The 119,432-nt window shown below is 45.9% G+C and overlaps 5 protein-coding genes, 1 long non-coding RNA gene and 3 pseudogenes across 10 annotated transcripts; 5 read left to right on the forward strand and 4 right to left on the reverse strand.

Moving 5' to 3' along the window:
• The first annotated feature begins 5,974 nt into the window (after positions 1 to 5,974).
• On the forward strand, positions 5,975 to 58,748 carry LOC146427047 (mutS protein homolog 4-like; annotated as a pseudogene).
• Positions 40,781 to 42,196, reverse strand: LOC146427048 (uncharacterized). The gene has a single exon (XM_085082628.1). The coding sequence runs from the start codon at positions 42,194 to 42,196 to the stop codon at positions 40,781 to 40,783; it is 1,416 nt and encodes a 471-aa protein (XP_084938754.1).
• Positions 58,749 to 60,464: 1,716 nt separating the features above from the next.
• LOC146427049 (mutS protein homolog 4-like) lies at positions 60,465 to 69,532 on the forward strand (annotated as a pseudogene). Its single transcript, XR_014856467.1, has 7 exons — positions 60,465 to 60,477; positions 60,842 to 61,038; positions 62,884 to 63,018; positions 64,108 to 64,236; positions 66,619 to 66,793; positions 68,418 to 68,506; positions 68,764 to 69,532. The product of XR_014856467.1 is annotated as a mutS protein homolog 4-like (transcript).
• A 211-nt stretch (positions 69,533 to 69,743) lies between these two features.
• On the reverse strand, positions 69,744 to 73,268 carry LOC146427050 (uncharacterized). Its single transcript, XR_014856568.1, has 2 exons — positions 73,100 to 73,268; positions 69,744 to 71,845 (listed from the first exon to the last, which is right to left on the reverse strand). It is a non-coding gene; the product is annotated as an uncharacterized LOC146427050 (long non-coding RNA).
• Positions 73,269 to 81,549, forward strand: LOC146427051 (uncharacterized). The gene is made up of 4 exons (XM_085082696.1): positions 73,269 to 73,546; positions 75,945 to 76,025; positions 76,554 to 76,632; positions 76,819 to 81,549. The coding sequence occupies exons 1-4, from the start codon at positions 73,319 to 73,321 to the stop codon at positions 77,739 to 77,741; spliced, it is 1,311 nt and encodes a 436-aa protein (XP_084938822.1). The 5' UTR covers positions 73,269 to 73,318; the 3' UTR covers positions 77,742 to 81,549.
• A 6,963-nt stretch (positions 81,550 to 88,512) lies between these two features.
• Positions 88,513 to 90,883, forward strand: LOC146427052 (uncharacterized; annotated as a pseudogene).
• A 2,664-nt stretch (positions 90,884 to 93,547) lies between these two features.
• Positions 93,548 to 101,915, reverse strand: CCT3 (chaperonin containing TCP1 subunit 3). 2 transcript variants are annotated; one of them, XM_085082655.1, is made up of 14 exons: positions 101,760 to 101,915; positions 100,067 to 100,128; positions 99,488 to 99,538; positions 99,329 to 99,391; positions 98,657 to 98,753; positions 98,186 to 98,303; positions 97,823 to 98,009; positions 97,190 to 97,339; positions 96,615 to 96,747; positions 96,037 to 96,118; positions 95,735 to 95,915; positions 94,949 to 95,194; positions 94,569 to 94,700; positions 93,548 to 93,897 (listed from the first exon to the last, which is right to left on the reverse strand). In XM_085082655.1, the coding sequence occupies exons 1-14, from the start codon at positions 101,788 to 101,790 to the stop codon at positions 93,793 to 93,795; spliced, it is 1,638 nt and encodes a 545-aa protein (XP_084938781.1). In that variant the 5' UTR covers positions 101,791 to 101,915; the 3' UTR covers positions 93,548 to 93,792. The 2 variants fall into 2 exon arrangements, with proteins under 2 accessions (XP_084938781.1, XP_084938782.1); XM_085082656.1 differs by lacking the exon at positions 101,760 to 101,915 and adding an exon at positions 101,582 to 101,703.
• Positions 101,916 to 102,965: 1,050 nt separating this feature from the next.
• SSR2 (signal sequence receptor subunit 2) lies at positions 102,966 to 108,616 on the reverse strand. 3 transcript variants are annotated; one of them, XM_085082657.1, is made up of 6 exons: positions 108,476 to 108,616; positions 106,527 to 106,681; positions 104,695 to 104,793; positions 104,220 to 104,328; positions 103,984 to 104,061; positions 102,966 to 103,303 (listed from the first exon to the last, which is right to left on the reverse strand). In XM_085082657.1, exons 2-6 carry the CDS (start codon positions 106,679 to 106,681, stop codon positions 103,193 to 103,195), a joined length of 552 nt encoding a protein of 183 aa, XP_084938783.1. In that variant the 5' UTR covers positions 108,476 to 108,616; the 3' UTR covers positions 102,966 to 103,192. The 3 variants fall into 3 exon arrangements, with proteins under 3 accessions (XP_084938783.1, XP_084938784.1, XP_084938785.1); XM_085082658.1 differs by lacking the exon at positions 108,476 to 108,616 and adding an exon at positions 108,400 to 108,423; XM_085082659.1 differs by lacking the exon at positions 108,476 to 108,616 and adding an exon at positions 108,301 to 108,323.
• Positions 108,617 to 108,651: 35 nt separating this feature from the next.
• On the forward strand, positions 108,652 to 110,652 carry LOC146427055 (translocon-associated protein subunit beta-like). Its single transcript, XM_085082186.1, has 4 exons — positions 108,652 to 108,725; positions 109,281 to 109,398; positions 109,557 to 109,634; positions 110,315 to 110,652. The coding sequence occupies exons 1-4, from the start codon at positions 108,652 to 108,654 to the stop codon at positions 110,423 to 110,425; spliced, it is 381 nt and encodes a 126-aa protein (XP_084938312.1). The 3' UTR covers positions 110,426 to 110,652.
• The last annotated feature ends 8,780 nt before the right edge of the window (positions 110,653 to 119,432 follow it).

The following is a 119,432-nucleotide window of genomic DNA, read 5'->3' on the forward strand; positions in this document are numbered from 1 at the left end:
GGGGGGTATTGGAAGAAAGCCTTCTCTTCACCTGCTTCCTTCTGGGACAAGTATATCTCCTGCAGATATGGGTTAGGCTAACCATATCCTTAGGGTTAGGGCTAGGGTTTGGCTTGAGAGATCTAAAGGGCCTGCAGCTGCAGGCACACTGCCGCTGGAAAGAGCCTCCCAAGGCCATTGCGAGAAGGCCCTAAAGTGGCTGCTCCGCCATCTTTCTCAGCTGGGGAACACAGGCGCTCATCCTGGGTAATGAACTAAAGCTCGGCTTAGGGTTAGGGCTAGGGTTAGGCTTGAGAGATCTAAAGGGCCTGCAGCTGCAGGCACACTGCCGCTGCAAAGAGCCTCCCAAGGCCATTGCGAGAAGGCCCTAACGTGGCTGCTCCACCATCTTTCTCAGCTGGCAAACACAGGCGCTCATGCTGGGTCATTAACCAGGGCTAGGCTTAGGGTTAGGGCTAGGGTTAGGCTTGAGAGATCTAAAGGGCCTGCAGCTGCAGGCACACTGCCGCTGCAAAGAGCCTCCCAAGGCCATTGCGAGAAGGCCCTAACGTGGCTGCCCCGCCATCTTTCTCAGCTGGCCAACGCAGGCGCTCGGCCCGGGTCATTAACTAGGGCTAGGCTTAGGGTTAGGGCTAGGGTTAGGCTTGAGAGATCTAAAGGGCCTGCAGCTGCAGGCACACTGCCGCTGCAAAGAGCCTCCCAAGGCCATTGCGAGAAGGCCCTAACGTGGCTGCTCTGCCATCTTTCTCAGCTGGCTAACACAGGCGCTCAGCCCGGGTGATTAACTAGGGCTAGGCTTAGGGTTAGGGCTAGGTTGAGAGATTGTCCTAGGTTGCAATATAGATGTAGTTAAATATTCTATTACCACCAGGTGTTGGCCGTTAGCTGCTATCACCTCCTAATGACCCAGTCGGGATGACAGGCAATGGGCCATCCCTTAGCTGCTATCAGCTGCTAATGACTCACCCAGCATGACAGGCAGTGGGCCATCAGGGACCCACCGTGTGACTCATGGACGTATCTCATCCCATTGTGGGATGCTCTGCCCAGAAGGGAGGAGCCAGGTGTTCCCACGTGGATATAACTTGGCCTTGGAAAATGCCTGAGCTAGCACTGTCTACTGGGTTCCCCGAGGATGAGAACTACCACTGGATCTTCAGCTGGAGACTAAACCTTCACAGGATCACCGCTTCAACTGGACTACTTCAGTTGGACTGCTACTACCACCCTAACAGGGTGTTAGGTTGTATCTGATTTTGTCAGTGCTTTTTCCTTGTATTATTTCACTTATTTTTAATTTCAATCTTGACTTGTGATCTCCCACTGGTTTGTTTTCAAACCAAGACATATTTTGGCGCCCAATGTGCGGCTCGACCTGGGGAAACTCAGAAATCCCATCACCATGATTCTCAGCCTGTCTATGTGGGTAATGTATCTTACCCTCTATATTTTCCCTCAAATGGGAAACTACCTGCCCGTTGTATTGCTCCTGTTGCGACCAGGGAATGGCATGAGAATTGCTCTATTAGTTTATTATGCTTATTGCATGGTAACCTGTGAGGCGATGAATACCATTCGTTATATATACTCGACTTTGTCTGCCTGGCCTAACCTGAGCTGCTACGTCTGGGACCTCCTCAGCAATCGCACCCACCCTCTGGGGCTAGGAGGAGAGAGTGGTTTCTTCCAGCATTTCAGGCCAGGCACAGCCATTTTTGACAATATTGAGTTCTCTCTGGATGCTAAGGATGGCATAATCTTTTTGTTAGTTCTATTTTCTTTGACCAGCACTGTGTACATCATGCTGAGAAACAGAACAGTACTTCGTGTTGTACAGCATCTTCTTGAAGAGGAGGAGAAAAGAAACAAGTCAGCAGGTACCACGTCCACGCAAACTGCCACTAAGAGGAAAGGAACCAAACGAGCAGTCAATGTCTCAACACAGACCATTGCCGAATCAGAACAGCCAAAGCCAGTAGCAGTTGCCCCCGTCCAGAAAAAGAAATCAAAGAGCAAATCAGTGCGCATAGCGACTGATGAGGATGCGGCAGGACCATCTCACCAAGCAGAAGAGACAGAGCCGGAGATCATCACTCACTGTCTATCCCTGGGGGAGCTGCGTGACCTACGGAGGGAATTCACCCGGCAGGTGAACGAGTCCATCTTGACCTGGCTGCTCTGTATCTGGGACACTGCAGCTAATGACACCATTCTGGATGGAAGTGAGGCCAGGCAACTGGGATCCCTGTCTCAGGATGTGGTCATTGACCAGGGGATTGGGAAAACCCAGGAAACTCTCAGCCTCTGGCGGCGATTGCTGCTGAGTGTACGGGACAGATACCTCTGCAAAGAAGACCTCCAGATGCACCAAAGGAAATGGAACACGATAGAACAAGGTATCCGATGCCTGAGGGAATTGGCCATGCTAGAGATCATTTTCTCGGACAACGAGAGATTCCCCAAGAGCCCAGATAATATCCAGTGCACTTCACAAATGTGGCTAAGATTCGCACGGCTCGGACCAGAGATATACTCTCGTTACCTGGCAACACTGCAGTGGAGGGAAGGCGAAGACCAGGTGGGCGTGTTAGCAAACAAACTGAGAATTTACGAGGACACTGTCACCGCGCCACTACGCACCCAGGTCTCATCGGTAGAAACAAACCTGGCCGAGCAAGTCCGGAGCTTGATTGAAGAGAGCCACCAGAAACTAAGGAAAGAGCTCAAAGAAGGATTTTTCCATGCCACACCGAAACCAATCAGAGTCTCTGCCATCAGGAGCAGACGTCCCCCAGCCAGGGAAAGAAGACAAACTCCACGACGTGACCTCTGGTTTTTCCTGCAGGAGCATGGGGAAGACATGAGAAAGTGGGATAGGAAACCCACCTCCTCCTTAGCAGCCCGGGTATGTGAATTGAATACAGAAACATCCACTTCAGGAGGCTCATCTAGGTACAACACTGCCCCAGTCTCTTGTGGACAGAACTCCAGACAGAATGGAAGTGATAATATGACTGATCCTCTTGAAGGGACCTCAGGAACACATTTACAGGAGAAGAACATCATGCACCAAAAACAGGATTAGAGGAGCTCTGCCTCTAGCCAGGTAGAAGAAAGGGATAATCGGATCTATTGGACTGTGTGGATCCGATGGCCTGGCACGTCTGACCCACAAAGATACACGGCTTTGGTTGATACCGGCGCTCCGTGCACCCTGATGCCATCCAGGTATGTGGGGACCGAATCCATTTCTATTTCTGGGGTGACAGGAGGATCCCAGCAGCTGACTGTACTGGAAGCTGAAGTGAGTTTAACTGGGAACGAGTGGCAGAAACACCCCATTGTGACTGGTCCAGACGCCCCATGCATCCTCAGCATAGATTATCTCAGGAGTGGATATTTCAAAGACCCAAAGGGACATCGTTGGGCTTTTGGGATAGCAGCCATAGAGACAGAAGACGTAAGACAACTGAATACCCTGCCTGGTCTCTCAGACAGCCCATCTGCTGTAGGACTACTGAGAATTGAAGAACAGCGGGTACCAATTGCTACAGCAACAGTGCATCGCCGGCAATACCGCACAGACAGAGACTCTGTGGCCCCCATCCATAAGATGATTCGGGAACTGGAGAGCCAAGGGGTGGTCAGCAAGGCTCACTCACCCTTTAACAGCCCTATATGGCCAGTGCGTAAGTCCAGTGAAGAATGGAGACTGACGGTGGATTACCGTGGCCTGAATGAAGTCACACCACCACTAAGTGCTGCTGTACCGGACATGTTGGAACTTCAGTACGAGCTGGAATCCAAGGCAGCAAAGTGGTATGCCACCATCGACATTGCCAATGCCTTTTTCTCCATTCCTCTGGCAGCAGAGTGCAGGCCTCAGTTTGCTTTCAACTGGAGAGGTGTGCAGTACACATGGAACCAACTGCCCCAGGGGTGGAAGCACAGTCCCACCATCTGCCATGGACTGATCCAGGCTGCACTGGAAAAGGGGGAGGCTCCAGAACATTTGCAGTATATTGATGACATCATTGTGTGGGGGGACACAGCAACGGAAGTATTTGGGAAAGGAGAGAAAATCATCAGAATTCTCCTGGAATCTGGTTTCGCCATCAAGAAGAGTAAAGTCAAGGGACCTGCCCGAGAGATCCAGTTCCTGGGAGTAAAGTGGCAAGACGGATGGCGTCAGATTCCTTCTGAGGTCATCAATAAGATCACCGCGATGTCTTCACCAACCAACAAGAAGGAGACACAAGCCTTCCTAGGTGCCATAGGCTTTTGGAGAATGCACATCCCTGAGTACAGCCAGATCGTGAGTCCTCTCTACCTCATAACACGCAGGAAGAACGATTTCCACTGGGGCCCTGAACAGCAGCAAGCCTTCACCCAGATCAAACAGGAGATCGCTCATGCAGTAGCACTTGGCCCAGTCAGGACAGGACCAGAGGTAAAGAATGTGCTTTACTCTGCAGCCGGGAGCCATGGTCTCTCCTGGAGCCTTTGGCAGAAGGTGCCTGGGATTCTGGAGTCGAAGTTACAGAGGGTCTGAAGTCAACTACACTCCCACTGAGAAAGAAATCTTGGCAGCTTACGAAGGAGTCCAAGCCGCCTCAGAGGTGATCGGCACAGAAACACAACTTCTCCTTGCACCCTGACTGCCAGTGCTGGGGTGGATGTTCAAGGGAAGGGTTCCCTCTACCCACCATGCCACTGATGCCACGTGGAGCAAATGGATTGCCCTCATTACGCAGCGCGCCCGTATTGGAAACCCGAATCACCCTGGGATTCTGGAAATTATAACAAACTGGCCTGAAGGTGAGACTTTTAAATTATCTTCAGAAGAAGCAGAGGAGCCAGTAGCACGTGCCGAGGAAGCACCTGCAGCAGTGCAGAACCTGAAAGGCAGCTCTCCCCTGCTGCGGGGGAGGGCTGCCCCAGAACCAGAACACGCAGGATGGTCATTCCATGGCCACGAGCTGTGGGGCTGGTCAGACGCGGTCCTTGTAGAAGCGTTGCAGGTTTAGAAGGGCAGCTGTTTGGTTCCTGGTCTCCATGGTGTTTTATTGAGGAAAACAGGGGAGGAATGGGGAGACTGGGGAGGGGGAAGGGAAGGCGAGGGAGGGTACAGGTTCCATACGAGCCCAGAACCAAAGAGCCCCGTTCCGGATCTGGCTGGGGATTTTATCTCTAGGGATGGGAGGCAGTCCTGACTCACATCCAGTCAGAAGGGGTCAGGGGGGTGGGGTCAGGGACAGGAAGGACACACATTACAACAAACACCCCCATATAATGAGCTGCCGGAGAGTGAAAGACGCTATGCCCTCTTCACTGATGGTTCCTGCTGAATTGTAGGCGCAGAGCGGAAATTTAAAGCTGCAGTATAGAACCCCACACGACAAGCTGTACAGGCTACCGAGGGACAAGGTGGATCGAGTCAGGTCGCAGAGCTTAAAGCCATCCAACTGGCTTTGGATATTGCCGAACGAGAGAAATGGCCAAGGCTTTATCTCTACACTGACTCTTGGATGGTAGCCAATGCACTGTGGGGATGGTTAGATTGCTGGAAGAAAGCTAACTGGCAGCACAGAGGAAAACCCATCTGGGCTGCTGAGATTTGGCAGGACATCGCCGCCCGGGCAGAAAAGCTGACCATGAAAGTTCGACACGTGGATGCACATGTACCTAAGAGTCGGGCTAATGAAGAGCATTGTAACAACGAGCAAGTGGACCGAGCTGCCAAGGTGAAAGTGTCACAGGTGGATCTGGACTGGCAGCACAAAGGAGAGTTATTTCTAGCTCGGTGGGCCCATGATGCCTCTGGTCATCAAGGGAGAGATGCGACATACAGGTGGGCTCGTGACCGAGGGGTGGACTTGACCATGGACAACATCTCACAGGTCATCCACAGCTGTGAGACTTGCGCTGCAATCAAACAGGCCAAGCGGGTGAAGCCTCTGTGGTATGGTGGACAATGGTCAAGGTACAGGTATGGGGAAGTATGGCAAGCTGACTACATCACACTTCCCCAAACCCGCCAAGGAAAGCGCTACGTGTTGACCATGGTGGAAGCAACCACAGGATGGTTAGAGACCTACCTTGTGCCTCATGCTACTGCCCAGAACACCATCTTGGGTCTGGAAAAGCAAGTCCTGTGGAGACATGGTACCCTTGAGAGAATCGAGTCTGACAATGGAACCCATTTCAAGAATGGCCTCATAAGCACCTGGGCTAGAGAACACGGAATTGAATGGATATACCACATCCCCTATCATGCACCAGCTGCCAGGAAAGTTGAACAGTGCAACGGACTACTTAAGACAACTTTGAAGGCACTTGGCGGGGGAACCATCAAAAATTGGGAACTGAACTTAGCAAAGGCCACCTGGATGGTTAACACAAGAGGTTCTATCAATCGAGCCGGTCCTGCCGAGTCCAAACCCTTGCACACAGTGGATGGAGATAACGTCCATGCTGCAGTTGCCTGTGCCGGGTGACACCGAGCCCCTGTGCAAGCGAAGGCAGGCAGCCTTCTCTGGCAAAGAGCCCGGGCCGTGCCGCCACGCTCCAGCAGCTCCCTGCATAGGCCGGCTTGGGCAGCGTGGAGGCCCAAAAGCCAGTGCCAGGCAGTCTGCTGCTCTGATTTCTGTCAAGTGGTGAGCCAGAAATGTCCCATTTTAAGGAAAGGGGGGGAACAGGACTGGAACGGTGCCCCTTTGCTACAGTTACTGACATCCTGGGAAGACAGCCACAGTTGGGAGGGCCAACGTGGAGCAGAGGGGAAGCTGTGAGGAGCAGGCTGTGCAGCAAAGCCCCCATTTGTGCAAGTGGTTCTTGTGGAGAGCTTTTGGATAGATTTGGGATGAGAGTTATATGCAGATTTGGGGGCTCAATCTGAATCGTGGTGCCGAAGTGCGCGGATAACAGGCACGAAAAGAGCAAGGGATGTGGCGTGATCTCATTTTGGATGGGTTTTTGCCTTCTAGTTGTTCCAGGAGCAGAGGTTTTCTTCCCTGTGGAGCAGTGAATGGCGGCTTCTCTGTCCATAACTTTGCCTTCGGCGAGGCTCACGGGGGCTTGGAATGGTCCTTTCGACTTTGTTTCTAAAGTCCCCGTTTTTCCGTTTGGCAGAGATTCACTCTTGGGCCTGGACCAGACGGGCAGGTGTGTCTGGAGAACGGGACGAATATCTCCGCAGCTTCTGCAAAGTGGAACTTCAAAGCCGTTCAATACCTTGGCAAGGTAAGCTGCTTTCTCAGCTGGGCACTTTTCTTGGCATAGGCACCATTTGACCTGCACAGCCTGCCGTGCACTAAATGTTTCATGAGGACTTGTGTTGTCTCTCTGCCTCGGTTGTATGCGGATTTTCAGGAAGGCTAGAGGCAAGGCCTGAGCATACGCCTTGGATGGTTTTCACCGGTTGCACTTGTCAGCGTTTTGAGGGTTCCATTCATGCATTCAGCCTTACCCCCTTGTCTGGGGCAAGCAAGGAATGGACAGATCTCAGGAAATTCCCAAAGCTGGTGAACTTTTCCGCACACTGCGCTGTGGACCAAGGCCAAAGGAAGGCAAGGCCTGAGCATACGTCTTGCATGGTTTTCACCTGTTGGACTCGTCAGCATTTTGAGGATTCCGTTCACACAATCAGCCTCTCCTGTCTTGGTTCTTTGCAGGAACCAAGGTTGTGGATAAAATATTCAAGACTCGCGGTCATGACTCACTTTGAACTGCTGTCAGATGAATACTTTTAGGAGATGGTCTGAAGCTCACCCCTGTGGCACTGACACAGCAAGGCAGCTGCTGAAAGCTTTGCTCCATCTTATCATTCCAAGGCTTTGGCTTCCTTTGGCCTTGATCCCCCAGTGACGAGAAAGGTTGTCAAACTTCTGGAATTTCTTGAGATCTCTCAATTCTCTCCTTACTCCAGAATTTTAAAATTCAGTCTTCTCAGCTCGCCAAAAGAAGTAGATACCAGAAGTAGATACTACAAGAAGTAGATGTGCTGTTAATATCATACAGCTCTTTTAATTAGGTAATTAACACTGGAATGGCAATGCTAAGAAATCAGGAATGGGAAAAATGACAGGCTTTCCAAGCCTTAACTGTCTGTCAATTACTACAGTAATCTCTTAGCCTCATTCTTTTACAAGCTATTGTCCTCCGTGGTACTGTCACGTCTTTAATTTTATTCCTATCAACGAGGCTACACAGCTTAACAGATCTGTCCCAGGTAAGCAGTTTTCACTCTGAAGAACATAGATGCTTTACCTACTGAGTGGTCTGCATCAGCTATTAAGTACTGACAACGGCCTTCTCTAAACAGCCCTCTAGCAACCAGCTTATTTCAGTGGGCTTGTGTTGCGCAAAACGAATATTGAAAGGCTGGGGTTTTCTTCGTTGCTCGTTGTAGTTCTTAATAATTTAATATTCAGTATCAATTCAAGCAATTCAGTGGTGAGCCAGGTGGCACCTTCAGCCCCACTTACATGAGTCCACTTTTGACAGAGTTGTCTTTGGGGATTGCATCCCTATGTCCATAGCAGTCTTAAAGCTAAGCTTCTTGCTTGTCCCTCATTCTGGTTTTGATGGCTCTTATCTGCATCTCCACTGATGGCTGCAGCAGTTACCACTTTCCAGGGCTGCTGTAGAGCACCTGCACTGTCATGTCACTGTTTGACCTCTCTGTTGGTGGCCTATTCCCTGTGGGAGTGAGTCGCCCCAAGCAGGCCCAGAGACACTTCAGAGACAAATAACTATTACAAACAATTGTTTAAGCTAGGATCAACATAATTGCAACAGCTTGTATTTATAACTGTACATACTCCTCTTCCTTTGGCATACAGCAAATCTAATGCAAGTCTATTTTGTATAGCTAATTGTGAGATGCTCTTAATCTTGATTTGCTGTGCTCTAATGGCATCTGCATTGGCATCATTATGGTCTTTATAGTGGCAGAAAGATTCACTATTGATTTCTCTAGTTCATTTACTCCGAGCCAAAGCTGTGTTTAGGAACAACACTAATGTGGAGAAATACTGGTCCTGTTGCACAGCGACCTTGCACAGGCACTGTGTTCACATATCCAATATCAGCCCCACCCTGGGGGCACTGGCCAACACCTGGGCTTTGGTCTTCACTTAGTTTGATTCTTATTCTACATATTGGACCACTCATAGATCCAAAATTTTGAGCAGTTAATTTCAAAGGGATTTAGGTTTCTTCTTAATTTTTTGAAGAAAAAGAAGAAAGACAGAATATATGGAAATTCTAAGAGGAATGTTAATTCCCTTGGCTTTCTTGGGCATTCCATCCCCCAGCAGGATTTGCTTTCTGGGTTTCGCTGGAGTCAGGGATGGGGAGAATGGAGCACTGCCTCTGCTGTGTCCATGACTGAGAGCACCACTGTAGGGCTGGGATTGGAGCTCTGTGGAGCACTGCCTCTGTTGTGTCCATGACTGAGAGCACCACTGCATGGCTGGGATGCTCTGAGGGTGGGTGAGGAGCAGTTCACTGTCTCACCAGGGCAAGGCCTGACCTGTCCCCTCCCCACAAACACACCACACACACAGGCATCCTGAAGTGTCTCAGAGACATTAATCTTTTTAGTTTTTGGCAGCCCACTTCATGGCTCAAGACAGTGATCAGAACCACTGAGAGCTTTTCTTATTTGTAATTTAATTAACTGACTAGGACTCTTGTATCGTTAGTTTTCCCTGCTTGGGATCTAATTAGACTGTCTTCTCCCTCCCCCCTCTTTTGGTGGGAATTCTAGCAGACAGAGCAGAAAGGAAAGAGGAAAGCATACTGGAATTCGTATGAATGGTAACTGCTGTTTTAAATTTAAAAGCTTTAAATTTAAATTTAAAATTTAAATTTAAATTTAAAGTCTTTAAATTGCAGAGCCCAAAGCCTGGCAGATCAGTCCATGATCTCAAGCGATTTCTCAAAGGCAGTATCTTTCTTTTGTGGGGCTGGAAAAACAAATATGCATGTAACAGCAACAGTTAGAAATGTGACAATCACAAATATAACTTACTTGGTAGAATAGCCAGCCATCCTTTTGAAACCTTTTCATTTAAAAGAAAATTATTTTTGTTTGACTTACATATGGTTATACCTCAGTTTTGCAAATTTAGATTTAAGTCCATAAGCTAATGGGGCCATTGTTTTATGTGCATGCACTAAAAAGGGTATCGATTTCTTTTCTTTCTGGCTTACTTACCCTTTGCATCTGAAGCCATACCTGCTATCACAATTATTACAAGGTTCTGCTAGGATAGTTGACTGATCCAGGAACAACACTGTGGATAACACTGTTCTGGAAATACAAAAAGCAAAACTATTTAATGTGTTTCATTTTGGCGTTGCAGCTTTTAACAGATTTACTGTATATTATATTGTCCAATATGGTTCTTTCGTGTTCTTCCTTGTCTGGAGTTTCACAGTAGAGAGGAGTCTCTGGCCATAGATATCACAGTTGTGAGAGTAGTCAGCAGTTCTTTTTTTGCTTTTGTGGCTTGAGTGGTTCCTTGTCTCACATCTGGACACACTTCGCTTTTTACCTGATGAGGACACACTTGAACATTCAAACTTGTTAGTGATATTAAAACAAACTTGCACAGTGATAACACATGTTAGAGTGGGGAGAAGGTTGAATTTTTTTGCCTCCTTCAACCCCCATTGGAAATTCTTATATTTTATGCTAGCTCATTTTATTTTGCAACACAGCCAGTTTTGTTTTCCTTCTCTGCAAGCACGCAGATCTTGGTTTTGAGCGCAACACATTGTTCACACTTTCCTTCAGCTGTGTCAATTTGCATCTCCTCTAAGGCAATTTCTCTGGCTGCTTGAAGGCTAAAGAATTCAAGAAGCACTTGAGCAAAACTCTGCTCATAAAAAACCAACCACTCAGAGTAACCCAGGCAGGAGACTTTAACTCTGAAATAGTTATTTACAAAATTTGGTATATCCTTTATACAAATCAAGTTTCTGATGGTCCTGACACATGGAGCTTTAGTTTTTAAAAACCAAACTCTAAATTCTTGTGTACACCAAAGACTTTTGAATTCACCATGCACTTGTATTTTAAGCACAATAACATTTTGGTAGTTACTTTAAATAGAGAATAGCCAATTATACTATTACTACTGATTTATTTTCATAATCTAATGTTGTGGTTTTGATTGGCCCCAAAACATCAGCAAAGTATCTTTAACATCTAAGAAAAATTTAACCCCACAGAAGCTGTTGTAGTAGGCCTGAGGAAGTGTCTGAGGGGTGGGGAGTGGCACAAAGATGGCTCCTGTGTCTCTTGAGTAAAAGTTATTTTTGCCTCTCATTTATCCTCCAACTCAGTTAGGTAATTAAATCACTTTGCAGCTTTAAGTCTAGAGTCTGCCTGCCCTTTCTTCCATGCGTCCTCCTACCAGTGTCCTATCTCACTTAACTCCTGAGATTGGTGTGTGTTTTTACAGTTTTTTTCTTTCCCCTCTGCTGCACGTCTGCAGCAGGAGAGAGCAGAAGTGCCTGGCATTTAGTCAGGGTCAAACCCCAACATCTATTATACCATTTTCCCTGAGGCTGCCCACACTTTTGGGTTTATTTCAGCATGACTCCTCAGACAAAGGTACCACAGTGTTAGCTTTTGTAGTTCATCACAATATTAATGTGCATTCTGACTTTAGCCATCAAATCTCTTTCTAATAAATTACAATTACAATTAGGAACAAACAGAAATTCATGCATTTCAAACTTATTCCCCACATCTCCCAATAGCAGCTGAAAAAGTGCACACTTCATCTTTTCCACTCACCCCTTGAATAATTAAATATTTTGTTGACAATTTCCTCTCTTAGGCATAAAACTCAAAGTGAATCAAGAGCTTTCACATTCCTTCTCAATCTAGGCCCACCTTAAAAGTTATAAAGGGCTCTTCTGTGGGGTGTCCCTGGTGTAATGGGAGCCCCTGACATCCTTAAAAATTAATTTCTATTAATCACTGGACTTCCTCCCCCTGAGGATCTAGCTGTTTCCACGGACATTCCTGCTTTCAGTATCTCTCTGCCCTGCAGATAGCACACTGATCCCTTCTTACATACATTTGCTGTATCTTTCTGACCAGTTCATTCAGGAGCTTATTCTGCCCTTCCTCTATCCCCCATACCCAGTACTGCCTCGGGGTGCTCATTCTCTCACAAAATCATTCCAGTGATCCAAACAAAATTCTTCCTAATCCTTCCATGTACAATCCGCATTTTCCAGATATTCTTTCTGCAGTGTCTAAATGCAGATCCCCCTCCGGCACTTCCAGCAGGCATGGCTAGCAGCACCACAGGTGACTGGGGTGCCCTGCAGCCTCACGGAGGCCAGGAGGCCACTGCCACCCTGCCCCAGGGGGTGGCAGGGTCAGGGACTGTCCGGTGCTGAGCCTGCAGCTGTCCCACAGCCCCAGCTTGGCTCTGCACCTCCCCACAGGCTCCCAGCCTGTGCTCCCAGCCCTGCACCTCTGTGCTCACTCGTACCGCTCCGTAAGTGGAAGATACAGGGGACTGCAGCTGGCCCTGGGTTAGCTGACAAAATTGGAAGACAAGACGAGGGAAGGTGCTGAAAAACACCCCAATCCTTTTTTTTTCTCCTCTCTTCCCTCTTCTTCCTTCTTTCTTTATCTACCTGCATGCCCACTCTTTCTACTATAACATTCTACACAACTGTATTCCAGCAGCTATACACACACAGGAGTCCCAAAGGGATATCTATTATACTCAACTAAATACATTTATCCTGCTGGCATCCCTGCATGAATTTATATGCCAGTAAAAATACAATTTGACACAGGTACTTTGCACACACAATACACACACACATTCCAAAAATTTCAAAAGCACTTGGGCAAATAGACAGTATCACTTCCTCTCACAATTAATACAAGTGCACAAAATCCAAGCCTCACAACTATTTCCACACACTAAACACAGGATTTCAAAAGGAAAATCAAATGGAGCTACATTAGAAAGGTGTTGGGGGTCTAGGTGTTCTCAATTCAATAGCTAAAATCTTTCCCCTCCAATAATACAATCTGCTCCCCCTCCGGATACTCCAAACCAACCGTTTATATACGATATATACTCATTCACTCTTTGCCAGTCACTTCGCTTTCCTGTGGCCGTTTCTACCACCAGCTAACGGAACCACTGATAGAGCTCCACTCTCACTTTGTGTTCAGGGCAGGTCCTATTCATTCTCTCACACAGTTACAAAATAACAACAGACAGAACAAAAGCAGCAGAACGATGGTGCAGTACAGCAGGGTCCAACCCCTTGCCTAAGACCAATTTTCGTAGACCCAGTCTCAACCCACCCTTGGGGACTTGTACCCTGGACCTGCAGGCATTTTTGGTTTTAAAAATAGCAAATACCTTCATTTGGTGCAGATGGTCTTTGGTCTACCCGTGCCATGAGCCAAAGGACAGCTGAGCTCCCCCTGAAAATTCAGGGTCGCAACTGGGAGATCTGCTTACCTCTGGATCCAGCAGCTGAGCAGAGTTAGGGTCCCATCCTGAGGTGCCAATTTGATTCACCCCAAGCAGGCCTGGAGACACTTCAGAGATAAAGTCAGTGGGTATTTGCTTATTCTGTGCACCAGGTGTGGGGGATTCCCTCCTCCAAACACACACACTGGGCACTTCAACAACACAATATTATAGGTAAAATTCATAAATATCCATCACATTTCCCAGAATAGGAGTGATTATACAAACCATTTCTCAGCAGCGGTTTCTGTGCTGGCTTCAAACGGATTATTGTCCCTCTTATCTTGATAAGATTTAGGGAATCCTGTTTTTCTAGGTTTTAGAATTCACATATTCTGTCTCTCAATAGTTAACTTGAGTTACCGATTGATTACCCCTTTCTCAGGAGTCATCCTTGCTCATGCTCTTTCTGCATCTCAGTCACGTTGCTTGCGGTGTTAGGTCTCCATATCATGGTTGGAGCTGCCCTGGCCAGGGGTGTAGCAATACTAAAGACAGGCTAGTACAGCCTTAAGGTGGCATGGAAGTATGTTGATCTGTCCAGATATTTTTGGCAAAGACTGTACAGTTCATCTCTGGGCTGCAGACAGCTGGCACAGTTATGTTCATTGTCTTTTGTGGGTGCATGGAGCAGTAGTTTGTGTGGTAGAGGAGCGGGCTGGGTCTTGAATGTGCCTTGGCTTTCACAGGTAGGGCTCAATATCTGGGTTCTTTTAGCTGTGTTAATATAGAGTAAGCTACAAGTGGACAGTCAATTTTGATAGACCTTTACTTGTCATGAATTTCAAAAACGAAATATGAATTTGAATGCTCAAGTATTTCTAATGAACTTTTAAGCCTTGATGCCTATATAACTTGGGTCAAAGTTACAAGATGCCGTCTTGGTTTGAAAGACAGGTGCCTGCTAAGAGAGGTGGAACCCTCCCTTAGAATAGAGAATGTGACCCTCCTTCCCTCCGAATTATTTTAACTTTGAAATCAAGGGCTTTCAGGCAAAGGTATGGGGAAAAGGAATAACAGTTCTTTACTAGTATCTATAGCAGAGTAAACAAGCAATAACAGGAATAGCAACAACAAACAAAACCAGAAAACCAATGGCAGATGTCTTTTGGGCTGCTGAGCACTTTCCCATTTTGTGTAATCACAGTCGCAAGCAGCAGGGGTGCTGTTGAGCTACTGGCTGGGCAGGGCAGATACGATGACTCCCGAGCAGCTGCAGGTGGCGCTGTGGTGCAGGATCAGGTCAGCCTCATGCAGTTGGTAATGGCAGGTAGGCTGGGCAGCAAGCAGTGCTCCCCATCCCCCGCAGTTGTTGCAAAAGCGCAGCCGGGCAAAGCGTGCACTCCTGGTAGGGAAAAGGGTTGAATCCTGCGCCTTTTTTCCCCAGCAAAAGCTTACCCAGCCAGTAGGAGAAAACAGAGCACAGCTGGATATCCCACGGTCGCAGCCAGAAGCCAAAAAGCAGTCGCTTTCCTCCCGGTGTCCAACAAAGGAGTGTCTGGCCAGAGAGCTTCCTCTCCTCACCACGCCCAGCCAGAGTCTTTGTCTCTTACAACAGACTTAATAGCTCTGAGCACTTAGACATTTGTTTCCTAGTAACAGGATAGAGAAAAATTCCAACCTCCCCAACCTCTAACAGATGCTTATATAGCTTGAGTTGTAAGATATCAGTATAACCTGAATCATAACTTTCTATACAATGTAATAGCTAGTATATGGTTAACTAGTTGCTTTATGCTTAGATAGACAAAAATTAAAAAAACCCCAAACTCACCAAGTGGATCGTTTCAAAAATAGATAAGTATAGTTTCAAAAATAGACATGTGTAGCTATATTGGGAAGCAGCAGGATGTACTAATGAGAAATTGGCAAATGTAAAGCCAGTTAGCCACACAATAAAGAATTTAGACCAGCTACATCCAGAAAGACCAAGGAACACCATAACTGCCCATGTTCCAAAGACAAAGTTGAAAGGTTCAGATGAGAGGAAGACCTTGAGCCTTCATCGAAGAAGGCCCCCAAGACCACCTAAATTGGGAGGTGCAACCGCAGTGCAGAAGAACTATTTATAACCATGAGATAACATTATGTAAATTAGTTCTGGCATGTATATGATGATGTCATCATGATATAGCAATATTAAGCAATATTTACTGTATAAATAAACCACAGCACTTGACAAGGGTAGGCAAATTAGGTGGAAAGATACCCCTCACCTCTGGTGCTATATAAAAAAATACCTGCTCTATAGACATCAGTCTATGGGGTTTTATTTCTAGCCTACCTTTTCAGTCATCAGCCTACAGCCTTTAAAAGCCCCACAGGCTTTTAGATAAGGCAAAAATTCTTTCAGCTTCTCAGTTGCTTGATGAATTCTTTGGTCAAAGCCTGGAATGAATTTATGTTTCAAGGTTTGGAAAGAAGTTTCAATAGGCTTTGTGTTGAGTGTGAAGGAATGAGAGCACCAATCAGGTTTTATCTAACTGTAAAGTTTGAGGGAAAAATTTAAATTAAATTTTTTTTTCATTCCAGCTTCCTTTGCATTTGCCACTTCTTTTCATCCAGGAAAACAATGTTTAATAGCTAGAAAGTTGCTGTTTTTCCATGTTGTGTAGAAAAAATTGAATCCTCTTTGGAGTTTCTAGTCTCTTACAGACTGAGACAGCCTGGGAATTAATATGTGGGTGATATTGCATAACAGTGTAGAACATTTCACTCTAGATTGAAATCCTGTTTATTTTACTGGAGTTCTCTGATGAAGGTCTGGTTAATGTAATTTCATAAGTCAGCTGTGATTTCTAAAGATCTTAGATTTAGGTTAAAAATTGTGTGAATATATGGAGTGTTTCATAGTGCAGGTGTACTTAATGCCAGAGACAAAATTGTGCCTAATCAAAATGTTAATTAAAATGGTTTTAGTGGTGTATATTACATGATGCTAATATACAAAGCAGTGTTAGTGTTCTAAAATGTCGCTGTTGAGCCGCTAGCAGAGAAAAGACCTGAGTTCTCAGTGCAGCAAGAAAAAGAGCGCTTATTATTTTGATTTCAATATATATAGACTTTTCAGAAGTCGCCCAGATTGGTCAGACAGAAACCTCCCCCTAGGCCTGATTGGCCAGGCCTGAACTGTCCAAATCTCGAGACACTGTTTAAAAAACATCCAAACTTTATCTTTGTTTATAAAACACAGCGGAATGTTCTCACGAGAAACACCTGTGCTAGCCACACTAAATCATGCTGATGCCTGTATAATTTGGGTCAGAGTTACAAGGTGCTTACATTGCTTGAGTTGTAAGATACCAATATAACCTGAATCATAACTTTTTATACCTTTATAACCTGAATTATAACTTTTTATACTAATATAACTTGAATTATAACTTTCAATACAATGTTAGGGCTGTTATATGGCTAACTAGTTGCTTAATGCTGCATTGACAAAAAACTCACCAGGTGGATAGCTTCAAAGGTGGACAAGTATAGTACTAATGAGAAATTGGCAAATATAAAGCTAATTAGCCACAGAATACAGAATTTAGACCAGTTAGAATGAGAGACCAAGTTATGGTAACTGTGCATGCTCTGAAGACAAAGGTGAAAAGTTCAGATGCGAAGAAGATCCTGGAAGCCTTCATCAGGGAGACCCCCACGACCACCAAACTGGGGAGGCGCAAGCACAGTGCGGAACTATTTATAACCATGAGAACATGTTACGTAAATTAGTTCCGTTGTGTATATGATGATGTTATAGTGACATAGTAACACTAAGCTTAATTTGCTGTATAAGTAAACCACAGCACTTGACAAGGGTGGGTGAGTTAAGTGGAAAGATCCCCCTCACCTCCAGCGCTGCAATAAACAACTGCTTGATAGACACCAGTCTATGGGGTTTTATTTTCAGCCTATCTTTTTGGGCATCAGTGCCTAGAAGCACATATTTAAGACAACTGCAGAGATAAACAAGCTTTGTGGTTATTTCCGGGATCTTTTGGTATCAAAACTCCTGAGCAGGAAGAAAACATTGGTGAAGCTCCTGCTAAAACAGTCTGAATGGTGAAGAATCAATGCGGTAAAAATTTTGTTTAAGTGCAGTACTCCTGCTTTAAAGAGCAGGGCAGGTCCTTCTCTTGTGTTCCTGTGGCACTCACATATTTATAATGAAACCCACTGTGTGGCCAGCAGCTCTTTTTACTGCTGTATCATTTGCAGCTGAAGCTCGACAACTTTTCCCAGCAGGACCCATGTGGCAGTGAAGCACGGAATTGACTCCACAACTCAGATAGTTATGAAGTAGGTATGTGTTTATTCCAGCTGGGGTGCATGGGGGTAGCCCCTCCAAAAGCATGCACACCGTCTGCAGCACTTCACTAGGTTTATATTAGGTTACAGATTACACATGCATAAAGTTAGACAAAGCCCCTATACATATTCATTATTCATATTATAATGAGTTCAAAGTTCATTTAAATATGCTTGCGCAAGTGCAGTGTGTCAGATTAATTGTGGGTAAGGGTCCCAAATGATTGATGATGGCATAATCGATAGCCTTCCTCGTGATGAACTCTTCACCCTGTCCCCTTGCGCATGCTCCCTTGGTTCTTGGACCAAGCCCAAGCCTAAGAACCCACTTGTACCAGTTCGGGGCCCAAGGGCAGGATGCTCGGTTGCATTCAGTGGTTTTTCTCAATTATTTGGCTCTCTTCTCTCTATCTTCCCCGATACTAGATAGGCACAAAATCATTAAGCGAATAATAAATTGTCTTCAGCAGGCAGATCTTAGTAAATCATTATCCAATCTCTGGCCTTTTAAATCAGTTCAAAAGTTATTATTTTTATTATCCAGCTTCTAGTTCTTTTAAATTAATAATTTCTATTTTACCCTAAATCAGCAGTGTGGGGAGCTGGCCCCGGGCAGGTGCAGGTGCCGGTGCGGGGGTGCCGCCATTGCTGGCGGTGGGCATGGGGCCACGTGGGCCAGGGGCGATGCTGGGGGCTCACACCATGGCGCCGTCTCAGCCAGCTCAGACTCTTACAAGGGCCTCAGCTCTTCCACACCCAGCATGGGTGGGAGGGTGGAGCAAACACCCCACTGGGGCGTCTGAAACCCTCTGGGGTTTCCGCAGACGCCAGGCAGCTCGGAGAGCATCGGCAGCTCCTCCAGCGATGGGGTGCAGCTGGGTGGCTCCAGGTGAGAAGGCCTCGCTGCCCGTCTGGCTGCAGGGAGCAGCACGTTTAGGCCAGCGCTTTCCAAAAGGGGAGGTACAGTCTCTGCCCAGGTCTTTATCTCTTTCTTTATCCTCTCTTTATCTCTTTCTTTATCCTACTGCTCTCTTTGCTCGGGTCGGATTCCGAAAGAGCTGTTAAAAGTGGTGCTTACTGAGAGGGAACAGCAGCAACTCACCATCATAGTGACCTTCTTTCATTTAGCCTGCCAGAACAATTGTGAGAAAGATGCTCTCACTATTTACATTTTGAAAGGATTTATTCACTCATTTACATAGTAAAAACAATGATAAGAGGCTTAGAATGGCTGTCTGCCTTTACACAAAGTGACATGCAGCACTGGGTATGGCTCAGATAACCTGTAGCCAGACAGCCTTGAGGGCTGTGTCGCTACAGTTTATTCCCCACCCCTATCACCTCCTGTCGGGGTTTGACCCTGACTAAATGCCAGGCACCTCGACTTTCTTTTGCTGCAGGAAAAACTGCAAAAATACACACCAGTCTCGTGAGTCAAATGAGATAGGACATTGCTAGGAGGACGCACAAAGAAAGGGCAAACAGGCTCCAAGCTTAAAGTTGCAAAAAAGTGATTTAATTACCTAGCCAAGTTGGAGGATAAATGCAAGGCAAAAATAAACTTTCCATATACTATTTTGTTCACTCACCCCCCTCCGTCTTACGAACCCATTTTATTCAGCCCCTTTCCTCTTTTTAACCAACAAGCCCGGGTAGGGAGGCAGGGTGTGGGTATTTTCTCAGTCCACAGAGCAAGTCCATAAATTTATTCATCACCACAGTTCTTCTACTACAAATACTCTTTATCTCTACTTATCTCTCTCTCGCTCCAGACAGTTTTCCTGCTTTCACCCCCCCACCCTCTTAAGAAGCAGTCTCTCCGCTCACCCCCCTTCTCTCTTTTCAAACCAGCAACACAGACAGGGGGCAGGGTAAGAGGTGTTCTTTGGTCAGTATAATCAGGGAGAGGGGTTCTCTACTTAGCCACGGAGTCCTTCCCACGAGAGACAGTCCTCTGGGAACTTCTTTGGCATGGGTCCAATCTCATGAGCAACATCCCGCCCGAATTCTGCTGCAACATAAGTCCTCTTGTCCACAAGGTGCAGACTCTCCCGAGCCCAGACCACACTGCTTCCGTCCCAGGAGCAAGGCCTTTTTCTCCCTTGCAAGGCCTTGTAGCTTTAACTCTTTCGATGAGACTCCAAACTGGATCACAGCTTTCTCCAGGCATCTACCTCCTCCTCTGATGTGGGCTGCGGGTGGATTTCTGCATCCTTGTGGACTCCATGGGCTGCAGGGAGATCTCCTGCCCCCCCATGGCCTTCACCACGGCTAGCAGAGGGTTTTCAGCTCTGGCACCTAGAGCACTGGAGCACCTCCTCCCCCACCTTCTCCACTGACCTTGGCGTCTCCATGCTGTTCTCCCTCCCCATATTTTTACCTCCTCCTCCTCTAACTACAAAGAAGTGCGTGTCTGCCTTATTTTGATTTCTTCTTAAATATGTTTTCACAGAGGCGTAACTAGCACCTCTAATTGGCCCAAACTTAGTCAGCAGCATGTCCATCACCTTCAGAGCCATCAGAGATTGGCTCTGCTAGACTTGATGTAAAAACGTCCAGAACTTTCACTCAAGACACACAAGAGCCATCTTTGTGCCACTCCCCACCCCTCAGACACCTCCCCAGGCCTACCACAACAGCTTCTAAGGGGTCTAAATTTCTCCTAGATGTTAAAAAATACTTTACTGATGTTTTGAGCCTATCAAAACCACCATATCTCCCTTAAGCCCTTGTGGAAAGCTGGCTTGTAGAAAAGGGGCATGCCGACGTAGACAAATTGCTTCTTAACACTTAAGACAAGCTGCTTCTTAACAATAGCCATATTCAGCCAACTATTGCTTAAGATGCCTGTGTCCAATCAGCGATCTAGGTCGCAATGACCTTGCTGCAACATAGAGGTTGTGGGAGCCGTCGAGAATGCAGTAATCACTAGCAAGAATGCAGAAATCAGGCATTATAGATAATATGTATCTATGTTTAAGGCAAGTAGCCAAACTTAGGGCGTGGAAGTATATAACCAATAATATTGTACGATTACAGAATATGCATGATCTAGTTAACTACACTATAAAACTGTATACTGCAGATCAATAAACTGAAGCTTGTAGTAAACCCATACTGGATTGTCAAGCCTCCGTTTCTCGGCAAGCCCTCCCCCAAGGACTGAGGTGATTGGCTGGAGATTGTGTCAGTTCCTTCAATTGGCTTGTCGCTTGCTGCCAGTTGTCTGGGATCTTGCCATAGGCTTGGTCTTCACCCCATGATCTCCTTGCATTTATCCCTTTATGCAAAAATCCCACTCAAACTCCTCCTTCAATCACATCCCCAGTATTCTGGAACATTCTAATCCTCCCTATCATTAAAATATATTATGTACCTAAGCTATAACAATCATTAACTTATAACAAAGGTATTAATTTGACATAATATCAACTGCCCGAAAATACAACCATTAGCAACAAACTCATTATCCTTCAACAAATGAACAATATCAACAACCATTAGAACCACACTTTGATCATAACCCCTCCCACCAATTAATTATCATCTGCAAAAGCCAACTCCAACAGACTGTTTTTAACAGCAATAGAAGTTGTTTCTTGCACTTTTTTAAAGAAATGTATTTCCTTTAGATGGTAGTAGCTGAGTTCCCTTTTGGGATCAATAAATGTGTTTGAATTGCTGCACAATGTTTGTTTGACAGGAGAGACCTGAAGCATATTTGTTTAGTTCTGGGTTTTGGGTTTGAGTTTGATTTGTTGGTTGTTTTGGGAATTTTTTTGGGGTTTTGGGATTGTTTTTATTTTTTTGCAGGGCCTTTGAAATAGTTTTAAGTGGTTTTCATCCCTGATGTGTGGTAAGAATGTTGTGGTCTTACAGTGCAATACTGCTATGATAAACACATATCATAATATTGGCTTTTCACGAATATTAAAATGGATACTATGTGTATAATTTTAATTTTTTTTACAAATGTAGCCTTGCTGTGAAAATATAGCTGTGCAATGATGACTAATGCCTTTCTTTTTGTTGCTAGCTAAGCTTAGACGTAGTAGTGAAATAGCTAGTGATATAGTTTTGTTAGAATGCTTGAACTGCCTGCTTGATTGGATAACATCCAACAAACAGACATTTCAACTATCAGCTGCTGTCGTCTGCAGAAACTACAATTTGGGAGTGATAACAGGACTAATTAAAACCACAACCAAGAGCACTGCACATGGTCAGAGGAGGTGGATCCAAGGATGAGCTAGGCTAAACAGTTCCTAGAACATGTAAACTAGTTTGGGGCAAAGTTTGAATATGCATAACTGTTTATGAATATGCATTAGGCCAAAGGGTATGTAAAGGGTGTCTCTGTCAATACCAGGTGTGCTTTTTGGCTGAATGCCAAGCACCCAGCTCAGCACTTTTGCTTTATCTCTGTCTTCTATTGCCTTTTATTAAACTTTTAAATCCTAACAGGAGAGAGAACCTAATTTTTCACATGTATATAGTTTGGTTCATCTGGTCTTTGAAATTACTGGTTTCCCCCTGTTACACCAGATTTGGTACTTTCTGAGAGAAGTTTCTTCCACCAAAATTCTGAGTGAATTTATGCCAAAATCTAGGTGAATGCTATTTCTAAAATATCATATTGCAATGCTGATTTGTCCACTCTTTAAAGTGTCCCCAACCAAATAGTCTGAACTAATATTTTGATCACTTGTCACAGTTTTAAGGTTAAAAAAAACGAATGAACAAACACAAAGAAAACCCCACCTGACCCTCCAAAAAAATGCAACCAAACCTCAAAACCCCAGTACTGTAAATATTTTTGTATCAACCAACCATGATAAAGAGTCATGCAGTTAATTGATCATCCATAAACAATACTGAAGTATTTTGTCTTGTGTGTCAATTTTAAATGTAATAAAAGAAATAGAAACATTTGAGTTTGCATGTTTTATAATACCTGGAGCTTTTTAAGTGGAACTGCTGTTTATGTTTTTGTTCAAATTTTATCTTAAAAAGCAGTTATCTAAACTAGATTAAGGATGTCTTTAGTCATCTCAAGAGAATTGAAAACAAATTACTTAAATAATTTCTGGGAACTTAAAAGTTCTTTGTTGCAACAATGGTATTTTGCAGAACTTAAAAACGTAGGTAGATCTTAAATATATGAGTAAAAGAAACTGCTGTACATAAACAAATCCCAGATTATTGTATGATTTCTGAGAGTTGATCCCCATAAATTCAAAGGGTTATCATTCTCAGGAGGTTCTTTGTTTTCTTGTATTGTCCTGTTTTTAAAAGGAATGCCCAGCTTTCAAAAAAGGTTTTCATAAACACGTGTGCAGTTTTAGGTAAAGATTTTTTAAATTATGGGCAAATGTGAGATAAATTTGATTTCTAGCATTCTTTCATAAATCTGAAATTCATTAGACTATGAAATGATATGTAGTAAAGTGACTTCTGTTGTATTATTTCAGTTCAACAATGTACATTTTTTTTTATTGGCGCTGCTGGTAATATTGTAGAAAATAATCATCTTAATACAAGCTTGTTTTTAAAGCAGTCTGATTTTTATTTCATTTTATACCCCGGAGAGCTTTTATAAAATAACATTTTGTTTGGATATCTCTATTTCTACTAATAAAAAATGGAATTTTTGTAAGGTGAATGTTTGTATACTGCTTTCTGAGTAAGAATTTGTTGTGTCTGTTTTTTCATCATTTACTTATTTCTCTCCCCTCTGAGAATCATATTTTGGGGACAGAAGTTCTTGTGCAGAAAATGCTGACACATTGAATCTCATGAGTTCTTCTGTGTGAGGCCTGAATAGCACATGCATAGGAGAAACACCTCTCTGTTCTGGTAGATCTGTTTGCAGAAGCCATTCCCCTCATATGGGATATTCAGGTAAGATTAATAGCTTTTAGAGGAAATAGTCCAACTTACATTTCTGACATTATTTCATTAAACATAGTTTAATTTTTAATATGATATGTTTAGATACTGAAGTACACTCAAAACACAATGTGTTTTGTACTACAGAAGATGCTGCCAATGAACAATATACCAAGAAGAAAATACTGCTTTACATACTGGGAAGATGATTTGGTATTGCATCCTCTTGCTACTTACTTTACAGTCATGCATGAATTATCAGTGTAGTTACAATTCAGACTTTTCTCAAATTGTCCAGAATTGAATTATATTTGTGGAACTGTAGTGTGGTTACTGAAGAGCCCAAATTCATGCCCATCTCTAATCAGGGTTTATTTTTAGTCTTATAATGCATGGGACTTCACATATTACATAATTTTAAAGATTCTCGATGCAAGTTTTATGTATTTTGTGTGTAGAACACATAAAATATGTTCTATACATAAAATACACGTGTAGAATACTACGTCTTCAGAACACTTACAGAGTATCTGATGTGGGTACATTTTGCAGTGCTTTGTATGAGCAAAATGATATTATAGGGTAATGATGCCTTGTGCCATGGTATTTGTGTAATGTGCTCTGGTAATGCAAAAGTAATAAGATTTAAAGTTAGTTCTTTCACAGTCTGACTAATCATTATCAGTTCAGTCCTTAGTGTTCCTAAAGCCTTCATACATCTGTATATTTGTTTATCCTTGCTCTGGCATTTGTGATGCTGCTTGATCAGTCTTTCATTGATCTGCACTGAATGTAACTGAATATTTGTGACTGTTTTACAGCTACATCCTCATCTGCAGTCTGTGCTGATACTATTGCATTGGTTATTGTAGCTGTAGTGGAAGGAAGAGGCCTTGCCAGAGGTGAAGTAGGAATGGCCAGTATAGACTTTAAAAATCCTGAGATGATATTATCACAGTTTGCGATGATATTATCACAGTTTGCAGACAATGCACCTTATGCAAAGGTATTTTATGGGCTAATTATTATGACTTACTTTCTTGAAAAAAGCTTATGACTAATGGGAAATTAAATTTCTAGTTTGTGGAAGAGATTTCTCAAAAGTGAAAGTAAAAAGTTCTAGAAAATGTACAGTGTTGAAAAAACTGCCATTTTCCTTACTGTGCCTTAGATGTTAAAGAGGAAAGAATGTTTTTGTAAAGAAGAACAGCTTTTCTGCAAAATACACTGTGGGACTGAGATTACTTGTTTGGAAGGGCATTGGGCAATATATGGCAGTAGAACTTGCAAATATTTTTCATCAGGCAAAACACCTCTGAGTACAGAACTGCATAAGTGTGTGTGTGTGTGTGTGTGCGTGTGTATGTTGGAGTAATTACAGCTCTGGCTTTGGTTGCATAAATACTTGTCGGGGGTTGAGAATTTCTTCCCATTCCTGTTGCCAGGCAACAAATGGGCCGATGTTCAGAGTGATCAAGGCTTTTGTAAAAGACAATGGCTAAGTTTTGGGCAGGGCTAGGTAAGGGAGAGCCTGCCGGAGGAACGCTCTCTCGTGGTTCGGACGCTGAGGGTAGAGGCTGCTGGCTCTTTGCTTTCCAGCTACTACCGGAGGAGGGTCCAACTGTGCCCTGTTTCTCTTCTCTCCTGGCTGGGTGAGCTTTGATTCAACTTTTTTTCTCCTCACGGGGAAGTGCATGTTTTTCCCACCCCGGGCTGTGTTCCCTCGTGGCTGCTGCCGGGAGAGAGTCCGGCTGCCTCTGCTGCCTGCCCCCGCCCTCTGCCGTGCGAGACCGTGGCGTCTGCTGTGACTGAGGAGATTCTCGCTGGCCGGAGAGAGAGAGAGGGCGCCCGTTCCTGCTGCCCTGTTCCCTCGCTGCCCTGAGCTGTTTCCTGCTGCGCTGCGTGTTTCTCATCCACCATTGCAGCTGCCAGACGGTGAACTGACCCTGCGCCACAGCGCCACCTACAGCCGCTCGGGAGTCATCGCACCTGCCCTGGCCGGCCGGGAGCTCAACAGCGCCCCTGCTGCTTGCAACTGTGATTACACCACACGGGAGAAAGTTCAGCAGCTCACATTATCTGCTGTTTGGTTTTCTGGTTCTAGTTGTGGTTTGCTATTATTGTTATTGTTTGTTTATAGATACTAATAAAGAACTGATACTCCTTTTTCCCATACCTTTGCCTGAAAGCCCTTGATTTATAAAATTAAATAATTTGGAGGGAGGAGGGGAAAGAAAATCACATCCTCTGCTCTAGGGGAGGGTTCAGCCTCTCTTGACAGACACCTGTCTTTCAAACCAAGACAGATCTTGGCGCCCAACATGGGGCACGAGGGCATTGGAAGAAAAAGGAATAACAGTTTCTGTGAGACCTATTTTAGTGTGGTGAACATGAAAATCTCATTGAGTGGTACTATGCTGAGTATACCCTGGTTTGGTTGGCACATAATTGTGACCACATTTTTCCCATTTGCAGCTCCCTACCTAAACATGGGTCCTATAACTAAGGTTATTGTGGCTGTCATCCAGTTTGCACAATGGGCCAATAGGGTGAAGAACTTCTGGATCTTTCAGTTCATTTTAACGGCAGGCACATGGCTACAGTTTTTTGACACCGTCAGTACATGCTTTTGGAGTTTATTTGGTAATGGTACTTTTTGTGAGGAGATAACACCAAGAGAAGGTTTCTCTCAACCTTTTATTCATTACTTTGGGCCTACTCAACTAATGCTCGAAAGGTTTGGAAATTCTCTAAATGCTTATGATATCATACAGTGCCTAGTGTTGCTGTGGCTGATAGGTTTATCCTACCTTGCATTCCGGAATAAGGTGAAAATACCCTGGGTAACCATTCCAACACCTGTGCCAGGGAATAGGGATGCAGCCACAGAGCCCAAGGCTGTCGCAGAGCCTGGGGATACCCCACAGCCTGACTCTGTCCAACAGCCTGCCTCAGAAACAAACCGTCCAGAATGGGTGGGGGTGCTAGTGGAGGAGATGATACACAGAATACACCAGCTGCTGAAGGAATACATCTCCCTAGCAGGTGTAAAACCCTCTCCTCTCCCCAAAGGGAAAGAGTCTGATGGTGCAGCAGTGGAACCCACAGATGTTACAACCATCCAGGTTCCAGCTGAATCCCAAGAGCAGCCACAGCCAGCCAAAGTTGCACCTCTGGTGCATACAAAGTATAAGACCAAATCAGTACGCCCAGTTAATGATGATGGGGAGCCATTGCCCTCACAACCAGCAGTAGAATCTGAGCCCATAATCATCACTGAGTCCTTCAACTTTGATACTCTCCGTAATCTGCGAAATGATGTTAAGAGACGGACGCACGAAGCTTTCCTAACCTGGTTACTTCGGGTTTGGGACCTTATGGGCCGAGGAGTGCAGCTGGATAATAATGAAGCAAAGAATTTGGGACCCTTGGCCCAAGACCCGGCTGTTGACAAAGTGTTCGCAAGGGAGACAGGGCCCCTTTCTCTCTGGGAGAGGCTTTTAATGGGTGTAAGAGAGAAGTTTGACAACAAAGACCAAATGCAGAATCCCTACCGTAAATTAACCTGGAAGACCATTGAGGAAGGGATCCAACGGCTGAGAAAAGCAGCCATAATAGAGATGCTCTTTGGGGGGGATGGACAGCACGAAAATGACCCTGATAAGGTCAAGTGCACCACGCCAATGATGTAGAGCCAGATCATCATGCCCCTTTCCTTGCAACTATTAATGTTGCTAGCAATCGAGAAACAGTGGGTTCAATAGTTGACAGGCTCAGTTATTACGCAAGTGTGATCAGTGACCCAACGCAAGCTCAGGTCTCTGCTGTGGTTAAAGACCTCAAGAAAGAGATTAAAGAGGAGATGAAGGACCTGAGGGAGGAAATTAGGGACGAGATGAGGAGGATCAATGTGGCACCAGTGAGAGTCACAGGCCCCAATACCAGAGCCCGACGTCCCCCAGCTAGAGAGAGAGGGTACACCCCACGAGCTGAGTTGTAGTTTTTTCTGCATGACCATGGGGAAGACATGAGGAGGTGGGATGGGAAGCCCACTACTGCCCTGGCAGCACGGGTGCGTCAGCTTAAGGAGAGAAATGCTGGCCGAGGGGGCTCTGCCAAAGCGAAGGTAGCCTCAGCTTCCCGTAGCCGACCTGCTAGGTACAATAGAAGGGAAGATGATAGGTCGGATCCCCTTGAAAGAACCTCTGAAATGTATGACCAGGAAGGGAATGATGACCAGTGCTAGAGGGGCCCTGCCTCTAGCCAGGTAGAGGTACGGGAAAACCGTGTTTTTTGGACTGTGTAGATTCGATGGCCTGGCGCATCAGAGCCACAAAAATATGAAGCACTAGTTGATACAGGTGCGCAGTGTACCCTAATGCCATCGAGACTTCCGGAAGCAAAATCTATTTCTATTGCTGGCGTGACGGGGGGATCACAGCAGTTAACCCTGGTTGAAGCCGAAGTGAGCCTGACGGGGAGGGAGTGGCAAAAACATCCCATTGTGACTGGTCCAGAGGCTCCATGTATTCTGGGCATAGACTTCCTCCGTAACGGCTATTTCAAAGACCCGAAAAGACTCAAGTAAGCTTTTGGAATAGCTGCTGTCAAGGCAGAGGGCGTGAGGCAATTGAACACCTTGCCTAGACTATCAAAGAACCCTTCTGCAGTCGGACTTTTGAAAGTGGAAGACCAAAAAGTACCAATTGCCACCTCGACAGTGCACCGCCGGCAATACAGGACTAATCGAGATGCTGTGGTTCCCATCCACAAGATGATCCGTGAGCTGGAGAGCCAAGGGGTGGTCAGCAAGGCCCACTCATCCTTTAACAGCCCCATCTGGCCTGTGCGCAAATCTGACGGAGAATAGAGATTGACTGTAAACTATCGTGCTTTGAATGAAGTGACTCCACCTCTGAGTGCTGCTGTGCCAAACATGCTAGAGCTCCAGTATGAGCTAGAGTCCAAAGCAGCAAAGTAGTATGCCACTATTGACATTGCAAATGCATTTTTCTCCATTCCTCTGGCAGCAGAGTGCAGACCTCAGTTTGCTTTCACCTGGAGGGGCGTGCAGTATACCTAGAACCGACTGCCCCAGAGGTGAAAGCACAGTCCCACGATCTGCCATGGACTGATCCAAGCCGCTCTAGAAAAGAGTGAGGCTCCAGAACACCTGCAGTACATCAACGACATCATTGTGTGGGGGAGCACAGCGGAAGAAGTGTTTGAGAAAAGAGAAAAAATCATCCAAATTCTCTTGGAAGCCGGCTTCGCCATCAAGAAGAACAAAGTCAAAGAACCTGCCCAAGAGATCCAGTTCCTAGGAGTGAAGTGGCAAGATGGCCGACGTCAGATTCCTACCGAAGTCATCAACAAAATCACAGCGATGTCCCCACCAACCAACAAAAAAGAAACACAAGCCTTCCTAGGCGCCATAGGTTTCTGGAGGATGCACATCCCCGAGTACAGCCAAATTGTGAGTCCTCTCTACCTGGTGACACACAAAAAAAACAATTTCCACTAGAGCCCTGAACAGCAACAAGCCTTTGCTCAGATCAAGCAAGAAATCGCTCATGCAGTAGCCCTTAGCCCAGTCAAAACAGGACCAGAAGTGAAGAATGTGCTCTACTCTGCAGCCGGGGGAAATGGTCTGTCCTGGAGCCTGTGGCAAAAAGTGCCTGGCGAGACTCGAGGACGACCACTGGGATTCTGGAGCCGAAGTTACAGAAGGTCTGAAGCCAACTATACTCCCACCGAGAAAAAAATCCTAGCAGCCTATGAAGGAGTCCAAGCCGCCTCAGAGGTAATTGGTACGGAAGCCCAACTTCTCCTTGCACCTCGACTGCCAGTGCTGGGGTGGATGTTCAAAAAAAAAGTTCCCTCAACCCACCATGCCACCCACCATGCCACGTAGAGCAAATAGATTGCTCTCATCACACAGCGCGCCCGTATTAAAAACCCGAATCACCCTGAGATCTTAAAAATAATTACAAATTAGCCCGAAGGTGAAAACTTTAACCTCACAAATGAAGAAGAGCAAGAACAAGTGACTCGCGCAAAAGAAGCTCCACCTTACAACCAACTACCACAAGATAAAACACGCTACGCTCTGTTCACTGATGGTTCCTGTCGTATTGTGGGAGCAAATAAAAAGTAAAAAGCAGCTGTATGGAGCCCCACCCGACGGGTCGCAGAGGCTACAAAAAGAGAAGAGAGATCGAGTCAACTTGCTAAACTCAAAGCCGTTCAGCTAGCCCTGGACATTGCTGAAAGAGAGAAGTGGCCAAAGCTTTACCTCTACACTAATTCATGAATAGTAGCCAATGCTCTATGGAGTTGGCTGGAAAGGTGAAAAAAAGCCAGCTGGCAGCGTAGAGAAAGACCAATCTAAGCTGCTGATAAATGGCGAGACATTGCCGCCAGGGTGGAAAAACTACCTGTAAAAGTCCGTCATGTAGATGCCCATGTCCCCAAGAGCCGAGCTAATAAAAAACACCGAAACAACGAACAAGTAAATAAAGCTGCAAAGATAAAAGTGTCACAAATAGATTTAAATTGGCAACACAAGGAAGAGCTGTTCCTAGCTCGATAGGCCCATGATGCCTCAGGCCATCAGGGCAGAGATGCCACCTATAAGTGGGCACGAGACCGAGGAGTAAATCTAACCATGAACTGTATCTCCCAAGTAATCCATAATTGTAAGACATGTGCTGCCATCAAGCAAACCAAGCGAGTAAAACCCCTGTGGTATAGTAGAAGGTAGTCTAAATATAAGTATAGAGAAGCCTGGCAGATCGATTACATCACACTGCCTCAAACCCGTCATAGCAAGCGCTATGTGCTCACAATAGTAGAAGCCACCATAGGGTGGCTAAAAACATACCCTGTGCCTCACACCACTGCCCGTAACACCATCCTGGGCCTTGAAAATCAAGTCCTGTAGAGGCATGGTACCCCTGAGAAAATTAAATCAGACAACAAGACTCATTTTAAAAATAGCCTCATAAACACCTGAGCTAGAGAACATGGCATTAAGTGGGTGTACCACATTCCTTATCATGCACCTGCTGCTAGCAAAGTAGAGCGATGCAATAGTCTGCTAAAAACCACCTTAAAAGCTTTAAGCGGGGAGACTTTTAAAAGTTGAGAACAGCATTTAGCCAAGGCCACCTGGCTAGTTAACACCCGAGGTTCCACCAACCGAGCTGGCCCTGCTCAATCTAAACCCCTGCAAACAGCAGACGGGGATAAAATTCCAGTGGTACACATGAGAGGCATGCTAAAAAAAACTGTTTAAATTGATTCTACCTCAGGCAAAGACAAACCCACCCGTGAAGTTGTTTTCGCTCAAGGTCCAAGGTGTACCTGGTGGGAGATGCAAAAAGATGGAGAAGTACGGTGCATACCTCAAGGAGACCTTAGTTAAAGTTAAATTGTCCATAACACTGTGCGTGTATCCATATCTGTATGTATATATATATATATATAATTAGAATAATGCATGTGTGTATATAATCTAAATGTTTAAGGTCAATGTAACGTGTTAGAATGGGAAAAAATTCGGGGTGGATTATGTCGGGGGTTGAGAATTTCTTCCCATTCCTGTTGCCAGGCAACAAATGGGCCGATGTTCAGAGTGATCAAGGCTTTTGTAAAAGACAATGGCTAAGTTTTGGGCAGGGCTAGGTAAGGGAGAGCCTGCCGGAGGAACGCTCTCTCGTGGTTCGGACGCTGAGGGTAGAGGCTGCTGGCTCTTTGCTTTCCAGCTACTACCGGAGGAGGGTCCAACTGTGCCCTGTTTCTCTTCTCTCCTGGCTGGGTGAGCTTTGATTCAACTTTTTTTCTCCTCACGGGGAAGTGCACGTTTTCCCCCCCCCGGGCTGTGTTCCCTCGTTGCTGCTGCCGGGAGAGAGTCCGGCTGCCTCTGCTGCCTGCCCCCGCCCTCTGCCGCGTGAGACCGTAGCGTCTGCTGTGACTGAGGAGATTCTCGCTGGCCGGAGAGAGAGAGAGGGCGCCCGTTCCTGCTGCCCTGTTCCCTCGCTGCCCTGAGCTGTTTCCTGCTGCGCTGCGTGTTTCTCATCCACCATTGCAGCTGCCAGACGGTGAACTGACCCTGCGCCACAGCGCCACCTACAGCCGCTCGGGAGTCATCGCACCTGCCCTGGCCGGCCGGGAGCTCAACAGCGCCCCTGCTGCTTGCAACTGTGATTACACCACACGGGAGAAAGTTCAGCAGCTCACATTATCTGCTGTTTGGTTTTCTGGTTCTAGTTGTGGTTTGCTATTATTGTTATTGTTTGTTTATAGATACTAGTAAAGAACTGATACTCCTTTTTCCCATACCTTTGCCTGAAAGCCCTTGATTTATAAAATTAAATAATTCGGAGGGAGGAGGGGAAAGAAAATCACATCCTCTGCTCTAGGGGAGGGTTCAGCCTCTCTTGACAGACACCTGCCTTTCAAACCAAGACAATACTCCTTCTCAGTTTGAAATGAAATTCATTCAATTAATGGCCAGGACTGTATATTTTACATTAATCTGGTGTGTAATCTCTGGTTTATGCAGCAGCATTAGCAAAACATCTTATTTAATGTAGTTATGCATGCTAGAAAATAATGTGGCTTATAGCATCTTTAAGATATTCAAAGAAACAGAAGCTTTCTTAGAACAGTAAGTAACTCTGACTCAGGATATAAACAACCATCAAATCTGTTTACGAAAACAGATGTTGTATAATGTTTGGGGGTTTGTTTTGTTTTGTTTTTAAGCATTAGTACTTGTAAAACCTATTCTGCTCTTAACATAAATAGCTACATATTAAACATCTTTTATAACTGGCTGTCAGGCCATGGCCAGTTTGTTCATTGTGTGATAAATGAGTGGATAGGGAATGTTAGCTTTTGCATATATTAATTTAGCATTTATAAATGATAAGGTACTGTGTAAAGTAGCACTTACATAAAATATGGTTAAGTAGAAACAAATTTGGAGTCAATTATAAACTATGTAATAGTTGTAGTATGCTAGAAATGTGCTAAGAAATGCATGATAATAGATGTCTCTTAAATTGATAAGCCACAAAGCCAGAGATCAAGACACCCTGAAGGAATAAATAGAAACAGACCTCATGCATCCCAGGAAATCTGTTATTTATGGTCACACCTCCCTGAGAAGAGTGTCAGCCACAACTTGAATTAGGGCCATAGAAGACTTCAACCTTCAACCCTGAAACAAACCAGAAGACCAAGATGTCGCCAGCCTGGTGGACAGGAGCACAGAGCGAAGAAGAAGGAATGACTGAAGTGTAAATAGCTTTTTTTTTTACTTATTGAATATGTAACAGTTACAGAAAGTACTTAAGCGCACATTAAAATGAATAGGGTGCAGGACTGAGAATAAGGCAAACCAGCCACTCCCTCCTGGCCATAATTCTTTGTTCTCCTAATAAATGTTCAATATTATATTCCTAAAAATGCAGGCTTGTGAATTTGTTTTTATCAGCCCTAACAGCCTAATTTCTCGTCTAATCTCTAACACCTTTAACAGTGTGTGGAAAAATTCATGTTGCTAGAGGTTTGTGTCGACAAAGGAGACAGAGGAGTCCTGTAACTTTTATTCATGAACAAAGGGAGAGGCCATGGGGCATTTCCCTATGGAGTCTCTCAAACTGTTGGAGGATACAGCCTCCTTTTCATCCTAATCCTCCCAGCTGCATCATCCTCACCCTTTCTCCATTGGCTGAGGTACTTGGGAGGTAGACTTCCCAATCTGCCTAATATATGTCCTCCTTAATATATTCCCCCCTGTATAAGATATGATGCATGACCATTGAAATCAGCTTTAAAATTTAAAGCTGGGCAGGGAATTTAATATTCATAACCCTATTACATCTTTATTCTTCTTCTCAAAGTTCAGGAGTTTAGCATGACCTTGGCTGAGCAGCAGTCCAAGTCAATTAGGAACATTTTCTGAAATTGATGGTTTGCCCCATTACTTCTTTATCTACAAGTCCCTGGCCCTGTCTCCAAGAAGATTCACACAATCTGTTTATAAAGACACATTCATCTTAGTCATTTCAACAATACTGTGTCCTAGGTTGCAATATAGATGTAGTTAAATATTCTATTACCACCAGCTGTGGGCCGTTAGCTGCTATCACCTGCTAATGACCCACTCCGGATGACAGGCAATGGGCCATCCGTTAGCTGTTACCAGCTGCTAATGACCCACCCCGCATGACAGGCAATGGGCCATCAGGGACCCACCGTGTGACTCATGGACTTATCTCATCCCATTGTGAGATGCTCTGCCGAGGAGGGAGGAGCCAGGTGCTCCCACCTGGATATAACCTGGCCTTGGAACTGCCTGAGCTAGCCCTGTCTACTGGGTTCCCAGAGGACCAGAGCTACTACTGGATCTTCAGCTGGAGACTAAACCTTCACAGGATCACCGCTTCAACTGGACTACTTCAGTTGGACTGCTACTACCACCCTAACAGGGTGTTAGGTTGTATCTGACTTTGTCAGTGCTTTTCCTTGTATTATTTCACTTATTTTTAATTTCAATCTTGACTTGTGATCTCCCACTGGTTTGTTTTCAAACCAACACATACTGTCTATCTGATGATCAGCTGTTTTCTTACACTCTCAGAATCCATGCTTTGCCTAGTGAGTGCCATCCAACCTACTGTGTTTTCTCTATCTTGGGCATACTTTTGGTTTTGAATGTTCTGCAAATAAACTCATGATATAAGCAAATTCACAAGCTGACATTTTTAGAAGTATAATATTGAACATTTATTAGGAGAGCAAAGGGAAACAGCACTGGGCACTTAGCAATTTTTCTTTTTGCCAGAGGCATGATTCTCTTCATTTTACTGTGAATTTAAATACTTTCTCCAATTGTTACATATTCATTAAGTCCTGAATAAAAGATTTACACTTGTCCTAGGTTGCAATATTGATGTAGTTAAGTATTCTATTACCACCAGCTGTGGGCCATTAGCTGCTATCACCCACTCCGGATGACAGGCAATGGGCCATCCGTTAGCTATTATCACTTGCTAACGACCCACCCCGCATGACAGGCAATGGGCCATCAGAGACCCACCGTGTGACTCATGAACTTATCTCATCCCATTGTGAGATGCTCTGCCCAGGAGGGAGGAGCCAGGTGTTCCCACCTGAATATAACCTGGCCTTGGAACTGCCTGAGCTAGCCCTGTCTACTGGGTTCCCAGAGGACAAGAGCTACCACTGGATCTTCAGCTGGAGACTAGACCTTCACAGGATCACCACTTCAACTGGACTACTTCAGCTGGACTGCTACTACCACCCTAACAGGGTGTTAGGTTGTATCTGACTTTGTCAGTGCTTTTCCTTGTATTATTTCACTTATTTTTAATTTCAATCTTGACTTGTGATCTCACACTGGTTTGTTTTCAAACCAAGACAACACTTCAATCCCCCCTTCTTCAGTCTTTGCCCTTTAGCCAGTGTGGTGCCATTTTGGGTCCTCTAGTTTGTCTCAGAGCTGAAGGTAGAAATCCCCTTTCAATGTTTCTTCAGCTCCGATTCAATTCGTGGCTGACAGCTTCTCAGGCAGGTGTGAATGTAGATAACAGACTTCCTGGGATGCATCAGGTTTATTTTTTATTTCTTTAGGGCGTCTTGATCTCTGGCTTTGTGGCTTATCAGCTTAAAAGACATCTATTACCATGTATTTCTTACTATGTTTTCTAACATATTACAACAATTTCGAAGTTATAATTCACTCTAACTTTGTTTCTACTTAACTATATTTTATCTTAGTACTACTTTACACTGTACATTATCACTTGTAAGTGTTGAATTCATACATGCGGAAGCCAGCATTGACTATTCGCTCATTTATCACACGCAGGGGAGTTTTCTTGTATTCAAGTTCTTCATGATTTGCTGAACTGTGATGCCTCTGGAAAAAAACTTCCTAATGATTAACAGATATGAAGGGCAGTGACAGCCCTCCCTCCACAAGTATCCTTAGATGATTTATTTTATTTATTTTTTATGCTTGTGTGACATAACGACGAGAGGGAACTCACGGCAGTCTCAATATGAGATATAGAGTAAGCTCCATTTTATTTCACCAAACGAGAAACTTATATACTGTTACAGATGTTACTAATTATAGTTACACACGTATCTGCAGTCTGTTTTCACACATTCAGGGATCCTCCTGTTGACTCCCTTATCCTTTTCTCATAACACTTCTGACTCTCTATTTTTTCTCATGACATTCTTCCCACAGCTCAGAAACACAGTTGTGGTTCCCAGGTGTTAGTTTCTCATAACAGCTTGTAAGGTTTTTCCTGAGGCTTGACTATGCTGAGGCTTTGTTCAGGCCTGTTTAGTTAGCATAAGTTTTGCTGGAAAACTGCATTTTCCAACACTTGTGCACCTTTTCATTGGGACATCATCTATCCCTTCTTGCGCATCTTAACCTCTAAGTAGTTAAAATAGAGTCTGTTTCTTCGTGTTTCTCTCTTGAGAATTTGTGAATGCTGGGATAAATGAACGTAAATGCATAATGTTGTTTGTCCTTTCTTATCCAGTCAACAAGTAGAAGAGTATAAAGTCTACTTTATATCCCTGCAGGTTGTGTGCATAACATAAAGCTGATAAAATATGCACATTTTTAGCCATGTCAATACTGAGATGTTACAAGAAGAGGTTAAAACAAAATAAAAAATTAGTCTCAATCAAAAAATTATTAGTGTTCAGAGATGTTGCATTTCTTCATCTTCCAGAGCACCATTTACATTTCAGCTGCAAGCCCAGAAAGCTGCCATCTGTGGAAATAAGTCCTTCTCCCCTATCATAGCCATGGAATATAGTTTTCGACATTTATCTCTTGCTTCAACGGCAGGCATGATTCTGTGTTCAAATAACAGGGGATAAGCTCTAATTTTTGTTTGTTTGGCTCTTTTTTTTTAAATCTACTATCATGTTTATTTAGATAAGTTGGGGGTCGCCCGACTATAACACACATCTTCATAGAAGTATCAGTGTCATGTCACTTTATTTTAGGAAGCAAGCAACAAAAAGCACTGTTTACATAATACACTGGTACATATAATTGGATAAAAGCTTTAAGTTCGCGCTTTAATCTACTCTGCTAATTGGTTATAAACTTTTATCATGCTCTCTAAGCATTAGCTAAGGTTCTATCTAGGTAACTGCTCTATCTTTGTTTAACGTTCTTTTATGATGCTCACATTTTTTGGCTCTTTACATTCTGTTATCTCCTGGGAAAGGCACCTTAGAGTTAGTCACACAAACTAGCTTGTGCATAAAGCTCCATGTATGCTGTTTCTCAGGCTTTCGTGGCTTTGCTTTGCAAGTTATCCTTCAACATAGATACATACAAATTTTACTCATTAGTGTAGAAGTTTGCAGAAAATTTGGAACTAGAACTGATTTTAAAATAGAAGGGTTCTGTATTTTGTTATGGCTGTTCATTATTGTCTAAAATATTTTAGATTATATAATTTTATTGAATTGTTTTGAATATTTTGTTCAGGTTATTACTAAACAAGATTTTAACACCACTAGAAATAATAATGTCAAGCACTGCTTCTGATGCAGGCAATACAACAAAATTGTTCAGTCTAATAACAGAGCATTTCAAGGTAAGATCTTAAATTTCATTAGATGTTTTAGAATTCTTGTTATTCACTTTTATATGATGGTTGATTTGAGAGTTTTACACAACTTTTAAAATCTTAAATGCAGACATATTTTGTTTTCTATGATTTTCAGGTCTAATTTTACAATGGTAATGAATAATCCATAGCCAGCTCCAGTGCTGCTACTTCTGACACTTACAGACAAAAGTATATTGCTGATTAAAGCTGAAAGTTTTGCATTTGTGGCATTGGGTAATTTGAGTAATACCAAACCTAGGAAAGATACAGAAATTAAAAAATCAAACATTCTGCTTTGCTTCTCCCTTGCTCTCTCAGCCTGGTAAATTGATGGGGCTAATGTATCACAGAATAGGAAAAAGAGCACCATCAGGGTAAAAGAGCATGAGATTAACTAGCATATGTAATTTATGACTATTAATGCCTCAGAACCTTTAAAAAACTATATTAATTATTACCTGAACTGCTTCATGCTTACAGAGCTAGTGGCTTCTTCATGAGTGCTCTTCTACTTCCTTACCTCTCTCCTCTTCTATAAATCACTTGTGCATCACACACCTTCAGTGACATTGACCTGCTTGTGCTAGGAAGCTAGAATGAATTCTTCTGTGAAGACGGATTGCAGAATCAGTTGATAGATTTCTTGGAAACACATATCACTAGAAAAATATAGAAGTCTCTCTGGTGTAACTTTTAAAATTATTTCCTTTCATCACCATCTTCACAGAATGTGGCTTTTACAACTGTCCAGAGAAAATACTTCAATGAAACAAAGCGTTTGGAGTACATAGAACAATTGTGTGCATCTGAATTTAATACCATTTTCATGGAGGTTCAATCAAAGTATGTTTAAATAAGGAAAAGCATACTGTGTCCAGATAGGTTTTCAACAAAATCCTTTGGTGTACTCATTAGATCAATTTGTGTTTTGTTGAAGAAGTTAGAAAATCATAACAGAGTTGCCTTTTTATTTTGCCTTCCAGTGTTTCTGATGTATCTAGAAACATAAATAGAAAGCCTGTTACACAGTTGGGGGGGGGGGGTTGAGTTTTCACAGCTTTCCTCTTTGTCCTTTTCATTCTTTCCTTAAATATGCCTTTTAAGAGCTATGATTGCCTCAGCAAGCATTTTCTTTGTATCAACGATTTTAAGTATTGATACTTGGTCCCCAGGGACTTCAAATCACATGTATCTGTTGAAATATGTATGGTCACAATACCAGCTATATAGTGTAGGGTGTCAAGTGTACAGAGACTCAAACATTTATGAAAATTTGATTTGCATGACTGTATATTCATTAGACATGGGTTCGTGCATGTTTGAAATATCCTGCTTTTTCAGTGCTATCAATCACAGTAGTAGTCAAACTGCAGTAGTGTGAATGTTATTTCTGTAGTGTGCTGCTTATATGCTATTTCAATAGCAGTATTCAATATTCATTAAAGATTGTTTCTTTCCAAAGTATTACTGTCCTGCACCTGCTGCAGCCTTGCTCAAATATGTTGAATTTATTCAAAACGTCATTTATGCTCTGAAATCGCTCAAGGTGTGTTTCCAGGGAAGAAAGAAAACAGCCATGATAGATTCGTCATCAGCCCAAAATCTTGAACTAGTAGTTATAACAGAGATTCTCAGTAATAAAAGTTGTTCCAAGTTATGTTTTTATAAAGTTCGATGTCACTAAGTTTGCTTGATGTTTGTGTCAAAAAGCTAACCATTATATTTATTTCTGTATGAGAGAACTTGCCTACCATTCAGAGCTTTAAATATACATATATATTTATTTGGACAGAGAAATATCTTACAATTCAGCTCAAAATTTCTAGCACAGGAAATCCTAATGTGAATTGTGGAAAGACATGATGCATAGTCATCTTTACATTGATGTGTATCTTTTATTCAGACTTAAACATTTTGTTTATGCAAAATTTCACAGACTGTGAAATGAAAGAGACAATATTTCTGCAAGAACTTTCTTATGTTGGATTAAACCCCCTACATTTTACTAATTTTATGCAAGGTATATACTTCAGCATTGAAAGGTTGTTTTATTTTCTTTTAGATCTAACAGCAATTTCTCAAATGATAGTAATGTGCAATGTGGTACTTGATTGCATGGTAGTTTTCCACATTGAGATCAATGCTTGGAGCACTTTCTTCATGAGAAGTTAGTTGCCCTCTAGGCAAAAGAAACTTCATGGTTTACCTTCTCCAGACTGTTCCACTTCTGGTGAGCAAGAGAAATATTTGGAACTTATATTTTGCTGCCTGTTGGTTAGAGATCCACCTCTATTTAGATGTCCACTTAACCACCCCGATATAAAAAGGGGAGCCTGGAGATTCCTCACTCTCCAAGTACTATTCAGAAGAGCTTTCCTCCTGGGGAGATGTAGCGGAGCCATATAATGCCTTGTGTTGGGAGGTACATTTGGAGCAACATTTTTCTGAAAAAATATTCTTCTGTTCCCAGTTTCACAGAGGGTTTTGAGAGGAAGGTAGTCACAGGAGGAGCTGAGCAACATTAAACTGCTTTAAGTTTCTCTTGTTTTGGTTTTTTTTAGCATTATTGATGCAGAATTTTTGCTGATCTATTGGCAAGTTTGAATTAGCCAAACATAGCTATTTTTGTTACATAGATCTTACCCCCAAAGCCTGGTTAAATATCTTTTTATCAGATATCAACAGGTAAAAGTTAATAGTACAGGCATGAAGTGGTATGGGGGCGCGTGAGAGGTCCGGCGCGCCTTGCCCCGCACGGGCTGGCTGGGCTTCGGCTAGCTCGGAGGCTGCACTGGGGCTCGGGCTTCCTGCCCCCCCCACTATCCTTCTCTGCTCCGGCTGCTGCTGCAGTTGGCTTCAGGGACCCAGGGTCGCCCGATGGGCGGCAGGAACCCCGCGGCAAAGGCAGCTGCCTACCGGGCAGGGATGCGGTGGAGTCGCGGATCGCCCCCCAAGATAAAGAGAGTCCAAGCGGTGGGAGGTTCCAGGGCACAATTTATTTAGGAGAAGCAGCGGGGAGGCGCGCTGGAATGCTCCCGGTTGGGGCGGACCGCCGAGATGCCGCCTAGCACTGCGGGTCTCGCCACGCAGCCACGCTCACCGAGAACAAAGGGGCGAAGGTTTTAAGGGGCACAACGGGGTTTCTCAGGGTGGGACGGCAGGGGCGGAGCCAACGGGGCTCCGGTACAGCATGATGGGCAAGCGGGGGAGCAAATAACCAGCAACTGGGGAGTGGACTACAACGAACCAATGGGGGAAGCCCGGCAACAGAAAATTCTAGTGAGGGCAAGCAACAGGGGCGGTGACAGGGGCAGGGAAGCAAAACTTTAACCCAATGAACTTAGGATAAACTTTCCAGGGGAGGGGGAGAGCAGTCTACGGCCCGGCCTCCTCCGGGTCCCAGGTGATGGCATCCTCGGCGGCGTCCTCGTGGACTACGCTGATCGCCAGCCCTGGGGACTCGGGATCTGCAGCATCAGGCCGCTGCACCTCCACACCTCCCCTTTCTTTACTAAATAAGGACCGAATGTAGCGAACTAAATATTTCATAATCAAAGCAAACGAAGCAGCAACCAAAACGACCGCAACTAAAACAATAAAACAGTCTTTCAATAGGGTGGCTCCCCATTTGGGCAGTCCCAGTCCTCGCAACAGCTGATGGGCCCATCCTCCAACAGTAGACAGTGTGGGGTTCACCGCTCCGTGGACGCCGTCGATGGTATTTTCAAACCAGAGGCTGCTTTCAAAGGTGATATTGTTGATGAGTGCGTCCATGTCCTGGAGCTTCTGGTGGATGCTGCGGCTTTTGGAGGATAAGTTGAAGCAGCAAAGCCCCTCGAACTGGTGACAGCCATGTCCATGGGCAAGGAGCAAAAAATCTATGGCCGCTCGATTTTGTAAAGTCGCGTGCCTGGTCACTTGCTCATCCTGTAGGAGGTCTGCAATGGCCTCTGACGTTAACCTGGCTTGCTTCGAAACCCAACATTCTAGATTGCTGACTTCCCCAAGGGCCTTGGCTGCAGCTACCCAAGGCAGGAAAGCGGACACAGATATTCTTTTTCCTTTACTCCAATGATAAATTTCAGTGCTGCAATCGTCATCATGAGGCTTTTTTGGGATCGAATTGTTCGACCACACCGGAAGGTGGGTCATGTTGGGAGAAGCAAGAGTCAGATGACCAAAAGTGCACGGACCACCCACAAGGTGAGAGGGGACCCCAGCCCAGGCACGTTCTCCGCAAATTAGAAACATTCCCTCAGGGAGCCGAATCGGGTGAGCATAATGGCGATTTGAAGACGAGGGCGCTTTTATGTGGGTAATATGGATGCACCAATTTTTTGCAACATAATTAGGATTGCCCTGTCTCAGCCCCTGGTACAGTTTTTGATCCGACTTGTAGGGAGTTTGGTAGTCAAATTGAACACAGGCGGGAGCTTTTAGAGAGCCAATCAACTGAAACTCATGGGGCTCTTTCTCCGTCTTTGGCTCACTCGCAACCCACTTCTGCCACAGCAAAAGAAGGTTTTGAATGGGGAGAGAAAATTCTTGGCGATCCTTATAGAATTTGTAGACATTTTGTTTCAAATCAAAAGTTGACCTCCACAAGGAGATGAGGGATGGCAGAAACACATCTACCTGTACTGGGGCTCCCACCAAGGCAGACGAGAGCGGATCTCGGACTGCGTCAGTGGACAAGCACATTTGCTCCTTGTTCATGGCTCGGGCCAATGTCACCCAGACGTTGGAGATAGGCTGCCTCACGACCCATAGCTGGACTGGGACGATGACCATCGCGAGGAGAAGGAATGACGCGCGGATGGTGAACAGCATCTTTGCCACTGAATGGGGAGGTAAACACAACAGCATTAATCAAGGCGATAAAGATTGGGGCAGGTGGAGGAGGGAGGACGGGAAGGCCATAGGAAAGATGGGGAAGGAGAGTGGGAGACTGGAACAGGGAGTGACCGGACAGGCTTTCTGCAGCTTAGGTGGTTCGTTTGCGAACGCGTGGGCAGAGGCGGCGAGGCGACGGAGGCGGTGTTTCTGCCTTCTTTTTCGACGCCAATGCGCGGAGGTCACATCCTTTTTCTCTGGTCGCGGCGAATACGGGCCTGCCTTAAGAAAAGGTTTAACGAACTTGCCCGGGACCCACCGTGGCCCTTCCGGAGTGGAGACGCAGCAATAGCCACACCCCCAGATGATAAGTGGGAAGGGGCCGACGATGTTGAGGGAGTCCGGTTACTTGACCAGGACAAGGGGGCGCTCTTTCAGCTTGGCCCTCGAATTGTTGGCAAAGTGGCGAACCACCGGGGGGGTCTGGCTCTTTATCAGAGCAGTTTAGGAAATTTAGTGTGAAAAGAGCTCTCGCCAGCCGATTTGCGGGAGTCTCTGTTTCTAGTCCCCCCTTTTGCTGAAGGAGCACCCTCTTGAGGGACCGGTGAGCCCTCTCCACCAGTGCCTGACCCGTGGCTGAGTGGGGAATCCCGGTGTTATGGGAAATGCCCCACTGGAGGAAAAACTTCCTCACTGGTCCCGAGGTGTAACAGGGACCATTGTCCGTCTTGACCTCCTTAGGGATACCCAGGACAGCGAAGGCCTGCAGGAAGTGCGAAATCGCATCCTTCGCTTTCTCCCCAGAGTGTGCAGTGGCAAAAATCACACCTGAAAAGGTGTCAACGCTCAGGTGAACATATTTTAGACGGCCGAATTCAGGCACGTGTGTCACATCAGATTGCCAAAGCTCCCCGCTGTTAAGCCCTCTGGGGTTGATTCCGGAACCCATGGATGTAATTTGGAGGGGTTGACAATGGGGACAGGCTGCCACAATGGCCTTGGCTTGGTCCACTGTTATTTCAAACATCCGCCTCAAGGCCGGGACATTTTGGTGAAAAAGTGCATGGCTCAGCGATGCCTGCTGGAATCGATCAGGCACATTGGCAACATGCACGGGCGCAGCGAGCGTGTCTGCCACCCTATTCCCTTCCGCGATTGGACCGGGAAGGTCAGTGTGTGAGCGTACGTGCATCACGTAAAATGGCTGGTCACGGTGGGAAATGGCTGTTTTGAGCCTCTTGACCAAGCTATTAATTTTTGGGTTGGAGGAGCCGGACAGCCAACTGTCCTCTGCTCTCGAAACAATCCCCGCAACATAGGCCGAACCAGTAATCAAATTGAAGGGTCCCGGAAAGCGCTCAAATGCCCTGGCAGCGGCTGCGAGCTCGGCCACCTGGGGGGACCCAGAAACGATCTCGATGTCGCAATCCCACAGCTCAGTCGAGGGGTTCCACCAAGCGATTACCAATTTCCCTGACTTGCCCGAGCCGCCAGTGAAAAGTGTCGGGGCATTGAGGGGTTTCCGACTTTGAACCCGACCTAAAACAATTTTTAATTCAGATATTGCAAACATTTTGTGTTTTGGAAACCAGGTAACTACCTGGCCAGGAAACGATTCAAGAGTGATTTGCATCTCCTCATTTTTTTGGAGAACAAAGTTGAATGATTTGACATCGAATGGCACGTGTATGAACGCAAACTCACGCCCTGCTAGGGTGGACAGGCGGGACCTCGCTCGTTTAATGAGCTGCGTCGTCTTGTCCGGTGGCGTAACCAAGACTTTGGGGGAAGAGATGGGCAGAAAAACCCACTCAATAATCAAGAGTCGGTTTTCTGCATCATCCCAATCCCACTGAAATATGAGGCCGTGCAGGTGGGGCATTTTTCCAAGGATGGCTAAATTGTAGGGCAATTTGGGGTCACATCTGTGAACGTGACGTTTTCAGGGCGACTTGTACCTTTCTGATAGATTCTCGCGCCTCTGGGGTCAGTGTCCGTGGGGATGTCAGGCTGCGATCTCCGCACAGGAGTGAAAACAGCGGGACCAAGTCATCCGAGGAGATTCCGATCAGGGGCCGAATCCAATTGATGGCACCACAGGGCTGGTGCATTTCCTGCAGGTTAGATGGATTGTCAACAATTTTGATCGGTAAAGATGTTATTGTGCGCTCCTCAATTTTCGATCCAAGGTATCGCCACGGCGCGGTCACCTGTACTTTTGAGGGTTGGATTTCAAACCCTTGGCTTTCCAGGGCCCTCACGACTCTGGAAAGTGTTGTCCGCAAAATGGGTTCAGTTGGGGAGCAGACCAATACATCGTCCATATAATGAACGATGATGGACTCACCTGCAACCTCTCTCACCGGTGACAGAATGCTGTCCACGTACCACTGGCAAATGGTGGGGGAGTTTTTCATCCCTTGCAGGAGCACTCACCAGTGATAGCGGCGCATTGGGCGTTCCCGGTTGGTGGAGGGGACAGAAAAGGCAAACCTGGGCGCATTGTCCGGGTGTAGGGGGATCTGGAAGAAGCAGTCTTTGATGTCCACCACTGCAATCTTCCAGTCCTGCGGGAGCATCGAAGGTGATGGCAACCCGGGTTGAAGAGACCCCATGTCCTCAATTACTTAGTTAATTTTTCTGAGGTCATGGAGGAGCCTCCATTTGGTCCCTCCTGCCTTTTTGATAACAAAGACGGGCGAGTTCCATGGACTGGTTGAGGGCACTATGTGCCCCCTTCGCCAGTTGCTCCTCCACGAGCTCTTCGAACGCTCTCAATTTATGTATGGACAAAGGCCACTGGTCGACCCAGACAGGTGTATTTGTGAGCCAATTCAATGGCTGGGTCGGGCGCTCACCAGCGACCCCAATCAAAAATCCCGAGCCGGGGCCAATTCTACTCGGGCTCCCCATTGGGACATGGCATCTCTCCCCCACAGGGTAAATCCCGAATTAATGATGAAGGGCCACACGGTGGCGACCCGGCCTTCGGGGCCTTCAAGTAAGATGGAGTCTTTGCTCCGTTCCGCGGGAGCATATCCTCCCACACCTCGAAGCGACTGAGCCACAGGCTCCCTCGCCCATGTCGACGGCCAACTCCAAGATGAGATGACCGTGACATCTGCACCGGTGTCTAACATTCCAGTAAGGGAGACACAGTCCCCTTTCTGGGAGAGACCACACGTGAGCATTGGTCTATTCCTACCAACTGCCTTGGACCAGGCGACCAGCGGACGATCCGTGAGGATAGTGTGGAATGGGAGGACTTTGATCCGCGCCACAACCTGATCCCTAGAGAGGACGAGAGGGGGGTTGGCGACTTGAATCTGGATTGGAAAGAACCCCCCTGGATCCACTCTGGCCAAGGAAGGGATGATGGAAATTCCCTCGGGTCCTGCGTCAGCGTCTGCAAGGGCAAGAACAAGCATGTCATTAAAGGCACACTTAAGTCTCACCATGAAAAAGTCATGTCCGGTAATTTAAGTGTCCTCTTCGACCCACGCATGTTGGAACTCGGCGGGGTCGAGGCCGGCCGGTTGCTGTTGGCAGCGTGAGGCCGGCATCTCGCGCTGCAGCTTCAGTTTCCCTGTCCAGTGAGGAAGGGGGGTGGAAGGGAGGAAGGATCGGTACGGGAGACAGGGGAAGGGCGCTGGGCGCGGGCTGGGGCAGGAGAACGGGAGAACTTGGCGATTTCCTCGATCGGCGTGGGGCAATCTGCTGCAAAGTGCCCTCACTTGCCGCAGCGATTACACGTGGTGTAGGTGTTGCGGAGGGCCAGTGCCTGGCTCGTGTTAACATTGAGAGCCTTGACAGCAGCCAGCCGTCGACAGGCACTGACCATCTGGACGATGGTCGGCCTAGGGTCGTGCGGGAGGGATAGGATGATTTCTTTGCAGATGGCGTTGGAGCAGGTGATCGCCCCATCCACGAGCAGTTGCTCTCGAATGGTGTGGTCAGGGACTTGCCTGTCGATAGCATGTTTGAGCTTGTCGACAAAGCTCGGAAAGGCTTCATCGGGTCCCTGGAAAATCTCCAAGTAGGGAATGGTGGGGGCATCCACCGGAGAGATACCAAGCAGGACCCATTCGGCGGCACCAGCAAGTGATACTAGGAGATCCGTAGGGATCTCCCGGGCTTGTGTCTGGGGCTTACAATAATCCCCTTCACCCAACAGTAAATCAAAGGTGGGGCCGTTGGGCATGCCGTATGAAGGAAGCAGTCGCTCTAGCCCCTTGATCTGCCTTTTCCACTCGTCCTCCCACTCTTGGTATTCTATAGGGGAGAGAAGACAAGACATGACCACTTTTATATCAGAAGGGACTAGAGGGACACCGGTTAACGTGGCGTGAAGGACTGCTTTAAAATAATTAGAATCCCGGCCAAACTCTTTGAGTTTTGGCCAGGTCTTTCAATGCGGCTCGGTCAAAGGGTTCCCACCGAGGGTGATTGCCCGACCACGAAGCATGAACTGGTGCAGCGAAGGGGGCCTGGAGGCTCTCCGGTTCAGGATCCGGTGTTTGACCTTTCCCGGCTAAGCTGGAGGACGCATCTAAGATGGCCTCCTTCCGGTCGGAGACGGTTGGAGGACCAACAAAGATGGCGTCCTTCCGGTCGGAGACTGTTGGAGGACCAACAAAGATGGCTTCCTTCCGGCAGGCGCCGGAAGGGTAGCCATGGGAACCGGAGAAGCCCTCCTCCGGGGAGGGGACTAGAGGGGGCGGAACATAGGGAGGGGTTACCGATGAGGGTTCCGGGGAGGAGTCGAGGAAAAGGTGTGGCTTTGGTGGGAAAGGGGAAGTGAGAGGTGCTGGGATAAAGGGGTTGGACGCAGGGGCGGAGGATCCGAAGGAGGGGGTGTGCCCGCACAGAGATTGACAAACCGCCCAGGGGGAGGGATTAGGAGGGGAATTTGGCGGGAAAGCCGACAAAGAAGCAGGAAATGAGGGATTAGGGGGAGCAGGAACAGGGGGTGAAGAAGCCATGTGGTCAGCGTCATTCTGGCACCACCCGCCGCCCTTTTGGGGCTCTTCGGGGAGAGAAAAGGAGACATGGCAGGGTTTGCAGGGGACTAGCAGGGAAGAATCAACTGGGGAAGAGGGATCAGGGAAGACAGAACCAGGGGTACCTGAGAGGATCGCGCGCTCCTCCCAGGCAGGGGAAGAAGCGACCACGGGGGCGCCGGAGACTAGGCAAGAACTCCGAGCCCGTGGGCTTTCTGGGCCACCACGGTCACCTCATGAAGGAAGGGGGCTAGGGTTAGTGAGGGAATGGGTAGACGGGAAAGGGCTGGCAGGGGCTCCCGAGCTCCTAAGGGGGGGACGGAATGCATGAAAAATTTGGCTAAGAATGCCAAAGAACTGGTCTACGCTCTTGTCTTTTTGAGACAGGAGATGGTTCATCCGAGCGCGGACCCAACGCCAAAATTCGATGGAACCGGCGTCATCAGGGGAAACATCGGGGAATTTGGAAAAAATAAATTTAACAAAACGCTTCAGGAGCTGGGAGGGAAAAGAAAATTTCGCTACCTTTAGGGTGGTTTTAACAGAAACGTAAAATTCCCGCTGGGATTTTGTTAAATTGACTCCCATTTTCAACCCCAGAAATGGAAGTAAAAATAACAAACTCTCACCCAACTACACAAAAGGAGAAACGAAACGAAAAGAGGGCAAGCTAGGGGACCCCTTCCCCTACCAACTCACCCAAAAAAATAGTAGCGCAGTCGGTTCTCGGGGCTCTCAAGGGCTGGCAACAACAGTGAGGAGCACCTCTCCGAGGAGGGTGCTGCAACTCACTGAATCCGGATCCAACGAAGTCCACTCGTCTCCACCAAAGGGCGAAGGCAGGTCCGGAGGGGGACGCTGGGCGCCACTTGAAGTGGTATGGGGGCGCGTGAGAGGTCCGGCGTGCCTTGCCCCGCACGGGCTGGCTGGGCTTCGGCTAGCTCGGAGGCTGCACTGGGGCTCGGGCTTCCTGCCCCCCCCGCTATCCTTCTCTGCTCCGGCTGCTGCTGCAGTTGGCTTCAGGGACCCAGGGTCGCCCGATGGGCGGCAGGAACCCCGCAGCAAAGGCAGCTGCCTACCGGGCAGGGATGCGGTGGAGTCGCGGATCGCCCCCCAAGATAAAGAGAGTCCAAGCGGTGGGAGGTTCCAGGGCGCAATTTATTTAGGAGAAGCAGCAGGGAGGCGCGCTGGAATGCTCCCGGTTGGGGCAGACCGCCGAGATGCCGGGTGCCGAGCACTGTGGGTCTCGCCACGCAGCCACGCTCACCGAGAACAAAGGGGCGAAGGTTTTAAGGGGCACAACGGGGTTTCTCAGGGTGGGACGGCAGGGGCGGAGCCAACGGGGCTCCGGTACAGCATGATGGGCAAGCGGGGGAGCAAATAACCAGCAACTGGGGAGTGGACTACAACGAACCAATGGGGGAAGCCCGGCAACAGAAAATTCTAGTGAGGGCAAGCAACAGGGGCGGTGACAGGGGCAGGGAAGCAAAACTTTAACCCAATGAACTTAGGATAAACTTTCCAGGGGAGGGGGAGAGCAGTCTACGGCCCGGCCTCCTCCGGGTCCCAGGTGATGGCATCCTCGGCGGCGTCCTCGTGGACTACGCTGATCACCAGCCCTGGGGACTCGGGATCTGCAGCATCAGGCCGCTGCACCTCCACACAGGCACACACCAGAAATACCTTAGTCAGGTTTGTGTGCCAGTCTTAATTCTGGAGAAGCTTATCTCTCTTCATTTAACTGAGCAGGGAAATAAGTCCTCAATTGCTTAAAGATAGGCACTGTGGATATTCTCCCAATGTAGAGTTCCACTAAAGTGTTGTCATGAGTTGCATCTTACAGTAAATGCACCCTTAATATACCTGGTTTTGGATTTCACCTATTTTTTTTAAATTCTCTTGGCTATTGCTTTGCTCTTTTATACCAGGGTATTTCAGGAGTTTCTGCTCTCTCTGTCTGTCTATCTTCATGGTAGTTTGTGTATTTGTATCTGGTTTCTTCCTGAAGTTCTCGTTTAAACCAGTATGTTAATATGGCCCCAGTATTTTCATGGGCCTTCTTCTAGCCAGTAGCATAGAAGATTTCAGGTTTCTAAAACTGTTTGGATGTGTACTTGGTGTAAATACTATAGATGGCTTATTCTGCACAGATACAATCACGCTTAAGTGTGAAACCCTGGGATATGTAACATGTAAAAGCCATAAAGATGAAAATAATATTTATAAATTATAAGCATGTTTTTTAGATCCTGTATTGACTGAAATAAGTTCTTTAAAAAACAAAATCAAATATTTCTCTTTTGGACTTTTAAGTTGTCTTGCATGGAAGACAGAAGCCTTATGAGTTTCTGCAGTTTGCCAGGCTTCTGGCAACAGATTAGGGCAGCTAGCTCCCCAAGACTCGGTCCCGTTCGCAAGGTTCTTTGATATTTGGCTAATTAGTCTACAAATACCATTTATTAGACACAGAAAATAATAAACATACAAACATAGAACAGATTGACATACATACACACACACACAATAAATGCATAATTGCAAAACTATAATAGCTAAAATGCAATTATGGGGTAAATGCTTGCTTGAACTATAAAAATAGTTAAAAATGCAAGTTAAGAAATGCTTGCTTGAACTATAATGCAAGTTAAGAAAGGTACCTATAAGTTAGCTGGAATAATACAATTTAGGAAACCAATGATCTTACCAAAATCCAATTTTGGTGCTGGGATACATTAGAGTCCGCTCTCAATCTTGCAAGAAGTTACCACAGAGCTTGCCAAACTCTGGGGAGAAGTCTTCCTTACGCTCAGTGTCCATGTAGAAAAGCTTCTACTTTTTCTGAGATTTCGTGAGCTTTTTATAGGATAAAAAAGTGTGGCTTTGTGGTCACTAAAAATTTTTCACATTCTCTCTTCATTACACTTTAGACATTCGGGTGCCACCAGGTGACCCTGATTAGGCTATCAACCTAATCTGAGCCATCAATCTTCTGCGACTGAGCAGGGAGAGAGAGAAGGGGGGCTGGAGGGGGGAATGTCCTGCCATATAAATATTATAAATTATTTTCAGAAACGTATTTCAAGTAAATTGTTCTGATTGGTATTGGATCTCTGATTATAATTTGCCTCCTTGTGTGGGGTTGGTTTGTTCATTTTAAATTAGTTTAATAGAAAGGGAAAAAGTGAACTTTACCACTGCTGTAGCAATGGAATACTACCACAAAAAATTAGTAAAATACTAAGGACAAATGTATTTCTTTACTTTGGAAACCTATATAATTGGTGTCTAATATTCTATTAAATTCCATTGAATTACCTGACTTCCTGAACTGCTGTAGTTCATATAATATACGTGGCAAACAGGGAGATGCTAAGCATGCCAAACCATGCCTCAAATTTGTAGGATACTCTTATCTGAAAATGTCTCTTAATATTTGCCATCTCTTATTTTGGTGCATGTATTCTTCACATCTATTTTATTTTCAAAATAGTGGTCACACACTTCTTGGTGCTCTAAATCACACTGAAACTCCAGGTGGAAGTGGAAGATTTAGATCAAATATCCTGGAACCTCTAGCTGCAACAATTAACAGGAGACTGGATTCTGTTCAGGAGTAAGTCCAGAATGAGGAACTCTTTTTTGGTCTTCAAGCAGGTAGTTTATTTTGTAATACCTAATATTGTACTTCTTCTAAAACATTTTTTTCTAATATAGGAAAGTATGTAGTGTGACTCATTTAATGATTTGTTAGGTGACATAGTGGACACAATTTTTTGAAGTAATCTATATTATCACAGTGACACTCTCTCAAGTATTTTGTTTAGAAAAGTGAATTTCTCTGAAAAAGTGAATAGAAGTATGTGAGCAAATAGCTTTTTTAAAGAATTGGAATTTGTCTATTTACCTCTGTGGCTAGGTATGCGCTGTGTTTGATGTATACAAGTATACATAATGTATACATGAAAAAACAAAGACATTGCTGAAGTAATATTTGTGTATAAATATTTTTATAAATATTTTTTCCTGTTGCTTCATAAAACATATGGTTCAGAGAAAGGTAAAACACAATACTAGAATTAGTTCACCTGAAGCTGGATTGTATAATCTTAATCTGCATCTCAAGAGAAATATGATTCAGAAATATGACTCAATCTTAAGAAAAATGTATTTCTGAATTGACATATATAAAATAATCACAGCATGCTTAGGTATAGTAAGTACAGTTATGACAAAATAATTCAGATAGCAGGTGTTTTTAACCTGGTTTTTACCCTGTAAATAATTTATGACAATAGAATGCAAGGAAAATATTAGCATTAGTATAGTTAAGCAGTTGTGTGCTTTAAAAGAAAATAGATCTTCTTAAAATTTCAGTTTAATTTCTGATGTGCATACTTTTGTTTTACAGTTATCTCAAAATTCCAGGATACAAAACAACTACTTTCAGTTTTGGTACAAATTCCAAAGCAGGATACAGTATGTTTCAAAATACACCTTTGAAAATCAGTTTTCTGTCTATAACATGCAATATATAAATGTAATATCTACAATTCATCTTAATTTATACAAATGCACTTCCGAAAATGTTTACTTTTTCATCACTCCCCACCTTTGTTCTGCAGCAGCGCAGACTCAAAAGCAGCCCCCCCACGCTGCCTGGGAGGGCTGCTCCTAAGCCTAAACATGCCGGGAAGGTATTCAGCAGCCGCGGGCTGTGAGGCTGTTCTAGACACTATCCTTGCAGAATCGTAGCAAGTCGAGAAAGGCAGCTTTTCCATTCCAGGTTTCCAAGCGGTTTGTTAGGGTAAGAAGTGGGGGGACTGGGGAGCGGGGGAGAGGGGAGGAGAGGCAGGCAAGGAAGTGAGCTCCACGGAAGCCGGAATCAAAGAGGGAGGTTCCGGGTCCTGCCAGGCCTTTATCTGTGGGGCCGGGAGGCGGTGCTGACTCACATTAGCCAGTCAGGGAGAGTCAGAGGGGAGGGATTAGGGGAGGGGAAATACACTACAACATTATTCTTAGTAAGTGTACGTTTTATTCCACAGTGCTGAGATGAAAGGAATTTTCTTCACATCAGCATAAATGGAAAAAGTGTTTAGTGACTCACAGTTCTAGTTACTGTTATGTCTCAAAGCAAGATTATTTTTTCATCAGGCATTGCCTCATATATCACTCTGTATGTTAACACACATAATACAAATAGCAAAATGGAATAAAGACATGTAGTTCACCACTGAATCTTGGTTGAGACCACAAACAACAGTTAACCACAGTAAGTTTGAGATAACTGAACCTCAGCTTTGTTTCCACTAAGCATATTGTAACCATAGCATTGTAAGTTACATTTGCCTGCTGTACTTGAGTTGGATATTTCTGCAAGTGCTTTGCAGGCTGATGATTCCTTATGTTGATGCTTGTGTGCCAGCATCTTAGCTACTCACAACTCTTTCACCTCTCAGTGTCTTCTCACATGCTGATTTAGCTGCTTAGGTAATGGATATGTCTAATGCTAGTTAAAAAAATCAGGTACAGGCTCAAACAGGACAGTAATGAATGCCAATTGTCTTGGTTTGGAAGACAGGTGTCTGCCAAGAGAGGTTGAACCCTCCCTAGGACAGAGAATGTGATTTTTCCCCTCCCGCCGAATTATTTAATTTTGAAAAATCAAGGGCTTTCAGGCAAAGGTGTGGGAAAAAAGGAATATCCGTTCTTTACTAGTATCTATAAACAAGCAATAACAATAACAGCAACCACAACTAGAACCAGAAACCAATAGCAGATGACTTGTGAGCTGCCGAGCCTTTTCCCATGTGGTGTAATCACGGTTGCAAGCAGCAGGGGCGCTGTTGAGCTCCCAGCCAGGGCAGGGTAGGTGCGATGACTCCTGAGCGGCTGCAGGTGGCGCTGCGGAGCAGGGCCAGGCCAGCCCCAGGCAGCTGGCAATGTCGAAGGGCTGAAAAGCAGGCAGCCAGGCAGCTTGGAGCGGCAGAAAGCAGGGCAGCAGGGGCAGGCCCGGCTCCCTCCCAGCTAGCAGCGAGGTAGCAAGGATTTCTGCAGACACAGCAGGCGCCACGGTCTCATGCGGCAGAGGGCGGGGGCAGGCAGCAGAGGCAGCCAGGCTTCCCGGCAGCAGCTGCGAGGAAACGCAGCCCGGGGAAACACGCCCTTCCCAGCGGGAAGAAAAGTTGAATCAAAGCTCACCCAGCCAGGAGAAGAAAAAAAAACAGGGCACAGTTGGATTTCCTCTGGTAGCAGCTGGAAAGCAAAGAGCCAGCAGCCTCTACCCTCAGCGTCCGAACAACAAGAGAGCGTTCCCAGGGCCCGCTCTCCCCTTACCGTGCCCTGCCCAAGCACACCTTTTGTCTTTTACAAAAGACTTGATGGCTCTAAAACACCCAACTATTTGTTGCTTAGTAACAGGAATGGGAAGAAATTCCAAGTGCACTCAACCCCTGACACCGATAAATCTCTTTAATGACCTATCCAAACCCCAGAATTTCCCAGCTTTTCTCGTAGGAATTGATAATATGAATTCATGAGTTCATCTGTATGACTAAAACTGTCACACTGGATGTTTTTATGTATGCACAGGTGTTGGGGGTTGAGAATTTCTTCCCATTCCTGTTACTAAGCAACAAATAGTCCGATGTTCAGAGCAATCAAGTCTTTTGTAAAAGACAAAAGCTAGGTTTTTGGGCAGGGCAAGGTAAGGGAAGAGCCGGCCCTGGGAAGTCTCTCTCTCGTGGTTCGGACGCTGAGGGTAGAGGCTGCTGGCTCTTTGCTTTCCAGCTGCTACCAGAGGAAATCCAACTGTGCCCTGTTTCTCTTCTCTCCTGGCTGGGTGAGCTTTGATTCAACTTTTCTCCTCATGGGGAAGGGCACGTTTTCCCCCCTCGGGCTGCGTTCCCTCGTGGCTGCTGCCAGGAGAATCCCGCGGCCCCTGCTGCCTGCCCCCGCCCTCTGCCGCACGAGACCGCGGCGTCTGCTGTGACTGCAGAAATTCTCACTGGCCGGAGAGAGAGAGCGCCCGCTCCTACTGCCCTGTTCTCTCGCTGCCCTGAGCTGTTTCCTGCTGCGCTGCGTGTTTTCTCAGCCTGTCCGCCATTGCAGCTGCCGGACGGTGACCTGACCCTGCGCCACAGCGCCACCTGCAGCCGCTCAGGAGTCATCGCACCTGCCCTGGCCGGCCGGGAGCTCAACAGCGCCCCTGCTGCTTGCAACCATGATTGCACCACACGGGAGAAAGTTCAGCAGCTCACGTTATCTGCTGTTTGGTTTTCTGGTTCTAGTTGTGGTTTGCTATTATTGTTATTGTTTGTTTATAGATACTAGTAAAGAACTGATACTCCTTTTTCCCATACCTTTGCCTGAAAGCCCTTGATTTACAAAATTAAATAATTCGGAGGGAGGAGGGGAAGGAAAATCACATCCTCTGCTCTAGGGGAGGGTTCAACCTCTCTTGGCAGACACCTGTCTTTCAAACCAAGACAACAGGACAACATACAGCACACTTATTTACTGCAGTGTATTCACTATTGACTGGTTCCAATATAGCAGAGCTTACTATTCATACAACAGACATACTTATTCAAGGGCTAGCTCAGTGGCTTTTATCAAATGCTAGATGAAGCAATGAAGTATATTTCATTCCTACTCTCCATAAAAATTTTCATCATAAACCTTCCACCAGTCACCAGATGAGGTGCACATGTGAAAAGCCTACAATTTCAGTTACTGAATGAGTTCAGCATGAGCATTCTCTCATCCTAAAGAGGCTGTCAGCTGACAATCTTGCTGAGATGTGGTACTTGAAAAATCATATCAATGGTGAAATCTTTTACTCCCTTTGGTCATAAGTGTATCATGTGCAGAGATTCACTTTTAACACCAGTTCAGTTAAAATTCCTGTAATAACTAACTAGGCAAAGATACATTCCACTAACAATTTTTCATGTGTGACCACATCTGTTCTTTTGATCTCTGATTCTTTCATGGGACTTAGACCCCATATTGAAGATTATCATTCTTCTGTTCATGCATTTAGCACTGTTTAGTTATATCTTTTACAAAAATAACTTTATATGACTGTAAGATAAGACAAGATAACGCCTTCAATCACTAGAGTAAAAAGATATTATATATGAATGAGAAAAGATTTCACATGGGGTCATGCTCCTACGTTCACGTGCTTATCTATGCTTATCTATGTTATTTCCTTAAAATCCTTTTGCACAGTGCATGTGTACTGCATGTGCTCTAACCTAATGTCAGCTGCAAAATTCCTTGTTGTAAGTGTTAATGGGGCATACAAAACAAGGTAAAGGGTTTATGCGAATGAAAGATTTTGAAGAACAGTCATTAATTATTGTGAGCAAAATTTTGAAATATTTACCAGATTTTTTTTTTTACTATTACATGGGCAGATGTTTAAGGATGTACATATTTTAACCAAAGAGAAATCAACCAAACTGCATTATGTTTTGTTTAATGGCATTAATGGAAAAAACCGGTTGTGTGCTTTGTTATAATGCATAATGTATTTGCTTTGAAAAAGTCTACAAGTTGTGTAGAGCTTGTATAGAGTTAAGTATATATAGAAGATGAAAAGAAATTTTCACAGCTTGGGTGTTCTTAGATTCAGTCATTATCAGTTCAAACATAAGAAAATCTTAACTAATGATGGACAAACTATCACAGTAGGCAATGTAAATTTTAAGTTAACTTTTTTGTGCAGACATGAAGTTGTCAAAGTGAGCTTATGAAGCGTTTCAGGACATTTCATTAAATGTATAAGCCTGTTAGTGTTAAGAATATGAGTTCTCCTAGTTCTTAAGTATTCTTTAAAATAGTCATATAAATGCCTCCAATACTTCGAAAATTTTTCAACAGGATGAAACTGCTGAATCAAAAATAACTAATTTACTCCCCCTGAAGCATACCTTAGAGCTTGTGGATCCTCTTAAAGTAAGCTTTCTTTGGGGTTTTTTGGTTTTTTTGATTTTAATATAAAGTACAGATCATTTTGTCCTTATTTTTATGAAGTGCAGTTTGTTAAATTTCGTAGAATATAGAGTAGAATATCTCAGGCTGGAAGGGATCAATAAAGTAAAAAATATAAATTACAGAACACAATACTGTCAATGTAGTCTGTTGATTCTTAACACCAAAGGAAAATACACATTTGAGTCTAATACCATGAAGAGCAGAATTCCTACCTGTCGCTGTTGAGCAGCTAGCAGAGTAATGAATGCATCAGTTCTCAGTGGCAAGAAGGAATGACCTTTATTGTTTTGGTTTCATCACATATATAGAGTTCTCAAAAGTCACCCAGATTGGTCAGTCAGAAGCCTTCCCCCAGGCCTGATTGGCCAGGCCTGCACTGCCCAAGTTCTGGGACACTGTTCCAACAACATCCAAACTTTATCTTTATTTATAAAACACAAGAAAATTTCTCATGGGAAAAACCTGTGCTAGCCACACCTACCATTATCTGAATGATTGAATATATAACAAACATTTACCTGAAACTCCTGCTCAGATTCCACAAACTACACAACTTCTGATTAGCCTTACTGAATCTGAACACTTCAGTCCTTTGAAAAGGCTACGAAAAGAAGCAGCTATCATGTCCATATTTTAATCTTCAACAGGCTGCTTTAAGAAGCTGTAACACACAGCTGCTAAAGGCATATTACAGTTCTTTTGAAGACACAAGGTATTTTTCATCACACTTTAGGTACTGTGTTAGAAACTCATCTTAAAAGTGCCTGTAAGATCAAAGATGTTGCATCTTTGCTTGTTTATAGTTACGGGTATAGCTCAATTCTATTGAAATTGCCTGAAAGCTGATTTTAATTGTCAAAATGTCTAATTTTCAACTAACAAATACTGGGATAAAAGCAAGAGAGCTAGCCATGATTGTGGAGTTGCTGCTGAACTGAACTCCCTTAGAAATAACTCTGAAAATACAAGAGTGGTGGTTCCCTAGAGTCCCCATAATAATGCAAAAATCAAGCGTTGTGTATTTGGGAAAATTATATATTTGATATATTTATATATATATTTCATATATATAAAAATATATTTGATATATTTGGTATATTTAGTACATATATTTCACCCCAAATATGTGAGTAGTATTTTTAGTCAGACTTTGGTATAGTCACTCTTCATTCTGAGGTGAAAACAGAAATCTAGTGTTTTCTTTTAACAGTAGAAAGTTTGAAAGTAGCTTCACTTATTTGTAATACTGCTACTTGAACTTTGGGAATGAAATTGCAAATAAAAATCATAAAGTATTATGTATCTAATTAGTGATACAACTGATATTGCTTTGGAATTATACTTGAAAAGATTACAACTGTAATTAATGATGATACAAGATACACAAAAGGATGTCTGAATATGAGGCCCAAGAAGGGCTATAACATAGCAGGTATTTCTAAACTAAATTGTTTATTTATTTGGAGTTCAAAGTACACTGCATGTGGCATATGGAAGGTTATGTTATAACCTTCTCTTATGTAAAAAGTATTTAGTATTGGTGTGAATTGATTGCCATTGATAAACAACTGAAGTTCTTTTGAGTTCTTACTGAGATTCTCCTTTTCATGATAAAAACTCATCTTTCTTTTAATGAAATTGAACAATTACATGTGATTCCTATATTCAAGGCTCTGTTAGTTCTTATCCTCTTAAAGTACAAAAAAGTTGAAGTAATGGAACAAAATTATTCCATCTAAAACATTCTGCATTAAACATGTGAATCTTTGGTTTAGCTTCTTAATTTAAAATATCTGTGTCCTTTGTGCTTTATATTTTAAGCAGTCTCGATTTATCTGTGGACTACCTTTTAGCTAAGGTTTTAAGAGTTGGAAAATATGAACAAAATGAGTTTTAGCATGTGTGTTACTGGGTTTTAGTAACCTTCCTGTTTATCATTAAGTCAAAAAAGAAGAAAAAAATCATTCTGAAACTGATTTCCTTATTTTTAGTATCAATTGATGATTTGTAGCTAAAGGACCATCTTAGTTTAGTCTATAATTGGAAACCTAAAAGAGCATCAGAAACTTTAGCACCTGTCATATGTTACGAAGTTCCTGTTTTCTTCTAACCCTACATTCATACATAGTGAAAAATACAGATTGTACTGATTTTGTATTTCTGAAACCTTGCATTAACAGTATCCGGCTTTATACCAGCACAAGCGTGTGTGTGTGCGTGCGTGTGCGTGTGTGTGTGTGCATGTGTGTGTGTGTGTGTAAATGAATGCATATATTTTCAGTTGAATCTTTCTTTATATGTGGTATTTAGATACGATAACAAAACTTGCAGAAAAGTACAGCCTACCAATGAAAACAAGTTTCAGCTCTGCTCATGGACTTTTTGTTGAACAATCAGCTAAATGAAAGCTGATTGTGCAACACTATCTAATGGCCAGCTTCCTTCACAATTTACAGAGGTATCTGTACAGGATATGTTTTAGCATAATATGTTAATATACTATATTGAAGATCTATAATACATTAATAAAGTACACATTATACAGTACACAACACTTAAAACCATTCCAGGGAAGATACCTAGAAGCAAATGAAGGTTTAATCGGTATGGTTTTATAATCACCTTATATTCAGTTATACAATCAAAAATGTGCATGCAATTGCAAGTACATGCAATTGCATTTTGTGTAAGTATAAAGTTGTATATCTTCCTAATAATGTCTGTCTTAAAGGATTTTTCATTAAAAATTATATTTAAAAAATGGGACTGGGCCGTGGGTTTTTTCTTTTTTTTCCCCATATTGTTCCCAGTTTTCTTTTTAGAAACTGTTTTTCCTTCTGATAACAAAGCAAACTCTTATTGTTGGTTTTAATTCCCCATAGATCACAAAAACACATATAGCTTCATTACAGCAGATTTAATAAAAATGAATGAAAGATGTCAGGAGTCCCTGAGAGAAATATATCACATTACCTACTTGTAAGACCTGTTAAAACTATTTATTATTTGCTAAGTATAATTTTTTTCTCCAATTAACAGCTAATTACAGGGGTTTTTAAAAGCTATCTTTCTGTTAAGTTGTGGCTACTTACAGAAATAGTCTAAAGCAACACTGTTCAAGTGTATCTCCTGAGACAAAAAAACCCCCATAAAGTGTGTATTGTATTCAACATGATTGCAAATATATTGGCGTTACTAATGACTCATCATCATGTAAATTTTTATGGGTAAATTATCTACCTGAAATGGCACAACGAATGTATCTGTTTTGCATCAGTAATGCAGACTTGTTACCTTTACTCAGTTCCTTGTATTTAGGGTAGAGCTGTCTATTTATGTACCTTGTCCTTGCTTCTTGTCCTGTTGCTCTGCTCTCTGACTCAGAACTTACTGAGTGTAATGTTACCTGTCAGTTGAATGGAAATCCTTTCTAGCAACCGTGTAGGATTTTTATTAACATGAAGGTCTAAGGGAATTAGAATCGCATTTCACATGTTAATAAAACATACTTGATTCCATAGCTATATTTTTAATTCACTCTCTGCATGAAGCTTTCATATGAGCTGTTGGTGTTTGAGGGATGTGTCTTGTGTCTGATCAGCTAAATCTGAGCTGAGATGATGGTACAAGACCTTAATTTACTTCAAAGAAATGTATACATTTGCTCCCATCTGGTACACATGATTGCTTTTTATGAGTGACTTTTATCCTAAGGTATGCAGTATGAACAGTATAGCTCCTTCATTTCTGTCAGTGTTCTCAAGATAGACAGTTTAAGCATATTCTGTTCAAAAGCATGAAGTGTATGGGCATTCTGAGTTAATGCTTTTTTCTTTTCTAGTGGCAGGAAGATCAACATTACGTATATCCTGTAAAAAAATATGTGTCTAACTTTGTTTCTCTGCTTCAATTTCTGGAATGCTTTTAGACATTTTTGGAAGTAGAGTCTTCTAAGGAGTCCAGGATTAAATGCTCACTTGCATATTGTTCATCCTCTTCCTTAGCCCAGTTCTGCAATATATAAATGAGCACTTTGTCTTCCATTAATGCAGGTAGATAAAGGGGAGCCATATGTAATTGGTTCAGTAAAGAACTGTATTCTGACAGAGATCCATAGAGATAGTTCTAGCATGAAATGGATCTTTGTAGGTGTGGTATTTTCCCAAATAATCAATGTGGTAACAAAATATAACAAAAATAGAAGGAATGCTACTTCCTTGTTTACCATGCAGATACAAGGTACATATATAGAAGTAACAGGAGACCACTATCCTTGTACTTTTTATGCTTTTAGCAGTATAAAAAAATTATTAAAAATACTTCAGCTCCTTGTGTTTTTATTACTGGAGTCCAACCTTCCTTACTAGAGAACAGAAACACAGAATGTTAATTTAGAAATAAAATTTTAGTAATGGGTTTCTTTTTGTAGTCACAAATCATGAAGGCTTGCACAGCAATCAGAATCTATACCTGAAAGTGGCTGGTAATTCTTCCCAAGAGCTCTTGTCTGCAAGAATTAACTTTATTTCAAAACATACTAGTTTAATAATGTAAAGGTTTCCATACTAATTCCTCAGTGTTTTACATCTTTTTTCTCATTTAGTTCTTCCAGAATTTACAAATACTTTAGCAATCAAGCAGGAGTGGCATCCCATTCTTGAAAAGATAGCTGTGGAAAAACCTGTGTCTAACAACATGTACCTGACAGGATGCAACAATTTTGTCATTATTACAGGACCAAATATGAGTGGAAAATTAACATATCTAAAACAGATTGCATTCTGTCAGATTATGGCACAGATTGCTGAGTAAGAGCATACAATATTAATCATCTTCTGCAGCACCTTTTTTTCCTGGTTAAAAATATTTGTAAAGTTGAATGATTTGGCTTCCAGAATAACATTATATCTAAATAAAATATTAACAGGTAATTTGTAGTCCATTAGCTTCTACCAGCTCTTGTGTTACCGACAGAGGCAACTCTAAGGTTTTGCATCTGTCATTGGAAACTTCTGGGGCCCCATCTGTGTATCTTGAAGCCTCCCTAGTCTGTCTTTAGAGAAGCACAGTTGTATGCCCGAGTTCTTTGGAGCACCATAACCCAGTCTAGCACTTTATGCTAGATTGATAGTGAGTGTCCTTGAAGTGTGCTGGTCAGACACATGTGTTAGTCCAAAAGAAACAGTTGGCCTTGAGCATACCTCAGTTACATAGATAAACATGTTTCCAGACAAGTACAATTAATAGATAAATAATCAACTACTGTAAATAAAAGTAGTAACAAATACTGCAAGGTTCTGTTACTAATGTTGTAAAAGTAAACCAACTATTTATAAAGTCTAACTGAGACTCATTCCTATATTCAGGAATTCCTCACGACTTTTTTCTTAAAAGCAAGTCTGGTAGCACAAGTCCAAGACCTAACTCTATAGAATGAAGCTACTTAGCAGTGGAGAACAAAATTTATCCATCATGTTTTCGTGGGTTCAGTCCCCAAAAACTGCAAGTTCTTGAGGAACTGCTCTTGTCACCGAATCTGCAGGAAAAAAAATACAAAAACCCTCTAACAGCATTTGAATGTTAGAGAGTCAAGGCATTACTTTATTATCTGGCCAGGATGTTGTTCTGGCCAGGATGCACCACAGAAATCATCTCATCTACACATAGCCCGGGTGTGCAGAGAGAATCATTCCATGATACCCAGCTTTTACTCAATTTTTCAGATATTTTATACAGTAAAAATACATAGGAAAGCATTGGGTCAGTGTTCATTGGTCTAAAGTTGAGCAAACTCTTAGAATTCAGTTTTCTATTGGATCCGAATCTCTTTGCCTCTGACGCTAATTAGATTCTTCATTCTTCAGTTTTTCTTATCAGTCCTTTTTTCCGGGCCAGGATGTCTTCAGCCCTGCTGGAGGTGGTGTGGGGTAGCCGTTTGTGATATCCATGATGTCTTGTTGATAACTACAAGGTCGTGGCGAATGTTCTGTTAATAGTCTTTATCTTTCTGGTTATCTTCGGGGTCACTCCCAAACTGTTGGTATGATGAGTTCACCAGACCTCATCTGGTGGAACAATGCCCTTGGAAGAAACCTAAAATTCCTTTTCCCAGGGTAAAGACAAACAAAACCTTTGAGCACAGTTTTACAAAATTTTTAACCTGATATATTTTCCAACACTCTCAAAAACATGAGTTTTAATATGAATAAAGCAGACACTAAAGGTTTTGGCAAAAGGTTCTTGTTCTTTTCTCTTTGGCAAAACTAATGTGCTTTAAAGTCTGATAAAGGTAGTATAATCTTGATTTTGGGAAACTAAGATTTCTTGAGATTAGTAAATCAGTGGCCACAGAAATGTAAAACAATCCTAGGGTTTATTCTTTTTTCTGCATCCCTTTAGACTGACAAACAGCTTCAGGCATATGATTTCTTGACAGTTTTACTGATAAGCTTCTTTAATTATGATATTTATATCATAATTTTTTTTCTTATAAAGTAATGGTAGAACATGATCTTACCAAACTTTATTGGGTAGGATGCATTCTCTGTTGTGCACAATAACCAAGTGCAAAAGTAATTTTTTTTCCCAGTGATGTATTTAGGCAAATGTCACAATAATAAGAGAAACTTGTATTTTACTTACTTTATAGGTTCTTATGTCCCTGCAGAATATTGTTCTATTCACATTACAGAGCAGATTTTTCCCCGAATAGGTAAGGATGACAATATTGAAACAAATGCATCAATATTCATGAAGGAAATTAAAGAGTTATGAAACATAGCTATCCAGGGTCCAGGGCCCATTTTTACTGTTAAGCTAATAGAAATTGTACTAGTGTATTTCCACTGAAAGTGTACTTTGAAAAGTAGTCAAAAATTCAGCCTTCATGTCTTTTATGATAAACCACAGAAAACCAGGCATCTCTTATATAAAAAAATGTTCCAGTGTGAGTGAAAATCTGTGCTTTGCTGGATAGTACTGTGATAAATACGTCATAATGTTGGCTTTTCGCAAATATTACAATGGATACTATGTGTATTGTTTTAATTCTTTTCTTATAGAGGTAGCCTGGTTGTGAAAAATTGCTGTGTAATGATGACTAAGGTCTTTCTTTCTAGTACTAGCTGAGTTTAATAGTAGTAAAATGGCTGTTATAGTTTTATTAGAATGCTTGAAGTGTCTGCTTGAAGTGGATAACATCCCATGAATGGACCCTGCCTCTGACATTCCAACTATCAGCACCTGTCACCTGCAGGAACCACAATCTGGGAGTGATAACAGAATCAATGAAAGACGACTGCCCATGCTCCGAGGAGGCGGATCAGTTCCCAGAACATGCAAAATAGTTTGGAGAAAAATATGACTATGTATAACTGTTTATGAATACGCATTAGGCTGAAGAGTATGTAAAGGATGTCTCTGTCCATACCAGGTGTGCTTTTTTGGCTGAATGCCAAAGCACCCAGCGCTGACCTTTTGCTTTTATCTGTCCCCTATTGTCCTTTATTAAACCTTTTTAATCCTAACAGGAGAGTGAACCTTGCTTCTCACAGTACTTTCAACATTTTTGGGTTTGCTTAGACTTTAAATTATTATTTGTAGGGGCCTAAGCTCTCTCAATTTCCTCTCAAACTGATACCATTTTGAGGATAAGTGATATGTTCGGTGGAAAAGAGAAATAGTGCTATGGTGTGAGTCTTTGCTTGATTAGAATTGACAGCTGTTTGAAAGCTTTGAAAAAGTAAAATTGGTGTATCTCAAGAGATTTTTTTTAATTTCTGCATTATGTTCCATCAGAATAACATAAAAATTGCCTGTTTTTAAAAAATGCATTTATAGGAATGAATAACACATTGAATATTTTTCTAGCGAATGTACATCCTACAAAATGCTAACAATAAATCACTCATCATTATTGATTAACTCGGCAGAGGTACCAGTGCTGAAGAAGGTATTGGCCTTTGTTATGCTGCCTGTGAATATCTGTTGAACTTAAAGGTAATTCTGCTTTGAAAGAAATTTAAGCCCTAGAATTGTTTTGTCATCTTGAAAGTAAATATAGTATCTTCTCATAATTTAGCATCAGCTCTGAAAATAATTCCTGGCTAAATATGATAATTTTCATAATCTGCAAATAGTTAGAATTCCAGTGATAGAAGAAACATGCTGACATAAGCTGCACTTCTGTTCAGTAGTTGTTGTGATTTAACCCCAGAAGGCGGCTAAACACCACCCAGCTGTTCGTTTGCTCCTCATAGTGAGATGGAGAAGAGATCAGAAAGGTAAAACTACAAGAACTTGTGGGCTGCATTAAAGACAGTTTACTAAGTAAATGAAAGCCACATGCAGAAGCAAAATAAGAAATTCATTCACTACTGTCTATTGGCAGGCAGATGTTCAGTCATTTCCTGCAATGCCATGTTTCATCACAGTGACTGTTAGCATAATGCTGAACATTCCTCCTTTCTCCTTCCTCTCAGTTTTTATTGCGATGTTGTATGATGTGAGATATCCCTGGGGTCAGTTTGGGTCAGCCATGCTGGCTGCATCCCCTCCCAGCTCTGTGGACAACACCAGCCTGCTCACTGGTGGGCAGGGTGAGGAACATAACAGCTCTTTGTGCTGTGCCAACGCTGCTCTGTGGTGGTGTCGGAGGTTGGGGGATGCGTTGGAATTTTTCTCCATCACTGTTACTAAGCAACAAATAGCTGGGTGATTAGAGCTATCAACTCTTTTGTAAGAGGCAAAGGGTGTGTTTGGGCAAGGCAGGGGAAGGGAAAAGCAGGCCGTTGGAACACTCACTCTCGTTGGGACGCTGAGAGGAGAGGCTGCTCTTTGCTTTCGGCAAATCCAACTGTGCCCTGTTTTTCTTCTCCTGGCTGGGTGAGCTTTGATTCAACTTTTTTTCCCACTGGGAAGTGCACGTTTTCCCGGGCTGCATTTCCTCACAGCAGCTGCCGGGAGAGTCCGGCTGCCTCTGCTGCCTGCCCCCGCCCTCTGCTGCATGAGACCACAGTGTCTGCTGTGACTGCAGAAATCCTTGCTACCTCACTAGCTAGCCGGAGAGAGCCAGCTCCTCCCCCTGCCGCCCTGCTTTTTGCCGCTCCGAGTTGCCTAGCTGCTCTTCAGCCTGCCCACCATTACCAGCTGCCTGAGGCTGACCTGACCCTGCGCCACAGCGCCACCTGCAGCCACTCAGGAGTCATCGCACCTGCCCTGCCTGGCTGGGAGCTCAACAGCGCCCCTGCTGCTTGCAACCGTGATTACACCACACGGGAAAAGGCTCGGCAGCTCACAAGTCATCTGCTATTGGTTTCTGGTTCTAGTTGTGGTTGCTATTATTGTTATTGCTTGTTTATAGATACTAGTAAAGAACTGATATTCCTTTTCCCATACCTTTGCCTGAAAGCCCTTGATTTTTCAAAATTAAATAATTCGAAGGGAGGGGAGACTCACACTCTCTGTCCTAAGGGAGGGTTCAACCTCTCTTGGCAGACACCTGTCTTCCAAACCAAAACAGGTGGTTGTAACATGGGGGAGTTACCAGCACTGTCTTGGTCACAAATCCAAAACACAGTGCGACACAAGTGACTATGAAGAAAACTAACTCTAGTCCATCTAAAACCAGTACAGTGGTCACCAGATCTTTCCAACTTGCTTGCAAGCTTGTAACTCTGTCTAGAAAGAGAATAACCCAGTCTGTTTAGGTTTGCTTATTTGGTTTAGTTTTAGTTTTGCTTTATGCTTGAATGTTAATGGTGAACCTCTTTACCTGGTAATTACCTTCCGAAGCACAGCGGTAGTTCCACACAACTTACGTATTGGTCACAGAGGTTAGAAACTTGTTTAGAAAAGTGGAATATAGTTTTAGATGGATTGCAAGTTTCACCTCTATTGCTAGTTATGTGATTAACCTCAGGTGGCTGTTATAAGCCTTTTGAAATAAGTGTGCAGGTGTTTGCTTCTCCTCAGAGTTTATTCAGGGTACTTTGTGGGTTTTTTGGTTTGAAAAGCTTAGATACTTTCTGTCACTTGTACTTTTGATAAAGCATTCATTGAGACAATTAAGCAACTATTTGACAATCTTTCCAATCCACACCAGTCCGAGTTTGTAAGCATCATGGATTTCCTTTAGCTTCTGATATTGTTTTCCTTCTATTGAGAAATGAGCAGGAGAATGCCCAGTTAGATAAGATGTACTTGCCAATGGTAGAACTCATCCCTTGAGGATTTTAATTTGCTTTAGTAATTTAGAAACAGCTTTTCAGTGTTTTGGAAGAAAACCTGGACATCTGTGAGATAATTTAATTTTTCCTATTTATTGTAATTTATTTCAGGATCATTTCCAAAATAAATGTTCTTTCTTGTTTCCTTATTTAGGCATTTACACTGTTTGCTACACATTTCCTAGAACTGTGTCATACAGATGCTTTATATCCTAATGTGGAAAACTACCATTTTGAAGTGCAACATGTGAGAAGCAGTGCTGGAAATAAGGAGAAAATTGCTTACACTTACACATTTTCTAAAGGATACACAGAGGAAAAGAACTATGGTAATGGATTCCACTGTGACTTAGCAGTTGGTAAAAATTACACAGGATACTATTTCAGTTACTAGGCATCTAACAGTATTTTTCTGATGACAGAATTCTCCTAAGTTTGTGGCTCTCTCAAAGAGAGATACAGAGATCTGCAGATCTAAAATTTGTTCCAAATACTTGAGTGTTTTAATTGTGTAATGAGATAGTAGTTTCAGGTAGCATGAAGAACTTACCTGAAATTTTGTAGTGAAAAAAAAACATCTTACTGATGCCAGTATCTACTTGATCCATGTCTGTTTGAATGAGTTGAGTCATTCTGAGCACATGGTACTTGAGTTCACTTAATCTAATTTAATTACAGAAGCAAATGAATGTTCTGGAGAGACTTAAAGATGTGTCTGCCATAAGCAATGATATGACTGTTAAATAACAGCTTGGCCCTTTGTGATTAGCAAAAAGGAATCAAGTTTCTTTTAAAAAGGAGAGGACTTTTACAGTATATTATGCTAAGACAATTTTGAGAGGGTCCACAAAAGCATCAGTGTTCTCTGAAAAGTGGATTTACTTCTCCTTTAACTTCAGAATAAATTAAAGTGTGGATTATACAGAGTGACGAATTATGGGTCAATAAAGAAAAGAGTGAGTGACAAAGACTTAAAGAAATCTGTGTGTTTCCAAAGACTAGATTCTGATGCTGATTCCTTGATTAAGGTAACATTTAATCAAGAGGAAATTAGCTACACATGACTTTTGTAAGCTATTGATAATCGAAGACTAGAAATTACTCCAGTCAAGCTTCAAGTAACTGGACTTAAAACATTTCTTGATCAGAATTTCAGAATAAGTTTGTTCAACTTTGGCAGCACAAGCTCAATCTTAGATGCTACACCACCACTACCTCAGAAGAATTGTATGTTTAGAGGGTACTCTCAGAGACTAGAAGACCTTTAGAAACTCAGTGTTTGTGTCTTGGCTTTACTTTACTTGACCACAGTTACATTCTAAGAAAGAGTGCAAGGGCTCTTCATGACCCCTTTTCATTTTTAAACCTACAGTATTAAACCACCCAATGAACCACAGATTTTCCATGGGCACAGACAAAGGAAGGAGGTAAAAAATCATGTTAGGGCAGAAAAAAATATTTACATCTCTTACTTACTCTGAGTACCTGGAAGTTGGGCTGTTGGCAACAAAGAAGTTGAAAAATTATATCCATGTCCATTGGACATCTGGATATAATTGAGAGTGCAGTTAACACAATCTCTGTATTTTCTGCCAACTAAAAAAAGTGAACCAAGAAAGCTGCTAACACCATGGTGCCATTTTTTTCCTTTTAACCCCCTAACGTCTCATTCTACCCATTTATAGTATTACCAGCAGTAACTTCATGTGAAGGTGTATTTTAGAGATAGCATTAAAACAAAGTGACATTTTATTTTGTAACTTTGAAAACCATCTTGTTTATTAACAAAACAAACAAACAAAAACACAAAGAAAAAATATACCAAAATTAATTTAATAAAAATTAAATCTTTACCCCTTAGGAAAATAGCCTAAGTTAATTCTGGAAGACATAATGTGGAGGGTAGGGATAAAAATTACATCAAAAATCCTGATTTGTGTTTTATATGTTTAGGACTAAAAGCTGCAGAAGTATCCTCCCTACCATCATCCATAATTTTTGATGCAAAGGAAATCACAAATCACATTGCAAAGCAACTTTTGGTATGTAGTAGAAAATTATAATGCTTTATTTCATAGTTTCTAAAGAACTCAGATGTATTTTCAGTTTCTGAAAAGATACAGGATAAGCACTGTCTATGTTTTAATGAAAATAGGGTAAAGGAGTATTGAATGTAACATTTGTATGCACACCAAGAACTGTGAGATCAAAAATAGGCTGGAAAATAGCTATTATTAGTATTTTTATTATAGAACATACTTTATTTAATATTTTAATATCTGTATATTTTTACAAACAGCACAGGCAGAAAAGCACTCCTGAGATGGTGAAACAGAGAGCTGCATACAAGCTACCAGCAGTGAGATTGGTTCAGACGGCCAGAAATTCTTGACTGGACCCCAACAGTTTGCAGATGTATTTAAAAGGCCTGAAGAAAAAGTATGAAGCTAGTTGTCGCACACCTCGAAAAAATGATGAGCAACAGTAATGGGTAACATAGGCTGTTCTAGTTTTTATGGCTGCAAGATGACTCTGTTTTTTCCCATGGTATTAGTACTACATTTTCACATGGTTTTATATTTTTAATTCTTAGCCTAAAATATACTCATTAATGGAAGAACCTTTATGGGTTCCCCCCAACATACTACTTTCTGCGAGGAACACAATTCTTTTTGACAATGAATTGTGTAATTTTCACTATTTTAGAGACAAAAAAAATTTTAATATTTACTATTTTATGATATATCTGTTATTATAGCTCTTACATCTGATACAAAAATAACTCAGAAACAGATGATTCATTTATCTTACATAGATAATCTTTACTTGCACTGTTGAACCTGCATCCAGAAACGCTGTTGTTCCCTACTCAAGAAGGGTTTTAACTCTCTCGGTCGTTACTCGTGATCCAACATAACATAGGCAGTCTGGGTCTGCTGCCTCTTCAACACTGGGCAACCAGAGCTTTTCTGGAACACCGTAACAGCTTATTACTGTGGTATTGATACTGTTAATCATTTTTTGTTTAGAGAGTTAATAACAGGAAATCAATAAAAAGTTGAATAAAATTCGTCCTTGAATTATTTTTTTTTTAGCACAACTTCATGGAGTGACTGTAACCATGCAGTCCAGCTTGAAGGAGTTTATCTTTTCTCACTCCCTTCTAAACAACATATATATGAGTACATGTGTGTGTCTACATAATTTATTATGCACATGGGCATAAAATGTGTGATAATATACAACAGTGCAATGTAACAAATGAGACATGGACCTCCCTTTAGCAGGTGCACAGAGAAAACACTTTATTGCAAAACCCAGGGGCTTTTAAACTTTTTACCAGTTACATTCTTGTGAAGCACAACAAACATACTTCAGCCAACCACCACAGACTATGATATGAACACACACTGGTTATATAATTTGCTTTTCACATCCAGTTTAGCTGAGTCATTCCCAGAGTGCTTTTCTGATTAGCTGAAATAACAGGAGTAAGCAAGGATTTTACAAGGGTAACAAGGCCCTCATTTTGTAAGGTTTTACTTACCCACTACACCACCTTGTCCCACTTCTGCTTCTTCCAGGACTTTGGGGGTCCTCCCCAACCTGTCTGGGTCCCCCCCCAGGTTTCTTCCACAGCTCCCTCGTGAGGGGCAGGGCCTGAGTGCTGGTGACCCCATGCCTGCAGCAGATCTAGTGTGAGGGGAGTTTGGAGTGGGCCCTTAGCATTTGGGGTCCCCCGGAAATTGTGGAGAACCCCCCAGGATCTCCCTAAACACACTGACACTGCCCATGCACAGTGAGAAGGTTCATACCTGCCACGAGGTCCCCAGCTCTGTCATTGACATCACCCAGGTACCTCCAACACCTCCTGGGACCTTGGAAACATCCCTGGGACCCTCCAAAAACTCCACAAGACTGCAAAACCCCTATACAGACCCCCCAAAACCTCTCAGGACACCAAAATTTCCACAGGACGTCCCAACACCCTCCCCCTTGACTCCATTGAAGAAGGTTTATACCTGGCATGGGGTCTCCATCTCCATCACTGACAGGTATCCCAAAATAGCCTTGGGACCCCCAATTTCCCCCCAGGATTGCCCAAAGCCCACCTTCAGGGCCCCTGAAAACCCCCAGAAAACCACCATGACCGCAAAAACCCTAGGGACCCACAAAACCACCCCAGGAGTCCCTTGCAAATGTTTATACGCAGCATGGGGTCCCTATCTTCATCATTAGCATCACCTAGGTACCCCCAAACACTCCTGGGATCCCCAAACCCTTCCAGATCTCCCAACACCCTCCGGGGCTCTGCTGCCAGAATAAACAGGAGTGGTGTAGCCCTTTTAAGGGGAGTTACAGTGGCGCCCAACTATAGCAGGTTCTTAAAGTGGCTGTGGGAGAGGGAACCCCAAAAAATACACCCGGGGGGGCAAAACATCCCTTAAAGGGGCTTGTAGTGGGGGCACACCTAAAAATGTCACTTAAAGGAGTCATGATCCCTCCCTTAAAAAGGGGCTTGTGGGATTAGGGCCCACCAAATACCCTAAAACGGGGAGCAAAAAAACCCTTCAAAAGAGCTTGTAGTGGTGCAATCCCTCCAAAAATCTTAAAAAGAGCAAGACTCCCCTTAAAAGGGGCTTGAAGACCCTTAAACCCCCTCAAAATTGGACAAGATCCCCTCCTCTGCTGGGGCCTCTCCAAGCTGAGAACTCTCCTAGGGACTCGAGGGAGATGACGGGTCCTGGGCTGGGCCCCCCACTCCTCAAGACTCTGCCCTGCACCCGGTGGGGAGATGCAAAAGCATCCAGAGTGAGAATTTCACTGGATTCCAAGGGAATTTCTTACAGAGACCTTGTTCAGACCCTTCATGTCCACATCTGTGCATGGGTGAATCTGCCATAGCCAATGTCCTGGGAATGCTGCTCTCCTGGAGCCTGAAGTGCTTCGAATTTGTCACTCAGTCAGGCCTGTGAGTGCCTGTTGTGGTAGACTAAATTCTGTATGAATCCTGTGTTAAATTGTATAACTTGAGTTACGAATTAAATGCTGCTCAGTTTCAGTGCTAGTCAGTTGAAGTGAAGGCTGTTGGCCCTTTAACCACAAACTATTGATCAGTCTGAGCTCAGTTTAGCACGGGGGGTGCTACTCTGACCCTTGTGTTGGAAAACATACCCTTTTAAAAATTTTTTGTATAACTTTAGTCAAGGGTTTGTTTGCCTTTGCCCCAGGAAAAAGAATTTTAATTTTCTTTCCAGGGCATTGTTCCACCAGGTGGGGTTGAAGAGCTTAACATCTCAACAGACTGGGAGTAGCACAGAAGACAAGAGATAACAGCTCTCAATGGTTATTAACAGACAATCGACTGGGAGACACCTGGTCTGGAAAAAGAGAAATATGAAAAAAGTCCTAATTAACACTTAGGCGAAGAAATCCAGACCCAATAGAATCCAATAGAAAACCAAATACTAGAAACTACGCAACTTGGGACCAATGGACACTGAACCAATTCGTTTCTATGAGTTTTGACTGTATGAAATATCTGAAAAATCTAGTAAAAGCCATGTGTCATTGAATGATTCTCTCTGCACACCTGAGCTATGTGTGGATGAGATGATTTCTGTAGCACGTCCTGGCCAGAACAACATCCTGGCCAGAAAATAAAATAATACCTTGACTCTCTAACATTAAAAATGTTCTTAGAAGGTTTTTGTTTCTCCCATAGTTTTGGTGACACTTGTGACCCAACAGGGGCATCTTCCCTATTTCTTTCATCCTTAACCTTTTTCTATCCTTTTCTCTCCCACAACCCCCCAGCTCCCCCCACCCCACAGCCTCCACATAAATAGTTTTGGGGTTATTCCTCTTTGGATTGATTGATTTTAGATTTTTGTTTGCTTTTTCTCAGGGTGCTTTAACCATCCAGTCAGTGGCAGAATGTCCCTTGCCAAGGAACTCTGTCGTGCTGTCATTTTTTCTATGAAGTCTTAAAACACTCAATCCCAAAAGAGAACAGCTCTGCAGACACCCAGGGCAGTGCAGAAGGAGGTGCAGGAGCTGCTCCAGACCTTGCGCTGTACTCAGCCTTCCAGTCCCTCCCAGTCCATTCCCAGTACTTCTCAATGTACCCCCTCCACCCCCTCTATCCCAGTGCCCCTCCAGTTCATCCCAGTGTCTGCCCGCTCTCTCCCCGTGCCCCCCAGTGTGTCCATCTCGCTGTTGCCCTCGAGCTCCCAGCCCGACCCCGGCCGCCTGCTGTGCTCCGTGATGGATTTTTCCCCTGCGCATGTGCAGCTCAGGTGGTTCCAGGGCGAGCAGGAGCTCACCGGGCAAGTGGTGGCCACCGACCTGGTCCCCGACGGGGACTGGACCTACCAGCTGCTGGTGCTGCTGGAAACGCCCACCTGGCCAGCAACACACGGTGCCAGGTGGAGCACATCAGCCTGGAGCAGCCCCTGAGGCGGCACTGGGGTACGGCCAGAGCCCACAGCGCCGGGGGGAGCGGGGGTGGGACTGGGGGGGCTGCGAGGGGGTTTGGGAGTGCTGGGGTTAACTGGGGTACCCCGTTTGGGAACCCCTTCCTCGGTGTCCCACCTCCACTTATCGGCCCTCTCCCACCCCTTTTCCATCGTTACCCCCAAACTTCAGATCCCCACAGCTCGGTTCGGGGGTGACCCAGCTATGTCCCATGGTGTCCCGGCCCGGCCGCGTTCCGCCGGGAGCTCCTAGCCCGCAGCCGCAAGCATAGAACAGGAGGAGGAGCGGCAGGAAGAGGAGGGGCAGAGAAGGAGGAAGAGGAGGGATACAGGTGGAGGGCCGAGAGCCGGAAGAGTAGTAGGGAGCGGAAGCAGTACATGCGTTCACCGCTCTTTGTATCCGCAGCAGCTTCGTCCCGGGAGCATCGGCCCCCACCGCATCCGCAGGTGACCGCAGAAAAGAGGGAGCTCGTCCCAAATATCCTGGGCGGTTTTTTTGAAGGGGGAAGGATATTTGGAGCTCTTACGAAATATACTTGGGGCTCCGTTTCATTTTTCCTGTGGGAGTCAGGCTGTCCGGATTCTGCAATACACCTGCTGCCCAAAGTTAGTAGAGACTCATTTTAAAGACGTTAACACCCGTACCTTCACCCATCGAATTATTCGTAAAGACATTAGCTTTCCTCTTACTCTCCTCCCCTGGCCACCGGGCTGATGAGGAGCTGGAAACTGCTGCTGCCTTGGCTTCTCCTGCAAAGCAGGGATTCCATCAGAGTGAGCCCGGGAGGGAGCCGGGGGTGCCACGAGCACCTAACGAGGCCGGGGCGCTGCAGGAGCGAGAGGCCACCGGTGGTTGTCGGGGGTGAGGATCTTTGCTGTGCCCCAGCCCTGTTCTTGTCCCTCTCTGGCTGTGCCCGTGCCCCGCAATTTGAAGGCACTGTGGGTGCGGAGCGCTGGCCCAGCCCCTACATGGGCAGGGCGGCCCTGGGCGGGCTGTGGGAGCCGGGAGCGGCTGCCCGAGACCGGGGCCGCCGCCTTTGGCCGGGAGGCCCCCGGGCAGAGCTCTCTGCTCGGAGCTGAGGCCCGGGCGGCGCTGGGAGCGATCAGCGGCCCCTGGGCCCGCGGCGAAGCGGGGTCCGTGTGGCCGGGCCGGCGCCGTTTCCGCAGCGAGCTCCGAGGGGAACAGCCCGGCCCGGCCGATGCCGTGCGGGGCTGGGCTGAGCCGGGCTCGCAGGGCAAAGTCTGAGGGAGAGAAGGTGAAGCGATGGCAAAGAGACCTCGGGCTCCCCGTGACCCCCTGTCCCCGCAGCTGGGCTCGGGGTCGCCTTCTCAAGGGCGGCCCCGGCTGTGGGGGATCCCTGGGGAGGGGGCGGCGGGAGCTGACGGAGCTCTGTGCCCAGGGCTGGGCCCGCCTGCCGAGGGAGCGGAGCACGGAGCCGCTGGATGAGCTCCGCAGCAGGGAGTGGGGAGCGTGGACTGGAGAGGACGCGGGGGGTCCCTGCGGGGGGACACGGGGCTTCCTCTGGGCTCTTTCTCTCGCTCACGGCCCTGCAGCCCCTGGGCACAGAACCTGAGCCCTCCGGCCGGTCCCTGCCAGCTCCAGCCCTGCTGATGCTGAGCTCCCTGCGGCGGCAGTGCAGCCCCCGAGGGACCGTGCGAGCGCTGGGCGGATGTGCTGAGCAGGCCCAGGCACAATTTGCCTCGGGCTCACGGGCACTTGAATGCCTCTGGGGATGGATTTCATGCAATTGGTGCCCTTCCCGGCCTCCCCTCTCAGCTGCCCCTGGCCTCGGCTGCTTGGACACTTGAGCCCTCCCTGGGCTCCTGGGGAGCTGGGAGGCCTGACCTCACGTTTGGGCTTCACCTCGGGACAGCACTCCCTTACTGGGGTTGGTGAGATTTTGTCCCCCAATTCCTTTGAGGGGAGTGAAGATGCTGATGCGTGGCTAGACTCCACAACTCGTGAAAGTTGTAAAGTTTTATGCTGGGGGGCATAGGGGGTAGTCTCTCCAAAGGCATTCGTGCTGCCAGTGGCATTTCACTTGGTTTATATCAGGTTACATGTTACATATGCATGAAGTTACACAATGCCCCTATACATATTCATTATCTATTCCCTGCTTCATATTATAATGAGTCCAAAGTTCATTTAAATATGCTTGCACCTGCAGAGTGCCGTTTCTGGGATGAAGTAAAAGTCTTCCTCAGATGAAGAAAGGATTCTTCATTGGGTTGAACTTTTCACCCCGTCTCTTTGCGCATACTGCCTGAGTTTCTGGCTCAAGTCTAAACCCTAAAGCTGGCTCAGGCTGGTTTCACGGTCCAAAAACAGGATATCTGGTCACGGTTGCTTCCCTTTATCAATAGTCTTGCATTTCTTTTGTATCCTCCCTTTCTGCTTGGCAAGCTCAAAAAATGTTATGCAAGCTGTATACATTGTTTTAGCAAGCACCCCCTACTAAATTATTGTCTAACTCCTAGTCTATGCCCTTGAAATCAATGCCCTTGGAAAGTGCTTGTGACCCCTTAGGTGGTCTCCTCCCTTTGGGGGTCTCCTAAATCTCCCTCAGCAGCAGGTTTTGGGTGTTCTTGACCACTCCCAGCAGGATTCTTGACCACTCCCATGTTCCTGACCACACTGGGCACCCACCAAAGCTGCCCTGGCACTGTCCTGTGCAACTGGACAGGGGAGAGAAAATGCAACCAAAGGTTGGTGGGTTAAGATAAGCACAGGGAGAAATCCCTCACCAACTTCTGTCATGGAGGAAAACAGATTCAAATTGGGGATATTAATTTAATTTATTACAAACAAAATCAGAGCAGGATAATGAGAAGGGATAATGCACACCCCTCCTCCTTCCAAGCTCTCTGTGCTCCCCCACAGTAGTGTAGGGAGATGGGAATGGAGGTCACAGTCAGTTCATCCCATGGTGTTCATGCCACTGCTCAGGGATAGGAGTCAGGAGTCCTTCCCTTGCTCCAGCATGGGCTCCTCTCTCCACAGGGCTCACAGAAGCACCCCCTGCAGCCCCCCCTGCTACCAGAACCTGGGCACACAAACCCTGCACAAGAGGGTCCCGAGGAGGTACTGGCAATGGAGGGTGGAGAGTAAATGGGGAGAATGGAGAGGGGCAATCCCAGAGCTGGGGGGCAGACTGTGGGGGGAGGGGTTGTACCCAGAGAGGGGGAGCCCCTGGCAGCCTGTAGATGTTGGGAGCATGGACAAGGGAGACCCATGGGTAACCCAGGTCCCTGAAACAGGACTCCAGACAGGGGTGACCCCTGGGAGCCCTGTTACACCAAACCGGGATGCCCAGAAAAGGGGGACTTCCAGGATTCCCATGACCTGCAGCAGCCCAGAGAGGGGAGCACCAATACATGCTTGACCTGCATGTAGGCAGGAGGGACACCCAAAGCCCAAAGTGGAGAGACCAGAGAGGGGAAACTCCTGGATGGGTGGTTTTGCTGCATCTTGGTGATTTGTGTATTCTGGGGGACTGAATCTTGGTGTTTTGGCAGTTTCTATGGACACCTGATGCCCAGTGACTTCTAGATGTGAACTTGGGCAGGAGGAACCCAAGGTGCTCATACCTTGTATTTTTCTCCACAGCAGGATTTCTCATTCCCAGACTTTGGCCAGATGGAGGAGAAGGCTGCGAGGAAGAGGAAGATGCTCCAGGACAGCCAGGCAGGTGAGGAGGAAGTCACTGCCCCTTTTCCGCTCTTTCCTTCTCCATCTCCCAGCCCAGCATCACCCCTGGCTGCAGGACAGCCCCACTGCTGATGCCCTCCTGCCAGGAACAGACTGGGGGGATCTCCTTCCCCTTCCCTCTAGCATGGAGGCAAATCCCATCCTCTCCTTGTCCTTCCTCCCCCAGGCAATGAGCTGAGGTTGGAGACCAAGGAAGACAAATCTCCCCCGCAGAGCTTCGTGGAAGAGGCTGTCTTGAGTGGCTCCATGGCGCAGGAAGCCAAGAGGGAGGAAAAGCCCTGGAGATCCCGCACAAGGAGGGGCTTCAAACCCAGCCCAGGGTGCTCTGAGGAGGAAAAACCCATCCTGTGCCAGAAAGGCAGCCAGAGATCCAGGCAGAGCTCGAAGCTGGGGGTCCATGAGCAGCTTCACAATGGGGAGAAGCCCTTCAAGTGCTTGGAATGTGAGAAGAGCTTCAGGTGGATCTCCGGCCTCCTCACCCACCGTCGGACGCACACAGGGGAACGGCCGTATGAGTGTGGGGAATGTGGGAAGACCTACACTCATGGCTCCCACCTTCTCTACCACCGGCGGGTGCACACAGGCGAACGGCCCTATAAGTGCTTGAAATGTGGGAAGAGCTTCAGCGATAATTCCCACCTGCTCTGGCACCAGAAGGTCCACACAGGGGAACGACCCTACAACTGTGGGGAATGTGGGAAAAGTTTCAGAGACAGCTCTGCCCTCATCACCCACTGGCGTGTGCACACAGGGGAAAGGCCCTACACGTGCTTGGAATGTGGGAAGAGCTTCAGCGTTAGGTCCAATCTGATCTACCACCAGAAGATCCATACCGGGGAATGGCCCTATGAGTGTTCTGAGTGTGGGAAAAAGTCACGGACCAGTTCGGATCTCCTCAAGCATCAGCGGACACACACAGGGGAGAGGCCTTTCCGCTGCCCCGACTGCGGGAAGGGCTTTGCCCGCAACTTCAGCCTCATCACTCACCAGCGCATTCACACCAGGGAGAGGCCCTACAAGTGTCCTGAGTGTGGGAAGAGCTTCACCCAGAGCTCACTCTTGACCAGACACCAACGGAGCCACCAGTGAGAGAAGCCCTGTGAATGCCCTGACTGTGGGAATACCTTTGTGGGCTGCTTCAACTCCATCCCCCATGCGAGGACCCATGCTGGGCAGAGACCTGGTGACCCACATTCCTGGTGATCCACATTGGGAAGACACATGGCTGATGGTCTCCACGCCCTCCTGGTTCCCCATAGGCACCTAGATGAATGCAGGGGCAGGAACATCCATCAGGATGGAGGCTAACATCAGAAATTCATTGGGAAGAGGCAATTTGTTGACTTTTAAATTCCAAAAAGTCTCACCTGCTCTGTCCAGTCATTTCTTCTGGTAGCATCAAGCAGCACTGGATGACCTTGGACCCCCCCACAGCACACACGGCTGCTTTTGGGGTGTCAGCACCTGCCCAGAGCTGGGGATGAGGCTTGTGGGGGGAGCTGGGGCTGTACTGGTGGTGCTGGGAGGCAAGGGAACTTGGGTGAGCGGGGCGGGGGAGGAAACATGGGGGAGAGGGAAGAAAAGAGGGATGGGATCTCTCAAACCAAGATCAGGGGGTTTGGGCTAGGGATTCAGGATACGATGGGAAAGGTAGAGGAGAGGGGGGGGAAAGAGAGGGCTTTGGACCCTCAAACCGAGCAGGAAAGGCCTGAGACCCCAAAACTCAGCAGCATGATGGGGGGGACACTTCCAAATAATCTGTGGGGGAAGCAGGGATTGTGGGGACAATGGCAGAGGTGAGAGAGTGAGGAAAAGGGGTGAGACAGCAGGCAGGGCCATCTCATGGGTGTCCTGTGGCAGGATGCTGTGCCTGGAATGGTGTCAAACAACTCCAACAATACCCTGTTTTACCAAACCCCCAGTGGGAAATGAAGAAAGGGGGATCACACTGCTTTTGGGGTGAGTAATGCTGGAAGCAGCCTGACTCCTCCATCCCAAAGTTCAACATCCTGAGGAGCAGAAGATGTGGCAGAGCTGGAAGAATCACTGGAGAAAGGAACAACCAGGTGACCCCACTGAGAACTTCTCCAGAGCTCCGGAGCTGGCACGTCTCACTGACAGGACAGCACTTCAGGCTGTAAAAGCAGCGTCTGCTGACATTTCCCTTCTTGGGGAGTGTGGAGAGTCCTCCCTGGAGTAGGAACACCCTTCAAGGTCACTCCTGGAGGCTGAGCCAGAGATTTTCCCATTGTCGTCGTTCCGGGGGAGTGACATCAATCTGCTTAATAATTGGGTTTGCTTTAATACAATTGCTTCAATATTGCTTCACAGTATGCTGTCTAATAGTTGTTATAGCTCCTATAGTGTGTAGTAAATAATTTTCATTAAGATCTTTATGTCAAGGCATTATCATATATATTTACATAAATGTATCTGAGTTGCCATCCTTTAGCCTATGAGACAAAGTTGTACAAAGGTTCAATTGCACCTCTATAATCCTTCACACATAAACTCTTGACATAGTCAGGGGTTGGGATTGGATCCAGCCACTCCCGGGCTCCTCTTGCAGGAGTTTAGAAAGCCTGGAGGGTTCTGGTGGGCTTGGGGAGCTAAGGAGGGTGTTGAGGGTCCTTTCTGCACCTTGTGACTCACCAATGTCTTCTGTGAGAAATTTTATCTGAGGTGGACCATGACCCCCATTCCTGTCTCCCTGAGCTGCTGGGAGGGAAGAGGGAGAGAACTGGGAATAAAGTGAGACCCATGAAGGAGGGATGGGTTGGGAAAAGGTGGTTTAGGATTTGTTTTACTTCTCATTTTTCCTGCTCTGATTCTGGCTGGGGATAAATCCAATTAGTATCCCCTAGCTGAGTCCCTTTTGCCCAGAATCCATAAGGGATCTCTCCCAAGCCTTATCCCAGTGCAGAAGCCTTTTCTTGTATTTTATCCCCACCCAGGTGTGGAAGGGAGAGGGATGTAACACATTTGGGGGGCACCAGGAGTCCAGCCAGGATCATGACACCACACACAGTCATGGAAATCAGCCGGAGGAGCCCATTTACCTGTGAATAGAATCCAGAATAAGAGAGTTTAGGGTCAGGGAGAAAATCAGATCCATTGGGACACCCATGGGCTCTGAGACACCCAAAGATGAAACAGCCATAAAGCTGATATTTGGCTCCATGGAATGTCTGGAATCCCCCAGGGTGATCCTGTTCCTTGCCTCTCTCGATGGTCTGGATGAGGGGATTGAGGGCTACCTCAGTAAATTCATAGATGAGACCAGCTTGGGTGGGATGGAGATCTGCTGGAGGGCAAGAAGCTCTGCAGAGGGATCGGGACAGGCTGGAGACCCGTTGGACTGATGGCATGGGATGAGCTGAGGACAGTGTGAGGGTCACAACAACCCCATGGAATGTTGCAGGCTGGGGCAAGAGCAACTGGAAAACTGGGAAAGGACCTGGTGGTGCTGGGGACAGTGGTTGGCTGCCAACCAGGTGTGCCCAGGTGTGTCACATGTGTCTGCACATCTCCAGGTGTGTCCAGGTGGTCAACGGCACCTGGCTTGGATCAGGAATACTGTGTCCAGCAGGATCAGTGCAGGAATTGTCTCTCTGTACCTCACAGAGGTGAGGCCCCACCTGGAATCATGGGGCCAGCTGTAGGCCCTTCACAAGGACATTGAGGGGCTGGAGCATGTCCAGAGCTGGGGAAAGGTCTGGAGAACTCCTGAGGATGCTGAGGGAGGACATTGGGAGGATTTTTTCCCAAGAAAGAGTTGTTAAATAGTGGAGTGGAGTTCCCAGCCCTGGAGGTGTCCTGGGAACACCTGGATGTGGCACTCCAGGTCTGATGAGGTGGGAGGGGGCACACGGTGGACTCAATGATCTTGGAGGGATTTGCAGCCTGGCCTGGTTTCAACTGGGATGGAGTTAATTTCTTCTCAGAAGCTGTTCCAGTGCTGTGGTTTGGATTTAGAATGAGAATGGTGTTGATAACACAGCAATAGTTTGCTTTTTTGCTAGGTCAGCTTTACCCTGACTCAAGGACTTCTTTTCCTTATCTCCTGCTCTGCCAGTGGGAGGTTCCCAAAGGAAACTGGGAAGGAGCACAGTTGGGACAGGTGACCAAAGGGGCCAAAGAGATATTCCACACCACAGAATGTCACTCCTACCATATAAACTGGGGGAAGTTATCCAGAAGGGCCGATGTGATGAGGAAGGGGGGTCTGACATAGGTCAGTATTAAAAAGTATTAAAAGAACTGTATCAGACATGATCCTGGTGATTTAAGGGGAGCTAGAATTTATTGATTTAAGAAAACTAGAGGCTGGATAATAAAAATAATAATTTTTGAACCGATTTAGAAGGCCAGAGATTGGATAATGATTTACTAAGATTTGCTTGCTGAAGACAATTTATTATTCGCTTAATGATTTTGTGCCTACCTAGTATTGGGGAGGATATAGAGAAGAGAGCCAAATAATTGAGAAAAACTACTGAGTGTGACCGAACATCCTGCTCTCGGACCCCAGAACTGGTACAAGTTAGTTCTAAGGCTTGGACTTGGACCAAGAACCAAGGGAGCATGCGCAAGGGAACAGGGTGAAGAGTTCATCATGAGGAAGACTACTGACTTTGCCCTCATTAATCATTCGGGACCCTCGCCCACAATTAATCTGTGACACTGCACTTGCGCAAGCATATTTAAATTAACTTTGAACTCATTATATTATGAAGCAGGGATAGGTAATGAATATGTATAGGGGCTTTGTGTAACTTTATGCATATATAACCTGTAACCTGATATAAACTAAGTAAAGTGCTGCTGATGGTGTGCATGTCTTTGCCGGGGCTACCCCCATGCACCCCAGCTGGAATAAATGCATACCTACTTCATAGCTATTTGAGTTGTGGAGTCAATCTGTGCCTCACTGGCCACTGAGTGGCTTTTCCTTCAAGCTCCCAAAGGACTGTTGAGAAATTGTGAGGATGGTCAGGACAACTGGTGTTGGCCAGTCGTTTGCATATTTGAAGGATCTTCCACTATCCAGTTTTTCCAGTTCCAAACTATTCCTGCTGTGAAACCACACTTTCCATTACTGCCAGCAGATACTGCCCAGGGAAAGCAGCTGACAGACACCCCTGGCTGTCCCCACTTCCAGAATGGGGATGTACAGCCTGTACCTGTTGGAAAATACACCAGTCTAGAAATTGTTTAATTAGGGGTTTTGTTTGCCGCTGCCCTAGAGGAAGGGAATTAAAGTTTCTTTCCAAGGCATTGTTCCACCAGGTGAGGCCTGATGAGCTTAGCATCTCAACAGACTGGGAGTAGCACAGAAGACAAGAGATAACAGTTCTCAGCAGTTATTAACAGACCATTGACTCCAAACAATACCGCTGGCTAGTCAGAGACACCTGGTCTGGAAAAAGAGGAATAAGAAAAAAGTCCTAATTAACATTGAAGGCGAAGAAATCCAGATCAAATAGAAAACCAAATACTAGAAACTACGCAACTTGGGACCAATGGACACTGAACCGATTTGTTTCTATGAGTTTTGACTGTATGAAATATCTGAAAAATCTAGTAAAAGCCATGTGTCATTGAATGATCCTCTCTGCACACCTGAGCTATGTGTGGATGAGATGATTTCTGTAGCACATCCTGGCCAGAACAACATCCTGGCCAGAAAATAAAGTAATGCCTTGATTCTTTAACATTAAAAATGTTGTTGGAGAGTTTTTGTTTTTCCTGCAGTTTCGGTGACATACCCACTTGCAATCCACAGACTTGCACCATTTGATCTTGAGAGCACTTCATCCATCAGGGCAGGAAGTATCCTTTGCACAAAGAGGAAAGACAAAGTAACATCCCTTCACAAATACTGTCCAGGAGTTGTAACATGTAAAAATGGGGAAGGTTACCTGTTCCTTCATAAATCACTCAAAATCTGGTATGTGAGGTCATCTAAGAACAAAGTTTTCCACTTTTTTTTCCTTTTTCACAATGAACGATTAAACAAAGAATTTTGTATTTTTGCCTAGTTTGATAGTTTGTTTTTACTTGTTTTTGTAATTTGCCTAAATTTTGTAACCTTCATTTTATAGTTTAGTTTTATTTATTTGATTTTGCTTAAACTCTGCAACTTGCAATTTACAGTTCAGTTTTACCATGTAACCAATATTGGTAGCTTTGTTTTGATTGCTATTTTTAGATCACTAGCTTGTAGAAGAACATTGATAATGAGGGACTGAGAAAATGAGCAAAACTCACCAGCTCTTATTTGATTACAGTCACCGAAGACCTTCAGAACACTAAACAGAAAACTCTCCAGATGAAAGAGTCCTAGGTCTGGCCTGGCTGGGGCTAACTGCATGAGTTAAGTGTTGTCATAAGTGTCATAAGATAAGTGTTGTCATAAGAAATGGACAAAGTCAACAAAGGTGGATTGTGCAGGCACTAAAACCTGCCAGAATGAAGGTTCAGTCAAAGGACATGATGAGGATGATGATGAAATCGTATAAAATCGAAGTAAATGCCCCAAAACACCAAAATAAATGCTCCCATTCTGTCTTGGTTTGAAAGACAGGTGTCTCCCAAAAGAGGTTGAAACCCTCCCTTAGAACAGAGAATGTGATTTTTCTTTTTTCCCTCCCTCCAAATTATTTAATTTTGTAAATCAAGGGCTGTCAGGCAAAAGTATGGGAAAAAAGGAATATCAGTTCTTTACTAGTATCTATAAACAAACAATAACAATAGCAACCACAACTAGAACCAGAAAACCAATAGCAGGTAACTTGGGAGCTGCCAAGCCTTTTCCCGTGTGGTGTAATCACGGTTGCAAGCAGCAGGGGCGCTGTTGAGCTCCCGGCCAGGCAGGGCAGGTGCGATGACTCCCGAGCGGCTGCAGGTGGCGCTGTGGCGCAGGGTCAGGTCGGCCTCAGGCAGCTGGATGATGGCGGACAGGCTGAAGAGCAGGCAGCCAGGCAGCTCGGAGCGGCAGAAAGCAGGGAGGCAGGATCAGGCACTGGCTCCCTCCCGGCTAGCAGCGAGGTAGCAAAGGTTTCTGCAGTCACAGCAGACGCCGCGGTCTCGTGCGGCAGAGGGCAGGGGCAGGCAGCAGAGGCAGCCGGACTCTCCCGGCGGCAGCTGCGGGAAAACGCAGCCCGGGGAAACGCGCCCTTCCCCATGAGGAGAAAAGTTGAATCAAAGCTCACCCAGCCAGGAGAAGAGAAACAGGGCACAGTTGGATTTCCTCTGGTAGCAGCTGGAAAGTCAAGAGCCAGCAGCCTCTACCCTCAGCGTCCGAACCACGAGAGAGAGACTTCCCAGGGCCGGCTCTTCCCTTACCTTGCCCTGCCCAAAAACCTAGCTTTTGTCTTTTACAAAAGACTTGATCACTCTAAACATCGGACTATTTGTTGCTTAGTAACAGGAATGGGAAGAAATTCTCAACCCCCGACACATTCCAAACAATAAGCAGCAGATGGCAATTTTGCTCCACAAAAACATAAAGCACCAAAATCCAAGGAATTCTGAAATGACGTATCGTGTACACACCACAGGGGGCAGACTTCAGGGATTTCTTTGAACATTGCAATTTATATAAACCTGAGGGAACAATGCCTAATTGAATGTGTTTATGGAGGGACAAACATAACACGTTCCCAATATTGTAATAAAGGAATGCTTTCTTAACTGTTTATGCTGTTAAGTGATTTTCTTTGAATCAACAAATCGTGACCCACAGTATTACAAAAAGTCTAACCCCCATCCTATGTACTTTTCCCACTCCAATGCACACAATTCCGACCAATGCTGGCCACTAGAAAATACAATTCCAGCTCGGTGTGAACAGCAGGGAGTCACTAAAGAAATAAAGCCTTGGCTGAAGAAGATGCTGAGAATGAACCTCAGTGTTCTCACTCACCTGGAAGGGACAGCCCAGTAAATTCTGTTCCCCCAGCCTGTCACAACAAGCTGCTCTCTTGATGGAATGACAAAAACCCACAGGAAAGTGAGTGCAAAAGGGAAGAAGCTTTTCATGTAATGTTACATTGAATACTAAACTAGAAGGCATCAGAACAGCTTTAGTCCTTTATACTGTACTGTCCTGGTTTAAAAGACAGTTGTCTGCCAAAGAAGGCAGGAACCTCCCTTGGAATAGAGAATATGACCTCCCCTTCCCTCCAAATTATTATAACTTTGAAATTAAGGGGCTTTGAGGCAAGAGGTATGGCAAAAGGAATAACAGTTCTTTACTAGTATTTATAACAAGGGAACAATCCAGAAACAACGGTTTAAACCGACAAAGTCAGAATACAACCTGCCACCCTATTAGTCAGGGTGGTGGTAGCAATCCAGTTAAATGGTGGCTGCAGTCCTGTTGCAAGGATGGATGTGGTCTGTTGAAATGATGATTCTGCAGAGAGGTCTGGTCGGTCTCTGGAGGTCCGGTGGTGACTCTCAAGCTTTTCTCCTCTGGGAATCCCGTGGGAGTCATGCCTCAGTGTTCCAGAGTCTCAGCTTATATGCAGGTAGGAACGGTTCAGTTGCTCCCCTCTGGGCAGGGCATCTCACAATGGGTTGATGTAATCTTATGAGTCATTCCCGGCAAACCTGATGGCCCATCAGCAGAGATACCCACCCCCCACATGGTGTTATCAGGGCTGAGTCATGTTAAAGATAAAGACCACTTCCCCACCTGTTTTGAACAGCTTATGAAGATGGTAATAGAATGCATACTTTTGGTTGCACCTTACATGTAACCTAAAACACCATTAAAGCCATGGCTGTACAATTCTGCAGACAGTGGGGTCATCCCCTCACCAATGGGTTAAACATTTTAGCACAAGGATTCCTTTGGCATAGCCCTGTTTAACATCCACATACAATTCAAATTTCTTTTCTGAGTCTGGAAGAGCTATGGCTGGGGCATTAATCAATTCATCTTTTAATTTTCTCAAGTTTTGCTCTCTTTCTCATGTCCATACCACAACATTAAGGCTATCTGGGGTTAAAAAGTCATACAGTGTTCTGGTTAGAACAGAGAAGTCCTCAATCCAGGTCCTGCAATTCCCTATTAATCCTAAAAGTTGTCACAGCTCCTTTTTAGTCCTGAGTAATGGTACTTCTGAGATACCCTGGACCTTCTCTGAGTCAATACACTGCAAATCTTCAGTCAAAATAAATCCCAAATATTTAAGCTTTTTCTCCACCATTTGCACTTTCTTTTCAAATACTCAGAGATGCTTTTTAGCCAGAAAATTAAGCAATTTCACAGTGGCTTCTTCTACCACTTCCTCTTGTTCTCCTGATAGAAGCAAGTCATCCACATCCTGGAATAAACCAATCCCTGGGGGTGGGGTTAATTATTTTGATGTTTTCTCCAAGGCTTGCCCGAATGAGGCTGGTGCTTCCATGCATCCCTGCAGAAGGACCGTCCATGTCTTTACCATTTCTCCTTCTTCCTCTTGTTCCCACAGTGATAAATGAGTGAATAGTGAATGTTGGTTTTCGCATATATGAATTTAACATTTACAAGTGATAAGGTACTGTGTAAAGTAGCACTAGGATAAAATATAGTTAAGTAGAAACAAAGTTAGAGTGAATTATAAACTATGTAATAGTTGTAGTATGCTAGAAATGTGGTAAGAAATACATGCTAATAGATGTCTTTTAAGCTGATAAACCACAAAGCCAGAGATCAAGACACTCTGAAGGAATAAAAAGAAACAGACCTCATGCATCCCAGGAAATCTGTTATTTATATTCACATCTCCCTGAGAAGTTGTCAGCCACAACTTGAATTAGGGCCATAGAAGAGTTCAGCCTTCAGCCCTGAGACAAACCAGAAGGCCAAGATAGGCTCCGGCCTGGCAGACAGGGGCATAGATTGAAGAAGGAGGAATGATTGAAGTGTAAATAGTTTTTTGGACTTAATGAATATGTAACAGTTACAGAAAGTACTTAAGCACACATTAAAATGAATAGGGTGCAGGACTGAGAATAAGCAAACCAGCCACTCCCTCCTGGCCGTAAGTCCTTGTTCTCCTAATAAATGTTCAATATTATATTTCTAAAACAATGCCACCTTGTGAATTTGTTTATATCACCACTCAGTGGTAAAATGTTGTTTACTATCCTCTGTAAGTGGGCATCCCCAGAAAGCATCTTTTAAATCAAGTACTGAATAGAAGTGTGTGTGAGGAGGGAACCTGGTTCAAGATGGTGTAAGGATCTGGGACTGTGGGGTGCCTCTGTTTAATAATCTCATTTATTTATTCTTAGGTCCTGCACTGTTGTATAGGTTGCATCTGATTTATTGACTGGCAGGATAGGAGCATTATAGGAAGAGATCTCTGGTTCCAAAAGCCCTGCAGGGACTCAATAAGACCTCCTTCCTCGCCTCCCTTGGAATAATCTATTGCCTTTAGACACCACTTGTCCTGGTTGCTTCAAAGTAATTTGGAGAGGCTCCGTATCTAATTTTTCATATTTCCCTGGAGCTGCCCACACTTGTGGGTTCACTTCAGCATAACCCTTCTCAGACATTTGACACAAAGTTACAATAGCATTGGCCTCTGTATCACCTTTTACACTATTAATTTGCATTCCAAATTTAGCCATCAAATCCCTTCCCAGTAAATTACAATTACAACTAGGAGCAAGCAGACATTGCTGCATTTCAAACCCATCCCCCACATCTACTAACAGTGGTTGAATAAAAAACACCTGCTCATCTTTTTCACTTACCCCCTGAATAATCAAAGAACTTCTTGACAAATTTCCCCTCTTAGGTCTAAGATTCAAAGAGGATCGAGAGGCTGCTGTGTCTATCAGGAAACACCTCTTCTGACTCCAGACCCACCCTGAATGTTATCAACTTTCTGCAATTCACTGCACCCCAGTGCAGTGGGTCCCTGGTATAATGGGAGCTCTGAGACCCCTACCAATCCATCTCCATGAATGGGTGGACTTCCTCCTGCTGAGGGTCCTCCTGTCTCTGCTTCCAGTGTCCTTGTGCCCTATAGATGGAACCCTGCTTCCTTCCCAGGGGCTGTTTGGGTCAGCTCTACCCTGCAGAGGAGGGCAATGCCTGTACCACATCCTTGTGGCTGACCCTGTCCCCTCGGTCCTGGGGCCCCCTTGAGCCCTGTGGTTCATCCCTCAGGGTCTGCTGAAACTCTGCCGTGCTCTTTACCTTCACCTTGGCCTTTTCCTCATCCCTTCTTCCATTCCCCTGTTGTGCCTTTCTGACCAACTCCTCCAGGAGCTTACTCTGCTACTCCTCCAGCTCCCCTCACTGCCCGTGGGTACTCATCCTCTGACAGCTGCTGAACTTTCTGCGAAATCATTTGTTTCTCCAGTGACCCAACCAAAATTCTTAAAAGAAAATCCTGACCCTTGGATGTATAATCCACATTTCCCAGATATTCCCTCCTCCTTGTGCTCACCCTCCCCCCCCACCCTGTATCCCAGGGCCACTCCCTGTCCAAAGACAGAAGGCAGGGCCAGCAGCTCCCCGGGGCCAGGCAGGCAGCCAGGGCATCATGCAGCCTCATGGGAGCTGGGGGCCACTGCCGGCCCTGCCCGGGGGGTGGTGGGGTCAGGCACTGACCAGTGCTGAGCCCCGGCTGCCCCACCGTTGTCCCAATGGGCGCGGTTGTGGCAGGGGCCGAGTGCAGGCAGGAGCGGCCGGGAGCCCAGCACTGCCCAGCCTGACCTGCCCCAGTTCAATCCCACTCCTCCCATGGGATGTGATGGGTTTGAGGGGGAAGAGGGGGCCAAGGGTGGATGCTGGGCATGGGGGAAGAAGGAGAAGGGCTGGAGGAGCAGGGTTGAAGAGCGAAATGGAGGAGTGATGGATGTAGGAGGAGAAGGAGGTGAGATTATGCAGGGGAAGGAAGAGGAGGAGGAGGAGGAGGAGGGGGAGGAAGACGAGGGGGAGGAAGAGTAGAGATACAGGAAGAGGAGGGGCAGGAAGAGGAGGCACCCCAAGGTTCCACTACTCCCTTTATCTGCAGCCCCAGCCCACATCCAGCAGGTGACTGGGGAGGGGGTTACATGGTTTTCACAGGGCCTAAACCTTGGTGTTTGTGAGGTTTATTGGGCTAAATGTTGGTGCTTTGGTTTTTTGGGGACAGAATTTTTATATTTTGGAAGGCGTTCTGGCTGAATCTTGATGTTTTGGGAGTTTTGAGGCTGTGTCTTAAAGTTTGGGGGATATTTGGGCTGAATCTTGGTGTTTTGGAGGTTTTTACAGACTCAAGATGCCTGGTGACTTCCTGAGATGGACTTGGATAGGAGGAACCCCAAACCCAATGTGCTCAACCCTTGTTTTTCTCCCCAAACCAGGATTTGTATTTCCCAAGGTGTGGCCAGATGGAGGAGGAAAAGCCCCCAAGATCCCTGTTAAGATCCAGTTGTTAAGGTTCTTTGGAAATACCTCTGCCTAAATTAAGGTGCAAATGAGACCATATGCCAGTCATTAGTGAGAGAGAAGAGGAAAAGGGAGAAAAGAAGTAGGAAAAGAGGGGGGGGGCAGAAAGAGGGAGAAAGAAAATATCACCATCCATGGATCCCAACAATGTTGCGTTGATCCTCTCCAGCTGGTCTTCTTGGTGGTGATGGTCCCCCCAAGAAGCATAGAATGCCATGTGTTAATATACACTCAGGCCAGGGGCAATGTCCAGGCATGTCCCCCCAGGGGAGGGGCAGTCTCTTGCAACAGACTCTGCTTGCATCACCTGCAGTCCTGTGGTGCAAGGCCTAGTATCTGGGGGGTCTTTGACGGATTGTGACTCCCCCTCAGCTGCCTCTCAGGTGAAAGTCCTGTGGATGTGGTCTGTCGGGTTGGGGATTCCACAGCTGGACAGTTTGCGTAACGGAGGATGGATGGGTGTTTATTGCCTCTGACCAGAGGTTACGCCATGTGCCCCAAACCTCCTCTTCCCCGCCTTGGCTTGGGGGGGAAGGTCTGTGCAAACCTGCCTTCTGTAAGCTGTGCTCTCCCCCACCCCAAACTCAGCCAGGGATGATTCTCAGAGTAGCTGGTGCCTTTGGCCTTTGTGGATGCATACCTTTCCCTCAGCCTGAGAAGATTAAACAATAGGTTTCCCTTTATCTAATCTCAGCAGTCTGACTCTCAGTCCAAAGTCCCAGTCAGGTATCTTCAAGTAGGCTTCTCTGATTGTAGCTTCTTTATACAGTTTTTGTTATAATGAGCAAAACTTTATACCAATGTTTGAGGCATAAACTATTTCAGTCTCTGATTATCCCCCACAAGGAGGGGCTGCACATGCAGCCCAGGGAGCTGGGAGGAGGAAAGAGCCTCCCTGTGCCGAGAAGGTGGCCAGAGATGCAGCCAGAGCTCAGAGCTGGGGGAGAAGCCTCAGGCCGGGGAGAAGCTCCACAAATGCTTGGAATGTGGGAAGGGCTTCAGCCAGAGGTCCAACCTGATCCAGCACCAGGTGATCCACACTGGGGAACGGCCCTACAAGTGTGAGGAATGTGGGCAAAGCTTCAGCTGGAGGTCCAGCCTGATCCACCACCAGGAGATCCATAGTGGGGATTGCCCCTATGAGCGCTTGGAGTGTGGGAAGAGCTTTAGTAAGAAGTCATCCTTGATGCAGCACCAGGTCATCCACACTGAGGTACGGCCCTATCAGTGTGGAGAATGTGGGAAGAGCTTCAGCCTGACCCAGCACCACAAGATCCACACTGGGGAATGGCCCTATAAATGCTTGGAATGCAAGAAGAGCTTCAGCAACAGCTTCTGTCTGATACACCATCGGGTAATTCACACAGAGGAATGGCCCTACCGGTGCCCTGACTGTGGGAAGAGCTTCCCTGAGAGCTCCAGCCTTAACTATCATCAGAAGATCCACATGGGGGAGAAACCCTACAAGTGACCTGAGTGTGGGAAGAAGTTTTAGAAGAGCTCCCATCTCCTTGTGCATGAGCAAACACACACAGGGGAGAGGCCCTTCCGCTGCCCTGACTGCAGGAATCGCTTCAAGCACAACTCCCACCTCATCATCCACCAATGCATCCACACTGGGGAGAGGCCCTACCAGTGTCCTGAGTGTGGGAAGAGCTTCTCACAGAGCTCTAACTTGACCTCACCCCAATGGAGCCACTGGTAAGGGAAGCCCTGTGAGTGCCCCAAGTGTGGGAAAAGCTTTGTGTGCTGCTCCAACTCCATCCCCCATGGGAGGATCCCCGTTGGATGATCCCCAGTGACCCTCGTTGGGGGTCCCTTTAGTGTGTGAGAAGTCTCTAGTGCTGCTCTGTTTGGATCCTGACTCAGTGAGACTAAAGGCTTAGGATGGTAGAGCTGAGAAGGAAAGTGCCAATAGCAGGGTGTGTGCTGGTAGTTCGATGGGTGCAGTTGAAGCTGTAAGCAACAAGAGCTTTCTCAGCTGGCACTTTTGTGAGCTCTGTTCTTGCCAGATGTTTTGAAGTTTGTAGCTGGACTCTGCAAGAGCGAAAAGATTTGTTAGGGCAAAGGAGTTCACGTTGCCGTTTGAGTGTGGTGCAGATAAAAGTTTGCACTTGGAAGGGGAAGATCAGCGCAATCTTTTTGTGCTGACACAGTTTGATTTGAGAGCAGGGACGTTTCCAATTCGGCTCTGCCCTTGGGATGGTTTCGAGACGGGCTCAGTGCGTTGCGTTCATTTGCAAGTCGACAGCGCCATCGTGTGGTTATTTTGATGCCCGCTGACAGGGCGCAGGCAAAAGCTAAGCGCTTTTCTGGCCTGGCCCGATTCGTGTGTGAGCAGCTCGTGGAAGAACTCCGCAGTGCATCCTGGCTCCTGGAGACTTTAAAGAATAGGATCTTGCATCTAGCGGGGTAAGAAGAGGAATCGTTTCATTGTTGGCTGTGCAGTTTATAGGTTGCAAAAGAAAAGGCAATTGCAGAGTCCTTCTTTTAGAATCTTTTCTGTGGAATCAGCTGTTCAACATATAACTTGCATCCACTGAAATGCATCATACTCAGTGGAAATATTCACTTGTCCTCAAGCTCTATGTACCACCTTACCCTCTCACTCTCACAGATCCCAAACACCTTCAAAACTTCCAGCAGCTCCTCCCAAAGAAAAAGTCCTAAAACAAAAAGCCAGTGCTGGCCTTCATCTTCCTGTTGCAGTCTGTAAACTAGACCAAACACACCAGTGATTGGCACTTTCCTTCTCAACTACATATATATTATCATCACATTCTCTCAAGGTGGCAGAGTGCACCACAAAAGCAAAGTGTTTTGTGTTGCATTGCAGACTGAGAGATGTGCCAGGACAATGCATTGGCTTTCTCTCTCCTCTGTGAAACCTGGTACTCGCAGCACCATCACTTTCACACACCTTCCAGGTCGCTGAGTCCAACCAGCTATATCTCACAGAGAAGTGTCAGGAAAGATGTTCCTAAATTAGCCTCTTCTCTCCTAGCAGCCTTTAAACTGCCCACAGCATGCTGGGACTTTGCACCTTTCTTCTCATATATATGTACCATCACATTTTTCCAGTCTCACAGGTCTCTTTCAAATTTTCAGCAACTGCTCCAATAAAAAAGGCTCTAGAAGAAAAAGCCAGTGCTGGGCTGCATATTCCCACTGCCGCATATAATCCACATCAAACTCACCTGTGCACTCTGTATTTTCTTTCTTGGCTACATCTACCACCATGTTCTCTGGATCCTGGAGTCTGAAGTTAATTGTGATTGTTTCTCTGGGAAGCCTTGCTGTGTTTTTTTGGTCAGAGAACAGTGCTGTTGCTGTTCTTTTTCATTGCTCTGTGCACGGTCCAGGTGTGTCAAGGTATTGAGGATTGTGTAATAAAATAAAAAGAACACCATGACAGAAGCCTTGCTTGTACCACCTTGCAACACTGCTCTCAAAGCCAGCTTGCCTGCACAGTGCAGGGAGCTGTAAACCGCTTCAGCCAGGCTCATAACAGGGGATTTCTGCTTCCATGGTCTCTTGTAGAACCAGAGTAAAGTGATAATGGAATCACAGAGTAACAGACTGCTTTTGTTTAGAAGGGAGCTTAAAAGATTATTTAGTTCCAACCCCTTTCCTCTAGACCAGGTTGCCCGAAGCCTTGTCCCAGCAGGCCTTGAACAGTCAGAAATGGGGCAGCCACAGCTTCTCTGGGCCATCTGTGTCAGTGGCCCACTACCTTCACAGGCAGGAATTTCTTCCCAGTATCTCGTTCTCTGGACTCACCCCAGAGCTGGAGGCAGCTCTGCAAGGGTGTCTCACCAGGGCAGAGCAGAGGGTAAGAATCTTCCCCTTCACATGCTGCCCATGCTGCTGGCGATGAACCCAGGACAGTGTCGGCTTTCTGGGCCTCCAGTGCACGTTTCCCAGGCATGCTGAGGTTCTTGTCAACCCACACCCCTTCTCAGGGCTCCAAATCCTTCTCAGGGCTGCTCTCCATCCATTCTTCCCCAGTCTGTTTGTTTCAGGTTGCCCCAGTGCAGGTGCAGCATCTGCCCTTGGCTTCGCTGAACCTCCTGGAGTTGGCACGGACCCACCTGCCCAGCCCATCCCAGTACCCATGCCAGAAGCCCCTTCCTTCCCCCCAGTTCTGCCCTGCTGCAGCGGCACACCTGCGCATCCAGCCCAGGCTGCTCCTGCCAGCCTGTGAAGCCCAGGGGGCCCAGAGGGGCTCAACAAGGAACTGCCCGGTTTCATCCACTGCTGCCCACAGGAGATCCCAACCTTTGGAGGGATTGTGGGTGCAGAGAGAAGCTGGTGACAGTGGCCTTGCAGTGTCCTGGCCGCTCCAGGCCACCCCTACACTGGGACTCCATCCCAAGACCCCTGGCAGTGCCCAGTCCCTGGGCAGGGCTTTTCCATCACACCCCCCCTACCCTGGGGGATTAAACACAGAAAGAGCTGAAACAATGTATTTATTTTGGGGCAAAGATAATTTTCAGTCTGGAAACCTCACTGCAGAAGCAGTGTCCCCAGTGCAAGGACACGAACAGCCACTGCCCTTTCTCCATGTCCAGGGTATTTTCCATCCCTCCCAGACTTTAAACAAATTTTTCCTGGTTCAGCCTGAAGACCAGGTCACTGCATTGAGCTCTTCCCCATGTCAAGCTCAAGGCAGCTGGTTCTCCCCTGCAGAGACTCAACCTCTCACTCCTGCGCTGCCTCAGGTGCTGCGGACTGCTTGCTTTGGTTGTCACCCTTCTTTTTGTGCCCTGAAACGATGTCATCAATACGGAGGAGGAGAACTGCAGTCTGCAGAGAAACACCACACCCAGGGCTCATCAGGAGCTCATCACAAAGGACAAAACCCTACCTGCCCAGCTTCCACACCACACAACTATTAACCTGGGTTTAAATGGTTCTTTCAGCACAGGAGAAGGAAATGGTGCCTCACAGGCTTGTGGGAAAGCAAGGGGCTGCTTTCTCCCACCATGGAAACAAGGACACCCATTTTTTCTTGTTGACTGACATAGAAGGGACACAGCATCCCTTCAACGAATAGCCTTTGATCCAACACCAGCAAGGTTATGGCAGGATCTGTAACAAGAAGGGCAGCTGAGACACGGCAGCCCCAGCCAGCCAAAGGGATAAATCTCCCATGACCACTGATGATTCCAGCATGTTGCTGGCAGGGGATTGCTCAGGCACAGCTCTGTCTGGCACTGGAAGCAGTTAGAGCACTCTGCACCATTTGCAGGAAAAAGTGGGATAACACATGATGAAATTTAGCTGCAGGATCAAAAACCCTGGGAAAGCCTGAGTCTGGGCTCCCACACCCCTCATTATCCCACCTCCAGTGACAAGCTCAGACATGCACCACACTGGGTAGGTGATGCCCACCCAAACACCCCAGTAACACAGGGAAAAATGTCCTCTCCCAAATGATACGCCACAGAGACTCTGAAGTTTCCATCTCTCCTTACCTCCACAGCTGTTTTGTAAGTCTGGAGTTTGACGGCCAAGGGCTCCCAGATCCCCAGCTCCTTCATGTCAACCAGGGCTCCAGTCTCCCCATTCACCCCCCAGGTCTGGCTGCCTTCCTGGGTGTGCTTGGCCTGGAAGCAGAAAGACAGGTCACCACCAGTGGGGTGAGATGGCATATTCCCCTCTGGAGTCTCAAACTGACCGTGGGCTCAGGAAACAGTAACAGGTCATTAGAATATTCTCAATTTTGGAGTTAATACAAGAACGTGTTACTGAATAGTCCAGTAAGGGTACTGCTCTGAATGGTGACTGATTCAAGGAGCTGACCAAAGCAGGAAAGAGCTGACTTCTCTCCTGGTTCCTCTGCCACACGTCTTACCCTGAGTGAGGTCAGAACACGGATGGTACTAGCGCCACAGTTCTGGATCAGCGTCCGGGGGATGACTTCCAGAGCCTGGGCCACTGCACGGTAGGGCCACTGCTCCACGCCTGTCATGCCCTTGGACTTCTCCGTGAGTGCATGGGAAACGGCCATTTCAGTGGCTCCCCCGCCTGGCACCAGGTGTGGGTCCATGAGGACATTGCGGCACACCTGCATGGCATCCTGCAGGTTGCGTTCCACCTCCTGCAACAGGTACAGAATCACAAAATTGTTGAGGCTGGAAAGCCCTCTAACATCGTCAAGTCAAAACATTCCCCCAGCACTGCCAAGGCCACCACTAAACCAAGTCCCAAGGTGCCACAGCCATACATTTGTTAAATCCCTCCAGGGCTAGTGACTCCACCACTTCCCTGGGTACCCTGCGCCAGTGCCTGACCACACTTTCCATGAAGAAATTTTCCATAATATCCAATCTAAACCTCCCCTGGTGCAACTTGAGGCCATTTCCTCTTGCCCTGTCACTTGTCACTTCTGAGAAGAGTCGGGCATCCAGGGGGCTACACCCTTCTGTCAGGTAGTACTAAGTAGGGAGCAATAGGTCTTCACTGAGCCATTCCAGCTCCCTTAGCTGCTCCTTTTGCTCCAGACCCTTCCTCAGTTCCACTGACCTTCTCATTATTAACTGGAGCACCACACAAGATGAAAGCCAACCCACAGTCTGCTGACCACAACTCACACCATGAACGTGGCTGGCACAGGAGGTGAAGCAGCCCATGCACTCACCGCTAGGATTTCCTTGCTGGCTCCCCGCAGGATGATGGTGCAAGCCTTAGGATCTTTGCAATCAGTGATGAAGGCAAAATACTCATCTCCTATTTTTTTCACTTCAAACAGCCTAGCACCAGTTCCCACATCCTCCTCCCGAAGCTCATCTGTGCGACTGACGATGCGAGCTCCACAGGCCCTAGCACACCAAAACATCACGTTAGACACTCACAAATCAGAACTGGGCAGAAAGAGTGAGATCAGACAAATTTCACATCATGCACAGCAGGAACTGGCTCCAACCAGGAGCCAACACCTACCTGGCGATCCGGTTGTTGTCAGTCTTCCGCACCCTGCGGATGGCAGTGATGTTGGCTCTCATCAGGTAGTGCTGGGCCAGGTCTGAAACCAAGTTTGTGCAATTTCAGTAATGGATCAGCAGTACCACGTCAAACTTTATCTGTATATCAGTTATCAATCCAGCTGTCTTAGTTCCAGTCTTTGAAGCAAAAGACTGTAACAGGAGAAAGCACCTAAATGTAGCTGTTTAAACCAAGCTGTAAGGCAAAACGGTAGCACAGCTCTCCAGCGTTTAAGACTCAGCCTCACTTGTATTTTGGTATCTTTCCCAAATGCTGGAAAAGCAAAATATTACTGTATGAGTCTACTTTCACAAAGCAATGTCAAGGACAAACTTCAATGCCTGCAGTGTACAATTATTTGCTAGAAAGCTAAAATAGAAACCCAAACCAGGTTAAGCATCAGGTTTGGGGGGAGTTGTATTAGTCTGCTGTTGTGATTTTTCTAGTTTTGGTTGGGGTTTTCTAAAGTTCCTAAGCATTAATGCCATGAACCTCACTGAGATGAATTCAACACAAAGAATCACATGTGCTATTACCAGAAACTCCTTTTTCCGTGATGACCAGATCTGGCTTGACTCTTATCAGATCCTCGCACATCTGCTGAATGTACTCTTCCTCCATCTGCAGGATGCGGGCAAAGTCTTCCTCCCGTGTAATTTCAATGTCAGTCTGTACAAAAGATGTATAAACAGTTTAGTGTGTGCATTCCAACCCTTCGCTGCACTAAACACACCTCCCCAAGATTCAAGCAACTCAATACCTCCAGTATTACCAGGCAAAGAGTCAGGGACGAAAACTACTGATCAAATAAACTGCGACACTGTGTCAGTTGAGCATTAGCCTTAGTTCAAGCTCAGAAATATTTTTTTGCTCTTGACCAGCACTTAGTTACACAAATCACTGTAGCTGCTTCAATGAGTCACAACGTTATAGCCTCACTCCTATTTTTATGGACCCCATGGCAGAATTAACATACACATGCAAAAGGCCTCTGAAAGGTGGAACACAGAAAGCCTTTCACCACTTGCACTTTTAACAAGCTGCGTGCATTTGTTTGCTTTACTCGTCCTAAATCATGAGTTGCGGATGTTTCCAACAGGACTCACTTTACCTGGCTCTCTCCTTTCTTGTACTCCAGTGAACAATCCAGAAGGACGATTCGTGGATTCTTAATAAGGCGACGCATTCTGGGATGCGTTACATCTTTATTCACCATGATTCCACGCAAAACACATGAGTCTTCACTAAAACCACCTGGAATCTGACAGACACAAGGAAGAGAGAAAATGAGGTGAGTCAGTTTAGTCTACAAAAACCTGTGTATTTGAAAGTATCTCTTGAAGCTGTCCCATGTACTGAAAACGGAAAACATCTCCCAAGTAACCACAGTGCATCCAGATCACAATACACCTTTAAGCACATGCTGACTTAGATTTTAAGTGGAAAGCCATGAAAGAACTTAAGAAACTTTTAACATCCTACTGTCTGCTATGTTTCATTTTCCATCTTCCAAATACAACTGAAATTATCTTTTTGACAGACACTCCAAAATTAGAGTTGAAATAGCAGCCTCTGTTGGCATTGTAAATGAGCATGGCTGACACCACTGACTGAAATATCTCCAAGGGTTATGTCTGCAGTCTGCAGAGAAGTAACACAAAATTCTTCCCAATGCAACTTAAAATAACCTAGTTCAAAACAAGAAAGGAGCACAAGAACAAGAAACAGTTCAGGACACACTCACCTTTTCTACTTTTGCATATTTTTTAATATCAATTTCCTTTCTGCCATTTTCTTCAAATTCCACAGTCTTAACAGCATCAAGAGCAATGCTACAGGCCAAGTCAGACCAGCGGTTTATTGCCTTGGTGTTTATCGCACTCTTTATTATTTTAAGCATCATTTCTTTGTTGTTCACGTCCACTGGAGTGCTGAGATAAAGGAAAAACCAAAGAGCAAACTGAGTGTTATTCCAAGTGACAATCTAAACCCTTTTGACTCCCTCTTCAAATTTGCTAAGTTGTATTTGACTAACACAACTGCCTGAAGGAGCGCCTTGAAGCAGTACAGAAAGTCCACATCCCTCCTCTTTAACTCCCATACTTACCCAATTTTCTTCAGAATACTGATCATGTCATCAAGAGCCTTACGATAAGCCCAGATAATCACAGTTGGGTGCATCTGCTGTTCAAGAAAGTGTTCAGCAACAGAGAGCATCTCTCCAGCTAAAAAAATAATTTACAATAAATCAAAATCCCCCAAGTAAGTTTGTAGGACAATCAACAGTCAAGAAAGGAGAGCATATACCAGAAAAAATGTATCTTCTATCCATCCAGGGAGCTCTAACAGCACCTGTACCTTTCTTTACATTTAACTGTGGTTATGGGGAAAGAACAACTTCCCAAAGCGTGGAGCTCATCACCTTAGGGTCTCATGAACCTAGCATGCCCTTGCACAGCAAGAAATCCTCTACATATCAAGGTTAGCAAATAACCAAGATATGTCTCATCATAGGCTCTACTTAGCAAAAAGGGTGAACTTCAGCCTTTATGCAAAGTGTCTGAGTCAGTCTCCTTACCAAGGATAATGACAGATGTGGTCCCATCTCCAACTTCTTCATCCTGAGTGCGGCTTATCTCTATCATTGATTTTGCAGCTGGATGCTGGACTTGAATCTGTGTAGGATCAAGAGGTATAGATTTGTCCCAGGATACTAAAGCAGAAACATCTCATGTTGCTCCAAGGAACAAATACCACACCTTCAATACAATCAGAGGCATTCTGTCCAACCACAGCAAAGCTTTTTCTTCCTTTTTGAGACCAAAACCAAGTCCCTGTATTTGACAATATTGTGTCTCTCACTGTTTTTCAGGCATTACAGTTTTCAGGATGTTTTTTTAACAGCACTTGCACCAGAGAGACAAAAATCATTTCAAGGTTTCATCATGTGGCATTATGAACACCACCATCTACTCAGAAGGTCTCAATGCAGCTGATTATAGCTACAATTACCAAAAAATTTACATCAGTCTTGTAAATGCTCCACGAAAACTCCCCACCCTAGGATCAAACCTACATTTCTGTAGAGCAAGAACATTTGCTGGATTTTTCATTTTTCCCCAGTGAGAACCTTTCTTGGTGAAGATGGTTAGCAGCTCAGGTGAGGGGATGACACAGCTCCACTAACACCCAAGATTTGGGTACATACTGACTTAATGTTAAGCAAGATAATCCTTTAGGAGAGACTTACTTCTCTAAGAATAGCATTGCCGTCGTTGGTCATCACAATCCCACCCATGGGGTCCAAAAGCATCTGCAACCACAAGAGAACCAACACTTGACTGCTCTGTCCCATGTGTGTCTCACTTCTAGTCAGCTGCAGCACAGGTGCTGCAGCACAAATTCTTACCTTCATCATTGCTCTTGGTCCTAAACATGTTCGGATAATGTCAGCAATAGTCTAGGAGGAATCAAAGAAATGAGGTAACTCAGGAGGGCATCAAAAGGTCTAAAAAAGACCCATAGTGGGTCTGAAATCAGCAGCCCCTGGAAAATTAAAGTGATCCAATAACTCTGCTGTGGTTGAGATGCAGCCAAGGTTAAGAACTGTGTAGAAACGAGAATTGGGGATTATCAAGGTACTGGCACCACACTAAATTATTATCTCAATCAGATGTCAAAACTGAGACACTTTCAGACTTTGCAGAGAAAGAAGGTTTGGTTGGTTAAACCCCTCCATGGTAATTTATAGGGCACCTATTACATGAACAGTACATATATTTTATTTTTTACATAGAATTTTTATCTAATACTATAAAAACATCTTCTGTTAATACAGAAAATTATTCTCTATGTTGCTTCTTCTTCTTCTACTCTAGCTTAATACAGAAGAGAGAAAATATGCTTCAGATCCAGCCTTCCCTCTGAAATATATATATACACACACACACAAAAAAAGATGGATCAGAACAGCCGGAGAATTTGGTACCTTTGCAGCAGTGATGTTTCCCGTCTGGACTTTTCTTCCAGACTCACGTTTTGTATTCTGACCTAAAGCACACAGAAAAAATAAACTAATCAAGTACAAAACAACGAGGCTGCAATCACCTCTCTCAGTTACACACACTCAACACATGACCAGTTCGAAATTCAGAGTTTACAATATAAACACCACAGTCATTATGAGAAAGACATTGATAGAAAACTGTCAGTGAAAAACAACATTCTCTATTATAATAGAACTCCTCATTAGCATCCTCAGAAAAAACTTTGCAACTCTGAAACAGAACCTATTACCCCAGAAAATCAAACTGAAGTGACTCACTAGGATCCGCCAGATCTCACAGAGCTGAGGAGCTGCTATTGAACAGTAGTGGTCAGTCAAAAAAAGTTACAGAGGCTCAGGCACAGTAAGCAGAACTGGGTGAACATAACGTTACTCCATCAGTGTCAGCCTTTGGCACATGAGGGTGAGCAGCAGCCGGGGGTACCTCTGGCTCACAACCACAGCTGGAGACCAGCTGTCAACAAACTCAGCCCTACAGCATATTTGGGCTTAGGGAAGCTTTTATGCTATTACAAGCCTAGCCCAGGCATGCCCAAATTTACTCCAGAGCAGATGCATGCACACAGGGAGGCATAAGACAGAACAGAACAAAACAACACTAAGAGCAGCACTAAGTGTCAGGCAAAAAGGCTTACAGGGCCCTGGGCTACAACAGTCCGCAAACAGGATTAATAGAGAACAGAAAAGACAGAGAAAAGAGAACAGGACACCCAAACAGAAAGAAACCCCTGGGAATGCCTCATGTTGGTAGATGGCAAGAGAATTAGTGAATCATAGAATGGCTTGGGTTGGAAGGGACCTTGAAGACTAGTTCCAAAACCCTTCCACTAGAGGACTGCTCCAAGCCCTGTCCAATCGGGCCTTGAATACTTCCAGGACTGGGGCAGTCACAGCTTCTCTGAGCAATATATGTCAAGGCCTCAACACCCTCACAAGGAAGAAATTCTTCCCAATATCCAACCTAATCCTGCCCTCTAGCAGTGGGAAGCCATTCCCTCCTGTCCTATTACTCCAGGCCCTTGTCTGAAGTCCCTCTCCGGCTCTCTTGGAGCCCCTTTCGGCACTGGTAGGAGCCCTAAAGTCTCCCTGGAACCTTTACTTCTCCAGGCTGAACACTCCCAGCTCTCCCAGCCTGTCTCCAGAGCAGAGGAGCTCCAGCCCTTGGAGCATCTCCGTGGCCTCCTCTGGACTCTGTCCAGCAGCTCCATGTCCTTCCCATGCGGGAGGCCCCATAATTCGGGTTCACATGTGGTTCAAACGGGGCAGCACAAAGCAACGTGCTGAGAAAGACGCAAGAGCAGCTGAGAGCACAGGGGAGATGCCAGAAAAGGTCTGACAGTAGCGGGGCTCCGAGATCCCCCGCGCACGGCTCGGCAAAGCCTGTGGGTGGGGAGTTGCGAGGGGGAGTTCGGGGCGCGCAGGGGGCCGCAAAGGTACCCGTGGATCCCCGGCAGGATAGGGGGCCCCGGCAGGAACGGAATGTAAAAGGGCGCCTGGCCATGAGGAGACCCAACATGGCGGCGAGTCAGGCAAGCGGCAAAGCGCGGCGCGAATCCGACCCGGTCATCCCCTCGCCCTCCGCAGCGGGAGGCCAGGCCGGGCCGGCGGCACTCACTGAGAACCAGGACGGGGCGCGGGCCCATCATCGCAGCGGCTCGAGCGCGGCGGAACCTTCTGGAGCCTCGGAACTGTCGCCTCGCGGGGCCGCGATACGGCGCACCACCTCCCAGCTCCGCAGTCAATCGCGCGTGAGCGCAACGCCCAATCAGAGGAAGCGCCGCTGCTCTCGGCAACGCCCGGCGAGTTCCGGCCGGGAAGTGAGGCACACGGGGCGGTGCCGCCAGGGCCTCTGCGCGGGCGCGGTGCTCGCCGGGTCCGTGGCGGTGCGGCGGGGTAACCTTGCACATACGCAGAGGGAAGGCGGGAGGCCTCGCGGGGCGGCCGCGGACTGGACGCTTCGCGGCGGACTCCCCGTTGCATCCGGACGGCACTGGCCCCGGGATGCTACAGGCGACCTCAGCTCTGAGAGGCAGTCCTCAATGCTCACACCCTCAGCACCGTGGTCTCGCCAAGCCCGCACTGCGGGAAGCCGGAGAAACAACGGGTGTTGAGGCGGCACTGCCTGTACCATACCAAACGGACCGTGCCCGGGTCCCGGAGCAGCAACTGCTGCCGGGATGAACTGAACCCCGTCCAGGGCTCCGGTGTCACATCCGAACAGACCCCTTAGGCCTCCCCGGCCCCCGGCGGCCATTTTGAGTCCCGAGCGCTTTAGTGCCGCCGGAAGGGACCGAGGGTCAGAGAACGGCTCGGGGGGGCGACATGGTAGCAAAGGACATGTCCTGATCTACTGTCAGCAGAAAACTGGAGCCTGTCTAGGGGAGGGGGCTGTGGGTAGGGGTAGTTAAGCAGAGCGTCCCCAGTGCAAGAAAGGAGAGTTTCCCAGCCTGTGCACCTGATTCTTGAGGAATTTAACACTGATCCTCTCTCTGCACTCCTCCCTCATTGCTTTACAAATCCACCATGGACCTGGGCAGGCTGGTAGGCCAGAGAACAGCATCAACAGGGCAGAGCAGCAGCTCTGACATCCTCTATCAAATCAGGTCTGTGGTGTCACCAGAGCAAGCTCCACCCTACAGGGCAGGCAGCACCCGGAGGGGGCCCCGAGATTGGACACCCTGCAGAAAACTCCAGCAGGCAAACGGAAGCTGGAGGCAGCACAGGGGGCAGAGCCCCACAAACAGTCCCCTCTGGGCACTAACACGCTCGTATTACTGCGGCTGCACGAGGGGTTCCTGCTCCAAAGGGGCTGACAAGGCACTTTGGGACTTTTAGTTGTTCTTTTTTCTGGTTGCTTGTTTCTCCTTTAGAACACAGAGGACACCTCATCACTGTGGCTGCAGCCACTGAGTCCTTTGCCCAGAGGGCTGAAGCACGGCCCAGGCAGCACCTTGCAGGGGACAGTGCCATCCTGACCCACCCGCTGTTCTTGGGAGGTCAGCACTGTCCTTTCCCGAGCTCTGAGGTGCTGGTGGCATTTGGCTCTGCTCAGTTCTTTTTGGTCTTGGGGGTGTCATACTTCCTCTTGCTCGAGTACCACAGCAGCAGGGGGATCCCGATGGAGGGCAGGGTCATCACACCAAATGCCGCCCAGTCCAGCTAGAGGGAGAAATTGTTAGAGAAAAGTCAAAATAATCAAGTCCAGAGGAGTCGTAGAGCAATGAGGTCAGAGGAGGAGAGTGAGGGGAGACATCACTTGTCCGCAGCTTTCTCACGAGGGGAAGCAGAGGGGCAGGCACTGATCTCTGCCCTGTGTGACTAGTGACAGGACCCGAGGGAATGCCTGGAGCTGTGTCAGGGCAGGTTTAGGCTGGATATTAAGAAAAGGCTCTTCTCCCAGAGGATGGTCTCCCAGGCACTGGAAGAGGATCCCCACGGAAGTCGTCACAGCACCGAGCCTGACAAGAGTTCAAGGAGTTTGGACAGTGCTGACAGTTGCATGGTTGGGATTCCTAGGGTTGTCCTCTGCAGGGCCAGGAGCTGGACTCCACGATCCTTGTGGGTCCCTTCCAACCTAGGAGGTTCTAAGATTCCACTCTCAGATTTTTCTGGCTCAAATCCCACAGAGGATTTGCTCTGATCCCACAGCTCCCTCTCTCCCTCACAGAGGGAGCTGGGATGGAAACTCAGCTGATTCTGTGATACTCCTCTGGAGAAGTGACAGGGTGGAGCCCTCCAGGTGACTGCAGGGCAAACCACACACACCACGAGCAAGCAGGAAGCCACCACACTGGGCTGCAGCTGGTGCAATTTCCCATTATCAGTTGAAAGGTACTTACAAAGTGAGGGGAGAATCTCCTGTCAAAGTCGCGCTGAGCCAGGATTCCTCCCTGCCCAGGAGCACTAGTGAAGCCAACCTGGAAAAGGCAGGGAAAAGACAGGCTTTGTCACCTTTCCTCCTCACTCCAGAACTAGGCAGGGTGAGAGCACGGGGACACGCATCATCCTCAACCACACAGCTCCAGAAGCACCTCATCAGGTGTATCTGCAGGGGTCCTATAAGTCATCCACTTACCACAACCTGTGCACCCTCCTGCGCCAGGTACGTGATGGTGGCAGAGGTGAAGTTGAAGTAACCAGCTTTGAGAGGCCGTAGAACCACGGTGTGGGACACATTGCTTGCTCTGGGAGATGGATGTTAAGGAATACTGTTTTATTTCATCACAGAACGAAAAGTGAGGAGATGGGAAAGAGCATCCTGGAAACAGATGCAAAAGTCAGTGCAGCTGACAGACTTGAGTGCTCGTGGTCACAGACAGCCTGACTCACCCTAGGCTGTCCTAGCTGCTCCTCCCCAGGCAGATGAACTACTCCAGGACCTGGTCCTGTCTGCAGGGAACTATTTTTACACAGCACCATTCCAAAGATTCAGCACCCTGTCCAGGCTCTGGCAGGAATTTCAGAAACAGGAGATGAAGACAGGATGAAGCTGCAGAACGCTCAGGGGCAAGAAAGAGAGTTGGGAGAAATTTCAAAACAGTAAAAGATACGGAGCAATCCTGTCCCACTTGACGTTGAGCATACCAGAGACGATGCCAAAATCTTCTGGGGGGAAGGAATCATCCGTCAGCTCCACATCTAGGGCAGCACTAAACACAACAAAGCGAGGGATGAGAAGGGAATCTTAAGATCTGCTCACAGGCTCTGCAGCTCACAGGCTCTGCAGCTCTGCAGCCAAGTGCACTGATAGTTCCATCCTGACCAAGTGGAAGAGCTGATTTTTGAAAGATGAAACACCAGTAAAAGATGGGGAGGAGAGTTGAGGTGTCTTGTGGTGGGACTGCCAATAGAGGAAGGCAAAGTTGAGAGAAACAACCACAAAGACAGGAAAACCACCATTTATTCCACATCAGGATTTGGCAGTTTGCTGAACTTCGGATACCATCCCACGGATACATACTTTGGTCCAAATAATAACCAAATCCCACATATAAAATTACAGGATCTTATTAATGTTGTATGAGTCCAACATTACAGCACCACATATTCTTCTCTTAGCAGTACTGCATGCAGCATGCATTATTCTGCCTTTAAAAAAAAAATCTAAAAAACAAAACCCCAAAGCACTTTAATAGTCTCCTGCATTTTGTCCAATCAGCTTTTCATTCTGCGAATGAAGCTTTTTACCAGCATCATGGAAGTTCTGTTTTATCTTTGTCAGGTCCTTAGTTGAGTCCTGATAGCAAAAAGGAATTTTTATTAAAAAGAATAAATGTGAAAAAGAGATCACAAACCAAGGAGAGCTTCATGCATGAGGAGTAGAGTGTCACACCACACCACGGGACCTATACCGTGCTGAACTGACAGCTTAAGCAGCCACGAGGTGAAAGTATGGACAATGGAAGAGGAAGGAAAAGGCAAATTTCAGGGTCAATCCTTCAGGCACTACTGGAAAGCTCAGAGTTAGAGGGAGCAAAAGCAACAGCACATCACAGAGCTCAGAAATCGCCTTTTACCCTGCAGCCACACGTGGAACATTTGCTTGTGGTCAGTATTGAAGGCTGGACAGGGCTGTAAGGGTCGATCCAAGAATCGAGTTCTGTCTCAACATTTCTCATCAGAAATTACAGGTGCAGGACTCACGCAGAGAATGCTCTGTACTTACCTAAAGCTGGTGCGGAGCGAATGCTTTGTGCCCGCCTAAGGTAGTACGGAACGAATGCTTTGTGCCTACCTAAAGCTGATACGGAGCTAATGCTTTGTACCTGCCTAAGGTGGTACAGAACGAAGACTTTGCACCTGCCTGAGTTGATACAGAACAAAGGCTTTGTGCTGCCAAAGCAGGTATGTGACGAAGGCTTTGCACCCGTTGCCCTGACACCCATTGTGAAAAACACGCCGACCATGCCTCGGACACTCCTCCCTTGACCCTGCCAAGTGAAGTTTGGCAAATCTCCAAAAGAATTAAGGGGGAGCAAAGGCGGGTGGCAAGGAGGGACCAGGTGTATGGACTAGCATAAAAGACAGCTCTGGAGTGGCTGAACTCTGAAGATCTTCCCCACCGAAAGATCACATCGATCTTTGCACAGGCCAAGGAACGCCGACTGGACGGGACGCCAGGGACGCCGGATGTCTGTGGACCTGTGGTGGTAGCTATAGCCCCTTTCCTTCCCTTTCCTCCCCATCTTTTCCCAATTTTCTCTCTTTCTCTCTCTATCGCAGGCTGCTTTACAGGCCAAATTAATAAAGTTCCCCCTTGGATTGAAATTTAACTCCCTTGACTTGTTGCATTTTGTGTTTTCTTTTCTTTTTGCACTCTGAGATCGTAGCTGGTATGAACCATCACGCGTCTGCTTATGAGTGGACCGTGACAAGGGCTTACCTGGAGCCAACATTGTAGATGTTGTACTGCAAAGTCAAGTCCTTGCCCTCCACTGCATATCTGTTTAACAGGGATTTGGAAGCCAGGAGCCTGGCACCATCCTCACAGCGAGCCACAGACACCAGGGCAAACACAGCAAGAAGCAGGAGCTTCATCTAGAAACACAAGGAAATGGAATGTCACTGATCATTTGAAATCTCTGAGCACTTTCCTGTGAGGATGCAAGAATTGGTACAGCAGTGTCCCGTATCTGCAGCCATGGAAGAAAAGTCGATGGTCTTCTACTCTTTCAAAGCCCTGGCCAGTATCACTCCCCTTTATAGAATCATGGAACACCTTGAGTTGAAAGGGATCTGCAAGGATCATCCAGTCCAGCCCCTGGCCCTGCACATCTCAGTAAGGGAAAAGCTTTGAGAACACTAAGACTCTTCTAGTACCTTTCAGAGCAAAAGCTTTGACAATTAACAGTTTCAGTAACTAACAGTTAGTTGCCCTTGCAAAGCCTGGCAGCCTTCCAGCACTGTCTCACACAACAGAGTTAGTTCTTCTCAGAAAGCACCAGCTCCTCACTTCCAACATTTATTCTTTCCTAGTTCCAGCCTCTGAGGAACTACCAGCTCCCTCCAGTGGCTTTTTGGATCCCCACAAATCCCTGCTTCAGGTCACATGTTCCGATTTATCCAAACACAGTACCTCTGGAGCCACTCTTCTGAGAGGACAAGGAGACAACAGGGACACTACAGATGTGACCAGTGAGGACACTTGATGGGCTTTAAAATGCAAAAACTGCTTCCATGTCAGGGCCTCCAACCTCCAGAGTCACAGGGTGGTTGGGGTCAGACAGGACCGTAAAGACCATCCAGTTCCACTCCCCTGTCATGAGCAAGGACACCTTCCACTAGAACAGGTTGCTCCAAACCCCATCCAACCTGGCCTTGGACACTTCCAGGGATGGGACAGCCACAGCTTCTCTGTGCAACGTGTGCCAGTGACTCACGTCCCTCACAGGGACCAATTTCTTTCCAATATCCCATCCTAACCCTGTCCTCCAGCAGTGGGAAGCCCTGTTCTGTCACTCCAGGCCCTTATCCAAACTCCCTCTCCAGCTCTCTTGGAGCCCCTTTTGGCACTAGAAGGGGCTTCAAGGTCTCCCTGGAATCACCTCCTCTCCAGATGAACACCCCCAGCTCTCTAAGCCTTGTCCCAGAGCAAAGGAGCTCCAGTTCTTGTAGCACCTCTGTGGCCTCCTCTGGACTCACTCCAGCAGCTCCATGTCCTTCCCATGCTGGGGCCCCAGAGCTGGCAGCAGCTCTGCAGGGGCATCTCAGAGCAGAAAGGTAGAATCCCAACCTTCACATGCTGCCCATGCTGCTGGCGATGAGCCCAGGACAGTGTTGGCTTTCTGGGCCTCCAGTGCACGTTTCCCAGGCATGCTGAGGTTCTTGTCAACCCACACCCCTTCTCAGGGCTCCAAATCCTTCTCAGGGCTGCTCTCCATCCATTCTTCCCCAGTCTCTTTTCGTTTCAGGTCGCCCCAGTGCAGGTGCAGCATCTGCCCTTGGCTTCGCTGAACCTCCTGGAGTTGGCACGGACCCACCTGCCCAGCCCATCCCAGTACCCATGCCAGAAGTCCCTTCCTTCCCCCCAGTTCTGCCCTGCTGCAGCGGCACACCTGCGCATCCAGCCCAGGCTGCTCCTGCCCGCCTACGAAGCCCAGGGGGCCCACAGGGGCGCAGGGACACCGCTCAACAGGGAACCGCCCCGTTTCACCCACCGCTACCCGCGGGAGATCCCGACTGTGACGCTCCTGCGGCAGAACCCGGCCGGTCCTTCCTGGCCCCACAGAGGCCCCGACGGATCCTCTCCTACCTACCCTTCCCAGCGCCCCCCACTCCGTCCAGAGGCCCAAGGACACAGCACTGAGCTGCCTCCGGCCTACCACCCCTCACCGTCTGTCCTGCCGCCAACGCCTCAAAGACGAGTCAGCGCAGTCGCGGCAGAAGTGACGCACATGAACAACGCCTCAGGGACCCTATGATCCCTGGGAAACGGAGTGCACACGCAGGGACTCCGCGCCTGCGCAGGGCACGCTTTGTGCGCTACCCCGTCGCCCACTGGTGGCGGAATGCGTGGAAAGAGGCGGAAGAACCTGTGGGGCGGCAAGTCGTGCCGCGTCGGGGGTCTGGGGAAGAGCAGCAGGTGTGTCTCGACATGACAAGCTGCTCTGCCCACGTCACCAGCCTGCCCAGGTCCATGGTGGATCTGTGAAGTGGTGAGGGAGGAGTGAAGAAGGATCAGGGCTAAATTCCTCAATAATCAGGTGCACAGAACGCCAAAGTCTCCCGTCCTGGCCCGGGGACACCCTGCTTAACTCACTACCCCCAGATAGACTCCAGCCGTCTGCTGCCCGCGGAACAGGACGTGTCCTGAACTCCACAGTGCAAAGCCAGTAACATAACAAACCTCTTGGCATTTGCAGCGTCGCGGGAAGCCTCGAGAGCACCCCTGTGCCCATCTCTCTCAGGCAGATGCCTCTAGTGGAAGAAGGGCCTCAGGATCATCCATTGTACAGATACTGCTCCTCACACACACGCGAGGAGCAGCTAGGACAGCCTCGGGTGGGTCGGGCTGTCTGTGACCACGAGCACTCAAGCCTGTCAGCTGCACTGACTTTTGCATCTGTTTCCAGGATGCTCTTTCCCATCTCCTCACTTTTCGTTCTGTGATGAAATAAAACAGTATTCCTTAACATCCATCTCCCAGAGCAAGCAATGTGTCCCACACCGTGGTTCTACGGCCTCTCAAAGCTGGTTACTTCAACTTCACCTCTGCCACCATCACGTACCTGGCGCAGGAGGGTGCACAGGTTGTGGTAAGTGGATGACTTATAGGACCCCTGCAGATACACCTGATGAGGTGCTTCTGGAGCTGTGTGGTTGAGGATGATGCGTGTCCCCGTGCTCTCACCCTGCCTAGTTCTGGAGTGAGGAGGAAAGGTGACAAAGCCTGTCTTTTCCCTGCCTTTTCCAGGTTGGCTTCACTAGTGCTCCTGGGCAGGGAGGAATCCTGGCTCAGCGCGACTTTGACAGGAGATTCTCCCCTCACTTTGTAAGTACCTTTCAACTGATAATGGGAAATTGCACCAGCTGCAGCCCAGTGTGGTGGCTTCCTGCTTGCTCGTGGTGTGTGTGGTTTGCCCTGCAGTCACCTGGAGGGCTCCACCCTGTCACTTCTCCAGAGGAGTATCACAGAATCAGCTGAGTTTCCATCCCAGCTCCCTCTGTGAGGGAGAGAGGGAGCTGTGGGATCAGAGCAAATCCTCTGTGGGATTTGAGCCAGAAAAATCTGAGAGTGGAATCTTAGAACCTCCTAGGTTGGAAGGGACCCACAAGGATCGTGGAGTCCAGCTCCTGGCCCTGCAGAGGACAACCCTAGGAATCCCAACCATGCAACTGTCAGCACTGTCCAAACTCCTTGAACTCTTGTCAGGCTCGGTGCTGTGACGACTTCCGTGGGGATCCTCTTCCAGTGCCTGGGAGACCATCCTCTGGGAGAAGAGCCTTTTCTTAATATCCAGCCTAAACCTGCCCTGACACAGCTCCAGGCATTCCCTCGGGTCCTGTCACTAGTCACACAGGGCAGAGATCAGTGCCTGCCCCTCTGCTTCCCCTCGTGAGAAAGCTGCGGACAAGTGATGTCTCCCCTCACTCTCCTCCTCTGACCTCATTGCTCTACGACTCCTCTGGACTTGATTATTTTGACTTTTCTCTAACAATTTCTCCCTCTAGCTGGACTGGGCGGCATTTGGTGTGATGACCCTGCCCTCCATCGGGATCCCCCTGCTGCTGTGGTACTCGAGCAAGAGGAAGTATGACACCCCCAAGACCAAAAAGAACTGAGCAGAGCCAAATGCCACCAGCACCTCAGAGCTCGGGAAAGGACAGTGCTGACCTCCCAAGAACAGCGGGTGGGTCAGGATGGCACTGTCCCCTGCAAGGTGCTGCCTGGGCCGTGCTTCAGCCCTCTGGGCAAAGGACTCAGTGGCTGCAGCCACAGTGATGAGGTGTCCTCTGTGTTCTAAAGGAGAAACAAGCAACCAGAAAAAAGAACAACTAAAAGTCCCAAAGTGCCTTGTCAGCCCCTTTGGAGCAGGAACCCCTCGTGCAGCCGCAGTAATACGAGCGTGTTAGTGCCCAGAGGGGACTGTTTGTGGGGCTCTGCCCCCTGTGCTGCCTCCAGCTTCCGTTTGCCTGCTGGAGTTTTCTGCAGGGTGTCCAATCTCGGGGCCCCCTCCGGGTGCTGCCTGCCCTGTAGGGTGGAGCTTGCTCTGGTGACACCACAGACCTGATTTGATAGAGGATGTCAGAGCTGCTGCTCTGCCCTGTTGATGCTGTTCTCTGGCCTACCAGCCTGCCCAGGTCCATGGTGGATTTGTAAAGCAATGAGGGAGGAGTGCAGAGAGAGGATCAGTGTTAAATTCCTCAAGAATCAGGTGCACAGGCTGGGAAACTCTCCTTTCTTGCACTGGGGACGCTCTGCTTAACTACACCTACCCACAGCCCCCTCCCCTAGACAGGCTCCAGTTTTCTGCTGACAGTAGATCAGGACATGTCCTGACCTCCCTGGTGAAAGTCAGTAACAAAGTCAGTAACAAAACAAACCTGCTGGCTCTTCTAGCATTGCAGGAAGCCTTGAGAGCTTTCCTGTGCCCATGTTTTTCAGGCAGCTGCCTTTGGTGGCAAAAGGGCCCCAGGGTTCTCTTCTGTACATATTTTGCCCCTTACACACACACAGATGAACAGCCTGTGTGCACTGATCCAGGGCCCCCTCAATGGCTGCATATGCTGCCTCAAATCCTTTTGTTGGGGATCCCCATTCCCAGCCTGTGCCAACACCTCTTCCTACAGCCACTTTCTTCTTTCCCTGCTGCCCCAGGCAGAACTTCTCTAAGCTGCAGACAATGAAAAGCAGCTGGCCTTGAGGCCACTTAACCATTCTCTCTGCCCCTCCATCCCACCTCTCTGCGTGGTTTGCTGCAGCCAGGGCAGGCTGTTCCCACTCTCAAAATTGATACAACACCTGTCCTGGTCCTTAGAACCTCAGACTCTTTTTTCATGAAGTAAGAGTATTTGCTGGAAATGTTTAATTTCTCACCTGTAAGCACCTTTCTTGGTGCTGCTGGTCAGTATGTGGTGGCTGTCAGGCCAAATGAGATCACACAGCTGCATTGCCATCCACATAGCTGTATTCCAGAAGACTCTGACTTGTGTTAAGGAGGGGTGACGCCACACACTTAGAAGGGGTTCCAAGCAGTTGATGTGGTTATTGTTTGGGTCAGTGCCTAAGAGCAGAGAAACATACAGCATCTATGTTGAGTATTTACCTTTGCCTTTGCAGGTGGTCTATGTGCAGCCTTTGGAATTGGACAAGTATTTGAGCTGAGCTGGGCCATAGCAAGTAGGAGCTCGGGGCTGGTGATTTCTCACAAGTGTAGTGGTAGTTTTCTGTCTTTTGGTAACTTTGGTGCCACAAGCAATGATGGCTGCAGCCTTCTATCAGTGTTTTGCAGGTGAGCAAAAGGCCATGGAGCTTTTGAGGGCCAGGTTGTTGTGGAAGACCTCTGTGGTGACCAGTGTGATTCTGACTGGGTTTTTTTTTTTTACACATCATGGAGAGTAACCTACCAGCTGCAGGAATGGTACAGTTAGCTGATGTGGCTTCTATTGAGGGAGGCTTCAGGAGGCCCCCCCTCCCTGAAACTCCATTGAGGGATCAGGGACCACTGCCCTCCAGTATGTAGTTTTGACTTTGGTTGGAAAGAGATCCCAGTGCAGCACATATTCCAAAAGTTGCATTGCTTCTGCATTAATTGTCTCTCTTCAAATTGTGTGTGTCCCAGCAGCCTCTCTCTTGGGCAGTGCAGCTGCCTCCTAACTCTGTAACATGAGAACCCCTAGTCAGGGTAAAACGATGCATTTTGGGGACGGAAAATTTAATGGTTCCAGTTTATAGCTGTGCAAGTTCAGTTAATGCAAAAGGACAATCAATGACTTCTATCCCAGGAGTATTTTTATTGGTTGTGTATAACCACACACATCCCTCTTCAGGATAAAGTGAATTACTGAGATTTGTTCTTTATTTTACTCTTTAAAGTTTTACACTTCAGTTCCAGTTTTATTGACCCAGCAAGTGTGGTGTGCAGCATCAGTGCAAGGACTGGAGCTGTTGGCAGGGTGGTGGGGGGGAATCTCCCTTTTGTTTGGAGGCGGGTAGTTTGTCCCTTTTGAATGGCATTGTTGAATTAATGATCTGCTGGTCAGAGCTCTTTCCCTTGTTTTGTGTCTCTTTGGGAGGCTGGGGTGAGATCATGTCTATTGGGACATCCAAATGTCAGAGTGGGCAGGTGGGCAATGGTGCAATGGTGCAGTGGAAGAACAGGTGTGAGAAGGATGAGGGGGTCACAAGGGACTTCCGCCCCCAAAAGGTGTAATAGCCCAAAAATGCATGAAAATTCATGGGGAGGAAATAAAAACTATTAAACTGTAAATGTTCTTGAGGGGAATGAAATGAAAAATCTCTCGTTATATACATATAAATAACTCAGTTACAAATATAGAAAAGTATTTAAAATTTTAAAAAACCCATATTGCTTATATAAATTGTTTTAGAGTTATATATAAAGAAGTTTAAAAAAGGAAGAAGTCTGAATAGCAAGACATCTACTCTTGCTATGTGTTACTAGTCAAAGGAGATGATGTTTGCAACCTAAATAGAGTTTATACATAAATGTAAATATATACCAAATAGATACCTGTAAATGAACAATGTGTAAATAGATGTAAGTGTAAGTATCCGTCTAAGCAGATCTCTAGTCTAAATACACTTTCTATTCAATAAGTGTTAATATATTATCTAAACAGAAATGTAAAGAGTCTAAATAGATATGTCAGTGTAAACAGAAAAATGTACACTGAAATAAAGCTTAACAGACATTATATACAAGTGTAAATACATATATGTAAATCTTACATGTCTCTTCAAAGTGAAAATTCACGAGACATGAAATATATCTATTCCCTAAACCTGTATGTGTGTAAGTAGCTGCCTAAGTGTAAATATAAGTGTGTGTTGGTAGAGGCAGGCAGCCAGGACAAACACAAACCCATGTCTAAAACACAAATAGTAAATTTATTTTTGCTTCCCTCACTAGACAGGGGGATCCCCAAAACAAGCCCTGGGCAGAGGCACACAGGCAGGGATGCTGCCACCCTTAAACTTGGTCCATGCCAGAGGATCACTGGCTGCTGCTCACACTGGGCTATCGGGAGCTATTCCCAGCTGCAAGATCACTGAGCCATATACAGTACTCCTTGGCAGTGTCCCACTTTTAACCCATGCCTTCCAAAATTCCACCCCCTTGCTCAAGAGACCGCTGCTGCTGGTGCTGGAGATGTGTGATAGGGAATATACAGAGGCATCTAATAAAGCATAAAAAAAAGAGAATAAACATGTAAACATGTAATGCTCTGAGTTGTGTCCCATCCCTCATCTCAGGGAATTAAACCACACAGTTAGTCAGGCACTACTGATAGGTTGTGAGATTCAATATATGAAGTCTTGAACATCCTGAATATTGTCCTCCATGCTGGCTGGTTCAGTAATCATGTCCAAGTAGCACATCCCCTCTAACTCAAAAGAGCATTTATGATGCTGAAGGGTGTAGAAGGACACTCTGTCTGAGCAGGGATAGAGCAGCTTGAACTTCATCTCATTTACAAGTTTTCAGTGATAGATTGAGCCGGGTGGGTCTATTGGTTTTACTGTTCAATACTGAGACAACTTGACCAAACTATCATGAGGACACGCAAGACAGGTGCTCCCTGGCTGAGGCCAGGAGCAGCAGGGATGTGCAGGCCCTGATAATGAAGTGAGAGATGGAAGTGTTGAGCAGAAGAAACCAAAGAACTGATCACACCTTTTTCAGCAGCAAAGCATATTCTGCTGAGTAAGCCTAGCAACACATAATCTAAAAATGAATGTGACTGACAGTCCATTGTTTTATGCTATAAAAGGCCAGTCTCACATTTTCACAGTGAGGACTTCTAGCATACCTCCCTGAGGTGTGTGTGAAGATTTTTCCCATGAGTGGGGATGCCCCTCAAGGTTACACCTCGAGGCTGAGCAAAAGAGATTTGCCCACAGTTGCTGCAAGGGGTGAGGAACCTCAGTCTCTACTTAATAATTTTTTCTAGCTTTAATGTAATTGTTTCAATATTGCTTCAAAAATAGATCATTATTCTAAAAGTTACAGCTACCTATCCTTTGTACTAGATAATTCTGACTAATATATTTTTGTCTAAGCATTATCAGTATTGTAATCAAATTAAAGAAATAATTTATTTTATTTATATAAATATATTTGGCTAGCCATCCTTAATCCCTCAAGACAAAGTCATATAAAGGTAGGGTTACAGCTGTATGATCCTTTAGACATAAACCTTTGATCACATCTGGGCCTGGGATTGGATTTCCCCACACAGACTCCTCTATAAGAAGGAATTTAGAAAGCAGGAGTATAGTTTCTGCACCTCGTGACACAACATGAGGGCTTCTCTAATAAATTTTGTCTGAAGCCTCCATCCTGCCTGTAGCAAAGAGGGAGGTAGTTCATCAGTAATCAGTGTTATAAAGTTACTCAGTATGTAGCAGTTACTCTCAAATTTAAGGCAAGCTGCTTTGGATGTCCAAGTTAAACCTTGCATGAAGGTACTTGCCAGCTGCTCCATAGTCACTACTCTGAAAGAATAGGTTAGTTAGAGTAAAAACCTACACACAATTTTTTTCATATTGTTCTTGCAGAAATGTATTCAACGTATGTTTGTTGTGTGGCCTACAAAGCACAAGGAACCAGCTTGTGATAAGGGAGGAAAATTGGAGTGTAATATCTGTCCAGTAACACATCCAGTGTTGCTCCAGTTCCTCCAGCTAATATTGCTCCAGGCTTGGGAACTTGATATGGGACAATTGTCCACAGAGATTGAAGAGCTATGGTTTGCGCTTTTTCAGATTGAACTTCAATTTAATGTTTGGTTTGGGACACAAATAACATAGTTCCAGTGCTGTCCCCCCTAGATAAGGCACAGGAAATCATCAAAGATACCTAAAACACAGGAACTTGAGAATGTGATACTAACAGAGGATGCAGAATGGGAGAATGTGGAGTACAGAACCATACTGCACTGTCAGGGATTGTTTATATAAATGGTCATTTCTAGATTAATAGGTTGCAGTCCCAGCATAGAATCCATTGGTGTAAACAATTCCACTTATTCTGTGGCTAACATTTTGGAAGAGATATCATCTGGAAGAATTTCAGTCCTTACCGTGTTTTATACTGGAGGTACAGTCACAATATTTTGGCCTGTAATTCTTTCTGTTTCTTGCAATGCCCACATTACAGCTGTGATTAATTTTTCCATTGGGTTATAATGTATAGCAGAGCCTTGTAATGCCTTGGACCAAAATCCTACAGATTTTTTCCAACTTTTCAGCCCAGTTGTCTGCCACAATGCCAATTAGACTTTATCACCTAGAATTGTTATTTTCAATTCAAAAAGATTTCCTTGCCTAGGAGTGTGTAATTTGGCTTGCTCAATCAAAATGTTTTTGCAGGCATCAGAGGCTTCTTCTTGTTTCTTTGTCCATTGCCAAACAACTTTCTTCATGGTCTATTTCTACTGTTTCAGCATTTCCCATATAGCGTCTTGGTGTGAAGTCGCAGATGGGTTGAAGGGGAAGAATTTTCTGCATAGGCATTGACTTCTGTCAACGATGAACCATTTTTGTTGGTATGCTTCTTTTATTTCTGATCATGGGACACTGACTTGCACAAGATTATTCCACATTTGTTTCCTTGTCACACATGAGGCAAGTCTTCAGTTTTGCTGTCTGTTTTTCATTTACCCACCTGCACAGCTGGCTCTGAAATTAGAGCCCAAATTTCCCATAAGGTATTTGCTAGGACACCTATATTACCAGTAGGGCTGTGACTGCTGGTGCAATCAAGGTCTTCATGAAACAGGCACCCCTCTCAAAAGTTGATACTTTTTTGATTTTGATACTTTTAGTTACTGCTGCCCCATCCAGACTAGATACTATAATTACAGCATGAGCCATGCCCATCTGCTGCAAGAAACTAAAACCGCGTTCCTTGAACATCAACTTCTGAAGGATGTCATTAATTCATCAATGCTGTTAAAACTGCGGCACACAACTCTTGATACAGCATAGGAGTGGCAATATCCTGATGTTTTGTCACTGAGCACATCCCTGGTGTATTTGATCCTTACTGCCTATAGGGCTTCATAGATTTTTTTCACCAATTAATAAGTGGACAGACACAGCCCCACTATTCCAAGCTCAAAATCCATGTCAGTTTGCCTTCTCCTCTCTTCTGCTGATAGATCTCCAAAAATTGCCTTTTGGAGTATTAAGTGCATGTAATCTTCACCCCTCCATCTGGCAGATCCCTCTGCTCCTCTATTTGCATGAAGGGTCGTACTTCTACCACCTCCCTTTCTGCTAAAGCTGGCTAAAGTTCAAGCTTGGAGTCTGAGGGTTCACTCAAGATATTTCCATCCCACTCCTCAGGATTCTGTAAATATGATTGGGAAATCAAAATCTTATTTTACCCATATCTGTGCCTTTGTTTGTGAGCAATATGGGCCACCACATACTGCTGTTCTACAGTGGCTCTACACTGCATTGCTACTCATAGCACCACTCTGCTGGAGTATAATTACATCTTGTGTAATTGTCTTTGCATTTTGTAAAGTCCTGACTTCCTTTTCCAACTCTCACATTCCTCTGCAATGCTGTAACTTCATGGTCCAGAGCTCTAAGATGGGCAGCTAGCAGCCACCCCATCTACCCACTAACTTGCAAGAAGGCTTTGATGCTCTTTCCCAGAGAGCACACACAGGAAATGCTTGTGTGCTGGATCTTTAAAAAGAGACAAAGGAAGCTGCAGATGATCAATATCTTATCTGTAGCTTATCCATAGCTTTAGATTGTGGTGTTTATGGGAAATGCGGATCTGTTGCTCTTTGAAGTTCATCAAAGTGAGTGACTGGCACCTGAGGAGGTGCTGGTTTGGGGGATTCACAACCCAGCACCCGTCTCTGCGCAGACATAGAAGAAACAAATGTGCCAACTCTGGGCATAGATCTGTTCCTGGCACACTGTGGGAAAGAACTCACTTTGGGGACACCATGCTGACCCAGACGGGGTGGCCATAAGGTCTTGCCTGGATCACTTGCTGCCCCTGGAAATAGAGAATCAAATCAGACAGGACTCCAGTGTGCACCAGCCAGCTGATCAGGGGCTCCTCTAAATCCTCTTCAGCATCATAGCAGTGAGCAAATCCAAAGTGCAACACTCCAGAGATATTCAAGCAAGGGCGGATGGGTGGATGGAATTCTTGGATTGGCAAGTGCACTGTTGTTCCTTTTTCACATTGCTTTAACAAAAAGTGTAGGTTTATCAGTGTAACTGATCAGTGGGATCAGTCTCCATGTAAGTCACAAGGAAACACTTGGCAGTGGGCCTTAATCAATCAGTGGGATGGGAGTAGTGTAACTACTTAAAGGTCCAAGCTTTTTTACTGCAGAAAAAAAAAAAAAAAGAATGGTGCTAGGGAAGGAGAAAGAAGAGGAATGGGCTGGAGATTTGGGGGTCTTGGCCTGAATGTGCTGTTTGTTGACAGGAGGGGTCAATTATAAGATGTAAATGTTATGATGGTAGAGGATAATGACGGTGAGGGAAGAGGACCAGGGGAAAATATCAGGCCATGCCCAGTTGATACTCTGGTTCCAGTAAAGCTGGAGAATGAAACACTAGATTTTTTATCAATAGTGGAGCCACACCTTTAGAAGTAACTTGCTGCAAGGGTCTGCTGAGGAAAGTTCCAGTACAGATTGTTGGGCCAGCAGGAAAATTAGCTTTTTGGCCACTCCTACCATCCATGGCATAGTTGGTGAGACTAAAACAACTCATCAGTTTCTATATATGCCATAATACCCCCTTCCCTTGCTGAGACAAGATATATTTTTTAACTTAAATGCACAAAACATTAAGCCTTTCCTGAGAATACCATGCAGCTTCACGTTCCACCTGAGACAGGCTGGAAAGCTCAGATCTGCCTGTTAATGGGTAAACCATCAGAGGACATTGGAGAAAATACTCCAGATGCCATTTCAAATGTAACAACCCTCAAGGGCTTCAGGAAAACAACGTAAAGCAACGAATATGTTTCCAGTTAAGAGAAAAAGCTCAGAACCAAAAGTAAAACCATTAAGAATGAATCAATGTCCTATAAAGACAGAAGCACAAAAAAGTCCGCACACATTCTTACAATTCAGCATACTCAGAGAATGTCAATCTGACTTTTAGATGCCTTCCTACAGGTAAAGAAGCCTTGTTCTTGAGAGCACAGATTAGAACAAGTTTAAAAGCAGTCAATCAAATATTTACAGATATACATCCAACAGTACCACATCCTTATGTCGTGTTAACCTCGGTGCTGGAAACAAACTCTTATTTTAAAGAGGATGCTTTCTTTTGTATCCCAATAGACAAGCAAAGCCAAACAGTCTATTCCTGTGGATGGGAGAATCCTATGCCTGGAAAAAAGGTGCAGCTGTGTTGGACAGTGCTCTCTCAAGGATTCAAAAATAAGTCCACTTTATTTGGGGGTTTTGGCAAAAGATGTAGAACAATGGAAAAAAGATAACAGTGTTCCCCTTTTACAGTCTGTAGATGACATCCTGATTGGAGCTGAAAAGGAACAGCTTGGTTACTTTGGTTACTTTGCTTGAAAGTAACCAAAAGCTTGCAGAACTTCTTGGG

This window comes from Lichenostomus cassidix, chromosome 25, assembly GCF_008360975.1.
Source record: "Lichenostomus cassidix isolate B80296 chromosome 25, HeHo_3.0, whole genome shotgun sequence".
In the NCBI taxonomy this organism is placed as follows: domain Eukaryota; kingdom Metazoa; phylum Chordata; class Aves; order Passeriformes; family Meliphagidae; genus Lichenostomus; species Lichenostomus cassidix.

Bases quoted from the DNA above. Each gene is read 5' to 3' on its own strand.
- LOC146427055 (XM_085082186.1), top strand. From the start codon at position 108,652: ATGCGTGGAAAGAGGCGGAAGAACCTGTGGGGCGGCAAGTCGTGCCGC. The intron at 108,726-109,280 runs GTGTGTCTCGAC...TCCTTAACATCC, and splicing joins GGTCTGGGGAAGAGCAGCAG to ATCTCCCAGAGCAAGCAATG. The intron at 109,635-110,314 runs GTAAGTACCTTT...TTCTCCCTCTAG, and splicing joins GGAGATTCTCCCCTCACTTT to CTGGACTGGGCGGCATTTGG.
- LOC146427051 (XM_085082696.1), top strand. From the start codon at position 73,319: ATGCGTTCACCGCTCTTTGTATCCGCAGCAGCTTCGTCCCGGGAGCAT. The intron at 73,547-75,944 runs GTTAGTAGAGAC...CTCTCTCCACAG, and splicing joins CAATACACCTGCTGCCCAAA to GGCTCACAGAAGCACCCCCT. The intron at 76,633-76,818 runs GTGAGGAGGAAG...TTCCTCCCCCAG, and splicing joins GCTCCAGGACAGCCAGGCAG to GCAATGAGCTGAGGTTGGAG.
- CCT3 (XM_085082656.1), bottom strand. From the start codon at position 101,660: ATGTTGGGTCTCCTCATGGCCAGGCGCCCTTTTACATTCCGTTCCTGC. The intron at 96,748-97,189 runs GTAAAGTGAGTC...TCTTTTGTACAG, and splicing joins ACAAGAAAGGAGAGAGCCAG to ACTGACATTGAAATTACACG. The intron at 95,195-95,734 runs GTGAGTGCATGG...TACCTGTTGCAG, and splicing joins CCAGCAAGGAAATCCTAGCG to GAGGTGGAACGCAACCTGCA.
- LOC146427048 (XM_085082628.1), bottom strand. From the start codon at position 42,196: ATGGTCATCGTCCCAGTCCAGCTATGGGTCGTGAGGCAGCCTATCTCC.
- SSR2 (XM_085082657.1), bottom strand. From the start codon at position 106,681: ATGAAGCTCCTGCTTCTTGCTGTGTTTGCCCTGGTGTCTGTGGCTCGC. The intron at 104,794-106,526 runs GTAAGCCCTTGT...TGTTGTGTTTAG, and splicing joins ATCTACAATGTTGGCTCCAG to TGCTGCCCTAGATGTGGAGC. The intron at 104,329-104,694 runs GTATCTTTTACT...TCCATCTCCCAG, and splicing joins AAGTGGGACAGGATTGCTCC to AGCAAGCAATGTGTCCCACA.